The sequence below is a fragment of the Pongo pygmaeus genome, chromosome 2 (genome assembly GCF_028885625.2).
Source record: "Pongo pygmaeus isolate AG05252 chromosome 2, NHGRI_mPonPyg2-v2.0_pri, whole genome shotgun sequence".
Taxonomy (NCBI): Eukaryota; Metazoa; Chordata; class Mammalia; order Primates; family Hominidae; genus Pongo; species Pongo pygmaeus.
In genome coordinates, this window is record NC_085930.1 from 72,956,034 (window position 1) to 73,100,212 (window position 144,179).

General features: G+C 43.3%; 1 protein-coding gene and 1 long non-coding RNA gene across 2 annotated transcripts; one reads left to right on the plus strand and one right to left on the minus strand.

Moving 5' to 3' along the window:
• The first annotated feature begins 25,593 nt into the window (after positions 1-25,593).
• On the plus strand, positions 25,594-64,016 carry LOC134739120 (uncharacterized). The gene is made up of 4 exons (XR_010125628.1): positions 25,594-25,710; positions 40,691-40,812; positions 56,950-57,019; positions 63,464-64,016. It is a non-coding gene; the product is annotated as an uncharacterized LOC134739120 (long non-coding RNA).
• A 3,562-nt stretch (positions 64,017-67,578) lies between these two features.
• BHLHE40 (basic helix-loop-helix family member e40) lies at positions 67,579-73,924 on the minus strand. The gene is made up of 5 exons (XM_054482336.2): positions 72,922-73,924; positions 72,689-72,758; positions 72,321-72,428; positions 71,244-71,367; positions 67,579-69,923 (listed from the first exon to the last, which is right to left on the minus strand). The coding sequence occupies exons 1-5, from the start codon at positions 72,999-73,001 to the stop codon at positions 69,067-69,069; spliced, it is 1,239 nt and encodes a 412-aa protein (XP_054338311.1). The 5' UTR covers positions 73,002-73,924; the 3' UTR covers positions 67,579-69,066.
• Positions 73,925-144,179: the final 70,255 nt, after the last annotated feature.

The window sequence follows — 144,179 nt, forward strand, 5'->3', positions numbered from 1 at the left end:
ATCTAAGAAGGGAGAAAGAGCCATTCCTCTAACAGTTCTTTCTCTTTGGCCTCTGTCCAGGGTTCGATCACAGAGGCAGCTGCCTCTGTGACTTGGGCACCTGTCTGCTGAGGTGGCCACAGCCCAATTGCTCGGTTCTCCCTGGGTCAAGGATGTACCATCACATGGGCCCCAAACAAACACCCAAGTGGGATTTGAAATGCAGCCGTGAAGGTGACAAACCCCAGCTTCTATTACTGGTTCTTAGAACAAGGCTGTTTCCCCACATTGAGTCCTGCTATGATTCATACAAAATGAGAGCTGAGTGACAAGTTAAAGTCTTTCTTTTTTTAAATATACCGACCTGAAGAGACCTTGGGAAAATGGATGGGGCATTTTTAATAGCAGAAGACTACTTTAGAAAACCCAAAGCTATTTCAGAGAGAGGGAAAAATAATTCATATACATCTATATCTGAAAACCAGCTTATAATATCAAACATAATCTTCTGCTGTCCTGACTTTTTAAATGTGTTAATTCTCTGTGATAAAGAAGCTGGCTCTCCACGTGGAAGGCCACACAGGCACGGGGAATACTGGGATCAGCAGCATAAACTAAGGGAGGCAATTCATGGGGGAGGCTATTCATGGACAGAGGCAGCTCTGGGTGTGGGGCTACTCAGATTCAGGTTCAAATCCCGGCTCCACCATTTACCACCTGTGTCACTTGGGGCAAATCTTTTTAATTTCTCTGAATTGTTATGAGAGAGTCATATCATATCCACCTGGTAGATGTTTCATGGGGACCTGAAAATATAGTTGAGTTCTTTAGGTGAGCAGAGGAAGCAGGGCACAGTAGTTACGAGCTTTATGCTTGCAACCGGACCTGAGATAAAATCCCAACTCTGCCATCTTCTTATGGCTTTGGACACATTGCTGCCATGAGCTTTGATTTACTCATCCGTGGGAAAATCACCTACCTCTGAGGGTGGGAGTAAGAATTATGTGTGATGATGTAAGTAATGTGCTTAACCCAGTGCCTGGTACTTAGAAGGCCTTGAGAAATGGTAAAGCCACCTAGTAGGTATGGGCAGGACCCGCAGCAGGGCTTCTTTGCTTTTGGTGTTTTGTCTTCTTTGCTTGTTATGAAATAGAGATGGGGTTTCATTGTGCTATCCAGGCTGGTCTCAAACTCCTCGGCTCAAGCAATCCTCCCACCTCAGCCTCCCAAAGTGCTGGAATTACCGGCATGAGCTGTGGCGCCAGCCTGGGCTTCTTTATGACCTGGCCAGAGGTCTAAAATCAAGTGTCCAGTCTGGCATTGGGCAGCAAGCCGCTCCATGCAGACTGAGGGATTCAACTTGGAGGTCAGCTCAGCCATTGGTGGGCACTTTCTCTTCCACCCCGGAGCCTCCTGAGAGCTGCTTGACACATTTCCTCACCCCACCCCACCAACTGCATTCTCAGATGTGGGTTCTGACAACATTTGCCAGTGCATCTATCAGCAAAGGCTGAGGAAGCGGTTGAATTTTATTTATTTATTTTTGAGACAGAGTCTCACTTTTTTGCTGAGCCTGGAGTGCAGTGGCACCATCTTGTCTCACTGCAACCTCAACCTCCTGGGTTCAAGCAATTCTCCTGCCTCAGCCTCTCCAGTAGCTGGGATTACAGGTGTGCACCACCATACCTGGCTAACTTTTTGTATTTTTAGTAGAGACAGGATTTCACCATGTTGTCCAGGCTGGTCTCGAACTCCTGATCTCAAGTGATCCACCTGACTCGGCCTCCCAAAGTGCTGGGATTACAAGCATGAGCCACCGCACCCGGCCGGGAGGGGTTGAATTTTAAATTGTTGCAAATTTTTCTTGTGGAGATGAGGCTAATAAGAAAATTGGTGGGGAGAGAATCACAGAGGATTTTTGCCTCGACCCTGGAATAATACAGAGTTGCTTCAGAGACAACTTGCCTGCATTCCTTTTAAAGGTAAGTTTAGTCCTGGATAAAGTTGCAGATTAACACACCTGCTCTTTTTTCCTCCCACAAAGTGGGCACTGTCCCTTGTTATAAAGGGATCTTTGGCTGACGTCAGTAAGGGAATTCAGTGATCAGCCAATCTGATCATGGAAATTCTATTTATACCAGGGCTAATCCTTGATTAACTGAAACTGGGGATTCACCTCTTCCTTTGCCTTCCCCAAAGGATTTTTAAAAATTGATTCTGACATTCCATTCTGTAATTGTAGTTGCTGAACAGACAGGCCAAGAGTAGCAAGCAGGACTTTGGAGTCAGATAGATCTCTGTGTGTCTTATGCCTCATTTCTTATCTGTGAAACAGGACAAGGACCTACTTCATAAGTTTATATGATGATTCAGTGAGCTCAGACATGTGTGGCAGAACGGCTTTCCCTCTTGCCTCCCCACACTCACCAGGGATAGCAGATACTGCTAGTTTCCTAGCCAACTGCAATTCTACATGCCTACTGTATTAAAAAGAGAATTCCAGTCTGGTTCACTCTCCTTTCAGTGACCATGTCCTTTATTTTGTAGGGTTACCCTCCTAGGCAGTTCTAGGGAATAAATCTTTTCTCATTTAAGCCAGTCCTGCAGGTCTTAATGCTGTTAAGTGGGTAGTTTAAACAAGGGCACGTGATACAATTCTGGCCAATGAGACAAGAAGAAAATTGGTTGGGAAGCCTCTGGAAAGGTTTTCACTGTTTTAAAAAAAGAAAACAAGGGCTGAGCATGGTGGTGGCTCATGCCTGTAATCCCAGCAGTTTGGGAGGCCAAGGCAGGTGGATTGCTTGAGCCCAGGAGTTTGAGACCAGCCTGAACAACATAGGGAGACTCTGTCTCTACAAAAAAAAAAAAAAAAAAAAAAAGGCTGGGTGTGGTGGTACGAGCCTGTAGTCCCAGCTACTCAGGAGGCTGAGGCAGGAGGATCACTCGAGCCTGGGAGGTCAAGGCTGCAGTGAGCCGAGATTGCACCACTCACTCCAGCCTGGGCTACAGAACCAGATCCTGTCTCAAAAAAAAAAAAAAAAAAAAAAAGAAGAATGAAAGAAAGAAAAGAAAACAATATAGATATGTTTCCCTTTCTATCCCTGGATGTTGTCATCTTGTTAGCAGTAGTGAATTCATACGGGTCTGCAGCAACTCGATTCTTGCCTCCTCGGAGGAAAGAATTCGACCAAGGGGCATAAGGCAGAGGAAGAGACTGAGGCAAGTTTTAAAGCAGGAATGAACGTTTATTAAAAAGTATTAGACCAGGAACAAAAGAAAGTAAAGTACACTTGGAAGAGGACCAAATGCGCAACTTGAGAGATCCAAGCACCTGCTCATCTGACCCTTGATGGAGTTTTATACATTGGCATGGCTCTGGGGTTTGCATTTCTTCTCCCTTGATTTTTCCTTAGGGTGGGCTGTCCACATGCCCAGTGGCCTGCTAGTACTTGGGAGGGGCTGCATGCACAGTCTGTTTACTGCAGTTATGCACGTGCTCATTTGAGGTATTTTTCCCTTACCAGTCAAGTGTTTCTAGACGAAGATCATATACCAGTTAAACTTCGCCATTTTGCTTCTCAGTGTGCATGCTTGAGCCCACTTGCCCAACTCCTGAGATCTTATCAGGAAGCTGCTGATCATCAGCTTCAGGTGTTTTCTGTCTATTGAGAGACTGCTTTTCCCTGGCACCAGCTCTGACCAATTATTATTTTACAGATGGTTTAACAATCACCTGATCAACACCTGATGGTTGCCTTACATTCCTGGGGCAGGGGCCTCTCCTGCCCTGCTCATGTCTGCCTAGCTATCTACTCTAAGAATCTTTACATGACACATGAAAGAAGGCAGCCACTTCAGACCATGAAGAGAGCCATCCTATGAGGTTAGGGCAACAAATTGAGACTGGGAGGGCAGAAAACTGAAGGAACTTGGGTGCTTGATGATATCATTAGGCCAGTGAATGAACCAAGCTGGCAAATGTCCAATATAAGATAATAAATATCCTCATTGTTTTAGCTACTTCCAGACAGATGTTTTGTTACTTGCAGTCAAAAGCACCCTCATAGCGGTTATCAGGAAGGTTTGCAAATATTTGCATTCTCTTTTTTTGGGCACACGGGAGGCATATTAGTCTGTTCTGTTCTCATACTGCTAATAAAGAGACTGGGTAATTTATAAAGGAAAGAGGCTTAATTGGCTTACAGTTCAGCATGGCCTGGGAGGCCTCAGGAAACTTACAATTATGGCAGAAAGGGAAGCAAACATGCCCTTCTTCACAGGACAGCAGGAAAGAGAAGTGATGGTCAAAGGGGAAAAGCCCCTTATGAAACCATTAGATCTTATAAGAACTCACTTACTATCATGAGAACAACATGAGGATAACTGCCCCCATGATTCAATTACCTCCTGCAGGGTCCCTCCCATGACACATAGGGATTATGGAAACTGCAATTCAAGATGAGATTTGGGTGGGGACACAGCCGAACCATATCAGTAGCATTACACTTCCCTGTCTCCTTTGAAGTAAGGTGCAAGTATTTGGCTTGCTTTGGCCAATAAAATGTGAGTGGAAGTGGTGTGTGCCTTTCCAAGTGAAAGCTTGTATGTGCCAGTATAATTTTCCATGCACTCTTTTCCTATCTAAGCCATCAAGGGTGTGTAGATGAAAACTCTATCAACTTGGATTCCCCAGGGACTATAATAAACAGAGGCCTCTGAAGCCAGCATTACATATATAGTGTGAATAAGAAATGAATTTGGTTGTATCAAACCAATGAAATTGGAAGTTGTTACTGTAGCAAAACCTAGCTTCTCCTGAATGATACACACCATAGCAAATACATTTAAATAAGGGGACAGAGACTCTGGAAAACAAGGAGATGGGAGGTATAGGAGGTTTATCAACAGAAGGCAAATCTTTGGTGTGAAAGCATGATTGATTCCTTTCTAGATAATTTACTCTATTTTTTAAAAAATAAAAGAGTTTCTTTTTTTTTTTTTTTTTTTACATAGAGTTAGGTGTCTCGCTATGTTGCTCAGGTTGGTCTCAAACTCCTGGCCTTAAGTGATCCTCCCACCTTGGCATCCCAAAGTGCTGGGATTACAGGTGTGAGCCACTCCACCTGGCTGATAATTCACTCTAAAACTAGACTACAGTACAGAATTATTATCCCCTCCCCACATTGCCGTTAAGATTCAAGCCCCAGGTTGGGAACAGTGACTCATGCCTGTAATCCCAGCACTTTAGGAGGCCAGGGCAGGTGGATTGCTTGAGCCCAGGAGTTCGAGAGCAGCCTGGGCAACATGGTAAAACCTTGTCCTGTCTCTACAAAAAAATTCAAAAATTAGCTGGGCATGGTGGCACACCCTTTAGTCCCGGCTACTTGGGAGGCTTAGGTGGGAGGATCACTTGAGCCTGGGAGGCTGAGGTTACAGTGATCTGTAATCACACCACTGTACTCCAGTCTGGGTGATAGAGTGAGACTCCATCTCAAAAAAAAAGAAAAAAAAAGTAAGTTAAAATTAAAAAAAAAAAAAGATTCAGGCCCCATCTAGTAGAACTAGACAGAGAAGCCACTCTAGAGATTAAATGAAAGAAAAGGCTAGACCCTATATGAAAGGAGGGGGGTAATGAAATTGAATAGACTGGCTAGGCACAGTAGCTCACGGCTATAATCCCAGCAGTTTGGGAGGCCGAGGCAGGCGGATCACCTGAGTTCGAGACCAGCATGGCCAACATGGCGAAACCCCGTCTCTACTAAAAATACAAAAATTATCCAGACTCAGTGGTGTGCACCTGTAATCCCAGCTATTTGGGAGGCTAAGACACGAGAATCACTTGAACCCTGGAAGCGGAGGTTGCAGTGAGCCGAGATCGCACCACTGCACTCCAGCCTGGGCAACCAGCAAGACTCCATCTCAAAAAAAAAGAAATTGAATAGACTGAGGGGAGCATGAGATATGAAGAGAAGAAAAGGAAAGATTCAAGCAACAGAGAGAGGTCACATTGGACTCCTAGAGTGCTGAGACCCAAGGCCTTGCACTCACTGAAGTGGCTGGAAATGAATTGACTAGAGTAGAGAAGTCACGCCTGAATTCCTTAGCCCTGCTTTAGAATTAGCCACTGAAACCCAAAGTAAACAACTGTTCTAGTTCTGATCGTGTAACTTGGCTAACAGTAAGTCCATTTACTTATGGATAGTACATTCGTTTCCTAGGGCTGCCATAACTAAATACCACAGACTAGGTGGTTTAAACAACAAACATTTATTTTCTTGGACTCCGGAGGCTAGAAATCTAAGATCAAAGTATCAGCAGGGTGGGTTTCCTCTGAGGCCTCTGTCCTCAGCTAGGGCTTCCCTCTGTGTGTGTCTGTATCCTAATCTCCTCTTTTTATAAAGACACTAGTCATCTTGGATTAGACCCACACATATAACCTGATCTTACCTTAATTAATTCTTTAAAGGCCGTATCTCCAAATAGACACATTCTGGAGTACTGGGAATTAGGACTTCTAAATATGAATTTGAGATTGGAAGGACATAATTCAGCCCATAACAGAGCCTTCCTTTTCATGATAAGGGGTAATAGTCCTAAGATTACATATGTGAAGGGCCTGGACCTCAGTATTTCCAATAAAAGGGAAGTAATACTGTTTCGTTGTTAACCCACTATGGGATCATAAATTCCCTGAGGCTGGGAATTATGTTTGTGTGCTTCTTTGTGATCTGCAGGGCCCAACATTTTATCGTACACTCGGCACTTAAAAAATACAACACTCACACTCTGGATGTTGTAGGAAAAAAAAACAGTGCTGTGGTTAAGAGCGTGGGCTTTAAATTCAAGCACACTCAAGCTCAAATTCTTTTTTTTTTTTTTTTGAGACAAAGTCACTCACTCTGTCACCCAGGCTGGAGTGCAGTGGTGCAATCTCAGCTCACTGCAACCCCCACCTTCTGGATTCAAGTGATTCTTCTGCCTCAGTCTCCCCAGTAGCTGGGATTACAGGCACCTGCCACCACACCCGGCTAATTTTTGTATTTTTTAGAGACAGGGTTTCATCATATTGGCCTGGTTGGTCTCAAACTCCTGACCTCAAGTGATCTGCCCTCTTCGGCCTCCCAAAGTGCTGGGATTACAGGCATGAGTCACCGCGCCCAGCCTCAAGCTCAAATTCTAGTGTTACCATTTAGTAGCTGTGTAACCTTGGGCACATCACTTATGTTTTCTATGACTGTGTCCTCCTCAGTAACTTAGTTTTTGTTTGTTTGTTTGTAGTTTTTTGTTTTTTGTTTTTTTTTTTTTTTGAGACGGAGTTTCACTCTTGTTGCCCAGACTGGTGTGCAATGGTGCAATCTCGGCTCACCACAACCTCTGCCTCCCAGGTTCAAGCGATTCTCCTGCCTCAGCCTCCCAAGTAGCTGGGATTACAGGCATGCGCCACCATGCCCGGCTAATTTTGTATTTTTAATAGCGAGGGGGTTTCTCCATGTTGGTCATGCTGGTCTCAAACTCCCAACCTCAGGTGATCCGCCCACCTCGGCTTCCCAAAGTGCTGGGATTACAGGCGTGAGCCACCGCACCTGGCCAGTAACTTGAGTTTTTAATATCTACCTCTATTCATTTCCTATTGCCACTACAACAAATTACCATGAACTTAATGGCTTAAAACAAGGCAAATTTATTATTTTACAGTTCTGGAGGTCAGATGAAATTAGTCTCACTGGTCCAAAATCAATGTGTCTGCAGGTCCGTGTTCCTTCTGGAGGAGAATCCGTGTTCTTGCTACCAGAGGCCACCTGCATTCCTTGGCCCATGGGCCCCTCTCATCTTGAAATTCAGCAACGATTGCGTTGCTCCAACTCTGCTTTGTCATCACATCTCCTTCTCTGCCTCTGACCCTCCTACCTCCCTCTTTCACTTAAAAGAACCTTTGTGATTACCTTGGGACCATCCAGGATAATCTCCCCTTCTCAAGGCCAGATGATTAGCAACACTTATTCCATCTGTGAGCTTAATTCCTCTTTGCCATATAACCTAACATATCCACAAGTGCTAGGGAATAAGATGTTGACATCATTCCAGGGGATCATTATTTTACCTATTATACTACCTCTCAGAATTGTTGTGAAGGCCAAATGAAATAAACTATGTAAAGGTAAGGGGTGATTATTCAGCACAGTGCATAATCAATAATTATAGCTACTATTTCTGAGTTACATAATGTTCTTTGCGTCCTAAGAATTCATTCTGTGAAATTACTCCTTGAAGGTTAGTATCATTTATAACGTTACAGGCCTGTGAAAATGAGAGTTACTTTGAAATTCAGACAGAATTTGTCTTTGTATACTGATGTCTGGAATTGTAGCATCTTCAAGCAAACAGATATTATGCATCATCAAAGCCAGCTCTCTAATTTTACCAAAGAGTTAACTGGGGCCTGGAGATGTCTATAAATGGCAGATCAAAAACTAAAAGTTAGATTTGCTGTATGACACAAATATTCAATGGCTAATCATGAGGCATTATTTCAATACTTATCTTCTACCTTTTTTCTCCCCATAATCCAGAAAGACAGGAATCTGCATGATGTTCAATTCTGTCAATAAAATCATAATTTCTTGCATTTTACGTAGCTTTGCTTTTCCAGTAAAGTCAAAGACCCTTATGAAGAACCTTCTTCTGGAAATGAGGTGCCTGGTTGTTCATGCATAGTGACCATTTGTTTTGTGGTCTGATCAGCAATATTTTCTTTGAGCTCCATCTCTCATCCCATTTCATATTAATATATTCAGTTTGTTACCCCCAACCTTCACCCAAAGGTGGCCACATGACCCATTGACCAATCAGAGGCTTCCCTGGGATTTTTACTACAGCTATTAAAAATATCTCCTTTTTTCCTCAGATTGTAACATTGGGGCCACCAGCAGCCATCTCATTTATTGTATAGAATTAGAGAAGCATGATTAAAGCATCTGTTCCCCTCAAAAGACCAAATATCTAGGGATTCTTATTTATAAGAACTGGTTTATTGCTTAAACCAGTTTCATTTGAATGCCTCCAATTTGTATGTCAGAGTCCCCACTAATGCAACTGATATCAATTAAATTAAAAATGTAATCTTTAATAGAAAACAGCTTCTAAACTTGAAGATTCCAGTTTTTTGTAAATGATTCATGAAACAATACTGAAAGAATATAGGAAATCCTTTATTTTTAAAACTTTTTTTAAACTTTAAGTGTGGTAATCCTCAGCAAACTAAAGAACTGTTTTTTTTTGTTTGTTTGTTTGTTGAGATGGAGTCTTGCTCTGTTGTACAGGCTGCAGTACAGTGATGCAATCTCGGCTCACTGCAATCTCCACCTCCTGGGTTCAAGTGATTCTCCTGCCTCAGCCTCCTGAGTAGCTGGATTACAGGTGCCGCCACCAGGCCCGGCTTTTTTTTTTTTTTTTTTTTTTTTTTTTTTTTAGTAGAGATGAGGTTTCACTATGTTGGCCGGGCTGGTTTCAAACTCCTTCCCTTAGGTGATCTGCCTGCCTTGGCCTCCCAAAGTGCTAGGATTACAGGTGTGAGCCAACGCACCCAGCTAAGAACTGTATTTTGATGTGAATGAAGCCTCTTAAATTGTGTGACCTGGCCTTATGAATATCCAATCAATTACTTTAAAAATATTTACTTTGCATGCACTCTAAAAACATTTACTGTGCAAAAATATTTATATGCCAAACACAGCTAGGAGCAGGACAACAATCAAGACTAATTTTCTTTCTTCTTTTTACACAAGTAATTTATGCTCACTGTGGCAATTTAGAAAATACAGCCATGCAAAAAGAAAACTAATTTCTAATCCAATTACTTAGAGAGCTATTATGACTATTCTGAGGTACACTGACCCAGACATTTTTCCCTGTATATGTAATGATAAAAGCTATCACTTACTGTGTGCCTCATTCATGCCAAGAATTAGGTTCAATGCTTCATGTGGATTATTTAATTTGACATCACAATAGTTCTATGAAGTAGTGACTCTTCATCATCTTAATGTTATGGCTTGAGAAGCTAAGTCAAAGTTAAGGAAGTTGTACAAGATCACACTGCTAGTAAATAGTGGTGCTGGGACTGAATAAGGGTAATCCCATTTTTATTATTTTAATGCAAAAAATAGGATTATACTCTTTCATATCTGCTTTTTTTCTTAAAAAATGTATCTTGAGGATTGTTCCATGAAATAAACCTATCACTTTGTTGTTAAGCACTACAGTGAACATCAAGTCACTCAACCAAGTGCTCACTTTGGATGTTTAGGTCAGTTCTAATTTTCCCACAACCGTGATGCCCACAGTCCAGGATAGGCCTAGGAAAAGGGGAGAGTATTACATCAAGGGAACACCTTGTGGGACAAAAGATTCTGAACAGGCCAGGTACAGTGGCTCATGCCTGTAATCCCAGCACTTTGGGAGGCCGAGGCAGGTGGATCACCTGAGGTCAGGAGTTCGAGACCAGCCTGGCCAACATGGCGAAACCCTGTCTCTACTAAAAATACAAAAATTAGCTGGGCATGGTGGCGCCTGTCTGTAATCCTGTAATCCTAGCTACTAGGGGGCCTGAGGCAGGAGGATTGCTTGAACCTGGGAGGTAGAGGTAGGTTGCAGTGAGCCAAAATTGTGCCACTGCCCTCCAATCTAGGCAACAGAGCAAGACTCGGTCTCAAAAAAAAAAAAAAAAAGAATCTGAACATCTGGGGCAGCCTGAGCCCCAGATCTTCCCCTGACACAGCCTACCCAAATGAAAAGGAACCAGAAAGACAATTCTTTCAAACCAGACAATTCTTTCAAATCAGAAAGACAAAACAAGGTTCTTAAACACTCCCCAAAAAATCACACAAGCTCATCAGCAATGGATCCAAATGAAGAAGAAATCCATGAATTGCCAAAAAAAGAATTCAGAAGGTCAATTATTTAGCTAATCAAGGAGGCACCAGAGAAAAGTCAAGTCCAATTTAAGGAAATAAAAAAAAATGATACAAGATATGAGGGGAGAAATCTTCAGTGAAATAGATAGCATAAATAAAAAACAACCATTCCCTAACCCCTGGCTAGGAGCTTCATCACCTGGGCTAACCACTTGGGGCACCAGCAGTATAGAGAGAGGCCACCCCACTACTCCACCCAGTACATTATACTATCTATATTTGTTCACATCTGTTGCTTTCTAAAGTTCAAGGCATTTCTTATTCATGTTGAAATCCCCAGTGCCAAGCACTGTGCCTGCCATATAGCTCAATAATTGCTGAATTAAAGGAAACTGAATTATTAATATTAATACCACCATTTGAGAAGTACTAGTCCAGTTGTCTGATATCAGATTAAGCATTGAGAAGATTTTTCATAACATACAACTAGAAATATTTATATGATGCTTAGTATGGACCTGGAACCATTTTAAGAACTTTACACAAAATAGCTCATTTACTTCTCACTACAATACTAAGTAGGTACTATTACTATCCCAGGCCGGGCATGGTGGCTCACGTCTAATCCTAGCAATTTGGGAAGGTGAGGTGAGTGGATCACTTGAGGTCAGGAGTTCGAGACCAGCTTGGCCAACATGGCGAAGCCCCATCTCTACTAAAAATACAAAAATTAGCCAGGTGTTGTGGTGGATGCCTGTAATCCCAGCTACTTGGGAGGCTGAGGCAGGAGAATTCTTGAACCTGGTAGGCGGAGGTGAGCCGAGTCTGGGCCACTGCACAGTCTGGGCCACTGCACAGTCTGGGCAACAGAGCAAGACTCTGTCTCAAAAAAAACAATAAATACCAAAAAAGAAGTAGGTACTATTACTATCCTCATTTGACAGATGGGGAAACTGAGGCCCAAAGAGGTTGTTATTTGTTCAAGATTGTGTAAGTAGTAAGGGTCAGAGGGAGGATTTGAACCCAGTCTCCAGAGTCTACCCTGCAGGCAAGACAAATGCCCATCTATTGTTGAGCTAGTAGGTTCTTTATTACAGACAAACCCTCAGAAGACCCTGTCTCTCTGCAACACAGCCAGGGCCACTGTCTTGCTCTGAGCCAGTGGTGTCCAGATTTGAACCATTGACACACAGTACAAAGACTGGCCCTGAAGGCAATGCCGAATTCTTCCTCTGCTAATTGCTCTCAGAGAAACTGTTTGCAGTTCTCACAGCAGCTCTCCTCACATGGAGCAAGCTCTGAATATCAACCACGTTTAGGAGCGAGGGATTGAAGCATATGTCAGAGCCAGAGAGAGAAACCAGTGACAGCCTTCTTCAGGGAAGGAGTGTGAGGTTTTTTTTGCAGGCAGGGCTGCTTTTTAAGTGAACTTCTCCACTTCGTTTTTGAGTCCACCTGTTACCAGACCAGATGGCCCCAGCTAGCCTTTTCTTTCATAAGCTTCAAATAAAATGCAACACCCTCTGGGATTTAACCAAATTCCACCCACTGACACTAGCTCCCTCTTAACCCAGGTGCTTCACGTTGAAGACTTTGAAGACTCTTAGAATCATAGAATTTGACACCTACACAATCCTGACATTTACGAATGGGAAAATGGAGGCCCAGAATGGGTTCTCAGACTCTCATTGAGTCTATCAATACATACTTAATGTACAGAAGGAGCAGGATTGAAAATAATAATAATAAAATAAATAAATCCTTAATGGGCTCTCACTATGTACTAAGAATTCTGCTAGGTTTGTGGATACAGATGAACAAGGCAAATATGGTACCTTGCCCTTCACAGAGCTTACAGTCTAATGGCCAGCCTAAATGTGATTATTCAGTTTCATGGGGGGAAGTGCTTTGAAGAAGTTAGAGTGCATTGAGGGTGTGTACCAAAAAGGTCTGACCTACTGGCAATCAGGGAAAGCTTCACCAAAGAGGTGAAGCTGCAACCAGCAGGAAAGAATAAGTACTGGCTCGAAAAGGGAGAAGGGAACAGGTACTCCAGAAGAAGGGACAGCTTTTGCAAAGAAGCCTGAAACCTGTAAGAAACTGGCAGTCACAAGGTGAAGAGAGGTACAAAGAGCAGCTGCAGAGCGACGCAGACGCATAGGAGCTTGCTGGCCTTGGTGAGAGATGTGAACGTTCTCGGGGGATACTGAAATGATCCAAGCAGAGGAGAGACACAGTTGGATCTGCCTTTTGAAAAGACACTTCTGGCTTGCAGCTGATCAGTAGCACAAGCAGATCTGGGGACTCAAATTCAAGTCTCTTGTCTTCCTGTTCAGTGTTCTTTTTCACCAGCCCCCAAACTGAGGAACCCTATTCCTTGTTTGTTTGTTTGTTGGTTGGTTGGTTTGTTTGTTTTGAGACAGAGTCTTGCTATGTCACCCAGGCTAGAGTGCAGTGGCGCCATCCTGGCTCACTGTAGCCTCTGCCTCCCAGGTTCAAGCAACCCTCCTGCCACAGCCTCCCGAGTAGCCGGGATTACAGGCACGTGCCACCACGCCCAGCTAATTTTTATATTTTTTGGTAGAGACAGGGTTTCACCATGTTAACTAGGCTGGTCTCAAACTCCTGACCTCAAGTGATCTGCCCGCCTCGGCCTCCCAAGGTGCTGGGATTAGAGGCATGAACCACCACACCCAGCCTGTTTCTTTGTTTTTTTGTTTAGAAACAGGGTCTTACCCTGTCATCCAGGCCGGAGTGCAGTGTGGTATGATCATATCTCACTGTAACCTCAAACTCCTAGGCTCAAGCAACCCTCCTGCCTCAGCCTCACAAGTGGCTAGGTCTACAGGCATGCATCACCATGCTAGGCTAATTTAAAATATGTATTTTTTGTAGAGATAGGGTCAGAGGAGAGGCATTTTCACTGTGTTGCCTAGGCTGGCCTCAAGCTCCTGGCCTCCATCCACCCTCCAGCCTCATCCTCCCAAGTAGCTGAGACTATAGGAAAAGGCCACCACTCCCAGCTCCCCTGTTCCATTTTTTTGTTTGTTTGTTTGTTTAAACTTGACCCACTTCCCCATCTTCTAAATTGCCAGAGGTAACTGAGAGCTCAAAATGTGGGCCCAGATGGATGACCTGAGCCAAATCCCTTTCCCACAACTGGGGCTGCTGGCTGCCACGTGCCCCAGAGGCCAACAAAGAGAGAAGTGAGAAAAGCAGAGCCAAGAGCCAGACAAAGAAAGAGAGTCTGGGCAGCCCTGGGTTGCTGGTTCTAGTCCCGGAGGCCATGGCTGCTGCACTCTGTTTTCCAGTTCTGTGAACTACCACAACAGCCCTGCAGGCTTCTCAAGTTACTTAAATCCACTTCTTGCTTTAGCCACATTGAGAGGAGTTTTGACACTTGCAACCAGAAAGAGTTCTGACAAATACACAAGGTCACAGGCAATTCTGAATCATCCACTTGGAGCCCCAAAGTTCAAAGAGACCTCAAAAAGTCATCCAGGCCAGTGGCTTAAAACACACAAACACACACACACACACACACACACAAAGCCTCTTATTTTAAATAGCTAAATCTTCAAATCTTCAGGAACCCAAATATATAAAACAGACAAAGGAGGAAGTGCTGTGGTAGCTGTAAGAGTGTGGAGACCCCGAGCCCTGCCTACCACCTCCTCTGTATCCAGCTGAAAGCTACTCATCTCGTCCAACTTCCTACATCAGGAATCACTTTGACCACATTTTTGACACCTGGTCACCTAGCCTCAGCTTGAACACATCCCCACGGGCAGCTGAGTAAGCCTTGAGGCAGTCCCCTTCCTTTTTTTGACTTCTCTGATAGCAAGACAGTTGTTCCTCTGCCTCCTAGAGGCATTTGCCCATGGGTCTTAGTCCTCTGGGATGAAACAGTGTGAATTAAAAGCACCTTTCCTATGGCAGCCCTTCCTGATGACAACGATCATGTCCCACTTAGCTCCCAGCTTACACATCCTCACTTCCTTCTGACTGTTCCTCATGGGACATCATGTCCAGCTGGTGAGCTGCCTAAAATAGGCAGGCTGCTGTTCAAGGTGTGATTTCAGGAGGACCATAAAGACAGAAGGCTTAGAATTAGAGAACATGCTTATTTTAAACACACACACATGCACACGCACATGTTGCATGCACACATGCAACGCTCAGAGGTTGACGGTAACCCCTTTACTTCCTATGTGCAGCATTTCCCCTGTGCCAGGCACTGTGCTCAGGACTGTCCACTCCACTTGTGCTTTAGCCTTCACAACATACCCATGATGTGAGGCATCATGTTATCCCCATTTAAAATATGATCCCTGGAGGAGTTCAAGTAACTGGCTCAAGTATAAGTACTAACATGCGGTGGGAGTGGGATTTGAACCCAGGACTCACCTGACTCTAAAGCTGGGGTGGCTGGGTATATTTCTATGAGACTACATGGCTCTCTTTGCTACTGACCACCTAGCCCAGGAGGATGATAAAGTGGAGCCCAGGAAGGATATGATCAATGCAGTTAATTTTTATATCACTGTGGTCGAGACACAAGGCGGGCACCTCCTTTGTATGTGAGCCTTAGAAACACTTCTTTTTAAACATAGCACAGTCATTGCGTGTTAGAGATGATTTAATCTGTTAGTTGAGTGAGCAATCAAGGAAGACGTGGGTCTTTGGGGTTCAAATGAGGAGGCATGACTGGCTGGTGACCAAATTGATTGCAGTGAGCTAGCTTCCCTTTTCTCTTGTCTGTAGAGACTCTCTAATCTCTTTTTCCACCCAACCCCCACTTCTGGATGCCATTGTTCCCTAGAAGGAGAATCTGGGGATCAAAAGGGTGAAGGAACCAGCCATGGCCACCTTGGAGCCCATGATGTTATCAGAAGGGAACTTGGCCCCTGGTCTCTCCCTCCTACACTCAGCGGTACATCCATGTTCCCGACTATGTCTGATGTTTTCTTAAAATGCTCCAGGTGTGAATTGTAATAGTAGTAATAGCAATCATATTCTTGATAACTTTTATTGAGCAATTGCTATACACAGGTATATACATCATCTCACACAACCTGCCTCCCTTGTGACTATTACTGTTAGCCCATTTTACAGACATGGTCATTGAGCTCACGGGAAACTGCGTAACATATCGAGGTTTCTTGCCCAAACTCACCCACTTATAAACAGCATGACTGATATTTCAACTTTGGCAATTTAACCTAGATCCCAGCTATCTTGATATATTAAGGAACAAAACAGGTTTCAAAACAGTACAGGATACTACAGCAACGAAAAGGAACAAACCTTTGATATGTGCAGCGACACAGATGACTCTCGCCATAGTTACGTGAGGGAAAGAAGCTACGTTTTAAAAGTGTACAGATTATATGATTTCATATACATGATACATTCAACTTACAAAATTCTAGAAAACACAACAGAAAACAGATGGATGGTTGCCAGGGGACTGAGAGGGCCAGGAGTGAGGTGTCACAAAAGCATGAGTAAACTTTTTTTTTTTTGAGACCCAGTCTCACTCTCACCCAAGCTGGAGTGCAGTGGAGTTATCAAGGCTCACTGCAGCCTCGACCTCCTGGGCTCAGGCAATCCTCCCACCTCAGCCTCCTGAGTAGCTGGGACTACAGGTGTGCACCACGATGCCTGCCTAATTTTTGTATTTTTTGTAGAGGCAGGGTCTCGCTATATTGCCCAGGCTGGTCTCCAACTCCTGGGCTAAAGCAATTCTCTCACCTCAGCCTCCCAGTGTGCTGAGATTACAGGCATGAGCCACTGTGCCCAACCCAGCATGAGTAAATTTTGAGGTTGATGGAGTTCTCTGTTCTTTGATTGTGGTGATGGTTTCCCAGGTGTATGCAAATGTCAAAACTCATCAAATTGTAGACTTTCAATGCATGTCATCTGTTGCATGTCAATTTTATCTCAATAAGGATTAAGAAACAGTATTATGCATGATTCAGCACACCAACATGGCACATGCATACATATGTAACAAACCTGCACGTTGTGCACATGTACCCTTGAACTTAAAGTATTAAAAAAAAAAGAAAAGAAACAGTATTATGCATGATTATGGTTTAGGTTTTTTAAAATTATTTTTAATTTTTTTAGTGGGGCTCAAACTGGTTTCGTTTCTAAGGAAAAATTATATAGATACACATGTATACATACATTTATACATATTATAGGTAATACATACACATACAAAATTACATATGATAAATACAATGTATAACTAAAATATATAAATTATATATAAAATATATGATATATATTTACATATGACAACATGACTCACAAGGCCACTGTGTGGTCTAGTCCCGGACCCCCTCCCCAGTGTCATTTCTCACCACTGGCCACCTCACCCTCCAAACTGGACCACAGGGTATTACTTTCATTTCCTCCATTGCCTCGTGCATGCTCTGCTTCCTGGCCTTCTCATTGCTATTTATTTCATCTGCCTGGAACACTCTCCCACCCTTCCTTGATTCTTTAGGCCTCATCTAAGGTGTCCTTTCCTCCTTCAACCCAAAGTACCTCCCTTTTGGTACCCAGTATTGTAATTGTTTAACACCTTTTTTCTATTGTTACTCTGTATGTTTCACGAGGGCAAGAGACCCTGTGTCTTTTGCTAATGGAGGTATTCCAAATACATAGCCCATAATAGGTATTTACTAGAGATATTTCAAATGAAAGACCAAAATGATGGGTTTTTTTTGTTTTTGTTTTTGTTTTTCAAGACCAAGTCTTGCTCCGTCACCTAGGCTAGAGTGCAATGGTGAAATCTCAGCTCACTGCAACCTCCGCATCCTGGGTTCAAGTGATCCTCCCCTCCTCAGCCTCCCAACTAGCTTGCATTACAGGCACCTACCACCATGCCCGGCTATTTTTTTTTTTTTTTTAGAGATGGAGTCTCACTCTGTCGTCCAGGCTAGAGTGCAATGGCGCGGTTTCAGCTCACTGCAACCTCCGCCTCCTGGGTTCAAGCGATTCTTCTGCCTCAGCCTCCCAAGTAGCTGGCATTACAGGCGCATACCACCACACTGGCTAATTTTTGTATTTTTAGTAGAGACGGGGTTTCACCATGTTGGCCAGGCTGATCTCAAACTCCTGACCTCGTGATCCACCTGCCTCGGCCTCCCAAAATGCTGGGATTACAGGTGTGAGCCACTGTGCCCGACATTTTTTTGTATTTTTTAGTAGAGATGGGGTTTCCCCATGTTGGCCAGGCTGGTTTTGAACTCCTGACCTCAGCTGATCCACCCACCTCAGCTTCCCAAAGTGTTAGGATTACAGGCGTGAGCCACGGCACCCAGCCCAAAATGATATTTTAAAATCTTAGTGAAGAACCACTACCACCACTACCAGTATACACTAACGTATTTTATATATATATATATATTTTTTTTTTTTTTGAGATGGGGTCCCACTTTTTCACCCAGGCTGGTGTTCAGTGGCATGATCCATGGCTCACTGCCACCTTGACATCCTGGGATCAAGAAATCCTCCCACCTCAGCCTCCAGAGTGGGACTACAGGTGCATGCCACCATGTCTGGTTAACTTATTTTTATTTTTTTGTAGAGATGGGGGTCTCACTATATTGCTCAGGCTGGTTTTGAACTCCTAGGCTCAAGTGATCCTCCTGCCTCAGCCTCCCAAACTGTTGGGATTATGGTCATGAGCCACCGTACCCATAATATATATATATGTGTGTGTCTGTGTGTGTGTGTGTGTGTGTGTGTGTGTGTGTGTATGAGACAGGATCTTGCTCTGTCACCCAGGCTGGAGTGTGATGGTGTGATCACAGCTCACTGCAGCCTCGACCTCCTAGGCTCAATTGATCCTCCCACCTCAGCCTCTCTAGTAACTGGGAGCACAGGTTCACACCACCACACCCAGCTAATTTTTGTATTTTTTTTTTTTTTTTTTTGAGATGGAGTCTGGCTCTGTCGCCCAGGCTGGAGGGCAGTGGCGTGATCTCGGCTCACTGCAAGCTCCGCCTCCTGGGTTCACACCATTCTCCTGCCTCAGCCTCCTGAGTAGCTGGGACTACCAGTAGATGGGACTACAGGCACCTGCCAACACGCCCGGCTAATTTTTTTGTATTTTTAGTAGAGACGGGGGTTTCACCATGTTAGCCAGGATGGTCTCGATCTCTTGACCTCGTGATCCGCCCGCCTCGGCCTCCCAAAGTCCTGGGATTACAGGCGTGAGCCACCGCGCCCAGCCAATTTTTGTATTTTTTGTAAAGATGGGGTTTTGCTATGTTGCCCAGGCTGGAATTGAACTCCTAGGCTCAAGATCCTCCTACCTCAGCCTCTCAAAGTGTTGGAATTACAGGTGTGAGCCACTGCATCCAGCCATATTATAATTTTTAAAAAGCATATGGTCAATATTCTTCAAGATGCAGGCTAGCATAATGTTAAGAATGATTATTAAAATAACATGACACAAAGTGGTTAAGAATAAAAAAGAGTCATTCATGGCTGGTTCTACCAGTTGCTAGCTAAGTAACCTTGGGCAAGTTACTTTACCTCTCTGAATCTCCGTTTTCTTCCCTGTGTAATCAGGACAGCAATATTCCATCAAGGTTGTAAAGTTTCAGTCAGATAACACACAGGAAGTGCTTCGTATGGAGTGCAGGCTGTAGGTTATTATTATACTAGTGCCGTCATTCAGATCAATTGAATATGAACTGTTAACTGATACCTCCCATTTATCTGGAGCTCTCCATTTTACAAAGCATTTCTCATTTAATACCCCAATTATGTCTCACAGGAACCCTGGAGGGAAGGTGACACAGATGTCATTATTACCCATTTTAAAAGGAAGCCGGGGCCCAGGGATGCTGAATGACTTCATCCAAATGGTAGATAAGGTGAACAGTGGCACCAGGAGCTGACCCTGAGTAAGGTAACGGCTCAGGGCTCTTTACCGAGGGTGGAGTCTTGCCTACTCTTTGAAACACAGAAATGACTGAAGGCCCCTACTTACCTCCTCAGCTAAGTCCCTCAGCTGGAAGTTCCTGGGATTTGGTGTTCTTTCAGTCACCAGGCCTGTCCTGTTCCCACCATTTTATCTCAACTGCATCTCCTCTCAGGCAGCTGATAACTTTTTTCTTTAATTTTTAGTTTTTATTTATTTATTTAGAGACAGGGTCTCACTCTGTCATGCACGCTGGAGTGCAGTAGCATGATCACAGCTCACTGAAGCCTCAACCTCCTGGGCTCAAGTGATCCTCTCACCTCAGCCTCCTGAGGATTTAAAACTGTAGGCATGAGCCACCACACCCAGATAATTTTTTTTTTTTTTAGTTTTTTGTAGAGACAGGGTCTCGCTATGCTTGTCCAGGCTGGTGTCAAACTCCTGGGCTAAGGTGATCCTCCTGCCTCAGCCTCCCAAAGTGTCAGGATTACAGGCGTGAGCCACCTCACTGAAGTTGGTAACTTCTGTCTGCTCAGCTCTAACACGGAAATGGTGCAACACAGTTCTTTCCCTTCAGTCTCCACCCCTAAACCCCCAAATCTCTATCACCTAACACAGGCCCAACTCCTAACCCTGCCTTCCCCACGCACACACACAGTTTTTTTTTTTTTTTTTTTTTGAGACAGTTTCAATTTTGTTGCCCAGGCTGGAGTGCAATGTCATGATCTTGGCTCACTGCAACCTCCACCTCCAGCGTTCAAGCGATTCTCCTGCCTCAGCCTCCCAAGTAGCTGGGATTAGAGGCATGCGCCGCCACGCCCAGCTAATTTTTTGTATTTGGTAGAGATGGGGTTTCACCATGTTGATCAGGCTGGTCTCAAACTCCTGACCTCAGGTGATCCGCCCACCTGGGCCTCCCAAAGTGCTGGGATTACAGGCATGAACCATCGCACCTGGCCCCCACACACAATTTTTAACTAGGAATGATCTACTAGCCCCTTTCTTCTTCAGGCCCCAGCCTCCTTCCAAGTTCCTTGACTCTCCTTTCTCTCCCTCACATTTTTCTGCTCCTCTATTTCCCAAGATTCACCTCACTTTGGGCTGCTCCTTTTGCACAAAAATACTCAAATCTCTCTTTTGATTAGACAAAGCATTTTACTTTCCTACACCCTCCTCAGGAATGACATGCCTTGGAGAACATCAGCGCTCAGTGCTTAGCTAAAGAAAGGCTCACCTAACCCTGTTCCTACCCTTTGATCTCAGAATTTGGGAGATTAGGCTTTGTTTGTCCCAGCACAAAGTGTGTGTGTGTGTGTGTGTGTGTGTGTGTGTGTGTGTGTCTAATTGCCCCCTTCCTTCCTGCCTGCCTGCCTGCCTTCCCTCCCTCCCTCCTTCCTTCCTTCCTTTTTTTGAAGCAGTCTTGCTCTGTCGCCCAGGCTGGAGTGCATTGGCGAGGTTTCTGCTCACTGCAACCTTCACCTTCCAGGTTCAAGCAATTGTCCTGCCTCAGCCTCCCAAATAGCTGGGACTACAGGGATGCTCCACCACACCCGGCTAATTTTTTTTTGTATTTTCAGTAAAGACGGGGTTTCACCATGTTGGCCAGGCTGGTCTCCTCAGGTGATCTGCCCACCGCGGTGTCCCAAAGTGCTGGGATTACAGGCGTAAGCCACCACACCTGGCCTCTTTTCTTTTCTTTTCTTCCTTCCTTCCTTCCCTCCCTCTCTTTTCTCCCTTTCTCTCTCCTTCCTTCCTCCCTCCCTCCCTCCCTTCCTCCCTTCTTTCCTCCCTTCTGTCTTCTCTTTTTTTTTTTTTTTTTTTTGAGACCGAGTCTCACTCTGTCGCCCAGGCTGGAGTGCAATGGCACGATCTTGGCTCACTGCAACCTCCACCTCCCAGGTTCAAGCAATCCTCCTGCCTCAGCCTCCTGAATAGCTGGGATTACAGGCACATGCCATCGTGCCTGGCTAATTTTTATATTTTTAGCAGAGATGGGGTTTCACCATGTTGACCAGGCTTCTCTTGAACTCCTGACCTCAGGTGATCCACCTGCCTCAGCCTCCCAAAATGCTGGGATTACAGGCGTCAGCCACCATGCCCGGCTTTCTTTTTTTTCTGGAAAGATGGGAGTCTCCCTATATTGCTCAGGCTGGTTGTCTTGAACGCCTGGATTCAAGCAATCCACCCACCCGTTTTGGCCTCCCAAAGTGCTTGGATTACAGACATGAGCCACTGTGCTCAGCCTGATTTTCTTTCTGACGTTTAAAAACAAAACAAAACAAAACAAAGGATACATTTCACATATAACCCTCGTTCCATGCTTCTCTCAAAAAATGGGAAGAGTCAACAACTCCGTGTGTTCAATCAAACATGGCAGCAACAAGTTAAAGCTGAGTAGCTGAGTAATGGCTGCCCACTTTGGCCAGGCAAGTTAGCTTGGCCTTCTTCTTCTCCAGAATCCACCAGCCTCTCTTGTTTGTGTGACCACTCTAGCTGCTGGAAGCTTTTGAGATTGTAATCCCTTGTTTGGCAATGTAACCCCAAAAGCAGAGGTTTTACAATGTCAGTCTTCTTTCTTCCCTTTCATAAGTGGAAAGACCCAGTATAGAGATTCATTTTTCCACTGACGTAAATTATACTACCACCCCAATTTAGATTGCAGATGCAGTTACAAAGAGTTTGGTTTTAAATATATTTTCCACCTCACTGCAAAAATGTTATATGGCATATTTAGAAATCCTGCCCCCACCCCCAGTAAAGGTTTTTTTATGAAAACTGAAATTCCCACCGTTCAACTATCTACCATGCTTTGAGATTTGGGGATGATTCTAGCTGATTCCAGAATTATGGCTGAATAAGCATAATACCTGTCTTCTGAGTGACTTTCAGCAATGTAGCCCCTAGCATATCTAATTTAATGCTTATTAAAGGAATTGCTTTTTTGTTTGCTGTTTGAAACTCAATGCATATTTTCAAAGCCAGCTCCAATTTCTCTTAAGGCCTGACACCATTTTTTTCTACCTCTCCCACTTTGCAAATTAGCTGACCCTCAATTTCCTTCAGTGATCCTTAGTCCCAGCAGAGAGGAACTGGTCCTAATTGCATAAATTTTCTCCCTCATTGCTGACATTGAACAGCCATCTGATTTGCTTTCACCTGAGAGGTCTCAGGCAAGCACCATCTCAAAGGACAGGGGAAAGTAGAGCAAGGGTTCTCCAGGTGTGGTTTCCAGACGAGCAGCATCAGCATCATTTGAGAACTTGTTAGAAATACAGCCTCAGCCCTGCCTCAGACCTATGGAATACAAATCTGCACTTTAAAAGGATCCCTAGTTGATTCATAAGCACATTCAAAGTAAAACAAGGTCGACCAGGTATGGTGGCTCACGCCTGTAATCCCGGCACTTTGGGGAGGCTGAGGCAGGAGGAATGCTTGAGCCCAGGAGCTCAAGAGCTGCCTGGGCAACATAGCAAAACCTGGTCTCAAGAAAAAGAAAAAAAAAAGGAAGGAAGGAAGGAAGGAAGCAAGCAAGCAAGGAAGGAAGTAAGGAAGGACGGAAGGAAAACAAAGTAATGTCTTTGGTGAAAAGAACTGTGAAGTAAATAAAAAAGGGACAGCCGGACACAGTGGCTCACACCTGCAACCCCAGCACTTTGGGAGGCTGAGGGGGGTAGATCACCAGAGGTCAGGAGATTGAGACCAGCCTGGCCAACATGGTGAAACCTCGTCTCCATCAAAAATACAAAAATTAGCCAGGTGTGGTGGCACACTCCTCCCAGCTACTCAGAAGGCTGAGACAGGAAAATTGCTGGAACCTAGGAGGCAGAGGTTGCAGTGAGCCAAGATCATGTCACTGCACTCCAGCCTGGGCAACAGAGTGAGACTCCGTCTAAAAAAAATAAAATAAAATACAAGAAGGTGATATTGCAGTGATTGTGAGGAGGCACTTTACATAGAACAGCTGCTCTAAAATTTTGTGGTCTCAGGACCATTTACATTCTTTAAAAAAAAAAAACAAAACTATTTTTAGGCCAGGCGTGGTGGCTCATGCCTATAATCCCAGCACTTTGCAGGGGCCAAGGCGGGCAGATCACTTGAGGTCAGGAATTTGAGACCAGCCTGGCCAACATGGTGAAACCCCATCTCTACTAAAAATACGAAAATTAGCCCGATGTGGTGCTGCGTGCCTGTAGTCCCAGCTACTTGGGAGGCTGAGGCAGGAGAATTGCTTGAACCCGGGAGATGGAGGTTGCAGTGAGCCAAGATCGTGCCAATGCACTCAAGCCTGGGTGACAGACCAAGACTCTGTCTCAGAAAACAAACAAACAAAACTTTTAATTATTTGTAGTTCAATTATATAAAAATTATTTTGTAATTATTTTTTAATAATTATTTTAAAATTATTTGTATTCCATTTTTAAATTATTTGTAGTTCATTTAAAAATAATAAACCCATTATATATTTACATATGTTTTATGAAAATAGCTGTATTTTCTAAAACGAACAATAACAAAAAATGAGTGAGAAGAATGCATGGTTTCAATTTTTGAAAATCTCTTTAGTGTCTTCCTTAATAGAAAACAGCTGGCTTCTCATAGCTGCTTCTGCAGTCAGTCTATTGCAGCGCTGCATGTCATGTCGTCTTTGGAAAACTCCACCGTGCACATGGAAGAGAAAGAGTGAAAAAGGCAAATATCGTCTTAGTATTGTTAGGAAACTAGTTTTGACTTCACATACTCCCTGAAAGGCTTGGGGTCCCGAACCACACTTGGAACTGCTGCTGGGCTGCAGTGATGGAGAAAGGGCTCACAGGAGCACAAGGCCTCAGAGAGGAGTCCTCAACTATGTGAAGACTTCTGGCTTTAAAAAGCATGGAGGTTGTTGCTGGGTGTGGTGGTTCACACCCGTAATCCCAGTACTTTGGGAGGCCAAGGCGGGCGGATCACTTGAGGTCAGTTCAAGGCCAGTCTGGCCAACATGGTGAAACCCTGTCTCTACTAAAAATACAAAAATTAGCTGGGCATTGTGGCCCACGTCTGAAGTCCCAGCTACTCGGGAGGCTGAGGCAGTAGAATCGCTTGAACCCGGGAAGCAGAGGTTGCAGTGAGCTGAGATTGGGCCACTGCACTCCAGACTGGGCAACAAGAGCGAAACTCCATCTCAAAAACAAAACAAAACAAAACAAAACAAAAGCATGGAAATTGTACGGTGAGCTTCAGTGCGAATTCTTGTCGTGACTTGGTCTTAGAATAGCTGCGGGACTATGGACAGGTACCCTGCCCTCTCTGAACCTCAGTTTCCCGGTCTGCTTTATGAAAAGAGTGGCCTCTGGCCGGGAGCGGTGGCTCACGCCTGCAATCCCAACACTTTGGGAGGCCGAGGCTGGCGGATCATGAGGTCAGGAGATCGAGACCAACCTCGCTAACATGGTGAAACCCCGTCTGTATTAAAAATACAAAAAAAATTAGCCGGATGTGGTGGCAGGCGCCTGTAGTCCCAGCTACTCAGGAGGCTGAGGCAGGAGAATTGCTTGAACCCGGGAGGTGGAGGTTGCAGTGAGCCGAGATTGCGCCACTGCACTCCAGCCTGGGCGACAGAGTGAGACAGTCTCAAAAAAAAAAAAAAAGAAAAGAAAAGAAAAGAAAAGGGTGGCCTCTAACATTCCAGGCCGCGCCCCGCCCCCACCCCTCCCCAAGCCTCTGGGAGGTTCCAGGAGGGATTTCAGAGCAACTCTTTCGTTTGCCAGCAGAAGGCGATGGAGACCAGCCTTGGCTGGACCACTTCCACCCCAGAGGCTCTTCACCGCCTCCCCATCCAGACTCAAGGTTCCCTAGTGGTCCGGACGGTTTCCTTGGCAGCGCTGGCACCAGGTATCTCAGGCCACCCAGGCTGTCCCAGGGAGGGGCTGGAGGCACCGAGAGCCCTTCATATTGACCCAGACACCTGGCCAGGTTGAGATGCTGGGATTCTCCCAAACCCAGTCTGGGAGGAGCTGGGGAGAAAGAAGAACGGGTTTGGGCAAAGACATTTCAGCCCCTCCCCCCACACCCCCCGCTGGGCCTTTTGGTGGGAAACCACCCAGGAGCTGTTGACTTCTTACAGGGAAAGCCGGGCGGGGGTGGCCGGAAGGGAGCAAGACGGAGAGAGCGCTGCGCCAGCTCCCCGGGAACCGCCTGCCTGCAGGCGCGAGGCGGCGCTTGCATCAGCGCCTGCCAGGGCAGGGGCAGGGACCGCGGCCACCGGCGACGTCAGTCGCTTTCCCAGAAGAATTCCACTTCCTGCGGCCGGGGCCCGGCTGTGAGGGGGCGGGGGGGTGGTGGGTTGGTTTCGCAGAATGACACCACTCGTTTACTGCATCTCCTCGGTCACACACTGTTGTCTAGGAGACCAAGAGCATCCTGGCCGCCTCAGTGAGGCTAACCCGCCCCCGGGAAGTGACCCGGGGCACGGCCCACTCAGGAAACCACTGGCTCTAGGGTGCAGGCCCCAGAAGACTAGGCCACCCACTACGGGTCCTGGATTCTGCCCTGGAGGCACCGGGTGGCCCACCTTCCATATTGTACCTGATTGTCAAGTTTTCAAAGCACACCCGCCTGAGGGTGTTAGAAACAAGCCAGAGAAAACTAAAGCCCAGAGAAGAGCCCTAGGATAGCCTGTAACTGGGAGAGCTGACTTTTCAAGCCTCTGTGATTTGGTTTGGTTTGGATTGGGTTGGGTTTTTTCTTACCTTTCTTGCCATAGATCAGTATCTCACGAACCTCTTAAGAGTCAATGGCCCATCCACTATCAGTGAAGCAATGTTTGTTTTTTTTTTAATTTTGTTCGTTTGTTGTTGTTTGAGACAGAGTCTTGATTTGTCACTCAGGCTGCAGTGCAGTGTCTCAATCTTGGCTCACTGCAACCTCCGCCTCCCTGATTCAATCCATTCTCTTGTCCCAGCCTCTCCAGTAGCTGGTATTACCGGTGCATACCACCATGCTCAGCTAATTTTTGTGTGTGTGTGTATTTTTAATACAGACAAGGTTTCACCATGTTGGCCAGGCTGGTCTCGCACTCCTGACCTCAAGTGATCCGCCCACCTTGGCCTCGCATAGTGCTGGGATTACAGGTGCGACCCACCACACCCGGCTGCAATGTTTGTTTTAATTAATTTTGGCAAGTATTTCCCGAGCACCCCGAGTGTGCCAGGTGAAGAGAGAGAGATGGATAGTAACAGTGCTAGCCAGCATGTATTAAGCCTTGCAAAGCTGCACAGGCATGAACCTGTGGCTTCAACACAACCTTATGAGGTAGGTGTTATCCCCATTTTACAGAGTAGAATACCTGGTTAATGTGAGACCAGCTGGGAAGTAAAATCAAATCTGAGTCCTAAACTAGAAGTCTTTACCATTACTAGGCAGCCTCGTAAAACATCAATTAACATGACAGACATGGCCCTTTTTCTTTGGAATTGATTCATTTTTACTGCATTTTTAAGACCATGCATGTAATCTTTAATTATTTGTTAATAATGTGAGATGAGGATAAAAGTAATTCCAAATAAGAAACATGTAATAACATCAATGCAACTAGCATTGAGTCCTACTGTATGCCAAACGCTGTGCCAAACCCACTACCATTATTACCTCATTTGATACAACAACTCTATGAGGTCAGTTCTATCACTTTGGTCCCTACTTTGCAGATGAGGAGACTGAGGCACAGAGGTGAAGTAACTTGTCCATGTCCCAGAGCTAGTAAATTAATGCTTAGTAATTAGCAGAATAGTGTCCTGGTCCATGTAAGCACTTAATACACTTGTACTCTGCTTTGGAAAGAATGGAGAGACTGCAGTGTATACAAACATCCCAGGAAAACCTCATTGATTTGGACCATTTCCGTCTAGATTTTATTATCATTTGAAAGGAGCCTAGGGTCGTGTTCTCTTTTTTTTTTTTATTTTCTGCTGGGGGGAAAAGCTAAGCAAATAGTACAAAGTAAAAATATTTTTGTGGGGCGTTTTAGAATTTAGACGAGATAGGGTGCATTCAGGACAGTATGGCCTGCATGCCAGGACATATGACACATTTTAGTATGGCCAGGACAGTATGACACATTTTAGTATTTATAAAGCATTTTCCTACCCAGGAGTTAACTTTATCTTCACAATATCCCTGAGAAGTAGTTAGAACGGGTCATCTTAGTCACAGTCTACAGGTGAACTCTGAGAAGCTTTCTAAAGAAGAATTTCTAACTACCAAAGAGAACAAATGATTTTTAGGGACTCGAAAGTAAACTACCCACAATAGCTAAGATGTGAAAACAATAAATGAATGGATAAACTAAATGTAGTATGTACATACAATGAAATATTATTCAGCCTTAAAAAGGAATGAAATTCTGGTAAGTGCTACAATATGATGAACGTTGAAGACATGATGCTGAGTAAAATAAGTCAGACACAAAAGGACAGTATTGTATGATTCCACTTATATGGGACACCTAGACTAGACAAATTTATACATACAGAAGTAGAGTAGAGGTACCGGGGGCTGGAGGGAGAGAGGAGTGGGGTGTTGTCATTTGATTAGAATTCAATGAACAATTTAATTGATGATGAATTGAAGGGATGCTGAACAAGCTCTAGGAATGGGTAGTGGTGGTTGCACAACATTGTGAACGTACTTAATGCCTCTGAATTGTGCACTTAAAAATGGTTAAAAGGTGGCTCACGCCTGTAATCCCAGGATTTTGGGAGGCTGAGATGGGTAGATTGCTTGAGCCCAGGAGTTTGAGACCAGCCTGAGCAGCACAGTGAAACCCCATCTCTCCAAATAATAAAAAAAATTAGCTGGGTGTGGGGGCACATGCCTGTAGTCCCAGCTTCGTGGGAGGCTGAGGTGGGAGGATTGATTGAGCCCTAGAGGGTGAGGCTGCAATGAACGGTGATCACACCACTGCACTCTAGCTTTGGTAACAGAGAGGAAATTCTGTCTCAAAAAAAAAAAAAAAAAAGTTAAAATGGTAAATTTTGTGTTATGCATATTTTACTACAATGAAAAATTTTAAGAAAAAAAAGGTAACCCACATAGCAATCCCCATGCTTATCCAACTCTTTCTTTAAAAGGAGACTCCTGGGTACTTATTAAAGCAGAAGCAGTCTTAACCCAGGCCTGCACTTGAAAGCAAGAAAACACCATGCCTTTAAAAAATAGCTCACGAGCGTGTGTTTTCACTAAACACAGGAGGCTGGTATTCCCCTCAGGTATTCCAAGTGAGCAAGATATGGCTGGTAGAGGGGAGAATTGGGAGGTGAGTCACTGGTTTGGCAGGTGACGTCACCATGAGGTGACCGTCTGCGTGGTGTGCCTTCCACCTCCCACGTCTCCCATTTTCTCCACTCAGGGGTGGCCAGGTCACCAGCTGGCTCAGCTGGAAGTCTATCTGTTCTGCTGTGATGTTTAGTGAGAAACATTCCTCTTTATGACTCAGTGACTCAATATCCCAACATATGGGTTCAGGAAGGCTCCAGCAGCTAAAGCCAACTCCGAGGTCGAAACCTGGATAGCCAAGGAGGAGATGAAAGACATAAACCTTTGGGAAGGGAGAGGAGAGAGCTTGTTTTCTGTTTGTTGGAATGCTAAATATCTAAGAAGTAATGGGATGATTTAGGATAGTACTTATTATCCTAAGACAACTTAGGAGACTGGCACACGGAAGGGGATAGTAAATATTTATTGAATGAAATATTCATTGATTATTATTTCAGAGGTGTTCAACTGCAAGAACAATCCCAAACTATGAGGGAAAAACACAGATTCTCGGGCGGGCACCGTGGCTCACGCCTGTAATCCCAGCACTTTGGGAGGCCAAGGCGGGTGGATCACTTGAGGTCAAGAGTTCAAGACCAGCCTGGCCAACATGGTGAAACCCTGTCTCTGCTAAAAAAAAATTAGCCAGGTGTGGTGGTACACGCCTGTAATCCCAGATCCTCAGGAGCCTGAAGCAGGAGAATCGCTTGAACCCAGGAGGCAGAGGTTGCAGTGAGCCGAGACTGTGCCACTATACTCCGGCCTGGGTGACAAGAGCGAAACTCCATCTCAAAAAAAAAAAAAAAAAAGAAAAGAAAAAGAAAAATATATATTCTTACTTATGTCTCACCAACTCTAGTTGTCTCAAAGGGGCACCAGAAATGGAACTTGATATATTTTCGTGGAATTGACACAGGTTTGATATGAACAACTATGATACTGACACAAAGAATCATGATGTTTATGCAGGTAATGAGGTCATTAATAAGTAGTAATGTGAAGGGATTGTCTTGGACATGTTTGTACACTCATCCAGCAGTTGTTAGCAGAGGTATCATATCTATATAAGGTGAAAGGAAGTGAGAAAGAGAAAGTATTTGCTTTATTTGTTTTTCCTTTTTTCTCTTTAGGCTCTATACTGTTGAGTCAATCTGGGATGGTTTAAGGTACATGAGCCTCGGTATCAGGCAAGCCTCAAATTAGTCAGTGAGGACTCTTAGTTGCAAGACAGAAACTGGATTCAAATTAGCTACAGGGGGAAAAAAAAATCCAGCAGATGGCTTCAGGCATAGCTGTTTCCAGGTGCCCAAATGCTAGTGTTAGAGATTTGTTGTTTTTTTAATCTTTCAGCTCTACCTGCCTATAAGATGACAAGGAATTATCCCAGTAGCTCTAGTCCTACCTTTTGTGAACTTAACAACCTCATTAGAAAGAGATCTTTCTTCTCAACAAAAATATCAGGATTAACTCTGGCCAGCCTGGCTTGAGTCACATATTCCTCCCTAGACCTGGAGATGGTGTTAAAGCCATAAGATGCTGTTTCCAGAATAAAAAGGAATGGTTGCTGGGCAGGCAAAAACAAAAGGTGTCACTCCCTATGTGTAAATGTATGCCTGTGGGAGAGAGGGTTTATAGTTTATGTGGCACTTTCCTGGTTTGTCACTACCTAGTGAGTCAGTCTGATGTGGTGGAATGCGTGCGCTCTGGACTCAACAGGCCTGAGTCAAAATGTTGGCTCTTCATTAGCTGTGTGGCCTTGGGCAACTTACTTAAAAGTAACCGTGCTGATAACTACCACGTTTTGAGCACTCAGCATGTGCTAGGTGTTACATATATCAATCTCATTACTCCACAGCTCTGCAAAATAGTTATTATTTTCTCCTTCTTATAGATGAGGAAGCTGAAGATCAGACAGATTAAGTGACCTCCCCAAGGTCACTAAGCTAGTTAGGGACACTCCAACCCAGGGTGCTCTGACTCAAGGCAGCCTCTCTGGCCCTCCCTCTCCATGCCTGAAAAATGGACATGACATGGAGAAGAAGAAAGTGGCAGAAGAGAAGGAAAAGGAAAAATACTGAAACAGTAAAATGCCCACAGCATATTAGGTATGCAATAAATCTAGTTCCCTTCATCTGTTCTTCCACTCACTTCTTTCCTTACTTTTCTCCATCTTTTTCTTTCTTTGGGCACTTCAAAAGGTCCTAGCTTTCTCCTTCCTTCCTTCCCTTCCTTCTTTCCTTCCTTTCTTCCTTCCTTTTTTTCCTTCTCTTTCTTCCCCCCACCTGCCTCCTTTTTTTTTTTTTTTTTTGGACAGGGACTCACTCCATCATCCAGGCTGTAGTGTAGTGGTGCAATCTCAGCTCACTGCAACCTCCACTTCCCTTGTTCAAACGATTCTCCTGCCTCAGCCTCCTGAACAGCTGGGATTACAGGCGCCCACCACCATGACTGGCTAATTTTTGTATTTTTAGTAGAGACAGGGTTTCGCCATGTTGGCCAGGCTGGTCTTGAACTCCTGACCTCAAATGATATGCCCACCTCAGCCTCCCAAAGTGCTGGGATTACAGGCGTGAGCCACTGCACCCAGCCCATTTTTTCCCCCTCTTTTTGAAGTCCTTACCTGGTCCAAGGTGATATTTCTGAATCATAACAGGATAAACACTGGGGCTCTAGTCATTTTTAAAGCACTCACCCTCATAAACATGACTGCCAACCCTAGAGGAACCCGCAGCCATGGCCTCTACATCAGCACTCTGGCTTGACCAAAATCATGTTCTAGCTCACTGGGAAGGGGGAAACCAAGGTACTTGGGATTCCTCCCACTCCAATTCATGCCTCTGTACCCACCAGTCTCTGCATGAAGTTTTCCTCATCTGTTTAACTCATGTGCCAGCTCTGACTGAGGCGGGGCAGTGGCAGGGGCACCCTTTTCTCTCCACACTGTTTTGGCTTCAGCCCTCACCTGACCTTTGTTTCACCCCCTCCTGCCTACTTGGGGAGCCTGCCCAAGCCCTGATGAAAGGCAAGGGAAGTGAGCGCCAGGTTGAGCCGTGGGATTTGGAGATAAGCGCCTTCCATTTTGGACATGTCGGAACTAGAAATCAAGAGGAGCTGGCACTCCAAAGAGAGAGTCGGGCTTCTTCCAGATGCTGAGCTGGTGGTGGTGGGGGTCCCCTCAGCAGATGCAAGGGTGAGACTTCACAACATAGCCTTGCCAGGTGAGGAACTTGCTGAGGGTGAGCAAACAGTGAACCTCTAACTCCTTAATGATTTTTATAGAATGTTCTGGCCTTGGGAACAGGAAGTCCTCCTAAGTGACAGAGCCACCACTTCACGCACACCTTGTACAATGTGTGAGCATGTGCAGGTCATTCTCCACATGGTCACATGCCCTGTTTGGTGTGGGAGCCGCACCCCATGCCCAGGCCCCTCAGGCCGCTCCACATGGGTGCCCCCACCCAGATGGGCACTGCAGTTGGGCTCAGGGGCTTCCCTCTTGGGGTAGCATCCCTGGTAGCAGAAACTGCCTCCTGTTCACCCCATCCTCAGCATAGGGCACAACATTAAGAAAGTCCGAGTCCAGGAAGGCTTTTGTGAGATAAAGGGGGAGCTGTGGCCAGAGAGGAAAGGGGGAATGGTGATGAGTTCACACTTATTAAATACCATCAGCCCTGAGAAAGAGTACGAATAATCCCCATTCTAGAGATGGGAAAACTGAGACTAGAGTTAGTTAACAGGAAGATGTGGTGTCTACCAACAGAACAATTTCATTTTATGGACTTGAGTCGCTCCCAAGATGCCTGGCCCCTGAACATTCTGATTTCCTCACCCGGTTCTTCTTAAACTACAATGTGCCCACAAGTTCCCTTGTTCAAAGGCAAATTCTGATTCAGCAGTTCTCGGGAGGGGCCCGAGATCCTGCCATCTGACAAGCTCCGCTGCTGCTAGTCTGAGACAACACTTTGAATAGCAAGCGAGGCTCCAGGTTGAGGCTGTCTTTCCGATGAACTTACAACAGCATGCGCTTAAATTCCTCACTCAGGCAGCAGGGCTGGGTGGTCTAGAGTCGCACTATCCTAATTGAGACGTGCTGTGAGTGTGAAATACACATCAGATTTTGAAGATGTTGTAAGAACAAAAGAATATAACATATCTCATTAATAATTCTTTATATGAATTACATGTTGAAATAATATTTGAGGTAAAATCAAATAGATTTTTTAAAAATCTATTTTAACTGTGTCTTTTTTCTTTTCTAATGTGGCTACTAGAAAATGTAAAATCATGCATGTGGCTTGTTTTTTTTTTTTTTTTGAGACAGGGTCTCACTGTCACCCAGGCTAGAGTGCAGTAGCATGATCATTGCTCTCTGCAGCCTCAACATTCTGGAGTCAAAGGATCCTCCCTCCCATCTCAGTCTCCTGAGTCTCTGGGACTACAGGCACTCACCACCATGCTTGCCAAATTTTTTTATATTTTGTGGAGATGGGGTCTCCCTATGTTACCCACGCTGGTCTCCAACTCCTGAGCTCAAGTGATCCTCCTGTCTCAGCCTCCCCAAGTGCTGGGATTACAGGCATGAGCCTCCATGCCTGGCCACATTATGTTTTTAGTGAACAGCTCTGGTTTAGAGCAGTGGTTCTCAACCAGGCAAGGGTAATTCTGGCACCCCAGGGATATTTGGCAATGTCTGAAATGTTTTTGGCTTGGTTGCCGTAAGTAGTGGGGTTGCTACTGGCATGTAATGGGTAGAGGCCAGAGATAGTGCTAAACATTCCATAGTGTCCAGGACAGCCCCTCATCACCAAGTATTTATCCAGCCCCAAATGTCAGTAGTGCCAAGGTTGAGAAAGTCTCATCTAGAAACATTGCCACCATCTCTGAGATTATTTTATTGACTTTTTAATCTGTCCAATGCCTTCACCCCTCTACTAGAACATGAGCTCCATGAAATCAGGGACTTGCCTGCCTGTAGCTGCCAGAACAGTGCCTGGGACAAGGCAGCATTCTGTAGTACACATTAAATGTCCCTCTACCCACTTGAGCCCACCAAGTGGTTCGAATTCGCCTATGCAAACTAGCACAGGCCCACCAGCTAAGGGCCTCAGAACACAGTGAGACCACTCCACTCTGAAATCAAGCTAAGACAAGACAAAATCTAAATCCACAGGTCTTGACTGGTTGTCCTCACAACTGCACATTAATCAGTCTCTCCACAGGCAGGCATTAACCCCAGGGAGCAGAGATAGGAATTGCCTCTGAAGGGCTTGTTACGCCTCTGAGCACAGCTTGGCCCAGCCTAGCTCTGGCAGGCCTTTCATCCCGGGCGGGGCCATCTACCAAGCTGCCACAGACCAAGCTTCGTTTGTTTCCAGTGATTTTATTCACCGCCCAGTGGTGGTTTCAAAGGGCTGGCCCCAGCCCATCTGATCTGCCGCCTTTTCTGAGTTGCTGGGCCGTGTGTGGAGCCCAGACCTGGGCTTTCTAAGGGAGAGTTGTCTCCTAGCCCTCTCCTTTCGCAAGCTGGTGGGTGGGGTTAGGGTGAGGCCAAAAGAACAACTTGGGTCCACCCAGGGCGTGCAAGGGAATGGAATCAGGGCAGATTAATTTCTCTTGTTGAGATAACTCTTTAATCTTCAATATAAAGTCTTGAAAGCCACTGTTCTGGGCCTTCTCCCTTTCCCTCTTGTCACTCCCTGGGGTGCGGCCCTGTCCTGGTAGGAGTCCAGAGACCTGGGTTTGGCCCCAGAGCTGGGCTGTGTGACCTAGAGTAAGGGAAGAAAGCCCTTCTGAGCTTTTTAAATTTCTATTATTATTATTATTTTTTTGAGACAGAGTCTCGCTCTGTTGCCAAGCTAGAGTGCAGTGGTGCGAACTCGGCTGACTGCAACCTCCATCTCCCGCGTTCAAGCAATTCTCCTGCTTCAGCCTCCTTAGGAGCTGGAACTACAGGCGCGTGCCACCACGCCCAGCTAATTTTTGTATTTTTAGTAGAAATGGAATTTCACCATCTTGGCCAGGATGGTCTCGATCTCTTGACCTCGTGATCCACCTGCCTCAGCCTTCCAAAGTGCTGGGATTACAGGAGTAAGCCACCACGCCCGGCCTCTGAGCTTTCTTCTAAATGGAGGAGAGGAGAGAGGAGTAGGAGTTATACTGATCTTTAAATCTTTTAGCATTTCAATCTTGCCTCTAGTCTTTAAAATAAAGCCCTAGCCCCTTTGCATGACCCAACTTCACTCCTGTCCACCTTCCTGCCTCCCAGTCGGCAGTCCAGCTCCTTGCCCCATATGGTGAATACATCCCACTTCAGCCGCAGTGGCCTATCTTAAGTTTCGTTAATGTGCCTTGCTCTCTTCTACCTTCTAGTCTTTGGACATGCCCTTCTGCTCTTCCATGGAGTTTTCTAGGGTAATGCTTAAATCTATGTATGGTAGATCACATGACATCTGTTCACTGCGTGCCCTTGGGCAAGTTACTTAGCTTCTCTGTGCTTCAGTCCCCTCTTGCAGAAAAATGAGAATAACACTGGTCCTTAATTCATGGGGTTATTGTGCAGGTTGAATGAGATGATGCTTGCAGAGTTGTTTACAGCAATATCTAACACCCAGAAAGCAACAAGGGGAGACGTTCCCTGCCATCATTGTGATCATTTCTGGAACGTGTTCACACTCAACTCTCAGGAATCAGCTCAGTTGTTACCACCTTTCAGGAAGGCTTCCCAGGTTTCCACTCTCCAGCTCCGGTGTCTGCCCCTCCTCTGCCTCCTGACTCACCTTGGGTTCACTGCTGTCACCACCCTTATCACCGGTGTGGTAACTGCCTGTTTACTTGTCTAGCTCCTCTCAATAGATTGTCACTTCCTCAAGTCTAGAGATTAGAAACAGACCACATGTTGGCCCAAACCACAGGTGTGCTTTAGCTGGACTGGGGGAAGGAAGTTTGGAAAACTTTTAATAAGGTGTATTTTTAAAAACCGAAAAAAAATAGTTTATTTTAAAAATGGGATGATTTCACATAAAAATCTGAGTTTCCAGCTTCTCTTGGAAAATTAGAGACTCTGCAAATACAAGCCGCTGTCATCGCCTGCACCTGCGGGAGCATCGGCTTCAGGGGGACAGGTGCTCCTGGCTTACTGCAGGCTCCACCCAGCCGGATTACTCACACTCTGCCCCCAAAATAAGGTGATGACATAAGCCTCTCCTCTGAATCAGGACACCTTTGAGAGTGAAAGTGATATGTTATTAATAACCACAAATAAACCAGACAGATCAGGGAAAACTGGAAAACAGACTATCCCTAAACTACAGAGTCGGGGGCTTTGACATCTTTGGGTCCCACATGACACTTCCTGCCACATACATGCTCAATAAATGATCATCACAACAACTAGGGCATCTTGAGCATTTGCTTAATGCAAACTTGTCCAATCCATGGCCCACAGGCCTAGGACAGCTCTGAATGTGGCCCAACACAAATTCGTAAACTTTCTTAAAACATTATGAGGCTGGTTGCGGTGACTCACGCCTGTAATCCCAGCACTTTGAGAGGCGGAGGCAGGCAGATCACGAGGTGAAGAGATCGAGACCATCCTGGCTAACATAGTGAAACCCCCTTTCTACTAAAAATACAAAAATTAGCTGGCCGTGGTGGCGGGTGCCTGTAGTCCCAGCTACTCAGGAGGCTGAGGCAGGAGAATCGCTTAAACCCAGGAGGCGGAGGTTGCAGTGAGCTGAGATCTCACCACTGCACTCCAGCCTGGTGACACAGCGAGACTCCATCTCAAAAAAAAAAAAAAAGAGTTTTTCTGCATTTTTTTTAAGCTCATCAGCTATCGTTAGTGTTAATGTATTTTATGTGGGGTCCAAGACAGTTCTTCCAATGTGGCCCAGGGAAGCCAAAAGATTGGACTCTCCTGTCTTAATGTATTAACTCAACAGCCCTCCCAGGAGCCTTATGAGGTAGAGACTGTTGTCTGCATCTTGCAGATGAGGAAACTGAGGCACAGATATATTTAATACTGTAACCTGTCTCAACCGCACAGCTAGGAAATGGGGAACCAAGACAGTTCGAACCTTGAGTCTAGAGGTTGTGTGTTGGCAAAATCAATAATTCGCTCTTAGGGTCCTTCCCACCTCTACAAACCTCGGGTTCTTTTGATGTTTTTCCTCTTGTTTTCTCCTTTCCCAAGTCTCTCCTTTTGTCCTTTCCTCGTTTCTCTCTCGTACTCTGTTCTCTTTGTCTCTCCCTCTCGCTCGCTCTTTCTGTTCCACCAACTCTTGCTCTCTCTGTCTGTCCCATCTTTGTCTCTCTGTGTCTCTAACTGTTGTTCCTGCCCTTGGGAACTCTCTGTTTCTGTCCCTCTGTATTTCCCTTAACATCTTTTTTTTTTTTTTTTTTTTTAAGACAGGGTTTCACAATGTCACTGAGGCTGGAGTGCAATGGTGTGATCTTGGCTCACTGCAGCTCAACCTCCCAGGCTCAAGTGATTCTCCCACCTCAGCCTCTCAAGTAGCTAGGACTATAGATGTGTACCACACTTGGCTAATTTTTGTATTTTTTTGTACAGATGGGGTTTTGCCATGTTACCCAGGCTGGTCTCAAACTCCTGGGATCCAGCAATCCTCCGCCTTAGCCTCCCAAATTGCTGGGATTACAGGCCTGAGCCACCGGCGCCTGGCCATGACTTCTTTCTTGAAAGACTCTCACTGTCTCTTCTCTTGCCATCTCTCTGCTCTTCCTTTTTCTATCCTCCCTTTGTCCTTTTCCTCTTTCTCCTTCTCTGTCTCTCCCTCTCTCTGTGTGTCTCTCTCTTCATGTCTCTCTCTTCCGCACATCATGCATTCTTACCAACCATGACTAAACACTTATGCGATAGAAGAATATGTTTTCAGTAACTCACTGTGGGTCTTGGCTTGTAGAAATCCCACAAGCCAGGCCCTGTGCCTTTGCTACACTTTTGGTGAGAACTTCTGTGGACAGAGGCACAAAAGCCTCAAGCTGTGAGATTCAAAATCTGGTGGTTAAGCCAGCCCCTCAGCACTCCCAGCCTGCGCCCCTCGTTGGAAACAATGAGCTGGAAAGTGTCTTGATGACTTTCAGCAGACAGACCTGCAAAGAAGAGAAGCTGATCTGGACTCTGGCCTTCCTTCACAACACACTGACAAGTAAATAAAACTAATGGCATATGTTTCTTTTCTACAAGAGAAGGATAACCAGAGTATATTTTTTGCAACAAATATGTATGTTCAAAGCACATGAAATGAATGTCTCTTGAAGGAGAAAATAGCCTTGGAATATCAGTTTGAAGCCAAGGAGAAAAGTAACTTTTTCTGGCTGGGCGCAGTTGTTCACGCCTGTAGTCCCTGCACATTGGGAGGATGATGCAGGAGGATCTCTTAAGCCCGAGAGTTTAAGACCAGACTGGGCAACATGGCAAGGCCACCACCTCTACAAAAACACAAAAATTAGCCAGGCGTGGTGGTGCGCACCTGTAGTCCCAGCTACTCAGAAGGCTGAGGTGGGAGGATGGCTGGAACCCGGGATGTCAAGGCTGCAGTGAGCTGAGATTGTACCACTGCACTCCAGCCCAGAGACCCTGTCTTGGAAAAAAAAAGTAACTTTTTATTAACATGTAAACAGGGAGAAAAGTAATCGAAAAGGAGAAAGTGGTACTTCTCATCAGTGAAGTGAGTGAAAAATTAAGTGGCGAGAGCAGAGAGGGAAAGAGAGGGGAAGGGAAATTAAGCAGAAGTCACAGTGGCCTGAGGAATGAGGCAGAGGAGGAGGTGGGGGAGAAGTGGAGGAAGAGAAGGAGGAGGCAGAGGCAGAGAAGGAGGAGAAGGAGAGGAGGAGGAGGAACTGAGAGTTGGGGGAAGAAGGTGACTGATCTTAACAAATTTGAGATGAGACTTGAGCAGCTCCAGCTTAGGCGACTACCTGGTTGGCTCTGCCTGAATGAAGGTCCACTTACGGAGGGAGGGAGACAGGGAGAAGGAGGAAACCTGGAGACTAAAAGGGCCCCAGTGATGTAGATAATCAGTCTCAAATCCCAGACTGGGCTCCACCCTCTTTTTCACCTTGGTTTCCAAATGGGTGTCCCTGTGCTCTGGAGGGGAAGTGTTCAGACAAAGGCTCACTGGTGGCGATGAGTCAGGGCCCCACCCAGACCCTACCAGCCCCAGGAGGCCTCTCCTTGCCCATAGGCTTGACAGCGGCTGGGTGTTATCAGGAGAAAGCAAGAAACAGTAGGGGCATGGGAAGCCATTCAAAGTCACTCCAAAAGACCTTCTGTGGCCGTAGGGTCTAGCTGCCAGAGCCCAGCCCTGTAGCTGGGATGGCTCCATTCATCCTGGCAATTAATGGTGAGTTGGCTGCCCAGTGTTTGCCATTTCAATGTCAACAGCCCAAGGGAGACAGCCCTGTGGAGTGGGATCAGCCCAGCTATAAAGATCTGTCACTTGGCCTGGCCCAGTGGCTCATGCCTGTAATCCCAACACTTTGGGAGGCCAAGGCGGGTAGATCACTTGAGGCCAGGAATTTGAGACCAACCTGACCAACATGGCGAAACCGTGTCTGTACTAAAAATATAACAATTAGCTTGGCGTGGTGGCACACGTCTGTAATCCCAGCTACTCAGGAGGCTGAGGCAGGAGAATTGCATGAACCCAGGAGGTGGAGGTTGCAGTGAGCTGAGATCACGCCACTGCACTCCAGCCTGGGTGACAGAGCAAGACTCCATCTCAAAAAAAAAAAAAAAAAAAAAAAAAAAAAAAATCTGTCAACACACTATTTCCACCATCAACACCCTTCCTTTAGCTGTAAGACCTGAGAGGGCAGTATCCCACAGCATACCCAGCAACTGACATGCAGGCTGGTATGCAGCAGGTGCTCAATAACTGAACAAGTTAACATGCATTTAACTCTCCCTGCTGCCACAGACCAGCTGTGTGACCCTGCTCAACTTCCTTAACTTGTCTGAGCTACTACTTCCCCTATCAGCACACGGGAGAGTGCCAGTGAAAACCTAGACTGTTGCCTTCCCACCTTTGTGAGATAAGAAAGCGGGAGCATCGAGTCCATAGTTGTCATCAAAATATGGTGGGGGTGGAATGGAGGAGCTACTTTCCCTTTCCAAAAGTCTACAGCTTCTGTTGCTGCTAGTTCCGAGGGTGTCGTACAGATGTTACTTTTTAGGAAGATGGTGTGGGGATGTGGTTAAGAGCTCATGATCTGGGGGCTGAGTACCTGGGTTCAAATGCTGCCTCCTCCACCCGTCACTCCCTGGTGGCCACCGGCAAGCCACTTCATCTCGCTGAGCTTGTTTTCCCATGCGTAAAACAGAGTTGTCAGGAGGCTTACGTGAGATAAATCCCACATCCCTGGCACGTAGTAGATGCTCCATGCACCTTAGCCATGATCACCAGTTTCCACCTCCCAACACTGTGAGGGAGATGTGACTCTCCCCAGGGAGCAAAAGAGGAAACCAGGGCTGGCCAGGTGGAGAGGCCCTCTCCTGACAGCAGAACCAGAACCAGACAACCTTCTCCCACCCACCCAGGCCCACCACAGCTGCCAAACATGAGGTGATGGGACAGCCCTCGTGGCCTCCACCCACTGCCCTGGTGGAGAAGTGAAACATGAACCCACCAGTGCAAGACAGAGGAAGAGGCACCAGCGAAGGTAAGAAGAGTCGGGTGGCCCTGAATTTTGTCAAAGGGACAGTCCAGTACAAGGTCAAGTCCGGGGTGGCAGAGGGCGGAGGCGGTGGGAGGATAGTATGACAAGAGGGGTATGGGAGTTGGGTCGGCCGGCGGCCCAGGGTGAAAAGCTGGTCCCGAGAATGAGGAAGGAAGCTTTTTTATCAGTGTTAACAAGAACAGAGAGGGAAGTTCTTTGCATCTGGCCAGATACCTCAGCTGTGACCTCCTGTCTCTAAGGAGGGGGTCCCTGCAAGTTTTGCTTTCAAAAGTCTCCTGGGAGAAAACACAAGTCCCTGATTCTTAGAAGCTGCCTTCGTCTTAACTTAAGAAATCCCTCAGTGGCTTTTTGGTTAGCACAACAGGATTAGCGTTTCTGACTGGTGGGCTTCCAGCCTCTAAGGATAGCTGGAATTCCCTTGCTTTTGCCTACCCATTTGCAGGTGAGAAAACTGAAGCTGGACGCTGGCCTCCAGTCCTGTCTTTGCCATTAGCAGCCCTGGGATCTTAGCACCTTCACCAGCTGAGCTTCAGTTTTTCCATCTGTAAAATGGAGGGTTGAGGCCACATCTTCCTTTTAGTCCTTCCTCTTCCCTTCCCTCCAGAGCAAGTGGTGTGGAATTCTAAGGCAAAAGTCACCCTGATTGAATGGTGTGGATTAGTCAAGAACCCAGCACTGAGGTCAGCCTCTGGAAGCAATTTAAGATGACCCAAGGATTTGAGATTCCAACCTCCTGCAGGCAAGCAGAAGTGCTTCCTCCTACATAGGGCTGCCCTCCTTCCTGAGCAACTGGGCTGATTTGTGGAAGAAACAGTTGTGCTTTCTGGTGAGCTCCAATGCCAAACATGTAGGCCTTGGATCAGGCAGGATGTTCCATCAGCAGTCATTGTTCACACCTGTGCTGTATGGGCCAGGCATCGAGCCAATAGTAACACCTCTTTTCACCCCACAACAACCCTGTACCAAGCACACACCCATTTTACACCTGAGGAAGCTGAGGCTTGGAGAGGCACCGCGCCCAGGGTCATGTAACCACAGGTGACAAAATGAAGATGCAAATGCAACCTGAGTGATTCCTTTTGATGGAGCCACACCATTTAAATCAATGCTGGGTGATTGGATTATATGTAATTTTTTTAAATTAAAAACATTTTTTGCCAGACACAGTTGCTCATGCCTGTAATCCCAGCACTTTGGGAGGCCGAGGCGAAGTGGATCACTTGAGGTCAAGAGTTCGAGACCAGCCTGGCCAACACGGTGAAACCCCGTCTCTACTGAAAATACAAAAAATTACCTGGGTATGGTGGTGGGTGACTGTAATCCCAGCGACTTGGGAGGCTGAGGCAGGAGCATCACTTTAACCTGGGAGGCAGAGGTTGCAGTGAGCTGAGATCACGCCACTGCACTCCAGCCTGGGCAACAGAGTGAGATTCTGTCTCAAAAAAACCCAAAAAACAAAACAAACAAAAACATTTCTTTTCCCTATAATGAATAGGATTGCTTGTGTTTTAAAAGGGAGTAACCAATCACAGCACTTGAAGATAACATTATATGTTGCCTGGAATCTGATTTAAACTATTCCATGGGGGTGGTGGTACAAAAATAAAACAAAATTATCCGTGAATTGATAACCCTTGAGGCTGAGTATTGGGTATGACGTTCATTATCCTGTTCTCCTGTAGTGAATGTGTTTGAGAAGTTCCATGATATTAAAAAAATTTAAATTTAAAATTTAATAAGTCTAAATTCAAGATAAATGAACTAGCCTGGGAATGCCCTGTCATGAGGGTAGCAGTCCTTCGCCCCACCCCACAGCTGAAAGCATTTTAAGGTCGGCTTCAAGAAGGTATTCATTAAGTCCTCCTGGTTCTGCTCTCCCTGGACCACAATGGCTCTCTTTGCGTCCAAGAGAACAATCTTCCCCCAGATTGCTGGCCAAGTTGAGACTGCGTGTTAGGGATCCCACAGCCAAGTTGTGGTTTTATGACAGAATTTGGAACCATATGTGGTTCACGTTCACTCAGTCCAGAGACTTGGGGAATCTCTTATGAATGTTCTCAGCAAAGGCACAGTGGCTGCCCACATCCTGGGACACCCAGAAAACTGGGGAGGATGAGACCTCTGGCTTCCACAAGACAGCCAAGCGTCTGGGAGTGGCCCCTCTGCACTGGTCCCCCTCAGGCCCAGAACACGCTGCTCCTGCCTGTCCCCAGAGTCCCTGGGGAGTTTGACTTGTCTTCCCAGACCCCTCTGAAACAAGGAGGCCTCACCATGTACAGCCTTCCCTGTCCTCAGACAAGTGGAATCACCTGACCACTGGCCTGTATTAGATTGAACTATAGTCATTCATTTAGTCAATAATTATTTATTCAATTATTATTTATCGAGCACCAGCTATATGTACAGACTTCCCTGTCCTCAAATAAGTAGAATCACTGTCTAATGGCCTGTATTATATCGAGCTATAGTCATTCATTTATTCAATAATAATTTATTGAGCACCAACTATATGCACTAGGATTCTAGCATATAGCAGATAGATGGCCTATATAGCATATACAGCATTAAAAGGCACAGTCCCCATATTCCAGGAGCTTCTAATTTCCTAGAGGAGAAAGGCAATAATCAATAATTAATACTATTAATCATTTCATTATAATTCTGACAAATGCTTTAGAGAAGTACAGGCACTATGGGGGCATCAGGAATGTGATCCGATTGGGTGAGAAGGAAGGGAGTGGAGAGGATTCAAAGAAGCCTTCTTGAGCGTTGGCAACACAGTGAGACCCCAACTCTACCAAAAAAAAAAAAAAAAAAAAAAAAAAAAAAAAAAAAAGCCAGGCATGGTGCCCTGTTTCTATCGTCCTAGCTACTTGAGAGGCTGAGATAGGAGGATCTCTTGGGCAAAGGTTGAGGATGCAGTGACCTGTGACCGTGCCACTGCACTCCAGCCTGGGCAACAATGTGACACTCTGTCTCAAAACAAAACAAAATCAACGAAGGCCTCTTGGAGAGAATAATGTCTAAATTGAGATCTGAACATTTGAGGCATTAGCCAGCCAATCAGAGAAAAGGGGGTTATTGCAGAGAGAGGAAACAGCATATGCAAAGATCAGATGGACCATGGCTCCTTCAAGGAAGTGAAGCTATACCGTGTGGACTGTGTGGTATGAGGAATATGAGAGGGAAGGAGATGGTAGAGATGGCAGAGAAAGAGCTGGGGGCAGGTCTTGAAGGAGCTTGAAGGCCAAGTTAAGGATGATGGAGTGCTCATGAGGTAATAGGTGTGTGTGCAGGGGCGAGTAACTTATACCTAAAATGAGTACTTTAGTTGGTGGGAGTTGATTGGGTCAGAACAAGGTAATGTGGATGCTGCAGGAGCTAGGCCAGCCCACACAGCACATTTGTAAGAATTAGGAGATGGTGCCCCTCTGGGAAGATGCAGCCCCATAGGCCCATGCTTAGGAAAGGGACCTGACCTGAATTTCAGCCCCTCTATGCCTGAGCCAGCACCCTTGTGCAGTGAACAACCTACACAACTGTATACAATGGCCACAGGTGCCAGGGGATAGTCAGAAGGGTGTAGCAACATTTGTTGACAAATCTGTCTCCTTCATCTTAAGCACCTTGAGTTCTGAGTTCTTGAGCTCCATATCCATGTTTGTAACCTCAGTACACATAGGAGATGCTCCTAATATTTGTCGAATGGATTGTTCTTTGGCCACTTGTTTTTTCTTCAGACTTTTGTCTTCTTGTCCTTCTAAATTCATAATGGCTTCCTCTTAATGCACTACTGCTAGGGTTAGAAAGCACTGTGTTGGCAAGTTTGACTTTTTTTTTTTTTTTTTTTTAAGACAGGGTCTTGCTCTGTCACCCAGGCTTGAAGTGCAGTGGTGCGATCTCTGCTCACTGCAGCCTCCGCCTCCCAGGTTCAAGTGATTCTTGTGCCTCAGCCTCCTGAGTAGCTGGGACCACAGGCATACACCACCAAGCCCAGTTAATTTTTATATTTTTAGTAGAGATGGTGTTTTGCCATGTTGCCCAGGCTGGTCTCGAACTCCTGGCCTCAAGCAATCCACCCACCTTGGCTTCACAAAATGCTGGGATTACAGGCGTGTGCTACCATGTCTGGCTCACTTTGACTTTTTAATCCTAACATCTTACCCTCTGTCTATTCAACAGAAACTTGGCTATGGCCACACAGCTAGGAAGGTGGGCAGGCGGTGCTGGGTAGGAAACTGTCAAGCCCTGCGGGTGTGGTCCGGTCTGGATCCCCTACCTTCTGGTAGAGATTCTTATGGCTTAATCTCCGTACTTTGGATCCTAGAATGTCAGAGCTGAAAGGAACCCTTTGGGGCCCCATTTTACAAATGGGGCAACTGAGGCACAGAGAAGGGCTGGAAATTACTAGAAGCCACTGAGTAAGAGCCAGAGCAGAATTGGAAACTAGGTCCCTTGAGATGTTCAGAAGAAGTAGCTAGCTAGATATCAGGAGTGGAAATTAGAAGAGAAAGAACAAGGAGGAGAAACGGCTCTCTGAGGAGGGTGTCTGACTATGATGGCTGTCAGTGGGGCTACGAGGGATTAGAGAAGGACTTGGGAGGGTCCTTGATCACTGTTCAGAGGGAAGAGAGGGTTAAGAAAATAGGACTTCGCCAAGGAGTGGACAGCCCTCTAAACTGGAATCCATTTGGATCCAGCCTGGCCATAGATCTCCAGACGCTAAACAGAATTTCTTGTTCCGGGCCTGGTCAGTTTGGGAGTCCTTGGTCAGTAGCATTTGGCCGGCAGCGAGCCACCAGATGGCCTGCTCTGTGAGCACTTGCTGAAATCAGAGGCAAGGCTTGGTTCCCCTTCCCGGGAGCCTGCACTCCAGGTACCTCTGTGAGGCCCCACTCCAGTTCTCTGTCAGCATCTGCTCGGGGCTTTCCTCCTTCTAGGTCTTCATCACAGCTCCTCCTATGTCACATTGCCTCGGGTCCCACCAGCACTGCCCTGAGCTGGAAAATCCCTCCGAGCTCGAGCAGCCCGTGACCATAGAGGCAGGAAACTATGACACTAGAGGCACACAGGGTGTGAGGTTTATTCTTGGTATGTGGTTGTATGTGGTTGGGAAAGGCAGGGTTGAATGGAGGTGGGGTGGGATGGGATCCTCAAGAGAGATAGAGAAATCCAGAAAGAAGGAACCCCTTTGAGAATATCAGAGTAGTTTTCTTTTCTTTTCTTTTCTTTTTCTTCCTTTCTTTTTTTTTTTTTTTTTTTTTTTTGAGACAGGGTCTCACTCTGTCACCCAGGCTGGAGTGCAGTGATGTGATCTTGGTTCACTACAATCTCTGCTATCCGGGGTCAAGCGACTCTCCTGCCTCAGCCTCCTGAGTAGCTGGAACTACAGGTGCACACCACTGCACCCAGCTAATTTTTGTATTTTTTGTAGAGTCGGGGTTTCACCATGTCGCCAAGGCTGGTCTCGAACTCCTGGCCTCAAGTAATCTGCCCACCTCGGCCTCCCAAGGTGCTGGGATTACAGGTGTGAGCCACTGCACTCTGCCTCAGAGTAGTTTTCTTTCCCAGCGTGTTCCCTTTGCTTCAAGCCCCTGGGATTGTCTCTCTTCCTTGGGGTAGCCTCTGGGTGTGTGGGGAGCAGGGGAGCATTTTAGGATCAAGGGTTCAGCCCCTCAATCAGGGACTCCAACCTATAGAGTTTAGTAGTAGCAATCATAGTAACATAGGGAATATTGAAATTAACTGATCACTTTCTAGATGCCAGGTTTTATGTATCTAGTACAGTGCCTGGAACACAGTAAGTCCTCAATAAATGGTAACTTGATTGTATGATTGTAATCCACCTTAAGAAGTGGCATGGGGCCAGGCACGCCCCTAATCCCAGCCCTTTGGAAGGCTGAGGCAGGCAGATCACTTGAGGTCAGGCGTTCGAGACCAACCTGGCCAACACGGTGAAACCCCATCTCTACTAAAAATACAAAAATTAACTGGGCATGGTGATGGGTGCCTGTAATCCCAGCTACTTGGGAGGCTGGGGCAGGAGAATCTCTTGAACCTGGGAAGCGGAGGTTTCAGTGAGCCGAGATCATGCCATTACACGGCAGCATGGGCGACAGAGTGAGACTCCGTCTCAGAAAAAAAAAAAAAGAAGAGGCATGAATCCCAATCCCATTTTAGAGATGGGGAAACAGATTCAAAGACCACAAGTCGTTTTTCCAACATGGTACAGCTGGCTATTCGTTCACTCGCCGATACAATAAGTATTCATGGAGTCCTTGCTGTGTGGCAGCCACTGCTGTAGATGAGAGGAATGGAGCCCTGAACATGGCCCCCGCCCTCAGGGTTCATCTGTGTGTGTTCTACTGAAGGGAGTCGGGTGGTGAACACATAGCAAGTCAATAAGGAAGGGAATCGCAGATTGGAATAGAAAACAGGCATTGCAGGGAGATGTAGAAGAAGTGAGAACATGACAGTGCTTTAGAAAGGAAGAGAAGGGAAGGCTTTTTAAAAATCTTTATTTCTTGTAGAGATAGGATCTCTCTCTGTTTCCCAGGCTGGTCTCAAACTCCTGGGCTCAAGTGATCCTCCTACCTTAGCTTCCCAAAGTACTGAGATTATAGTCATGAGCCACCATGCCCAGCCAAGGGAAGGCTTTTTAAGGGAGGTGACACTGAAGCTAGGATTTGATGAGTGTGAAGGAGCTGGGGAAAGGTCGTTTATAGCAGGGGCAACACCAACAGCAAAGGCCTTGTGTGGGGAGAGAACTTGGTTGGTTTTCAGGAGGTTCAGGGAGGCCAGTGGGAGTGAGGTGAGCAGGGAGGAGAATGGGAGGGAGGGAGATGAGGAAACTGGTGGGACAGGGACACACCGGCCTTTGGGGCCACGGGAAGAGCTGGGGCTGTCAGTGGCAGAGGCTGCCACTCTGGATTTTAATCCCTCACTTCGGACCTCCATGGCCAGCCTGGGCTCTGCCCCTTTGGCCCCAGTCCTGACTCTGAGCTGGGCTTCAGCGGGTGTGACTCCCCTACGTCCCTGCCGGCCACAGCCCCCTCCACTCACAGTGTGTCATAGGACAGGCAGGGCCACTCCTGTTTCCCAGCTCAGAGCCTGTCCAGGCCTGCAGATTCCCCACTGAGCAACAGAAACAACCCCCTGCTGATGGGACAGTCAGCCCTAAATGAGGGAGCAGCTGTCCAAACCCCAAACACCTCCCTACCAGCTACCTGCAAGGCTTCTGGGCCTTCTCCCTTCCTCCACTCACCCTTCTCTCACATGTCAGCTGACCTGGGTTCAAATCCTGCCTCTACTTCCCATAAATAGTAGGGCAGTGAGCAAATCGTGTTTTATTTTATTTGCTTTGGTTTGGTAGAGATGGGGTCTTGCTATGTTGCCCAGGCTGGTCTCGAACTCCTGGGGTCAAGCAATCCTCCTACCTCGGCCTCCCAAAGTGCTGAGATTACAGGCGTGAGTCACTGTGCCCAGCCTGAGCAAGTCATTTAATCCTTCACCTGTGAGGTGGGATAATACCTGTCTGCTCTCACAGGGCTGTCAGTGAACATTAAATATGATAAGAGTAATATCAGTTAGCATTGAGAGTCTACTCTGGGCCAGGGATGTGCCACTTGCCCTACACACTTTAACTCACTTTCTCCTTAAAACAACAATATGGGGGAGTATTGTGATCAGAGCCAGCTTCACAGGCATGTGGCATATGCAGTCACAGAGGGCCACCCCACACTTAGAAGGGCCCCACACTTGGTTTAATTCTCCATCATTGCTGTCTTGAAATTCTTTTTTTTTTTTTTTTTTTGAGATGGAGTTTTGCTCTTGTTGCCCAGGCTGGAGTGTAATAGCACGATCTCAACTCACCATAACCTCCACCTCCTGGGTTCAAAGTGATTCTCCTACCTCAGCCTCCTGAGTAGCTGAGGTTACAGGCATGCACCACCATGCCCAGCTAATTTTGTATTTTTAGTAGAAATGGGGTTTTTCCATGTTGGTCAGGCTGGTCTCAAACTCCCGACCTCAGGTGATCTACCTGCCTCAGCCTCCCAAAGTGCTGGGATTACAGGTGTAAGCCACTGAGCCCGGCCGAAATTCTTAATAATTTTCTTTTTTTTTTTTTGAGACGGAATCTCACTCTGTTGCCCAGGCTGGAGTGAAGTGGCACTATCTTGGCTCCTGCAACCTCCGTCTCCTGGGTTCAAGCGATTCTCCTGCCCCAGCCTCCCAAGTAGCTGGGACTACAGGCGCCCGCCACCACGTCCGGCTAATTTTTGTATTTTTAGTAGAGACAGGGTTTCACCATGTTGGCCAGGCTGGTCTCCACCTCCTTACCTTGTGATCCGCCCATCTCAGCCTCCCAAAGTGCTGGGATTACAGGCGTGAGCCACCGCGCCCGGCCCGAAATTCTTAATAATTTTTAAAACAAGGGCCCTGCATTTTCATTTGCACTGGGTCCCACAAATTACATAACTGGTTCTGATTACTGCATTAGCATCTACTCTTGGCCACGTGCTCTTTAAGGCACTGTGGAGACAGGAGTGAACAAAACAGAATTCCCTACACTTGTGGAATTTACTTTGCATTACTTCCCAGATGAGGAAACTGAGGTTCAGACAAGATGAGTTACCTGCTCAAGTCACACAGTAAGTGGGTGTCCAAGTTCCACCTCAGAGCTCTTAACCACGATACAATTCCCCTCTTCTGACTGAGGCTGTAAAGTATTTAATATGACTTCAAGCAAAGAAATAGCAAATAGAGTTCTACACGCTTCAAATGGGTTAACTCATTTAATCACAACTGCCCCATTTTAGAGATGAGAACATGGAGGCTCAGAGAGGTTAGGTACCTTGCCCAGAGTCATACTGCTGTGAAGAAGCAGAGCTGAGACTGGGAACCCAGGTGTCTTGCTCAGAACTACGTTTCTAGCCATGCCAGCATGTTGCCTTCTGAAGGAATCATTCAGAAAATGGTGGCTTTTGCAATTCGTTTTAATCACCGTCATTTTCATTTTTGTCATTTTTGTCTTGTGTCTGGAGCCCCCACGCACAAGGCCTGACCCAAATTAATATGTACGCAATAAAAGGATTAACAAATGAATGAGCAGATCGAGGCATAAACCTGTGTGGTAACGGCTACAGTTGCCCCCACCACCACTACCACAACCACCCAAAATCTGACATGACTTATCACCAGGGCCTGACACCCAGCTTCTCTGTCTTGCCTTAAGCCAGTGATGAAATCTGTCATCGCTCAGGATGTAAAAAACAGGGTCGTGTCTTCCAGTAAACAGGCCAGGGCTGGAAGGTAGGGGGTGGGGAGGGGTGCCATGTGGAGGAGTCGTTCACAGAGATGGTTATCAATGAGTAACAAGCTTTCCTTTTCCTCTGAGGTGATGACAGGGCTCGTGACAGGGCTTGTAGATGTCTCCCTCCCCTAAAGGCTGTCACTCTTTAGAGGGTCTCATCCTCCATGCTTGGGCTGACTTGGGGAATTTATCAGTCAGGCAGGCCTTAAGTGCCAGGTGATTTCTGGGGCTCTGGGAGAGACCCTTGGACAGAATAGCACCTCCCATTATCCTCACTGATGTCTGACACCCCTATTCATTCATTCATTATTCAACGAATCGTTATTGCGTGCCTACTATGTGTCAGACACTCTTCTAGGAACTGAAGATATAGCAGAGAATGAAACAGATAAAAATCTCTTGCCTCAGGGAGCTCGTATTCCAGTCCAAGGCACTTCCACTGGGAATTCTTTTGATTAGACGGTAGACATTGGGAACTTTATCTTGCTGAGCATTGGATATGTTTGTACTCTTCTAAAAGCCATTGAACTTTGTCTAGGACACAGTTAAGGTACTTTTTAATTGTTTCAGATGGGAGGGTAAATCTGGTACCTGTTACTCTATTTGGCCAGAATCCAAAGTTCCCTTACACAGGTTTTTTTTTATTTTTTATTTTTCCTTATAAGAAAGTCTTTAGGTCTGGGAGAGGCAAGACTTGAAATATCATCAGTTACTTATACCTTTTTGTGAATGAGTTTATAAGAGCCGTTTTGAGGCACTGTGGTAATAGGTAATAAGAAATGAAGACCTGGACCTGGAAGACACTGAAATAATATCTACGGATTAGGAAATTAAATATTCACATAGCCATTATTTCATTTGAATTCATCTCATTCTTGGAAATATTCAAGCAAGAAAAGTGCTTCAATTTCCATTTTATGGCTGAGGAAAGTGAAGCTTGGAGAGCTTCACTGGCTCAAAGTCACACAGCTAATTAACACCCAGAGGCACTGACCTTTTTAGAGATAGGGGGTCTCACTTTGTCACCCAAGTTGCATGTGCAGTGGCATGATCATGGCTCACTGCAGCCTTGACATCCTGGGCTCACTTGATCCTCCCACCTCAGCCTCCCAAAGTACTGGGATTACAGGTGTGAACCACCACGCCCCACAGAGCCTACAGACATTTACCCTAGAGTGTGTTCTAACACATCTTGGGGCAGGGATCACCATATGGAGAGAGCAAAGGGCACCTATGATTCCAAATACTTGTGCTGACTTTGTTGTTTTGCATGCTGCTGGACTTGCCCCTTCTGCTTTGGGCCTGTCTGAGGAACAGCATCAGCTTCCTGGGGACACAAGTCAGTACTGCTTGTTCATGTGCCCTGAGCAGCAGCTACAGTTAGGAAGACACACAGGAACAATCTGAAGAGAACGCGAATTCCACGAGGGCAGGGACTGCATCTATTTGGGTCCCCACTGGGACTTCAGCACCTAAAACAGCACCTGACCCCTAGTAAGTTATCAAGGAATATTTGCTGAGCAACAATAACAACAAAACACATGAATAAATGAATCTGAGGGGTAAGCAGACGAAAAGGAATACCTACCTCAGTTGCCTCAGCTATAAAATGGGAGACAATAATCTTTGCCTTTTAATGTTATTTTGATTTCACTGAAGGCAGGGGTTTTTGTCTGTTTTATTTATGCCCTACTATATCCCCAGCTTCTAAAACAGGGCCTGTCACACAGTAGGTACTTAATAAATGTTTGCTGGATAAACAGATGCAAGCAAAACATCTAGGTTTTAGTGGACATGTGTGCCTAAAAAGGACCTAACATAGTACTGTGGTTAAGGGCAAGGAACTTGAAGTCAGGCCTGGGTTGGACTCCTGGCTCTGACACTTACTAGCTGTGTGACCTTGAGAAGGTCTCTGAGCCTCTGTTTCCCTGGGGCATATAATAAGGAGAGTCATCATCTCTCTACTAGGGTATCCTGAGGATTAAACAAGGTCATGTATATAAAGTGCTTAACATAATTCCAGCAGCAAATAAAATGCTCCGAACTTATTAAAGTTCTAATGTGTCTAGGGGCAGGGTGCAGCAGCTCACACCTATAATCCCAACACTTTGGAAGGCTGAGGCAGGAGGATTGCTTGAGCCCAGGAATTTGAGATCAGCCTGGCCAATATAGTGAGACCTCATCTCTTTTTAATAAAGAAAGAAATTTTTATATAAAAAAAAATACATCTAGGAGTGAGGATGCATTTTTATGGGCCATTTTTCTCCCTCAAGGACTTTTATCCCTAGGACTCCCCAAAAGATCACAGAATTTGTTCTCCTAAAAGATGAAGATGTATGGAAAATAAATACCAATCGAATCTCCCATTGGCAACTAAGATCCCCCTTGAGCCTGCAGGCAGTGCTCCATCCTACCCTGCACCTGCCTGAGCCTGATGCAGCTAGATTCATTGGGGGGGCATGAAGCTCTGCTCAGCTGCCCTGGTCTTCGGCAGCCCTTTGAAGTTGGGATGTGTCTTTTCTTGTCTTGTGGTTGGCCTGGCCTCAAAGCTAACATGCAGCCCGTCCCTGCCCCAGGGTGAAATGGGTGCTCTCAAGATCTTCAGTGGAGATAGTGAAATCTAGCCCCCCAGCAAAAGCAGGTAAAGAGAGTTCTCCCAGCTTTGTCATCTGCCCCGAGGCCTGTCCACCTGCATCCTTGGCTCTGTTCCAAGCCTGGATCTTGGCCAACTCAGATCCCGGACTTTTGGTCCCTCTGGCCTCAACTCTTTGGGCCTGTGGATGCCATAAGCATGTGTCAATTTTTGCCTTGGAAACTTGGTCATTATCAAGGGAAGATTCTGTGGCTTTGCAAAGAACACCCCACGAGGCTGACCTTCCTGTGGACTGCAGAGGATGAGGGGAGAGTGGTTTAGGAGAGTGATTAGACAGGCCTTTGACACCCTAACACAGAGAGGGCGGGAAGATTCAAAGATAAGTAGGCAGGGTGTGGGGCACAGAGAAAGCTCTCAATTCACGAAAGCAATTATTATGTTGATTTGAGTATATGGATATTCCAGAACTAAATGTGCATATCTCTTTTCACATTCAAAAGTCCCACACAGATTTAAGGCTCATGGCATCCCACTTCCTTGGAGAATTTTCTGGAGCTTAAATTTCTCCAGGCTTCACAACCCTGTGGCTCTCTCCAGTGAAAGCTCTCCTGAAATATATGTGTATGTGTAGTCTTGTAGCTAGCAGATGTGCTTTCATTCAGTCATTCAATCATTTGAAGATAGGCAATACAGTCTAAGGTCAGGAGTGCACTTGAGGCCAGAAGGCTGGAGGTCCCTCTGACATTTACTAGCTGTGTGAGCTCAGAGAAGTTACTCAGCTGTAGCCCTCTCATCTCTAAAACGGGCATAATAGGCTGGAGGCAGTGGCTCATGCCTATAATCCCAGCATTTTGGGAGGGCGAGATGAGATGATCACTTGAGCCCAGGAGTTTGAGACGAGTCCTGGTAACACGCTGAATCCTGTCTCTACAAAAAATAGAAAACAAAAAATTAGCCAGGCAGTTCCAGCCATTCGGGAGGCTGAGGTGAGAGGATTGCTTGAGCCCAGGAGTTTGAGGCTGCAGTGAGCTATGATCATGCCACTGCACTCCAGCCTGGGTGATAGAGTGAGACCTTGTCTCAATCAATCAATCAATCAATCAGCCAGGCATAATAGTACCAACCTTACAAGGCTGGGTGAGGGTTACCTAAATGAATACCCACGAATCACTTAAAATAGTGCCTGGCACATAGTGATCACTCAGTAACTAAGATATTGTTCTTATTCTTTTTCAGCAAACATATCTTAAGCACCTAACTTATGCCCGACATTGTGTGTATAGTGATTTCTGGGCTTATAGAGATAAAAGGTTGTGTTTGCCTTCCTGAATTCACACTTCAGGCTCTGCACAAACCTTTGATAATTTCTCTTCTTTTTTTGTAGGGAAATGTTCACTGATGAATTCATGAATGAAGGATGATTACTTTTTCCCTGATCAGGGCTTGGGCTGCTGTTTCACGTGTACCATCTTAAGGACTGTGACGCCCAAAAAAGGCTCTGCCACTTAGATACAAAGGCATTTCTCCTCCTCTGAGCCTCAGTTTCCTCCACTGTAAGACTGGGGTGGGGGAGATTTAATTCCTAACTTACAGGGTTTGCAAAGTGAAACAAATGCCGCCAGGCTCACAGAGGCACGGTGAAGACTCAAGCGCCTCCGGTAGTATAAAGAGTGAAGATGGCCTTCCGCTCCATGAAGGGTTTCCTAGGAGGGCAGGGACAGCTCCTTGGTCCCTGACACAATAGCACACACTAGGGCCAAGAGCAGGGTCTCATCACCTCATTCATAAACAGTGGCTGAGGTTGACACGGGGGATCCCTGTGTGAATCAGAACTCCTAGGACTGTAGGTGACAGAAACTCCTCTCCAACTAGCCTAGGGGAAACTGATAAATGCGGGGTGAAGAATGTACGGGTAGGGTATCTCCAGTAAGCCTAGGGGAAACTCGGAGATGCAGCAGGGCCAGGGCAGCCAAGGGGCTCGCTCGCACTCTCTCTCTCTTTCTCTCCCTCTCTCTCCCTCTCCGCTCCCACCTTCTTTCCCTCCCTCCCTCCCTCCCTATCTCTCTCTCCTTCCCTCTTGTCTCTCTCTGGGTCAGCCTATCAGCTCCATTCCCTCAAGTCAGCCCCCTCTATGTAGCAGCAAACATAGCCACCAAGAGAGAAACTGCATTTTCTTCCTTAGCTCCTGACCAAAAAATCCAGGGAAAGATTCTGATTGGCCCAGCTTGGGTCACGTGTTAACCCCCACCCATCCCCAGACCTGTTAATTATGGAGTGGTGGGGAGGGTGGAGATGTACAGCATCGAAATTGTATCTGGGGCCGGGCGCAGTGGCTCAAGCCTGTAATCCCAGCACTTTGGGAGGCCGAGGCAGGCGGATCACGAGGTCCGGAGATCGAGACCATCCTGGCTAACACTGCGAAACCCCGTCTCTACTAAAAAAAAAAAAAAAAAAAAAAAATTAGCCGGGCGTGGTGGCGGGAGCCTGTAGTCCCAGCTACTCGGGATGCTGAGGCAGGAGAATGGCGTGAACCCGGGAGGCGGAGCTTGCTGTGAGCCGAGATCGCGCCACTGCACTCCAGCCTGGGCGACAGAGCGAGACTCAGTCTCAAAAAAAAAAAAATAAGAAATTGTATCTGGGGTCCCACTAGACTTCGAGACCCCCCCTATGAGGGAAGCCACCACTTTAGCCCTTCAGAATGTCTGACATTGTCCACTTCACACACTTAGCACTTTCATTGTTCACTGGCCCGAATGAATGTCATTTCCCCAACTAGACTATAAGCTCCTTAAGATCCACAACTGTGTCCAATGCTATTTTCATTCTTTTCTCTTCCTTCGCACCGGCTCACCACACAGGAGACAGCAACACAGAGCACACTGCTAGTCACATGGCCACAGAATGTCCCAGATAAGGGGAGAGATCGAAGGCAAAGAGACAGACAGCCATTTTCCCAAAGTCACACAGCTCAAACGAGGCTCTAGGTCGCCTGTACACCCTGCTAGCTTCTCCTCTATCTTAAGGTTAAAGGCTCCACTTCTACCCCTACAGGGAAGCCCCTGCATAGCTCTAGTCACTTCCTGCCTCCCCAGGCTTATCTGGTACACTCTACACACCTTCAAGGTGGTCATTTTTATTGCTATTTTAATAGTCGCCTGAGGTGCCCACACTGATCTGCTTCCCTGTCAGTCTGGACAAAGGAATTTTTGACTCTGCATTTCAGCCAGGGTGGCCTCTTTTCTCAAACCCACCTCCCCTGCCCTCACTTCCAGGGCTTTTGCATGTGCAGTTTCCTCTGCCTGGAAAACTGAGTTTATCTGCTAGGGCTACCTTGACAAAAGACCACAACTGGGGTGGGTTAAACAACAGAAATGTATGATCTCAAGTTCTGGAAGCTAAAAATTCAAAATCAAGGTGTCAGCAGATTTGGTTCCTTTGAGGCTGTGAGGGAGCATCAGTTCTAGGCTTCTCTCCTAGCTCCTGGTGTTGGCTCACTATCTTCGGCATTCCATGGCTTGTAAGCAGCCAACATCACCCTGATGTCTGCTTTCATCTTCACATGACATTCTTCCTGTGCGCATGTCTGTCTCTGTGTCCAAATTTCCCCTTTTGATAAGAATACCAGTCAAGATTAGGATGTACCCTAATGACCTTATGTTAACTTGATTATCTCTGTAAAAACCCTATTTCCAAATAAGGTCACTATCTAGGTACTTGGGGTCAGGACCCCCATCTCAACCAGACAACTCCCACTTACCCATCTATTTCAGGCAAACCTTCCCTGAACACCCCAGACCACTCCAGGCACTGTTGTCTGCTCTTCTGTGCTCTTCCTGCATATTGATACTGGATTGTTGGTATCTATCTGTGTAATTATCAGGTTGCTATCTGTCTCCCTCTCAGACTATCAGCTTCAGAAAGACAGGAGCATGACTCTTCTGTGCACTATTGTAGCCCCAAAGCCCAGTACCTGGCATGTAAATGTACCAATAGCTATCTGTGCCCTGAATGAATGAATTATTGAGAGGTTAATCTTTGCTAATCGCAAAAATGAATAGGAAGTTCTAAGTAAGGGCCTCAGAAGCAGTGAGGTTAATGTTTCCTCCAGAGAGAATGAATTTACTGCGGGATCCATGAGGGCTAAACCCCTGCCCTCACACATCCTCACCACCCTTTGACTAATGGTCATTGCCTCTTCCTCTCTCCCACCCAGTCACCCTAGGGAGAATCCATATCAGCCTGGCCAAGCAGGGGAGGCCTCACGAAGCCCTGGGAAGCCAGAGGTGAGTCAGAAGGGATGGTAAGGTGAATAGCTCTGAAACTGGAACCCTGGCATAGAGCTGGGGGCAGGAAGGTTCACCAAAGGTAATGGTGCTTGCTTTAAAATTCAAGGGGCCCAAGGGAGCATCATCTTTCAGGAAGGCACCACTAGTTGATAAGAGGCCAATTGTGCCTCAAGCTCCAGGTACCTGAGGTTGCTGCGCTAGCATGGCCTGTGAAAGATGCCAAGGGTGGACTTTATTTTATAACTCCTCTTCTTATCCCCCTCCCCATGACTGGGCACAACTGTAAGGGCCATAAGAACTTACCCTCTTGGCCTCTACTTTTGCTTATATGAGCAGGGGGAGGTGGAGCGAGACCAGGTGGGCGCCTTGAGGGACCCTCATTTGGCTGAATTGCAGCAACTCAACCTGCCCCAAAGGAATTCCAGCCCCCTTGCTTCCTAGGGACCCTTGGGAATACCTCATAGGCAGCCGAATCCCAAAGGGAAAAATGAAGGTCTCCCCAAACCCAGCCCAGGACAAGGGCCAAGCTGGAAAAAATGACTTGGAGGCCAGTCACCACATTTTTCCCCAGTGAAAGGCTGACTCATTGCAACAGGCCTGGGCTGGCTGGGACTTGAGCCGGTGGCTTGGAACATGCTTGGACAGTGAGCGCCTTGTCTGAAAGGCAGACCGTGAGAAGCCACGGGTCAGGGGAGCCGAGGCCACTGCCCTGAGAAACACCCCTCACACAGCCATGTGAGCCCCAGGGGAAGCAGGGGCCAGGTGGGTGTCCATGCTGCCTCTCACTCAGACTCTGGAGAGCTAGCGTCACCTTGCTGGATAAGGTCTAGAGAGGCTCTAAGCCCCAGGGCAATTAAGCCCTAAGGTCCTGAGACATGAGTATTTTGATCCTTCCTCCTCATACGAAGTGCAAACTGAAAACACAAAGCTTAAAATAAATTTAGAGAAACCCCAATAAGGCCTTGATTTTAATCATAAGATGATCTCCATGTTTTTCTCTGAAATATCAAAAAGAAATTATTTTCCAATTTTGGGGAGATGGAAGGAAGCTGGGGCTGCTTTCCCAGTGTTTTGAGCACACACTAGGTCTACCTAATGGGTAATTCAGCAGTGTGCACAGAGTGGGGAGCTTATCTCTGACCCTCTTCCCTCCTCATGCCTCTGTCCATTTTGACATCCTGGGCTCTTTCAACAAGGACCTTTGAGTCATATGTTGAGTTAAATCCTGTCTGTGCCATCTGCTTGCTGTGTGACCTGGGGTGAGTCACTTAATCTCACTGAGTCTCAATTTCTGTAAATGTAAAAATGGAGATTGCACCAGATAATGTATGCATAGTGCCTAGTACAGTACTTAGCACACAGTCTGATGTGTGTATATATATATATATATATATCAGATATATATATGTATATCAGAGGGATCTCATACACACACACATATATATGTGTGTGTGTATATATGTGTGTGTGTGTGTGTGTGTATGAGATCTCTTTCAGCTTTTTCCTCTACAAAGCATCTTTCAGGAAATAATGTTATGTCAGTTACTTACACTTTAGAGTGAATAAGTTCCTATAAATGTCATTCTTTCCTTTCACTTATTTTTTTATTTTTAAATTAAATTACATTTTTATTTTGAGATGGGGCCTCACTCTGTCACCTTGGCTGGAGTGCAGTGGCATGGTCATGGCTCACTGCAGGCTAAGATCCTCCCACCTTAGCCTCCTGAGTAGCTGGGACTACGGGTCCATACCACCATGACTGGCTAATGTTTTAATTTTTATTTGTAGAGACAGAGTTTTTGCTATGTTGCCCAGGCTCCTTTCATTCATTTAATCAACAAATGCTTGAGCACCTACCACATACCTGATTGTAGCTAGATGCTGTATATTCTACGTAAGGATTTCTTTTCATCCTCACAGCAATCTCTACAAGATCACTAATATCCCCATTTGATGGATAAGGAAACAGATTCAGGAAGGTGAAAGAACTTTCCCAAGGTCACACAGCAGAGTCTAGATTCACTTGTTCATTCAGGAAACACTGACTGAATTTCAGCTTTGTTTCAAGCTAGGCACTGGGAGCACTATAGTGAATGAGTTAGAGCCCCCATCCTAGGACCCTCACAGCCTATTGAGTGTCTTTGCACCTTTTTCGAAACTTTTGTCATCTCTCTAATTGTTAAGGCCCTTGTTAAAAGCTCCTATGTGCATGTGAGCAGGGAGAGCTTTCTCTAGATCTTCCATTCACCCTTTGAAGGGAGTTGCCTTCTTCCTAGGGTGTAGGGCTGGCCCCGCCCAGGGCTGAGCTGGCAAAACCAAAAAAGCATCCTGCCTCTCCTTTCCACATCATCCCCTGGGACTGCTGGGTGCAGATGTCCATGACAACCTTGAACTCCATTCTTGTCCCCCACTCCACTTATTTTGTTGCACTTCATGATATATATTACAGAAATACCATGTTCATTGTAAAATTTAAAAAAAAGGAAAATATAGAAAAGCAAAAATTCTTAAAGGGACAATAACCAATAATTCTAAATCCTGCTAAGGTGGTTAAAATTTTATTGTATTGCCTGCCAGACCTTTTTCTTCTGTAACTATAATACAATTACTAAAAAATAATAACAATAACGCTAATTTTAGCTAACCCTGACATGGAGCTTTCTCTGTGCCAGACACTGTTCTAAGCATCTTAGACATTGAAACTCATTTAATCCTCACAACAACTCAGTAGACTAATTACTATTGTCCTCATTTTACAGTTGTTCAAAGTGAGGCAGAGAGAACGTTTAGAAGCACACATATTATTCTTTTTTAAAAATGGGATCAGTCTGAACATACTATTTTGTGGCCTACTTTTTCTCCCTTTACAACAAATAAACAATAATCAATTTACTTTCCTAACATAATTTTTCATGACTATTTAGCATTCCAGCATTTGCACATACTGTAAGTTACTCAACCAGTCTCCTTCTCAGCCATTTTTCTGATTTTCTTTTTCTCTCCTTCCCTCTGTCCCCCACTTCCTTCCTCCTTTTTTGTTTTACCTATGAATGGCACAGGGATGTCCAATTTTGTAGCTTAGTCTTTGAAAACCTGATTAATAACTTCTTGGCTGGGCATGGTGGCTCAGGCCTATAATCCCAGCACTTTGGGAGGCCAAGACAAGAGGATTGCTTGAGGTCAGGAGCTTGAGACCAGCCTGGTCAACATAGCAAAACCCTGTCTCTATTTTTTATTTAAAAATTAATTAATTAATTTTAAAAATCGTATTTAGGAAAACTCCTAGAAGTGGAATCATTTGGGCTCAAGACATACATGTTCTAAGCTTTCTGACATCTCTTGCAAACTGCCTCCAAGACAGACAACAACGTTGAGTTCTAAAGGAGTATGACCTGTGTCCCACGGAGTGACACCCATCAGAATGACAGATGCTCATGACATTGACCCAGCAATTCTATCTGGGAGTTTACCCCATAAATATTGTTATACACTTGCAAAATGACCTGCATATAAAATTACTCATTGCAACCCTGCTGGTGACAGCAAAAGATAAAAAATAATCCAGATGTTCATAACAGGGAACTAGTCAAGTAAATTATAGGACATCTATACAATGAGATACTGCACAGTTGTAAAAAAGAATTAAAAGCCTTTCTATGTATTCATGTGGATAGCTCCTCAAGACATACTAAGTGCAGAACAGTGTGAACAGCATGCTATTTTTGTGTGGAAGAAGGGGACAAATGACAGCCCACATCCATATTTATATGCACATGCATAAATAAACTCTATTTTAAAAAATATTATTATTATTTTTTGAGACAGGATCTCACTCTGTCACCCAGGCTGGAGTGCAGTAGCAACGATCATGGCTCACTGCAACCTAGGCTCAAACTATCCTCCCACCTCAGCCTCCTGAGTAGCTGGGGTTACAGGCATGCACCACCACACCCTCATAAGTTTTTAATTGTTCGTGGAGATGGGATCTTGCCATGTTGCCCAGACTGGTCTTGAACTCTTGGGCTCAAGTGATCCTCCCACCTTAGCCTTCCAAAGTGCTGAGAATACAGGTATGAACCAACATGCCTGGCCAATAAACTCTAAAGTAGTTAAAACAGTGCCTACTTGCCTACTTGTGGGTGAGTTTGGTGAAGGCATAGAGACCAGGATGATGGATAGGGACAGGGAACAATTTCTTTTTTTGGATCACTTTTTTTTTTTTTTTTTTTCCGAGACGGAGTCTCACTCTCGCCCAGGCTAGAGTGTAATGGTGCGATCTCGGCTCACTGCAACCTCCTCCTCTTGGGTTCAAGTGATTCTCCTGCCTCAGCCTCCTGAGTAGCTGGGACTACAGGCGCCCACCACCACACCTGGCTAATTTTTGTATTTTTAGTAGAGACCGGGTTTCACCATATTGGCCAGGCTGGTCTCAAACTCCTGACCTTGTGATCTGTCCGCCTTGGCCTCCCAAAGTGCTGGGATTACAGGCATGAGCCACCGCACCCGGCCTCTGATCACTTTTTATATTTTTTAATTTTGAAAACAATCTATATTCTTATTTAGAGAACTAGTCTAAATAATTGCCTTTTTACACTGTTAAATATTTTTACGTATGATAATATTATAGTCATTTTTATAACACTTATCTTTTAGAGATATATACTAAATATTTTAGAAATATTTACAAATGAAATTATATGATATCTGGATTTGCTTCAAAATAATACATGAGCAGGGGAAGTGGCTGGGTATATATTACAGATGAAACTGACTTGGACATGAATTAATGACTAATGAAGCTGGGAGACTGATAAGTGGAGGGTTCATTATGCTATTCTATCTACTTAAAAGAAAATTTATTGAGGTGAAATCTACATATAATTAACCATTTTAAAGTGAACAAGTCTATGCCATTTATTACATTCACAACGTTGTGCAACCCCCCATGCCTAGTTCCAAAATATTTCTATCACTCCAAAGTAAAATCCCTGTACCCATTTTATTCCCATTTTCTCCCTCCCTCATCCCTTGGCAACCATCAGTCTGTATTCTTTCTCTAAGAATTTATTTATTCTGTATATTTCATATGAGTGGAACCATGTAACATGTGACTTTTTGCCAGGCTTCTTTCACTTAGCATAATGTTTTTGAGATTCATCCATGTTGTAGCATATACCAGTACTTTATTAATTTTCTGCGGCTCTATAATACCTCATTGTATGTATATACCACAATTTGTTTATCCATTTATCTGTTGATTGACATTTAGGTTGTTTCCACCTTTTGACTCTTGTGAACAGTGCTATGAACACATGTGTCCATATATTTGTTTGCGTTCCTGTTTTCAATTCTTTTGGGTATATAACTCTTAGAAATGGCATTGGGTAATATGGTAATTCCATATTTAACTTTTTGAGGAACTGCCGAACTTTTTTCTATAGTAGTTTCATCATTTCACATTCCCACTAGCAATATACAAAAACTTTAGACTTCTCCACATCCTCGACAAACTTTGTTATTTTCCGTTGTTTTGTTATTATTATTAATATCATACCCATCCTAGTGGGTGTGAAGTGGTATCTCATTGTGGTTTTGATTTGCATTTCCCTGCTGACTAATGACATTGAACATATTTTTATGCACTTGTTGGCCATTTGTATATCTTCTTTGGAGAAACATCTATTGTTGTTTCTACTTTTGAATATGTTTTAAATTCTCCACAGTAAAAGAGATATAAAATATTAGATATTTCATTTAAAACTTTAAGAAACAGTTGTTTTTTTTCCATCTGAGAAGAGAGTGGTTTTTCCCTCCTTCCCCTGCTTGAATTCCCCTGAGACCCTTGCATAATTCCCACCCCCACATCCCCATCCATAATTCGGTTTCAAAAAAACATATTTGCTCTTCAAACAAATAAGCACAAGTTTCTTCCCTTTTGCCTCCTCAAAGGTGGGTGTGGGTGTGGGAGAACAGGGCCAGGACTTAGGGTGAGCAGAGGCTAGCTGCCCTACTTCCTTTGGTCCCAGCCTGAGGCTGGCCCCCTACCCAGCAGCCTTGTGACACCCTCATGTCCCACCTCCACATCTTTGCTGAGAATCCCCAGGGAAGGGAGGGCCCCATCTATAGTGGAAGAAACCTTCTGGGCCCAAATCCAGCCACATCACAAGACTGGATGGCCCAGCCGCGAGACGAGCATGTCAGTGGCTTCCATGGCCAATGGGAGAGGCTTCATCCGGCTCATGTTCTACTGTGGTTGTCGGGCCAAACAGATGGCTGGGGATAAACAGGGGGTGGTGCTGGGTGGGGTGTGTGTTGGGGTGGCTTTGAATGGCCTCAGCCTCCCTCTGGATCCTAGGGAAAGAGGCCAGTGAGGTGAAGGCAGTGCTTGAGGAAGGGGCTGTCATTTGTGGCCTTCAAAACTTGTTTGTGATGTCTTTTCAGCAATAAAACTCTCGTTCAAACAAACGATTTCAGTGGTAAGACACGAAAAGGAAGCTGTTCCTGCTGATGAAGGGTGAGAAACCTGGAGCCTTCCCTCCCTCCACGCCACGTGGCAGACACCTCAGGGAATGCTGGGTCTCAGGAGAACACGCCGATCCCGTTAACACACAGTCTTCATATGAAACCATGTGGGAATTCAACACATGCTGTCTCCTCTCTAACCTGAGATCCCGGCCCCGTTCCACAAAGTGAGGCAGCCTCTTATATACCCCTCACAAGCCAAGTACTAGGGTGGTGGCCAAAGGGGAGAGACAGGCCAGGGTGTGGGTGGGCCAAAGAAATCTGAGAGGGACAGGAGCTACGGTGGCCTGGTCTCTGAGCCTGCAGAGGCTCCCTTCCAGAGAGAGAGCTTGGAACTCAGTCTCTGCCTCCCTTCTTCTCTCCCTCCCTCCAGCAGAACTGCCCTGCCCCAGGTGGTTCATACCTCGCCAGTCCCCTAGGCCTACACCTTTCCTAACCTTAGGAGAGACATAAGAAAAGGAATCCCTCCCCTTCCTTGCAGAATACTATTTTTTTTTTTTTTTTTTTTTTGGAAACAGGGTCTCTGTCTGTCACCTGGCTGGAGTGCAGTGGCGCAATCATGCTCACTGCAACTCTGCCTCCTGGGCTCAAGTGATCCTCCCACCTCAGCCTCCCAAGTAGCTGGGACTACAGGCATGCACCACCATGCCTGGCTAATTTTTGTATTTTTTGTAGAGATGGGATTTCACCGTGTTGCCCAGGCTGGTCTCAAACTCCCAGCCTCAAGTGATCCTCCCACCTAGGCCTCCCACAGTGCTGGGATTACAGGCATGAGCCACCATGCCCGGCCCACAATACTTTGATATAGTTTCTTTAAGCCCAGATTCTGGTTCTTAGCACAGTCAACATACAGGGTGCCCCCCCTACCCCCCCATATTCCGTGATAGTCATGCTGGGTTAGTTTCTCTAACCAGAGGATGGGCCCATTCTTCGCTGTGGGATGGTGTGTGGGGACATTGGTAAGGAACAAATAAAGACTTGGGCAAATAACTTTATTCTGAGTTTGGTTATCTCATCCACAGGCTGAGCATCATAGTACCTATTCCGCAGGGCTAGTTGGAGGATTAAATGAGATAATGTGTATCAAAGCCCAACATCACAAGAGCTCAGCGTAGAAGCAGTTCCATACCAGAAAAAGGGATGGCTTTGTCCCTTAGGTGTTGTGTCACCTCAGATAAGGCATTTCCCCTCTTTGAACTCCAGTTTTCTCATCTGTAAAATGAGCATGTTTAAAATTTTTTTACTTAAAAAAGGGGCATATTAATATCTACCCTTCACAGTTGCTATAAGTAGAGGCAATTCACATGAGGTGGTTAATACCTGGCACAAAGAAAGTACTCAAAACAGGATAGTAATAATTGTAATTATTACTACTTTTACTATTATTAACTTAACTACAAGGGCAGTGTGGTTTTATAATTAAGCACATAAACTTTGCAGCCAAATTTCCTAGGTTTAAATTACAATTCATCAATGGAGCTGTGTGACTTTGAGCAAATTACTTAACCTCTCTGTGCCTACAGTTCATTAACTGTATACTAATTTACCTACTTCATGGACTTGCTGTGATAATTAAGTTATCGTATGTAGAGCACTTTGCAGAGTGCCTGGCAAATAGTAAATGCCACAAACACATTTGCTGTAATTATTATTAGTACTAAATATCCATATTTGTATTATTATAGTCATTAACAACTCGGCTCTGTGAAAGCCTTCTCCTTGGATCCAATTAAAAGACCCACAAACCAACAGATCCACCATCCTACAAAAGGTTTAGCCCCCTCAGAAGCTGTGTGACCTTGGGCTAGTTACCTCTCCTCTCTGAGCCTGCTTTTATTTATCTACAAAATGTGAATTGTAATAGTACCTATAATGATACTTCTAGGTTGTTTGACGTGCATTAGTGAACGATGACCCGTGGGAAGCTTCTAGCTTCTAGTTAATTAAGCCCTGGTCCCCGTGCTCTGCCTAAATCCAGCTCCCTACCCCACCCAGCCCTCCCTCCCCACGCTGACGGGGAGCGCTCGAATTCCCTCCTGCTGGGCGCGATGGAGGGGGGGCGTCCCGCGCCCGCTGCCAGGCCCTATTTCTGGGGGCCGAGCGATCCCGAGGCCTTGCCAAGCTTCCCCGGGGATCAGGTTTCTGCTGACGCGGTGCCAGGCACGTCTGCTTCCAGGAACCGGCAGCCGCTTTTAGCCGCGGGCCGCACATGAAAGGGCTGCAGTCGGAAACGTGACGTTGTGTCAACAGGCGAGGCAGGTCAGCGCTGGGTGAGACCATCCCGGCAGGCCCGGCGGATCACGCCCTGTCTGAAGGCGGCCAGATCCCCAGCCTCCGCTCCCTTGCCTCTTGCCACCTCTCCTTGGCCCCAGAGCCAGCGCTTCGCCCCCTGACACTCACACACCCCGCTTTTTAAACAGAAGTCCTCTTTGTCCGCAGTGGGCATTAGGCGGGGTGCACGCCCATACCCCGCGCCTCCCTCTGCGCGCACTTGGATGTCGCTAAAACTGGGCTAGAGGAAAGGTTAAGGGCGAACTGGAAGCAAAAAATGAAGTGGAGGGACAGCTGCAACTTTACGGGCTGTTTGACAGGGGCAGGTTCCCATAGGGGGATTCTGGGCTGACTGTGTGTGGAACCCTCAAATCTTTTTTTTAGTTCAGGTTGCTCCAACCACTTCCTCCTTTCCCCATAGCTACTCCTCATGCAGTGGCCTAGGAAAAAGAGAGGGTTATGCAAAAAGAGTATGGTCTTGATTTCAACCCCCCGCTATATCAGCAGGATAAGTTTGATTTGTTGGGTTTTTTCCAAAAAAGTCTAGCTAGAGAGGTCTGGCAACTCATGAGGTGTTTCACAGGCATGAGACCTGGAAGCCCAGGCGTTGAGCTGGGAGAAAGAGTGGCTTACAGAATTTGCCATCTGCCTGCTCTGGGACTTGTGAGAAGGGCTCGGAATTCTTATTTTATCTAGTCAAAAGCAGGCGTGGAGAGGGAGGTGATAGACCACCAGCTATTGATGCCAGGCTTCCAACTCCTGGTCCCGGCTCCTTGCACAACAGCCTGTGGCCTGGGGACAGTTATGTGCATTCCATATGCATCTAGCACAAGCAGAAAATGGTCACTTTCACCTGCTGGCCCATCAGGAGACAGGGAAGGTGACATGTGAAGCAAACAGTCTTCATGGTCAGGTGGAGCCTCTGCCTGGCTGAGAAATCCCTAGGGGCAGCTTCCCTGCTGTGCTCCAGACAACCAGGGGGTTCTGGCAGATTGGGATGCTTTAGGAGCTGGAGCGTGTTGAGTCAGGCGCTGGCCATCAGGAAACATCAGGACACCTCTGAAAGGGAGTATCCCACAGGAATGTTGCAAATAAAGGCAAAGGAGAGAGGCAAAAATACACGACAGGGTCATTTCCCACCTTTCCCATGGAATTTTTTTTTTTTTTTTTTTTAAATAAGAGCACTTGTCGAAGGAACACCCAATATTCATTCACGCACAAACACACCGGAGAGGAAGTCCAGGAAGGATGTAGAAAATAATTATGGAATGTTGCCTCCAGCAGGAATAAGACAGGATATGGCAAATCCATTAGACCTTGCTAGATTTGAAAAAGCTAGACTGCTTTGGCAAAGAGGTGCTATCCCAGCATCAATTAGTATTGCATAATAATCCAGTAAATCTTTTCTCAATGTGCCTCTCCCTCCAGCAGGCTCCCCAGACACTGCGGCCCACGGTGTCATACCTTGGTTTTCTGTCAAGTTCCAAGGACTACGATGAAAGCAGGCAGGGGAAAATATGCTTTTTACTTAACTCTGGAAAGAAGTAGAGGATGATCATGAACCCCTGGCAAGGGTTAAACAAAAATTAAACCAATATTTACCGGCCAAGTTGACTAAGCTTATTCTGATTGAATACAAAGCACATGAAAAGCTGAATGAAATTACACTGAGATTAACTGGTTTGCTTCAGCCAAGAAAGAAGGACATGGGAGTCAGCCATATCACACCAATTGAGCTATTTAAAAAAATTCAGGAGACCATCTTTCTCTTCCACAGGAAAAGAATTATTTTATTAAGTATTTTAAAACAACTACTTAACATTTACTCATAGATAAAAATATTTACAATTTTACACCTTCAGGAAGGCTCCAAAATATAAACACTGTACCTCTCCCTAGAGAAAAAAAAAATTATTCTTCTCTTCAAAAACAGGAATACATTCATTTTTTCTCACTGTGTGAATCAAGTAATTATACAAATAAACATCTGAAACATTTTCCTTTTTTAATATATTTATATAATATATATTTATAACAGCTTTACAAATAAAGGCAACGACTTAATACCAAAATAAAAACAGGAAAAGAAAAAGTTAAAACACGATCAGCAATCAGGCATAGTGCATTTTGAAAAGCTGCTGCGGAGCTGGCTGGACACATCGGGAAAACAAGTACTCTGGACCAAAAATAAAACTTCTTTGAAGGAGACAGAATCCTTTTTAGCAATAAGGACACTCCATATGCTGTTGGGCAAGAGGAATTAGCCTACAGAAAGGATCTGGCGGTGCCAAGGCTCGGTTAGGCCTTTGAGAAGCTAAGCTTGGTTAAAAGGAGTTTTAGGATGGAATTGAAAACTGTGTCTAGTTCTGCTTGAAGGGAGCAGCTTTTTACTCAGCTTTGTGCACTTTGGGGTGCTCGCTCGGGGTGTCCGCATCTCTCAGACCTTGGTTTGGTTCCCTGAACAGTAAGTACTAATGGTTAGGCCTAGAAACAGGTGCCAGAAGCCCAGGGAACTCCTCCCTCCCTCCGGGGCAGCTCAGCTTGTACCAGGGGCCCATTTTCAGTTCCTTAGTAAGCTAATCACTACGAAAGCCTGAGTAGGGAACTACATTCTCTTTATTCCTCCGAGGCAGGGGTGGGGAGCAGACCTGCGGAAACCTCCCCAAACCACTACCGTGCTATGCCAGTGCCTGCTACCTCACCATGTTAGCAGAAAGCTCGCTCTGACTGCTCTCTCCCCGTCGTCTGGTGAGTCACGTCGACAATAAACGCAAAAGGGTGGGGTCCTAACAGCTGGTTGGAAGCTGAGCCCTGGAAAGCCCTCTTTTGAAAGTACCTTCTGATCAAAGCCACAGACCCAGCTCCCTAACTGAAGAGTGACTCACAGACCAAGACTTTGAAGCTTTTGAAAATCCAGCTGATGTGTATCAAAGGGGGCTATTCTCTGGGTGGGGAAAAGCCCAGACGTCTGCTACAATCCCCCCCAGGTCTCCTGATGTCAAGCAATCCTTCGTGACGTCCCTATGCCAAAAGGAGCTTTAAAGTCCTATACCAACACGCAGGCACACATGTGCACACACACGCACATACATACATACACACACACACACACACCCTGAATCTTCTCTCCATGCCTCAGATTATCTCAGTATACACAATGCAACAATCTTGCAGCATTCACAAAAACTTTTTTGTTGTTTTTTAGGAAGTAGGGAGGAAGGAAAGCAAAGCAGCAGGATCCCCTAGAGAGTTTAGTCTTTGGTTTCTAAGTTTAAAGGAGGGATCGGCTTCAGAGCTTGGAGCAAGACAGAAGAGTCGACGGATGGATGAGCTGGCAAGGGAGAAGGGAGTCTCTGGGGCATGAGCAAGGGAGCCGAGATCTTGTCTGGGTTCATGAAGCTAGAGAGGGCTGCGGCAGAGGCGTTGAGGCCTGGGTATAGCACTGGCACTGAGGTGGGATACCAACACTTCTCCAACATGGGCAGGTAGGCAGTCGCTGAAGGTGGGATCAGGTAGAAGGGCAGGCAGAAAGGAGGCTGGTGTGGGTGTGGGCCCAGGAACGGGGAGCTGATCAGGTCACTGCTAGTGAAATGGCCTTCATCATCTGAAAGCTGCATCCGGTTCTTTTTCGTGGGGGGTTCTTCGGATTCTTGCTTAATTGCACCGATCCTTTCTCCCATGGTGAACCTGCGTCCATGGTCACTTTTGAAGCATGGCTGCTCACTGCGCAAGTCGCCCTTCTCCGATTCTCCTCCATAGCCACTGTCTGTGTCCGTGTCGCTGCCACTCTGCTCCCCACTCGAGTGAGCGAAAGTCCGCTGGATGACTGGCACGCAGTTTTTCCCAGGACCTTCCGAGCCTTTGGCCGGAGAGCTGGGTTTTTCCTTGAAGTCCATCACTTTGGGAGCTGGGTCTGATGACTTCCTGGAGGTACCACCCTGCAGCAGCTCCGAGACCACCCGGTGGAGGTGGGTGACAAGCTGCGAAGACTTCAGGTCCCGAGTGTTCTCGTGCTTGGCCAGATACTGAAGCACCTCCCGGGCACATGTCTGGAAACCTGAGCAGAACATCTCTTGACCTGTTTCGACATTTCTCCCTGACAGCTCACCTGGGGAAAGAAAAATCCGAAGGAAAACGTTTCAGAAGGCCTGTGGTGCACCTGGATACCTATACTCCAAAAAACCAGGTGCTTTAGTTTTTGTTAAAAAAAAAAAACGCATTTACTGATTTGTGTTCCTAACTCCAAAAGTAGTATGCTCAGAGAAGAATTACACTGAAAAATATAAATAAGTAAAATAATCCATATACTAACACTCAGATAAAATATGATTTTTAATGGTTGCATAATATCCTATCATGGAAATGGACCATAATTAATAGAGATGAGCTGTTTCCCCTCTTTTGGATTGTATAGGTGGTTTGTGAGTTTTCCATGTAAGCGAGGCAGCAAAAAACATTCTGATGTATTTTTAAACCTAAGAGTCAACGCATACAACATTGCACCGTGGCAAAATGGGCAGAGGCCGGAAAGTTATAAAATGAGGAAAAGAATGAAGAAACAATAATCACCTAAAGTAAACTTATTTTCAATGATTTGTAAAAGTTGCAGTCATGCTGTGACCTTTAATTAGACTATTTCTATGTCTTCTCCACATATTCTATCCATGATCCTCAAGACATTAGGTATGACCATCTTCCTATTTTGAATGAGGAAACTGGCAGAAGCACTTGCTGGGTTTTTGCAATTTTCATCATACAAGCCTTCGAGAGGAAGGCAGAGAAGAATGAAATGAGGGAGGGGGTAGAATAATTCTCCCCAGTCTGTACAGTATTATTTGGAAGAAGTGAGACTAGAAGGTTAGAAGGTGACTCCGATTATCTGGAAGTCAGTAGAAACGAATGATGAAACTTCGGTGGTTTCGCTAGATTGTGCAATTCACCAAGATACCTAGTGGCTATTCAGGGAACCACATGAAATGCAGGAAAAACTCCTGCTGTATCCTGCCAGGATCACACCACACACCAAGTGACAAGGAAGCAAAGAAACAGGAAAACACTGGGGCATACCCACGATTTCTTCTCCAATGAAAGAGGGCTAAGAAGACCAACTGTAAAACACCCACAATGCAAATTATAGGTGCCTTGGCATTTTAAAAGGGAGTAGGGAAATCTCCCAGAACCCAGAGACTCTCAAGCTAAAATGCCACAGGAATATCTTATCATTTCACTAATACGTATTCATGCCAGGTGGCACACTGCATTTCAAATGAAAAGTCTGACCTTTTAGGAAAGATAAAACTGCATCTCCCCCAATGAACGTGCATAAGCAATTTGTTGCAGTAATGTTTATTACATCAGATGTTGAGCCCACAGTCTCTCTATTTGCGCTCAAACTCTTAAAGAGAGGATAGCCAGAATCAACACTCACCAGCTTGTAAACCACTCTGCAGGGCAATGATTTTCTGCTGCTGCTGATCAATTAGGTTTGTTAGTGCTTTCACATGCTTCAAGGTAAGTTCAAGAACCACTGCTTTTTCCAGGTGACCCAAAGTCTGGAAGGAAAAGAGCCTTAGTCAGCGGTGAGGTCAGAGAAGTCCCACCTTTGGGACATTTATTAGCAATGAGAAATGAGAAAAGAAAAAAAAAAAGTGGAATAGTCTTTCCTGGTTGGCTGTTTTAAGTCTGTAATCATGCTTTTAAAAAGATCGACAGATACACTCATATATATGTGTGTGTGTATATATATATAATATATATAATTAAAGAATTTTAAAAAACGGGTGCCATCTATCTTTGGAGGCATTTTGGAAGCTGCAACTACCTCAGGAAAATGCTTTGACAGATAAATTTCTCCAGCAGCCTCTGCCGACCTTAACTCAGGGGAATCCAGAGATAACATTTTCCTGCAGTGGTGTCAACTCAGAGAGGGACCTCTATTATGTCTGGCAGCCAAGAGGCTTTCCCTACTTCTTTCCTTACACGCCTTCAGAACTTCCAGCTCATCCAGGCTTTTTTGTTCCTCCCGAAATACTATTTTTTTTTCCATTTCCCCCAACCAAAGGCTGCGAAGTAGCTGAGGGCTACTGTCAAGAAAGGACAGGCCGTAAAAATCACATACCAAAGCAAGTCCCCTTATTTAACAACAACAAAAAAGGTGGGGGGAGTGGTAGAGGGGAAGGGGTAAATAAAATGTGTGTGTTGCTTGGCGTGTTCCTTTGAGTGAGAAAAACTAGGGAATCCTGAAATCACCAGAAGTTAAACTCCTGAAAAGGAAGGCCAGTTGGTGTTGGAGCCAACTTGGAGAGGTCCAAGTGGTTCTCGCCTCATTTGCATGAGTCAACCAGAAAACGCCAGGACTGTGGAGGAGGACCCCACCACAGAGCCACCCGCCAGCTCTGATCCGCCAGTCTGGTCTGCAGTTCCCCGCGGAACCTGCAGGCGGCGAGTGACCCGCCCGCCCTCTGGGCAAAGGACTGGGTTGGAAAGGGGCCAGCTTCTCACTTACTGTAAGTTTGAGATGTTCGGGTAGGAGATCCTTCAGCTGGGCGATGCACTCGTTAATCCGGTCACGTCTCTTTTTCTCGATGAGCCGGTGCGGCAATTTGTAGGTCTCCTGCAAGACGCACGGGGAGGCGGTGGGCGCTTGGGGAAGGAGATGAGAAGCCTATCCTCCCAGCCCCGCAGCAACAGTCCGGCAGAGGAGCAGAGTAGCACCCAGAACCATCGTCTGCCCTTTGTTTTCCAAGTCACTCAGAAGAGGCACCGAGCCCACACCTGCATCCCCTCGCCAACCTCAAAGCGAGAAAACTTTTCTTGGAAACTCAGAGCGCGCGAGGGGCTGAGCGCAGGGTCCCTAGGGGTGCACTTGCTTACCTTGCTGTCCTCGCTCCGCTTTATTCCCCGTCTTGACTTGTACACTTGGTACATGTGGGCAGGGTACATCCTGCAGGAAGAAAGACCAGGAAGGGTCGTGACTGCTTGCGCACGGCTGCAGGCGTTCTGCCGGGCAAGAACCTCCCGGTGCGCCCGGAGCTGCTCCAAGTTGAGAGTGGCGCATAACATGGGGCTGGAGTTGAGGCTTGAAGGGCCAAGGAGTGCCAACTTACCCTGGTAGGTCTCCGTGCTCCAGTCCCGGTGCTTTGGGCAGGCAGGCGGGGGGTGGTTGCGCGCTGGGGATCCGCTCCATGGCGCGGCGAGCCGGGGCCACTGCGCGCTCCTGTCTGCACTAGCGGAGCTTCTGGATGACGACTGTCCTGTAGCGGGCTTCGGGGGTCTCTCCGCAGATGTTCCTCTGAGTCTGAGCTCTTTGAAATCCCCTGGGCTGCTGGAAGCTTCGGCTTTGAGATGCAGTTTCAGTTGGGGGCGTGCATGGCCCGGTGTCCCCGCGGCCTCTGGCTCCGACTCAGCGCACAGACTGGCGGTGTGTGCTCCCTGCGCGGTCTGCGCCGTGCGAGCCAAGTGAATGAGAAGTGGGGCGGGCGGGGAGGCGGGAGGGAGCGGGTGAGGGGGGGGCGGTTAGGGCGGAGTGGGGGGGTGGGGGGGGGCAAGCCGAGGAGTAATGGAGAGGCTGCGGGCTGGGTTAAATGGGAGCGAGTGGGTGGGTTGGAGCTACGTGTTCTACCCTGTGACTCCAGGCACGTCTGGCCACTGCCGGGGAGGGAAGGAGCGACCTGCCCGCCCTCCCCCGGCTTCATCACATGAGTCTCACGTGTTGGACAACGCTCCGGTGGCTGCTAGGGAGCCCCCACCCCCAGCCCCGGCCCCCAGGTGTCTGCGGCTGCGGCCGCCTTTCCCCGAAGAGGGGGTGGCAGCGCGACCTGGGTCCTGCCCAGTTGGGTGGGGGGCGCGGAAGCTGGAAGGGACGGGGGTGCTGGGGGAGGGGGAGAAGTTGGTAACGTGGGCGAACCTGCCCCAGGGAAATGAAGTAAGTTCCCGTCTCCTGGGAGGGAACGGGGGAGGACGGATCCGCCCGCGTCTGACTCAAGCCGGGAGAGGAATATCCCCTTGCTAGCTCCAGCCCAGCCCTCTTCCTCCTCCCCCGCCCGGCCCGCTTGGAGGAACCGGCGCGCAGCGGAGGGAGTCGCCTGGCCCCCCAGCCTTCCCCAGAGGCTGGGGTTTCTTTCCGTCCTGGCTTCCCTGCCCCCACTGCTCACCCTCGCGTCCAGGAATTGCCCGCCTTGGGGAGGGACCGAGGGGCGGGGCGGATGTCACCCCATGGGAAGCGGGCCGACGGCCAAGCGCAGGGGCAGCTGAGGCTGCTGCCGAGCACGCCGCGCGCACCTGACCGTGGAGGGTGTGAGCTGAGGGCCCCTCGCTCCCAGGAGCTCCGCTCCTGGACACAACCTGCGGGAGGGCGGGCACCCGGTTGCGCAGCCCCCTAGGTGCCCCAGTGTCACCTCCTTCCTCCCGGCCAGTCAAGCACAGAAAGATACCGGGCGCGGTGCCCGGCGTTCCCTCCCTCCTCTGCCCCCTCCGGAGCAGAGGCGCCCGGGTCGCCTCCCCTCCGGCTGCAGCGTTACACAACCGCGGCGGCGGCGCCTGCCCTGCAGCAGCGCAGGGCGTGACGCTTCACGTGGCCGGGCTCAGGTCGTAGCACCGCGGACCGCGAGCCTCTCTGCGTTGACCCAGGGACTGAGACCCCGGGGACGTGGTGTGCCAGCCCAGATCGGCCCTCCCCCTGCCTGTTGGGAAGTTCGGCGGCGCTGTTTGCAGTCTGCACCCAGGGCAGGAGGGATGAGAGAGACAAGAAAAAAACCGCCTGTTACAGTGAAATCTTAGCAATCATGCAGTCGACACATATTTCTTGAGACCCCTACTCTGTACTAGGCGCTGTGCTTGTTGATGAATCCGACACGGATCCTGCCCTTGAACTTACAGAACCTCTAGGAAGAGGATAAATTGAGCAATAAAGGAAAGGCAGCCCTGGGAAAATTGTATCGAGGCCACTGGCTAACAGAGGGAAAAGAAAATGAGAACTTGTGTTGCTTTGTGTTTTGTTTTTAATTTAATTGTAACCAAGATGCCTAGGTAGAGAAGCGAGGGAGAAGCTAACCCAAAACCCCAAGCCCAGGGCGGAAAGACCTCCTCCAGCGGCCCCAGATCTCTGCAATCTCACTTAGGCTGCCGGAGGGCCCCACCCACCTCCCCCGGAAAAGTCCGGGCTCTGTGACCTTCTCACTCAGCCGGGAGCAGGGAAAACAGCTGAAACTCCAATCCCGCGGTGTGAGCAGCGCTGATACAGTCAGAGGAGGGAGCCAGTGGAAACTCATGACTAAAATAAGGCCTGGCTGGGGATTTCACTGACCTCTGCGCTCCCCTGCCCTGCAAGTTCGGGGAGTTGAGAGATGACTGTAAGCCTTTCCCACTGCGCTTCGGGTCAGTCACCCCACTGCTGAGTGACCTGGCTGTGGGAAGGATTGAAAAAAAATGGGGTCACTGATGAGACTGGGTGAAGAGTAGCCTCGGATGCAGTTAGGGGGTCAGTCTTAACTGGCAGTGTCCTTGACGACCTAGAAAACTGGCATTCACAAGTTGACCAAACTGGGAGTGTATTTCCTTCAGGTCGCCTTGGAGAGCTCCCACTTCCTGTTTATATTTCACAAGCGTCAAACTCATTAGCAAGTGTGAGAAATGCCTCCTTTTCTAACTGCTAACTGGCATGACCTCACTTCGGGGCTCAGAGATTCCTCCCTGCCAGAATGTACTTTTGCTGGCCAAAGGCGGGGACCGGAGTCCGCCCTGGAAACGTGCTTTCAATCTTGGGCGATCTGCTTCATTGTGTGACTTTAATAAGGATGAAGAGTTGTCATGACTGCGTCAAAACCACGGTTCCACCAGGAAATAAGCACTGGGAGAGGACAGGACACAAACCCCCTTCCGCTGACACCCCCCACCCGATGGCAGGAGTGAGCCCAAACCTTGCAGCTTCCATGGCTCATGGCTCATGACAATATCATTCTTAAAATTCTTTGAGTTTATCAATACATTTTGCCCTTACCTGCCCTACAACTGTAAATAACAAAATGTATGCATTTCCTACTTTTTATTTGTTCCGAATGTATTCTCAAGCTTCAAGAACTGTTCCCATCCTACCAGACTTCCACCGTATCAGGATTAAAAAAAAATCTGTTATTCTCTCCATAGCTTATGGCTTTTAAAAAATAATAATTTGAACAAACAATTCCTACGTGGCATAGATCTTTCCATCCTGGAGAATGTTACTATTTCAGTCTGTCATCTTTTGCAGATATTAAAAACCTTTCGTATGTCAATTTCTTTGCTCCTCACCACCACCTTTTAGGCAGGTACTAGTATTAGCTCGATTCATTTACACATATTTATTGTTATTCAATGCCAGACACTGAAATAGGCCCTAGGGATGTATAACATATTCTGTTTGGAAAATTGAGGCTCAAGGAGGCTAAATAACCTGTCCCAGGTTATATAGTCTGGGATTCAGTCTCAGACAAGCCCCCAGGTTTGTTGGACTCCAAAGCTTGTGCTCTTAATCACTATACTTATGGTTGCCTGGTAGGGTTGTTTGGGTTGTGCACCGCTCAACTCCAGGGGGAGCTATTCACATTGCAGTCTGTGTGAGAGCACCCTCTGGAGTTGTGCAATGTGGCACTGAGCAGCTGCACTGGGTAATCCTGCCATTTTGTAGCCATCCCTGCTGTTTTGTCTCTTCTAAGTGGGGAGAGAACATAATTTTGTACAAGAGAAAGATGGGATCTTTCTCTTCTTTCCTATTGGGACTCAGCATCTTGGTGGCCTTACACTGTGTGCTGAATGAGTCTATACTGTTACTATCTATAGTAACTCCCGGGCCCTTCCTGTGCAAGAATTTAGAGCCCCAAGCTCCCCTATACATCCCCACAACTTGCTTGCTCAGATATCACTTTTTACCTGCTTATGAAGCCTCCAAAATTTTTCTCAGCTCACAGTAAGAAATACATTTTACATCATGTCTCAATACCCACACGTATGTCTTTACACACATCTTAAGTATATTTAAGCATAGGGCAGCCAAAGCTTGGTTGGGCTATAGCAATAAGTGACTGCTACCCTCTCTCCTATACTCCTGAGTAATCATTGCTCTCTTAAAAAAGAAAAAAAAAATTGAGCCACTTAGAAAGAAGTCAATCAGGCCGAGTGTGGTGGCTCATGCCTGTAATCCCAGCACTTTGGGAGGCCAAGGCGGGCGGATCATCTGAGGTCAGGAGTTCGAGCCCAGTCTGGCCAACATGGTAAAACCCCAGCTTTACTAAAAATACCAAAAATTAGACAGACATAGTGGCGGGCACCTGTAATCCCAGCTACTCAGGAGGCTGAGACAGGAGAATTGCTTGAACCCAGGAGGCGGAGGTTGTAGTGAGTGAGCCAAGATCACGCCATTGCACTCCACCTCGGGCAACAAGAGCAAAACTCCGTCTCAGGAAAAAAAAAAAAGTCAATCCAATGCATTTCAGACAAAAATTTCACAGAACAATATTTCACTCTTATTATATACATTCTGATATTTTCTGGTTTAGTCTCATCTGTTTTATTAAAAGTATTCAGGTCATGACTTACTAAGTTGATCTCACCACTCACCAATGGATCATGACCTGAAATTTAAAAACTTGCCTGCGGGGCACAGTGGCTCACACCTGTAATCCTAGCACTTTGGGAGGCCAAATCAGATGGATCATGAGGTCAGGAGTTCAAGACCAGCCTAGCAAATATGGTAAAACCCCATCTGTACTAAAAAATTAAAAAATTAGCTGGGCGTGGTGGTGCACGCCTGTAGCCCAGCTACTCGGGAGGCTGAGGCAGGAGAATCGCTTGAACCAAGGAGGCAGAGATTGCATTGAGCCGAGATCATGCCACTGTACTCCAGCCTGGGCGACAGGGTGAGGCTCCGTCTCAAAATAAATAAAAAATAAAAACTTGCCTTGCTCTAGAGATAGTGTTGTATTTTTGGCTTGGCCCCACCAGAAAGAGATCAGTGGCATCTGCACACTTGAAGATCTTCCAAATAACTTATAAAAATGTTAAATAAAATTGCTGATCCTGGTTGGACTTAATGGTATAGAGGTCTCCATTCAGGAAAACACCTGTTAATTCCTACCTTTGTTCCCTATCTATAATCACCCTTCTCATTTTCTGCTCTTTTAAAAAATAATGGCATTTAATTCTTTAATTGAGAGGTACACATAAAATACAGATCTTAAATGTTTGGTGCATGATTTTTGGTAAATGTACACCTATGTAGCCACTGCCCCACACAAGATACAGAACATTTTTATCACCCCAGAAAGTTTCTTTATATCATTTTCCAATCAATCCCCAACCCCCACAATTACTGTCTGATTTCTATCACTATAGATTAACTTTGTCCATTATTGAGATTCATATAAATGAATGTACTCTTCAAAGTTTCTGTCAGTATAGTTTTGAGATCCTACCATATTATCACATGTATTAGAATTTTGTTCTTTTTTTATTGCTGAGTGTATTTCATCATACACATATAGCACAGTTTATCTAGTTCCCTGTTAATGGATATTCAGGTTGCTTCCAGTTTGGGGCTGTTATGAATGAAGCTGCTATCAACATTCATGTACAAGTTCTTTTGTGAACGTATGTTCTCATTTATGTTGGATAAATATTAGGAGTGGAATTCTTGGGTCACAGATTAAATATATGTGAACTTTATTATAAATTGCCAAACAGATCTCCAGAGAGGTGTTACCATTTTACAATACCACCAACAATGTATGAGAATTCCAGCTGCTCCACATCCTCACTAACATTTAGGGTAGACAGATTTTTAAATTTTAGCCTTTCTAATGGGTATGAAATAATATTTTATTGTCATTTTAATTTGCATTTCCCTGATAATTAAGGAAGTTGAGCACTTTTTCATATGCTTATTGGCCATTGGCATATCTTATTTTCTGAAGTATTTGTCCACATCTTTTGCTTAGTTTTTAAATTGGATTACTTACCTTTATAATTGTTGTATATAGAAATACAATCCAATTTTCTATATTGACCTTGTATCCTGCAACTTTGCCATTATATTGTTGACTTTTAGGAGTTCCTTATATATTCTAATTACAAGTGCTTTGTCAGAAACATGATTTTATTAATGATGTCGTTTATGAGTAGAATTTTTAGTTTTGGTAGAGTCCAATTTATCAGTATTTTCTTTTACAGCTTGTGTGTGGGTCTTTATCAAAAAATTTTGCATGACTCAAGTCAGAAAGATACTATATTTTTCTCTAGAAACTTTATAGATAAGATTTTTGTACTTAGGTCTGTGATCTGTCTCAAAATAATTTTTTGTTTATGGAGTGAAAGAAGAGTCAAGATTCAGTTTTATGTTCCAGCAATACTTAACAAGACTTTCCCTTCCCAATCGGATTTACTTCACCACTTTGTTGAAAATCAATCAACCATATATGTGTGGTTTTATTTATATACTTTCTATTTTGTTTCATTGGTCTGTTTGTCTAGGTTTCACCAATACCACACTATCTTGATTACTGGAGCTTTACAGAAATCTTGAAATTGGATGGTGTAAATCTTCCAACTTTGTTCTTTTTAAAGATTGTTTTGGCACAGTGGCTCACGCCTGTAATGCCAGCTCTTTGGGAGGCTGAGGTGGGCAGATCACATGAGATGAGGAGTTTGAGAACAGCCTAGCCAACATAGTAAAACCCTGTCTCTGCTAAAAATACAAAAATTAGTCCGTCACGGCGGTGGGTACCTGTAATCCTAGCTACTCAGGAGGTTGAGGCAGGAGAATCACTTGAACTCAGGAGGCGGAGGCTGCAGTCAGCCAAGATCACACCACTGCACTCCAGCCTGAGCGAGATCATCTAAAAAAAAAAGATTGTTTTGACTATTTTAGGTTCTTTGCATTACCATATAAATTTTAGATTGAGCTTTTTTCTTTCTTCAAAGAAGCTTGCTAGAATTTCTATGGGAATTGCATCATATCTATAGATCAGCTTAGGAAAAATGAACATTTAAACAATATTATGCCTTCTTATCTATGAATATGGTATAGCTTTCCATTTTTTTATGTCTTCATTTCTTTCAGCAATATTTGTAGTTTTCTATGGAGAGGTCTTACACATCTTTTGTTAGATCTGTTCCTAGCTATTTGATTTTTTTGAATATGTCTGTAAATTTTAAAACATTTCCCAATTGTTTATTGAGTGTATATAGAAATGCAGTCAATTTTTGTATCTACAACCTTGCTAAATTCATTTATTAGTTTGAGTAGTATTTTTGGTAGGGTTCTTCACATATGCAAACATGTTGTTTGTGAACAATGACAGCTTTACTTCTTTTCTGATCTTTTAAATTTCTTTTTTGCCTTAATACTTTATCAGGATAATGCTGGTCTTATAAAACAAGTTGAGAAATATTACTTCTTTTCTGAAAGAGCTTGTGTAGGATTGGTAATATTTCTTCCTTAAATGGAGAAGCCACCTGAGCCTGAAGTTTTCTTTGGGGGAAAGATTTTTACTATGAATATAATTTTATTAACAGATATTAGGCTATTTAGTTTTTAATTTCTTCTTTCATTAGTTTTGTTCATTTGTGTTTTTTAAGAAATTTGTCTATTTCACTTAAATTTGCCAATATATTGGTATAAAGTTTTATCAGTTTCAATGTTTATAGTCAGTAGTGATAAACCCCTTTTCACTCCTTTTAAAAATTTTTGTTAATGTATGTATTTTTCTTGATTATCTTGCTAAGGGGCCTATCAATTTTATTAAACTTTACAAAGATCTAAATTTTGATATTATTGGTTTTCTCTATTGTTTGTTCATCTTATATTTCATTAATTTTCTCTTTTTTTCCTTTTTTTCACTTATTTTGGATTTAATTTGCTCTACTTTTTCTGGTTTCTTGTGATGCAAGGTAATGTGATTTTAAACGTTTATTCTTGTTACTTACTTTTATTTTTTATTTTTTATTATACTTTAAGTTCTAGGGTACATGTGCACAACGTGCAGGTTTGTTACATATATACATGTGCCAAGTTGGTGTGCTACTCCCATTAACTTGTCATTTACATTAGGTATTTCTCCTAATACTATCCCTCCCCACTCCCCCCACCCCACAATAGGCCCCAGTGTGTGATGTTCCCCTTCCTGTGTCCATGTGTTCTCATTGTTCAATTCCCACCTATGAGTGAGAACATGCAGTGTTTGTTTTTTTGTCCTTGCGATAGTTTGCTGAGAATGATGGTTTCCAGCTTCATCCATGTCCCTACAAAGGACATGAACTCATCATTTTTTATGGCTGCATAGTATTCCATGGTGTATATGTGCCACATTTTCTTAATCCAGTCTATCATTGTTGGACATTTGGGTTGGTTCCAAGTCTTTGCTATTGTGAATAGTGCCTCAGTAAACATATGTGTGCATGTGTCTTTATAGCAGCATGATTTATAATCCTTTGGGTGTATACCCAGTAATGGGATGGCTGGGTCAAATGGTATTTCTAGTTCCAGATTCCTGAGGAATCGCCACACCAGCTTCCACAATAGTTGAACTAGTTTACAGTCCCACCAACAGTGTAAAAGTGTTCCTATTTCTCCACATCCTCTCCAGCAACTGTTGTTTCCTGACTTTTTAATGATCGCCATTCTAACTGGTGTGAGATGGTATCTCATTGTGGTTTTGATTTGCATTTCTCTGATGGCCAGTGATGATGAGCATTTTTTCATGTGCTTTTTGGCTGCATAAATGTCTTCTTTTGAGAAGTGTCTGTTCTATCCTACACCCACTTTTTGATGGGGTTGTTTGTTTTTTTCTTGTAAATTTGTTGGAGTTCATTGTAGATTCTGGATATTAGCCCTTTGTCAGATGAGTAGGTTGCAAAAATTTTCTCCCATTCTGTAGGTTGCCTATTCACTCTGATGGTAGTTTCTTTTGCTGTGCAGAAGCTCTTTAGTTTAATTAGATCCCATTTGTCAATTTTGGCTTTTGTTGCAATTGCTTTTGGTGTTTTAGACATGAAGTCCTTGCCCATGCCTATGTCCTGAATGGTATTGCCTAGGTTTTCTTCTAGGGTTTTTATGGTTTTAGGTCTAACATGTAAGTTTTTAATCCATCTTGAATTAATTTTTGTATAAGGTGTAAGGAAGGGATTCAGTTTCAGCTTTCTACATATGGCTAGCCAGTCTTCCCAGCACCGTTTATTAAATAGGGAATCCTTTCCCCATTTCTTGTTTTTCTCAGGTTTGTCAAAGATCAGATAGTTGTAGATACACGGCATTATTTCTGAGGGCTCTGTTCTGTTCCATTGGTCTATATCTCTGTTTTGGTACCAGTACCATGCTGTTTTGGTTACTGTAGCCTTGTAGTATAGTTTGAAGTCAGGTAGCATGATGCCTCCAGCTTTGTTCTTTTTGCTTAGGATTTTCTTGGCAATGCGGGCTCTTTTTTGGTTCCGTATGAACTTTAAAGCAGTTTTTTCCAATTCTGTGAAGAAAGTCATTGGTAGCTTGATAGGGATGGCATTGAATCTATAAATTACCTTGGGAAGGATGGCCATTTTCACAATATTGATTCTTCCTACCCATGAGCATGGAATGTTCTTCCATTTGTTTGTATCCTCTTTTATTTCCTTGAGCAGTGGTTTGTGGTTCTCCTTGAAGAGGTCCTTCACATCCCTTGTAAGTTGGATTCCTAGGTATTTTATTCTGTTTGAAGCAATTGTGAATGGGAGTTCACTCATGATTTGGCTCTCTGTTTGTCTGCTATTAGTGTATAAGAATGCTTGTGATTTTTGCACATTGATTTTATATCCTGAGACTTTGCTGAAGTTGTTTATCAGCTTAAGGAGATTTTGGGCTGAGATGATGGGGTTTTCTAAAAATACAATCATGTCATCTGCAAACAGGGACAATTTGACTTCCTTTTTTCCTAATTGAATACCCTTTATTTCCTTCTCCTGCCTAATTGCCCTGGCCAGAACTTCCAACACCATGTTTAATAGGAGTGGTGAGAGAGGGCATCTCTGTCTTGTGCCAGTTTTCAAAGGGAATGCTTCCAGTTTTTGCCCATTCAGTATGATATTGGCTGTGGGTTTGTCATAAATAGCTCTTATTATTTTGAGATATGTCCAGTCAATACCTAGTTTATTGAGTTTTTAGCATGAAGGGCTGTTGAATTTTGTTAAAGGCCTTTTCTGCATCTATTGAGATCATCATGTGGTTTTTGTCTTTGGTTCTGTTTGTATGATGGATTACATATATTGATTTGCGTATGTTGAACCAACCTTGCATCCCAGGGATGAAGCCAACTTGATCATGGTGGATGAGGTTTTTGATGTGCTGCTGGATTCAGTTTGCCAGTATTTTATTGAGGATTTTTGCACTGATGTTCGTCAGGGATATTGGTCTAAAATTCTGTTTTTTTGTTGTGTCTCTGCCAGGCTTTGGTATCAGGATGATGCTGGCCTTATAAAATGAGTTAGGGAGGATTCCTCTTTTTCTATTGATTGGAATAGTTTCAGAAGGAATGGTACCAGCTCCTTTTTGTACCTCTGATAGAATTCGGCTGTGAATCCTTCTGGTCCTGGACTTTTTTTGGTTGGTAGGCTCTTAATTATTGCCTCAATTTCAGAGCCTGTTATTGGTCTATTCAGGGATTCAACTTCTTCCTGGTTTAGTCTTGGGAGGGTGGATGTGTTGAGGAATTTATCCATTTCTTCTAGATTTTCTAGTTTATTTGCATAGAGGTGTTTATAGTATTCTCTGATGGTACTTTGTATTTCTGTGGGATTGGTGGTGATATCCCCTTTATCATTTTTTATTGCATGTATTTGATTCTTCTTTCTTTTCTTCTTTATTAGTCTTGCTAGAAGTTTATCTATTTTGTTGATCTTTTCAAAAAACCAGCTCCTGGATTCATTGATTTTTTGAAGGGTTTTTTGTGTCTCTATCTCCTTCAGTTCTGCTCTGATCTTAGTTATTTCTTGCCTTCTGCTAGCTTTTGAATGTGTTTGCTCTTGCTTTTCTAGTTCTTTTAATTGTGATGTTAGGGTGTTGATTTTAGATCTCTCCTCCTTTCTCCTGTGGGCATTTAGTGCTATAAATTTCTCTCTACACACTGCTTTAAGTGTGTCCCAGAGGTTCTGGTATATTGTGTCTTTGTTCTCGTTGGTTTCAAAGAACATCTTTATTTGTGCCTTCATTTCATTATTTACCCAGTAGTCATTCAGGAGCAGGTTGTTCAGTTTCCATGTAGTTGAGTGGTTTTGAGTGAGTTTCTTAATCCTGAGTTCTAATTTGATTGCACTGTGGTCTGAGAGACAGCTGGTTGTAATTTCTGTTCTTTTACATTTGCTGAGGAGTGCTTTACTTCCAACTATGTGGTCAATGTTGGAATAAGTGTGATGTGGTGCTGAGAAGAATGTATATTCTGGTGATTTGGGGTGGAGAGTTCTGTAGATGTCTATTAGGTCCACTTGGTGCAGAGCCAAGTTCAAGTCCTGGATATCCTTGTTAACTTTGTGTCTCGTTGATCTGTCTAATGTTGACAGTGGGGTGTTAAAGTCTCCCATTATTATTGTGTGGGAGTCTAAGTCTCTTTGTAGGTCTCTAAGGACTTGCTTTATGAATCTGGGTGCTCCTGTATTGGGTGCATATATATTTAGGATAGTTAGCTCTTCTTGTTGAATTAATCCCTTTACCATTATGTAATGGCCTTCTTTGTCTCTTTTTATGTTTGTTGGTTGGTTTAAAGTCTGTTTTATCTGAGACTAGGATTGCAGCCCCTGCTTTTTTCTGTTTTCCGTTTTCTTGGTAGATCTTCCTCCATCCCTTTATTTTGAGCCTATGTGTGTCTCTGCACGTGAGATGGGTCTCCTGAATACAGCACACTGATGGGTCTTGACTGTATCCAATTTGCCGGTCTGTGTCTTTTAATAGGGGCGTTTAGCCCATTTACATTTAAGTTTAATATTGTTATGTGTGAATTTGATCCTGTCATTATGATGTTAGCTCGTTATTTTGCTCGTTAGTTGATGCAGTTTCTTCCTAGCGTCAATGGTCTTTATAATTTGGCATGTTTTTGCAGTGGCTGGTACTGGCTGTTCCTTTCCATGTTTAGTGCTTCCTTCAGAAGCTCTTGTAAGGCAGGCCTGGTGGTGACGAAATCTCTCAGCATTTGTTTGTCTGTAAAGGATTTTATTTCTCCTTCACTCATGAAGCTTAGTTTGACTGGATATGAAATTCTGGGTTGAAAATTCTTTTCTTGACATGTGTCAGGGGAGGAGCCAAGATGGCCGAATAGGAACAGCTCCGGTCTACAGCTCCCAGCGTGAGCGACGCAGAAGACGGGTGATTTCTGCATTTCCATCTGAGGTACCGTGTTCATCTCACTAGGGAGTGCCAGACAGTGGGCGCAGGTCAGTGGGTGAGTGCACCGTGCACCAGCCGAAGCAGGGGCAAGGCATTGCCTCACTCGGGAAGCACAAGGGGTCAGGGAGTTCCCTTTCCAGGGGTGACAGACGGCACCTGGAAAATCGGGCCACTCCCACCCGAATACTGTGCTTTTCCAATGGGCTTAGGAAACGGTGCCCCAGGAGAGTATAGCCCGCACCTGGCTGAGAGGGTCCTACGCCCACGGAGTCTCGCTGATTGCTAGCACAGCAGTCTGAGATCAAACAGCAAGGCGGCAGCGAGGCTGGGGGAGGGGCGCCCGACATTGCCCAGGCTCCCTTCGGTAAACAAAGCAGCCAGGAAGCTTGAACTGGGTGGAGCCCACCACAGCTCAAGGAGGCCTGCCTGCCTCTGTAGGCTCCACCTCTGGGGGCAGGGCACAGACAAACAAAAAGACAGCAGTAACCTCTGCAGACTTAAATGTCCCTGTCTGACAGCTTTGAGGAGAGCAGTGATTCTCCCAGCACGCAGCTGGAGATCTGAGAACGGGCAGACTGCCTCCTCAAGGGGGTCCCTGACCCCTGACCCCCGAGCAGCCTAACTGGGAGGCACCCCCCCAGCAGGGGCAGACTGACACCTCACACGGCCGACCAGGTACTCCAACAGACCTGCATCTGAGGGTCCTGTCTGTTAGAAGGAAAACTAACAGAAAGGACATCCACACCAAAAACCCATCTGTACATCACCATCATCAAAGACCAAAAGTAGATAAAACCACAAAGATGGGGAAAAAACAGAGCAGAAAAACTGGAAACTCTAAAAAGCAGAGTACCTCTCCTCCTCCAAAGGAACACAGTTCCTCACCAGCAACGGAACAAAGCTGGACGGAGAATGACTTTGACGAGCTGAGAGAAGAAGGCTTCAGATGATCAAATTAATCCGAGCTATGGGAGGATATTCAAACCAAAGGCAAAGGAGTTGAAAACTTTGAAAAAATTTAGAAGAATGTATAACTAGAATAACAAATACAGAGAAGTGCTTAAAGGAGCTGATGGAGCTGAAAACCAAGGCTCGAGAACTACATGAAGAATGCAGAAGCCTCAGAAGCCGATGCGATCAAATGGAAGAAAGGGTATCAGCCCTGGAAGATTAAATGAATGAAATGAAGCGAAAAGGGAAGTTTAGAGAAGAAAGAATAAAAAGAAATGAGCAAAGCCTCCAAGAAATGTGGGACTATGTGAAAAGACCAAATCTACGTCTGATTGGTGTACCTGAAAGTGACCGGGAGAATGGAAACAAGTTGGAAAACACTCTGCAGGATATTATCCAGGAGAACTTCCCCAATCTAGCAAAGCAGGCCAACATTCAGATTCAGGAAATACAGAGAATGCCACAAAGATACTCCTCAAGAAGAGCAACTCCAAGACACATAATTGTCAGATTCACCAAAGTTGAAATGAAGGAAAAAATGTTAAGGGCAGCCAGAGAGAAAGGTCGGGATACCATCAAAGGGAAGCCCATCAGACTAACAGCGGATTTCTCGGCAGAAACCCTACCAGCCAGAAGAGAGTGGGGCCAATATTCAACATTTTTAAAGAAAAGAATTTTCAACCCAGAATTTCATATCCAGCCAAACTAAGCTTCATAAGTGAAGGAGAAATAAAATCCTTTACAGACAAGCAAATGCTGAGAGATTTTGTCACCACCAGGCCTGCCCTAAAAGAGCTCCTGAAGGAAGCGCTAAACATGGAAAGGTACAACCGGTACCAGCCACTGCAAAATCATGCCAAAATGTAAAGACCATCGAGACTAGGAAGAAACTGCATCAACTAACCAGCAAAATAACCAGCTAACATCATAATGACAGGATCAAATTCACACATAACAATATTAACTTTAAATGTAAATGGACTAAATGCTCCAATTAAAAGACACAGACTGGCAAATTGGATAAAGACTCAAGACCCATCAGTGTGCTGTATTCAGGAAACCCATCTCACGTGCAGAGACACACATAGGCTCAAAATGAAAGGATGGAGGAAGATCTACCAAGCAAATGGAAAACAAAAAAAGGCAGGGGTTGCAATCCTAGTCTCTGATAAAACAGACTTTAAACCAACAAAGATCAAAAGAGACAAAGAAGGCCATTACATAATGGTAAAGGGATTAATTCAACAAGAAGAGCTAACTATTCTAAATATATATGCACCCAATACAGGAGCACCCAGATTCATAAAGCAAGTCCTGAGTGACCTACAAAGAGACTTAGACTCCCACACATTAATAATGGGAGACTTTAACACCCCACTGTCAACATTAGACAGATCAACGAGACAGAAAGTCAACAAGGATACCCAGGAATTGAACTCAGCTCTGCACCAAGTGGACCTAATAGACATCTACAGAACTCTCCACCCCAAATCAACAGAATATACGTTTTTTTCAGCACCACACCGCACCTATTCCAAAATTGACCACATACTTGGAAGTAAAGCTCTCCTCAATAAATGTAAAAGAACAGAAATTATAACAAACTATCTCTCAGATCACAGTGCAATCAAGCTAGAACTCAGGATTAAGAATCTCACTCAAAACCGCTCAACTACGTGGAAACTGAACAACCTGCTCCTGAATAACTACTGGGTACATAACGAAATGAAGGCAGAAATAAAGATGTTCTTTGAAACCAAGGAGAACCAAGACACAACATACCAGAATCTCTGGGATGCATTCAAAGCAGTGTGTAGAGGGAAATTTATAGCACTAAATGCCCACAAGAGAAAGCAGGAAAGATCCAAAATTGACACCCTAACATCACAATTAAAAGAACTAGAAAAGCAAGAGCAAACACATTTAAAAGCTAGCAGAAGGCAAGAAATAACTAAAATCAGAGCAGAACTGAAGGAAATAGAGACACAAAAAACCCTTCAAAAAATAAATGAATCCAGGAGCTGGTGTTTTGAAAGGATCAACAAAATTGATAGACCGCTAGCAAGATTAATAAGGAAAAAAAGAGAGAAGAATCAAATACATGCAATAAAAAATGATAAAGGGGATATCACCACTGATCCCACAGAAATACAAACTACCATCAGAGAATATTACAAACACCTCTATGCAAATAAACTAGAAAATCTAGAAGAAATGGATAAATTCCTGGACACATACACCCTCCCAAGACTAAACCAGGAAGAAGTTGAATCTCTGAATAGACCAATAACAGGAGCTGAAATTGTGGCAATAATCAATAGCTTACCAACCAAAAAAAGTCCAGGACCTGATGGGTTCACAGCCGAATTCTACCAGAGGTACAAGGAGGAGCTGGTACCATTCCTTCTGAAACTATTCCAATCAACAGAAAAAGAGGGAATCCTCCCTAACTCATTTTATGAGGCCAGCATCATCCTGATACCAAAGCCTGGCAGAGACACAACCAAAAAAGAGAATTTTAGACCAATATCCTTGATGAACATTGATGCAAAAATCCTCAATAAAATACTGGCAAACTGAATCCAGCAGCACATCAAAAACCTCATCCACCATGATCAAGTGGGCTTCATCCCTGGGATGCAAGGCTGGTTCAATATATGCAAATCAATAAATGTAATCCAGCATGTAAACAGAACCAAAGACAAAAACCACATGATGATCTCAATAGATGCAGAAAAGGCCTTTGACAAAATTCAACAACTCTTCATGCTAAAAACTCTGAATAAATTAGGTATTGATGGGACGTATCTGAAAATAATAAGAGCTATCTATGACAAACCCACAGCCAATATCATACTGAATGGGCAAAAACTGGAAGCATTCCCTTTGAAAACTGGCACAAGACAGGGATGCCCTCTCTCATCACTTCTATTCAACATAGTGTTGGAAGTTCTGGCCAGGGCAATTAGGCAGGAGAAGGAAATAAAGGGTATTCAATTAGGAAAAGAGGAAGTCAAATTGTCCCTGTTTGCAGATGACATGACTGTATATCTAGAAAACCCCATTGTCTCAGCCCAAAATCTCCTTAAGCTGATAAGCAACTTCAGCAAAGTCTCAGGATACAAAATCAATGTACAAAAATCACAAGCATTCTTATACATCAATAACAGACAAACAGAGAGCCAAATCATGAGTGAACTCCCATTCACAATTGCTTCAAACAGAATAAAATACCTAGGAATCCAACTTACAAGGGATGTGAAGGACCTCTTCAAGGAGAACTACAAACCACTGCTCAAGGAAATAAAAGAGGATACAAACAAATGGAAGAACATTCCATGCTCATGGGTAGGAAGAATCAATATCGTGAAAATGGCCATCCTTCCCAAGGTAATTTACAGATTCAATGCCAACCCCATCAAGCTACCAATGACTTTCTTCACAGAATTGGAAAAAACTACTTTAAAGTTCATATGGAACCAAAAAAGAGCCCGCATCGCTAAGTCAATCCTAAGCAAAAAGAACAAAGCTGGAGGCATCACACTACCTGACTTCAAACTATACTACAAGGCTACAGTAACCAAAACAGCATGGTACTGGTACCAAAACAGAGATATAGATCAATGGAACAGAACAGAGCCGTCAGAAATAATGCCACATATCTACAACTATCTGATCTTTGACAAACCTGACAAAAACAAGAAATGGGGAAAGGATTCCCTATTTAATAAATGGTGCCGGGAAAACTGGCTAGCCATATGTAGAAAGCTGAAACTGAATCCCTTCCTTACACCTTATACAAAAATCAATTCAAGATGGATTAAAGACTTAAATGTTAGACCTAAAACCATAAAAACCCTAGAAGAAAACCTAGGCATTACCATTCAGGACATAGGCATGGGCAAGGACTTCATGTCTAAAACACCAAAAGCAATGGCAACAAAAGCCAAAATTGACAAATGGGATCTAATTAAACTAAAGAGCTTCTGCACAGCAAAGGAAACTACCATCAGAGTGAACAGGTAACCTACAAAATGGGAGAAAATTTTTGCAACCTACTCATCTGACAAAGGGCTAATATCCAGAATCTACAATGAACTCCAACAAATTTACAAGAAAAAAACAAACAACCCCATCAAAAAGTGGGTGAAGGACATGAACAGACACTTCTCAAAAGAAGACATTTATGCAGCCAAAAAACACATGAAAAAATGCTCACCATCACTGGCCATCAGAGAAATGCAAATCAAAACCACAATGAGATACCATCTCACACCAGTTAGAATGGCAATCATTAAAAAGTCAGGAAACAACAGGTGCTGGAGAGGATGTGGAGAAATAGGAACACTTTTACACTGTTGGTGGGACTGTCAACTAGTTCAACCCTTGTGGAAGTCAGTGTGGCGATTCCTCAGGGATCTAGAACTAGAAATTCCATTCGACCCAGCCATCCCATTACTGTGTATATACCCAAAGGACTATAAATCATGCTGCTATAAAGACACATGCACACGTATGTTTATTGAGGCACTATTCACAATAGCAAAGACTTGGAACCAACCCAGATGTCCAACAATGATAGACTGGATTAAGAAAATGTGGCACATAAACACCATGGAATACTATGCAGCCATAAAAAATGATGAGTTCATGTCCTTTGTAGGGACATGGATGAAATTGGAAATCATCATTCTCAGTAAACTATCACAAGGACAAAAAACCAAACACCACATATTCTCACTCATAAGTGGGAATTGAATAATGAGAACACATGGACACAGGAAGGGGAACATCACACTTCGGGTACTGTTGTGGGGTGGGGGGAGGGGGGAGGGATAGCATTGGGAGATATACCTAATGCTAGATGATGAGTTAGTGGGTGCAGCGCACCAGCATGGCACATGTATACATATGTAACTTACCTGCACGTTGCGCTCATGTACCATAAAATGTAAAGTATAATAATAATAATAATAATAATAATAATAAATAAATAATTTAAAAAAAAGAAAAAAAAAGAAAATTCTTTTCTTTAAGAATGTTGAATATTGGCCCCCACTCTCTTCTGGCTTGTAAAGTTTCTCCTGAGAGATCCACTGTTAGTCTGATGGGCTTTCCTTTGTGGGTAACCCTACCTTTCTCTCTGGCTGCCCTTAACATTTTTTCCCTCATTTCAACCTTGGTGAACCTGACAATTATGTGTCTTGGGGTTGGTCTTCTCAAGGAGTGTCTTTGTGGTGTTCTCTGTATTTCCTGAATTTGAATGTTGGCCTGCCTTGCTAGGCTGGGGAAGTTCTCCTGGATAATATCCTGCAGAGTGTTTTCCAACTTGGTTCCATTCTCCCCATCACTTTCAGGTACACCAATCAAATGTAGATTTGGTCTTTTCACATAGTCCCATATTTCTTGGAGGCTTTGTTCATTTCTTTTTACTCTTTCTTCTCTAAACTTCTCTTTTTGCTTCATTTCATTCATTTGATCTTCAATCACTGATACCCTTTCTTCCACTTGATCGGATTGGCCACTGAAGCTTGTGCATGCATCTCATAGTTCTTGTGCCATGGTTTTCAGCTCCATCAGGTCATTTAAGGTCTTCTCTACGCTGTTTATTCTAGTTAGCCATTCATCTAATCTTTTTTCAAGGTTTTTAGCTTCTTTGCGATGGGTTCGAACATCCTTCTTTAGCTAGGAGAAGTTAGTTATTACCGATCTTCTGAAGCCTACTTCTGTCAACTCGTCAAAGTCATTCTCCATCCAGGTTTGTTCCATTGCTGGCAAGGAGCTGTGATCCTTTGGAGGAGAAGAGGCGCTCTGATTTTTAGAATTTTCAGCTTTTCTGTTCTGGATTCTCCCCACCTTTGTGGTTTTATCTACCTTTGGTCTTTGATGATGGTGTCCTACAGATGGGGTTTTGGTGTGGATGTCCTTTTTGTTGATGTTGATGCTATTCCTTTCTGTTTGTTAGTTTTCCTTCTAACAGTCAGGTCCTTCAGCTGCAGGTCTGTTGGAGTTTGCTGGAGGTCCACTCCCGACCCTGTTTGCCTGGGTATCAGCAGCAGGGGCTGCAGAACAGCAAATATTGCAGAACAGCAAATGTTGCTGCCTGATCCTTCCTCTGGAAGCTTCATCTCAGAGGGTCACCCGGCTTTATGAGGTGTCAGTCTGCCCCTACTGGGAGGTGTCTCCCAGTTAGGCTACTCAGGGGTCAGGGACCCACTTGAGGAAGCAGTCTGTCTATTCTCAGATCTCAAACTCCATTCTGGGAGAGCCACTACTCTCTTCAAAGCTGTCAGACAGGGACGTTTAAGTCTGCAGAAGTTTCTTCTGCCTTTTGTTCAGCTATGCCCTGCCCCCAGAGGTGGAGTCTACAGAGGCAGGCAGGCCTCCTTGAGCTGTGGTGGGCTCCACCCAGTTCAAGCTTCCTGGCAGCTTTGTTTACCTAGTCAAGCCTCACCAATGGTAGACGCCCCTCCCCCAGCCTTGCTGCCACCTCACAGTTCAATCTTGGACTGCTGTGCTAGCAGTGAGCAAGGCTCTGTGGGCATGGGACCCACCGAGCTAGGCATGGGATATAATCTCCTGGTGTGCCCTTTGCTAAGACCATTGGAAGAGTGCAGTATTAGGGTGGGAGTGTCCTGATTTTCCAGGTACCGTCTGTCATGGCTTCCCTTGGCTAGGAAAGGGAATTCCCCAACCCCTTGAGCTTCCCAGGTGAGGCGATGCCCCACCCTGCTTCAGCTCACACTCCATGGGCTGCACACACTGTCCAACAAGTCCCAGTGAGATGAACCTGGTACCTCAGTTGGAAATGCAGAAATCACCCGTCTTCTGTGTCACTCACACTGGGAGCTGTAGACTGGAGCTGTTCCTATTTGGCCATCTTGGAACCAGTCCCTGTTACTTACTTTTAATAAGGCATTTAAAACTAAAATTTTTCATTGAGCACTGCTTTCATAGCATCCCACAATGTTTGGTATGTTTGTTTGTTTTTTTAATTGTTTAGGTCAAAATGTATTGTAATGTTTTTTGTAATTTTTCATTGATTTATAGTTTATTTAGAAGAGTGTTGCTTAATTTCCAAATATTTATGAATTTTCCAGGTAACTTTTTTCTTTTTCTTTTAAAATAATTATAGGCTGGGTGCTGTGGCTCATGCCTGTAATCCCAGCACTTCGGGAGGCCAAGGCGGACAGATTGCTTGAGCTCAGGAGTTTGAGACCAGCTGGAGCAATATGGTGAAACATTGTTTCTAAAAAAATTAAAAAAAAATTAGCCAGGTGTAGCAGCACACACCTATAGTCCCAGCTACTCAGGAGGCTGAGATGAGAGGATCACTTGAACCCAGGAGGTAGAGGTTGCAGTGAGCCGAGATCATGCCACTGCACTCCAGCCTGGGTGACAGAGCTAGACCCTGTCTCAAATAATAATGATAATAATATAACAAGAAATTACAAACATAATACAGATAATTTCCATGTATCTTCACTCAGTTTCTCCCAATGGTAAAAATCTTACATGACTATAATACAATATCAAAACAAGGAAATTGACATCGGTGCAATCCACAGGCATATATTCATATTTCACCAGTTTTACATGCATTCACTTATATGTAGGTGTATATATAGTTCTATGCAATTTTATCACAGGTATAGACTAGTGTAATCACCACCACAATCAAGATGCAAAACTGTTCTATCACAGTAAAATTCCCTCATGCTACCCCTCCATAGTCATACCCATTCCCTTCTTCTCACCTGTCCCACAGCCCTGGCAATCAATCTGTTCTCCATCTCTGTAATTTTATCACTTCAAGAATGTTATATAGGCCAGGCATGGTGGCTCATGCCTATAATCTCAGCACTTTGGGAGGTCAAGGCAGGAGGATAACCTGAAGCCAGGAGTTTGACACCAGCCTGGGCAACATACAGACCCTGTCTGTATATTAAAAAATTAAAAATAAATATTAAAAAATTTAAGAAGAATGTTAATAGAATCACATCATATATAACCTTTGAGATGGACTTTGTTTCACTCAGTATAATTCTCTTGACATTTATCCAAGTGGTTTTGTGTATCAGTAGTAAGTTTCTCTTTTATTATTGAGTAGTATTCCATGATATGGATGTACCATAATTTGTTTACTTATTCACCCACTGAAGACATTTGAATTGTTCCAATTTTGTGCTACTACAAACAAACCTGCTATAAAAATTTATGTACACATTTTTGTGTGCATGTAAATTTTTTTTTCTCTAAGATAAATGCCCAGGAATGCAATTACTAGGTCATTTTGTAATGTAGATTTTTTTAAGACACTGATAAACTATTTGCCAGCATAGCTGTACCATTTTATTTATTTATTTTTAATTTTTATTTTTTTACGTTACTCAAGACTTTATTCTCCTGTTATTACTCCTCAGCTCAGTCACTCTTCTCTTCCCCACAATTCCAAAACTATGTTGCAGTTCTTTAAGGGTGAGCCCTCCTGTAGAGCTATTTTCTTATTCTGCCGACTTTGATTCTGTAAAATTCCAACAAGCAAAATAAAGGCTAAAAAATTTTTTTTTGCCTTTACTCATTTTCAAAATCTGTCAAACTCTCCTCAGCATAAAATTAATTATCCCTTTAACTTATCAGTATACAAGGATGAATGAGTAGTACTTTGGGTTACTTCCTTCTCTTCCTCCCTCTCTTCCAAATAGACTGAGATAAGTCTTCTCAGAACCATGGGATGTATCAGCAGTATAGAAAAGGGACAGTGCTGAATGAGTCAGCACCCAGTGCCTCCTACCCATTCCCTTCTATACCAGCTGGTAGGCTCCCATTTTACATTTCCCATCGCAATGCGTGAGAGATCTAGTTTCTCTGCATCCCTACTAGTTTGTATTGTCATTATTTTTAATTTTAGATGTTTAAATAGGTGTGTAGTGCCAGGTATCTTTTAATTATTGATTTCTAATTTATTACTATTTGGTCAGAAGTTACGCTGTATTAGATTTTTATTTTTTGTTTTTGTTGTTCAGAGAGGGTCTCATTCTGTTGCCGAGGCTGAGTGCAATGGTACAATCATGGCCTCAGACTTCCAAGTAGCTGGTACTACAGGCATGTGCCATTGTGACCAGATAATTTTGGTATTTTTTGTAGAGATGAGATCTTGTTATATTCCTCAGACTAGTCTCGAACTCCTGGACTCAAGCAATCCTCCTGCTTCAGCCTCACAAAGTGCTGGGATTACAGATGTGAGCTACCACGCCCAGCCAGATTTTAATTTTTAGCAGTTATTAAAACGTCTTTCATTGCTCAGCATATAATCCATCTTAATGAATGTTTTATGTGGGTTCAAATACAAACAAATGCGTATTCTACATTTGTTCGGTATAACATTTTATAAAATCAATTGAGTCAAGTTGGTTGACAGTGTTGCTCAAATATAATATACCTCTATTGGTTTTTTGTCTATTTGTCCTATGTATTACTGAGACAAGAGTGTTAAAAATCACTCCAACTATGATTGTAGATTTGTCCATTTTTTTCTTTTCTTTTCTGTTTTCTTTTTATTTTTTTTTAAGACGGGATCTCACTCTGTCACCCAGCCTGGGGTACAGTGGCACAATCATAGCTCACTATAACTTCAAACTCCTAGGCTCAAGCGATCCTCCCACCTCAGCCTCCCAGGTAGTTGGGACTACAGGCATGTACCACTATTCACAGCTAATTGTTTTTTTTTTTATGTTTTGTAGAGACAGTCTGACTGTTTTACACAGGCTGGTCTTGAACTCTTAGCCTCAAGTGGATTCTCCCACCTCAGCCTCCCAAGGTACTGGGATTAGAGTGTGAGCCACCACACCCAGCCAATTTGTCTGTTTCTGCCAAATTTTGCTTTTGCATTTTGGGACTCTATTCTTTTTTTTTTTTTTTTTTTTTTTGAGATGGAATTTCGCTTTTGTTGCCCCAGCTAGAGTACAATGGCATGATCTTGGCTCATGGCAACCTCCGCCTCCCAAGTTCAAGTGATTCTCCTGCCTCAGCCTCCTGAGTAGCTGGGATTACAGGCATGCACCACCACGCCTGGCTAATTTTGTATTTGTAATAGAGACAGGATTGCTCCATGTTGGTCAGGCCAGTCTTGAACTCCCGACCTCAGATGATCCACCCACCTCAGCATCTCAAAGTGCTGGGATTACAGGCATGAGCCACCACACCCGGCTGGAAGTCCATTCTTAATTGCATACACACTTAGTATTGATAGATCCTCTTGATGAGTTTTTATCATTAATACTTTTCCTCTTTATCTCTAGTAATATAATTATGCTGAAGCCTATCTTAATATTGATATAACCACACCTGCTTTTTTATACTTAATGTTTGTGTGGTATATTTTTTCTACCCTTGTGCTTTCAAACTATGTCTTTTTATATTGTATTTATTTTATTCTGTTTTTTAGAGACAGGGTCTCACTCTGTTGCCCAGGCTGGAATGCAGTGGTGAGATCACACGTCACTGTAACCTTGAACTCCTGGGCTCAAGCAATCCTCCTGCCTCAGCCTCACAAGTAGCTGGAACTTCAGGCGTGTCTCACCACAACTGGCTAAGTTTTACATTTTTTGTAGAAATGGGGTCTTGCTGTGTGGCCCAGGATGGTCTCAAACTCCTGGCCTCAAGCAGTTCTCCTGCCTTGGCCTCAAAGTGCTGGAATTACAGGCATGAGCCACTGTACCTAGCCTTAAACTACGTCCTTATAATTTTGTATTTGTCAAGAGCATATTGTTGGATCTTGCTTTTATATCAATCTGACAATCTCTGCCTTTTAAATGTTTAATATGTTTATATTTGATATAATTACTAATCTGAGTTAATTCTCCCATATTGGTATTGTTTTCTACTTATCCCTTTTATTCTTTGTTTCTGCTTCTACTTTCTTGCCTCATTTTTGGTATACTGCATTCTTTTTAATTAATTTTTTTTTTAAATGGGGTCGTACTATGTTGCCCAGGCTGGTCTTGAACTCCTGGCCTCAAGTGATACTCCCATGTCAGCCTCCCAAAGTCTTGGGACTACAGGCATGAGCCACTGTGCCCAGCCCATATTGCATTTTTATTTTTATTTATGTATTTATTCTTTTGAGATGGTGTCTCACTCTGTTGCCTAGGCTGGAGTACAGTGGCGCAGTCTCTGCTCAATGCAACCTCTGCCTCATGGTTTCAAGCAATTCACATGCCTCAGCCTTCCCCGTAGCTGGGAATACAGGTGTGTGCCACCACACCCAGCTAATTTTTCCTATTTGTGGTAGAGATGGAGTTTCACTGTGTTGGCCAGGCTGGTCTCAAACTCCTGGCCTCAAGCGATCCACCCACCTCAGCCTCCCAAAGTGCTAGGATTACAGGCATGAGCCACAACACCTGGCCCCATATTGCATTTTTTAATCATTCCATTTTATATCTTGTTTTTAGCTGTATTTCTCATGGTATATTTTTAGTGGCTGTTCTAAAGCAGTGGTTCTTAAACTTTATGTACATTAGAAACACCTAGTGCTTTTATTAAAACATAGATTTCTGGGCCATACTCCTAGAGCTCCTTATCTAGTAGGTCTGTGATATTGCTCAAAAATATTCATTTCTAGTAAGTTTTCAGGTGATGCTGGTGGTATATGTCTGGGAACTACATTTTGAGAACCACTGTTCTAGAAATTATTCTCTGCATTTACCTTCAAATAGTATACTAAAAAAAATTATTATACAACTTCACAGATAGTGCAAGAACTTTACAACAGTATAATTCTATTTCTTCCCCCACCAACGTTTTGTACTCTTATTTTCTGACATTTTACTCTTTATTCCCAAATATGTAATAAACCTCACAATATATTGGTTTTTTGCTTTAAACAATCAATTATCTTTTCAAATATTATATACACACATACATAAATAGATATATAAATATTTCTTTGTGAAAGAACTTTAATGTCTTTTTTTTTTTTTTTGAGACAGAGTTTAGCTCTTGTTGCCCAGGCTGGAGTGCAATGGCATGATCTCAGCTAACCACAACCTCTGCCTTCTGGGTTCAAGCAATTCTCCTGCCTCAGCCTCCCGAGTAGCTGGGATTACAGGTGTGCACCACCACACCCGGCTAATTTTTGTATTTTTAGTAGAGACGGGGTTTCTCCATGTTGGTCAGGCTCGTCTCGAAATCCTGTCCTCAGGTGATCCACCTGCCTCAGCCTCCCAAAGTGCTGGGATTACAGGTGTGAGCCACCGCACCTGGCCTTTTTTTTTTCTCTCTCTTTGAGATGGAGTCTGTCTGTCACCCAGGCTGGAGTACAGTGGCATGATCTCGGCTCACTGCAAACTCTGCCTCCTGGGTTTAAGCCATTCTTATGCCTCAGCCTCCTGGGTAGCTGGGATTACATGTGCACACCACCATGCCCAGCTAATTTTTATATTTTTAGTAGAGATGAGGTTTCACCATGTTGGCCAGGCTGGTCTCGAAGTCCTGACCTCAAGTGATCCACCTGCCTTGGCCTCCCAAAATGCAGGGATTACAGGCATGAGCCACCACACCTGGTTCTATCCATTTTTTAAAATGCTTTCTGGGAGTATTAAATTCTTCCTACAGATCTTAGTTTCCTTCTGCTATCTTTTCTGTTCAGTCTGAAAAACTTATGCCAGCTTTTCTTGTAGCATGGGTCCACTGGAGATGAATCTTCCCAATTTTTACCTGTCTGAAAATGACTTTATTTTACTTTTTTTTTTTTGAGACAGAGTCTCGCTCTGTTACCCAGGTTGGAGTGCAGTGGCGCAGTCTCGGCTCACTGCAACCTCCGCCTACCAGGTTCAAGCGATTCTCCTGCCTCAGCCTCCTGAGTAGCTGGGATTACAGGCGCCTGCCACCATGCCCAGCTAATTTTTTGTATTTTTAGTAGAGATGGGGTTTCACCATATTGGCTAGGCTGGTCTCAAACTCCTGACCTCGTGATCCGCCCGCCTCGGCCTCCCAAAGTGCTGGGATTACAGCTGTGAGCCACCTCGCCTGGCCTTCACCTTCATTTTTAAAGTATATTTTCACTGGGTATAGAATTCTAGTTTGACAGTGTTTTTCTTTTAGCACTTTAAAGATGTTCTATTGTCTTCTGGCCTCCATTGATTCTAGTGAAAAGTCATCTGTTATTTCTATCATTATTCTCTTATATTTATGTATTTTTCCCCCCTTTGATTGCTTTTCAGATTTACCACTTACCACTGCTTTCCAGCAGCTTGGCTGTGATTTGTTTAGGTGCTGCTTTTTCCATATTTATTCTCCTTGTGGGTGTGTTAAGGTTCTTGGTTCTCCTCCCACCCCCAAATCTCCCCTGACACACAACATGGATGTAGAACTTCTTGATTCTATGAGTTGATATCTTTAATCAATTTTGGTAAGTCTTGACCAATAAAGCTTTAATGATTTCTTCTGCCATGCTGTCCCTGTTCTCTTATTTTTGGGATTCCATTTGCACATATGTTGGGTTGTTTGAAATTAACCCAAATACTGTCAGATGCTCAGTTTCCTCTGCTGTTGAGTCTGCAACTAAGCTGCTACTAATGAATTTATTTTTGATATTGTGTTTTTCATTTTTAGCATTTCCATATGGTTCTTTTTTTCTAGTTTCCACCACTTTTTTGAAATTCCCCATCTCTTCGTGAATATTGTCCTCTTTTCCATGAGGTCCTTTAACATTTTTATATTATAGATGTTTTTTATTTTAATATGTCAGTCTGATAATTTTAACTTTTAAGCTAGCTCTGGATCTGATTCTATTCATTATTTTCTATCTTAACCATGAGACCTATTTTCTTGCTTTTTCACAGACCCTGAAATTTTTTATTGCACACTGAATACTTTGAAATAAAAGTTGAATTAATACAAAATAAATAATATTTACCTCCAAAAAAAGAAAAGAGCAAGCCCCTTCTGCAAGGAGCTGAGTCTATCTGATCTGTAATTCATCTGGGTCTGGGCATTGTTGTAGCTTTAGTTTAATTCAGTTCACAACTGTTCTCAATGTTTTGAGGGTGGGATTAGGACTTTGTCTTCAGCAGAACTGGGTATTTGAGCACTGGTGAGATTCCTGAGATCGGCCTTTATTTCAAAAGTGAGCTGACAGACTTCAGAACTGTGGGGGATCACAGCCTGCTTTGCAACCCAGCTGATAGCTTTTTGATTTCTTGTTGCCCTTTGCTTCCCTGCTTTCTGTACCTCTGGAGAAGTCTTTCAGCCCTTTGGCTCCTCACTGGCCCTAGAAACTTCCTAGACTCTATGAAGGCCCAAAACGTCTCAAGGAGTTTCCCCTAGCCATTTTTTTCTGCCCCCAGCTTTGGTGAACTATTCCCAGCATGATGTGAAGACTCCCGGGAAAGAGGAGGCAGGCAGGTGCAGACTCCCTCTGTGGCTGGGGCTCCTCCGCCCACAGGCAGCCATTCCAAGCTTGTTAAAATTGCAGCTGAGTTCTCATCCCTGCTGTTCACAGACTCGTCTTCCTTCTGCCATTCCCCCAGAGGTGACAATGACCATGAGTCTCTCCTCTCATATGTAGAGCTTGTCACTTGCTTGAGTTTGGTTCATTTAGGTTTCTTTGCTTCCTCAGTTCTCTGATGGGTTTTAAAAATCAATGATTATTTCAAGCTTACCTGTCTTGTTTTGGTTGATAAGGTGCGAATAGTCTCATGTAACCCTGTACATCTGGTAGAAATCCCCCAGATAACTGCCTCTTACTAGCAATGAAAAGGTATGTAGGAATCAGAAGAAAGCAATCAATCACATAGGAATTGAAAATTTTAAAGCCGAAGCCAGTGCAGAGATTAAAAAAAAAGACGATGGTAAAGGTTTGCATCGTAGTCTATCAAACAAATGCTGAGGTGCTAATTACACACACACACACACACACACACACACACACACTCGCCCAAAGACTAAGGCAAAGAAGAGATGATCTGTGCACCTTGCAAGTGACATTTATTTTCTGAGATTGGATAGAATACATAGTGCACTAAAATGTGTTGTGTTTTATTTGGGTGATCGCCTACTCCCTACTCTGTCTCTTAGGGTAGTGAGTCTCACATTTTACTCTGCATCTGAATCACCTGGGCATCTTGTTAAAATTCACATTCTCTCTTAGTAGGCCTGGGGTTGGGCTCGAGATTCTATATACATTTCTAACAATTAGATAATGCTAATGATATATGACCAGCAAGGTCCTAGAGTATATACACCTTTATTTTTAGGTGGGTCATAGCAATGGAACTTAATCGTTTGTGCTAAGGTGAGTTTACAGTATAAAGCAAACAGAAAATATTTAAACTGAATTAACTAAATAAAATCAACAATCTAAAAACTCCCAAGAAGTAGCTAGAATGTGGCTTATAGTCATGCAAGGTGCAGAGAAAAGTGACATTTCAGTGTTGAGGAAATCTAGTGAGAGGCAGACCTATAATTCATCAAGCTGGCTTCTCTGGGGGTGGTTTAGTTTTTCTTGAAGTGGGTAGCTGCCATTCTGGGAGCTGGGGCTGGAACTGGTGTTCATATTGCCATTCAGAACCAGGCCTTTGACAGCTCTGCTCTCTCACATCTGCTGAGGGCATCAAGCACCAGTTCAGTAGGGAAAGAAGGATGGGGAAAGGCTGTGGGGAGAGAGGTTGGGTAAAATTAGGGAGATGCCAAGAATCTGGCTATTCAAGACAGTGTTCACAGCACCAACAATTGCAGAAAACATTCACTGAGTGGTTATAAATTAGCACTTGAATCCCACTATCCTCTTTTTCAACTGCCAAATTTGTTTGTTTTTCACCAGAAGAGACTTAGTGATTGGAATTTTGTAATTGTGATATTAGCTATTGGTCCCGCATTCATCACAGAGCTAATTAATGCACCCGTAGAAGAGAAAATAAATTCCCCATCATTTTCTGGGCTTAGCAAGGCAGTAGGAATTTCCAACAGATGTGACTAGGGCACAGGCCACCTTGTTAGGAAGAAAGCAAGGGAAATGTTTATAAATCCACTAAAGGTAAAGATTTAACTTAATAAAACTTTACCACTCAAAGAAACACAGAGAGAAGTAGTCTAAAGTTTTGGTGACATTTAATTAAAGAAAATTTAAAAGATTGAATTCATTTATTTAATCAAAAACATTTACTGAGGGGTTTCTATCTACCAAACACATGCTGTATGAAAAAAATTTTCATGATTGTACTCTCACGGAGCTTGCAGTGTTATTACTTTGAAGCATGTGAGGAACTTGAACTAGGCTAACAGATTATTATATGCTATTCCCATAGGGCAACTGTTTAATGACTAGACAGGAATTCTTCAAAATTATCATGTTCTCTGCATACAAGCAAGGACATCTTAACTGGAAAATAATGTGTTCTTTTAACTACTTAGACCAAGTTTATTCAGTCATTACTGGCACTGTTAGTTTTCTTTTTTTTCTTTCTATTTTCTTTTCTTTTTTTTTTTTGAGACAGAATCTCACCCTGTTGCCCAGGCTGGAGTGCAGTGGTGCAATCACGGCTCACTGCAACCTCTGCCTCCTGGGTTTAAGTGATTCTTGTGCCTCAGCGTCCGGAGTAGCTCAGATTACAGGTGCATGCTACCACACCCAGCTAATTTTTGTATTTTTAGTAGAGACAGGGTTTCACCATGTCGGCCATACTGGCCTCAAACTCCTGACCTCAAGTGATCGGCCCACCTCGGCCTCCTAAAGTGCTGGGATTACAGGTGTGAACCATTGCACCCAGCTACTATTAGTTTTCTTGAGCAGCGCGCCTTTCTCACTTAAAGCCTTAGTTTGCTCAGCTGTAAAATGGGGCAAGAATGGTATCTACCTCCTAGCATCATTGTGAGTATCAGATTAAATTATTTGTTTAAATTATTTATCACAGTGCCTAGCATATGGTGATGACTTAATTAAGGTTAGTTAATAATATTTGTTTTTATTGGTAGAATGCCAGTAATTGCTTAGCATACCTGAGTATATAGTCACATAGATGTAATTTGGCTATCAGTAGCACAACCAGAATTTTCTCTGTAGAATGTGCTGAAGGTGAACTAAGGTTCTAAGACTGAATGGTTCTTGTTGAGTGTTCTTTGGCACCAGCAGCAAAGAAACGACTCAGGAGTCCTGAACTTTTTATCCAGAAAAAGGCAAAAATTGACCTTCCCCAACATGAAGTTGCTCAGAATAACCTAATATCTTTTCTTTAACAAACAAAGAAAATTTAAATTTTAGCTTTTACCATAAAAAGGAATGAATGGATGGGATTGGAGACTATTATTCTAAATGAAGTCACTCAGGAATGGAAAACCAAACATTGTATGTTCTCACTCATAAGTGGGAGCTAAGCTATGAGGATGCAAAGGCATAAGAATGACACAATGGACTTCGAGGACTCTGGGGGAAAAGGTGGGAAGAGGGTGAGGGATAAAAGACTACAAACTGGGTTCAATGTATACTGCTCAGGTGATGGGTACACCAAAATCTCACAGATCACCACGAAAGAACTTATTCATGTAACAAAATACCACTTGTTCCCTAAAAACCTATGGCAAGAAAAAATTTTAAAACAAACAAAAAAACAAGCTATGCCCTGTCCACCTTGGGCACATGTCCTCTGGAGATGTTCAGAACTTTGTGGATTTGTGTACATGGTGTTAAAACTTTTGAACAATTCAAACAACTGGCCAGTACTTTTTTTTTTTTAAGCTATTTGATGGATAAGCCTGGTTGGTTAAGACTGATGAACTCATGGCCAGCTGTGCACATGAACTTTGCCTGGAGGTATCTTTCAGTACAGTTTAGAATAATAAGGATTTGTGATAAGAGTACCAAAGAAAAATAGACAAGTTGTATTTAATAAAGCTCCATGTCATTTAATAAAGCTCCATGTCACAATGGCTTCACAAATGTAGTGTGAACTCCTGGCGAGTGGATACTTAAAAAAATTATCCAGAACCACTCAGATTACAAAATGTACTCTTGATTACTACAGGAGATTGTATATTCATTCATTCATTCATTCAACAAAGACTTAAGTGCTGTATTGTTTAGCTCCAGGTGCCATAGCAAAATGCCGTAGACAGCATGGCTTAAACAAAAGGAATTTATTTTCTCACTGGAGGCTGGAAGTTGAGACCAGGGCACCAACATGGTTGGGTTCTGGTGTGGGTTGTCTTCCTGGCTTGCAGTCAGCTGCCTTCTCCTTGTGTCCTCACAAGCGGAAGAGCACTCTGGTGTCTCTTCTTATAAAGACACTAATGCCATCATGAGGGTCCCTCCCTCACTACTTCCCCTAAACCTAGTCACCTCCCAAACGTCCCATCTCCAGACACCATCACGTCAGGCATTGGGCCTTCAACATTAGAATTTGTGGGAGGACACAATTTAATCCATAGCAAATGCCTTCCTGTGCTTGGCATTGTGTACTAGAGAAATAAATCCAATCTCTATGATTCTAGAGGGGAGAAACAGACAACACATGAATAAACAAATAAAATCAATTAATTTCTGAACATGATGGCTGTCATGAGGGAAATAAACAAGGTAGTGAGATAGAAAATAATGGGGCAGGAGGTGAGGAGGCCACAAGGCCCTTCTGATGATGGAACATTTAGGCAGAGACCCAAGGAATGATAAGGAGCGAGCCAGAAAAGCCAGGACAGGGGCATTCTGGGAGGAAGGACAGCAAGGACAAAGGTGCTGAGGTGGGAGGGGGCTTGGCATGTTCTCAGACCAGATACAAAGCCAGTGTGATTTGAGGGTCATGATTGTAGGGCAAGTGACACAGACAAGATTGTACTGGTAGCTAAGGGCTGGATTATCTGCAGTTTTGTTAATAGTCAGTAATACTTGGGTGTTTTTTGGTACATTGGCACTTGTTATAGGTTAAACTCAATTGCCTTCAATACTCTACAGTGTGTGTTGATCATCTCACTTCCTCAATTCACTGTACCTACAGGAATATCCTTTGAAACCAAGACACCTAACCATGTGTGGTCATTCAGGAAGACTCAAGATGGGGCAGATACCATCCCCAGCATGGAAGAAGTTAAGCCAAGTTGATTCATTACCTGGAGCAAGTTTTCATTATTGTATTAGTAATGAATTCTTAGACCATCTGACACCACACTGAAATCAGCTGGGGATGACCAGCCATACACGATGGTGTGACCAATTAAAAACACCCTTTTGGACTGGAGACTTGACCCTCAAGAGAGAGGATGCAGCGTGACTCACTAGAACTAAGGCAGTAAATTAGCCCACTCGGTGGTGAAAACCCACACTGTTTAAGCCAACCCAAACCCAACAGGCATTTTCCCCCTCCTCATCCAGTACAAGAGAACTTTTGTCCTGGCAGAAGAACTCGAGGAGGCCTTTGTATACAGACCTGATGTTATGCCAACAACATCTTGGAAAGGTACAAAATATTTGCTTCGTGGAGCTTTTGGTAAGATTAATAATTTCCCCCAATATCACTGAGTGTTTAGGAGTAGAATCCAAAGTTCTCCTCACCCAGAAAGGATCTTTAAGTCCTTTCCTCTGCTTTTGTGTGTTACAGTGAAAGGGTTCCAAAAAAGCATGCAAACATAAACACAGGAACAGCGTGGAAAATTGGCAGCCTTTGATCTCTAGTGTCTGCAGTTTGGAGGGTAAGGTTTACCCTCCAACCTGCATTCATCTATGAGGATGCATGGATCCTTATAGATTCGACCACTTGGTTATAGAAATTATTAAATGTATTACAAACATCTTATGTGCTGGTTGAAATGTTTTGTCATCAAGGGAAAATAGGTATTGTTACTTAAAATGGTCTGGTGTAATGAAATGCAAATACCGAAAAGAGATGGAATATTGAAAATGTTTAAGAGGCAAGATAAATTGATAATTTAATGGGATAGTGCGGGCATAGTCTCCATTTACACCAGCGAGTCATGAGGTCCTGAGAAACACAGAAAGATGTTTTTTCAGATTTCTGGATCTGGAGTGTTAAATTTCTGACGCCAATTCTCAGGAAACCAAATGATTGCCCAGGAAGTTTATAGATATTTGGTAAATATGGTAGCCATTTTAATTCTGGAAATATGCCCTTTCAGCTTTTTAATTATTTAACTGGACTGTGATATGCAAAAATGGTATTTTAATATCAGTTGCTTATAATAGTTTAATTAGATTAATGACCAAACAAACGAAGCTTTGCTCATTATCTAATATTTCAGCATGCCATCTGAATGGGCATGGTTATCATGCCAATGTAGTATTTAAAAACCATATATTTCACTACATTTATTTAGATTGAGTTTACCCCGAAGTATTTTCACTTAAGAGGAAGTGGAGTGGCCGGGCACTGTGGCTCACGCCTATAATCCTAGTACTTTGGGAGGCTGAGTTGGGTGGATCACCTGAGGTCAGGAGTTCGAGACCATCCCGGCCAACATGGTGAAACCCCATCTCTACTAAAAACACAAAAATTAGCCGGGTGTGGTGGCAGGCGCCTGTAATCCCAGCTACTGGGGAGGTTGAGGCAGGAGAATCGCTTGAACCCGGGAGGCGGAGCTTGCAGTGAGCCGAGATTGCGCCACTGCTCTCCAGCCTGGGCGACAGAGCAAGACTCCATCTCAAAAGAAAAAAAAAAAAAAAAGGAGTGGAGTGTCTAAGAGTTAAAAAGACACTGAACTCATGAGTATATTAAGTGCCGCTGAGTATCTGTTACAGTATAGGGGTGTCCAGGGAAGAGAATACAGTCATGGGTTCTTAGTTTCTCTTTCTGGTTGGGCCAGTAAAGCCCCTTCCTCATCCCTCTTTTCCACTTATCACTAGAGACAGAAACTAAAAACCACGGCTTCAGACTGCCAAAACCTAAAACAAACAAAACAGAACAACAACAACAAAATAAGGCAGGCTGGACAAGCTTGCAACCCTTCAAGATGATTGTTTTCATGGATTTAAAGAAATGGGATAGCACTTTGGAAGGCTGAAGCAGGCAGATCACCTGAGGTCAGGGGTTCGAGACCAGCCTGGCAAATATGGTGAAACCCCGTCTCCACTAAAAATACAAAAATTAGCCAGGCGGGTGGCACACACCTGTAATCCCAGCTACTCAGGAGGCTGAGGCAGGAGAATTGCTTGAGCCCAGGAGGTGGAGGTTGCAGTAAGCTGAGATTGTGCCACTGTACTCCAGCCTGGGGAACAGAGTGAGACTCCATCTCAAAAAAAAAAAAAAAAAAAAAAAAACCTGAAGAAATAAAATGGATGACGGAAAGAAAGAGAGTTTGCGGAGTGTACACACTTTCTTGAACAAACATTTTTTTCTCGGGTTTTTTGCCCCACCCAGCTTTAGTCATTAGCTCTAAGATCAAACAGGACTTTACGTTGGGAGGGACATTAATAAGGAGACTGTACAAATGGAAAAACTCAAAGATCTAAGCAGAACATCCGGTTCAGAGGACAGACTGCACGGAGAGGTCAGTTATCGTCATAGTGCAAAGGAACACAATTTAAAAAGAGAGATGTCAGGGACCTCTCTGATTCATATTTGTTTATTCTGTGATGCTTTTCCTGGCTCCTCTTCTATTTATTTATTCATTATTCATTTACTCATTCATTCAACTTACTGAGTGCCGGACATTATCCTAGTCATTAGGGAATTCTTTATTGACTTTCTCTTAATCTCTGTTGTTTGCAAGAATGAAGGGGGCTAGGCTCAGTGGCTCACACCTGTAAGCCCAGGATTTTGGGAGGCTAAAGCAGGCAGATCACTTGAGGCCAGGAGTTCAAGACCAGCCTGACCAACATGGTGAAACTCCGTCTCTACTAAAAATACAAAAATTAGCCAAACATGGTGGCACCTGCCTATAATGCCAGCTACTGGGAAGGCTGAAGCATAAGAGTTGCTTCAACCCAGGAGGCGGAGGCTGCTGCAGTGAGCCGAGATTGCACCACTGCACTCCAGCCTGAGTGATAGAGCAAGACTCCATCTCAAAAAAAAAAAAGGAGAAGAAAGAAAGGAAATTGAGCAACTGGCAACTTCTTCTGGTGTGTAGAACAGACTCATTCCATTTGGATTTCCTTTTCCTGAACCAGTCTGAAGGGGCTGCCTGATCCTGCTCCATGCACCAACTGGATTCCCGTGTCCTTGGCCAGAACTCCACAGAAGGCTCTGCCTTGGGGCCCGGGCCAGGAAAGGGCTCCACAACTCACAACTCTAAAGTTGAGCCAGAATCATGACAAAATAGGAAAAAAGAAGATTCAGAAATTTTTGTTGTCATCTTCAAAATGATTACCCCTTCCTTGTTTGTAGAGTACTGATTTAAAAACAAACAAACAAACAACAACAACAAAAGAAACAAAATGATTACCCCTGGTCTGGGCCTGGGATGAAGCAAGGTGACCAGGGTGCAACATGTAAGGAGACACTCAGTCTCAGGGTTGCGCTAGTGTTTTCGTGCAAGTAGGCACTTTCTTAAATTTTGCACCCTAGCTGTCTCCTTTAGCTTATTCTAGTTTTGACCCTGCAATTAATTCTTTTCTTTACTCCCTCCACTCCTACCCTGAAGTGTCCACTGTCAGATATATTTGGAAATATTGCTCACCATGTACAGTATGTTCTTCAAACTACCTACAGCTTCTGGTTTATACACAGTGCATGCCAGTCTATTAAAGGCTCTGAGATCTCCTGCAGTAAGGAAATCCTATCTAACCCTGCATTTCCCAAATGTACTGGACTGTGGAATTCTTTCTTCTTTTTAAAGAAATACTTATTAACATCTCATGGGACATCCAGGGATGCTGGTTAAGAAATACTTTGAATGGTTGTGTATGGAATGTACTCATTATTTTGAAAAGTTTTCCTTGCTCAATAATAGCTATTTTCTATTCTGGATTTAGATTTCTTTGCAAGTTTCATTAAGCTCTTCAGCATCTGAGAAAGGATTAGAATGTTTATTCACACTCTCCAAATTCCAGTTTATCAGTTCATTGATTCATTAACATTGATTAAGCACTTACTGTGTGCTGAGAATACAAAGGTGAGTGAAATGGAGTTCCTTACCCCTAAGGGGATAAGGAGGAGCAGAGACTTGCACAACTTAAGTCTGAATGCAATTTGATAATTGCTGTAAAAGCACAACACAAACAGGGAAAGCAGCTCAAAAAAAAAAAAAAAAAAAAAAAACTTTGACTTTTTTGTTTTGTTTTCTTTTGTTTTTGAGTTAGTCTGGCTCTGTAGCCCAGGCTGGAGTGTGGTGCTGAGATCTTGGCTCACTATAACCTCTGCCCCCTGGGCTCAAGCAATTCTCCCCACCTCAGCCTCCTGAGTAGCTGGGACTACAGGCATGTGCCACCACACCCAGTAATTTTTTTATTTTTTTGAAGAAACAGGGCCTCACTATGTTGCCCAGGCTGGTCTCAAACTCCTGATCTCAAGCAATCTGCCCACCTTGGCCTCCCAGAGAACTGGGATTGTAGGCATGAGCCTCTGTCCCTGGCCTATCCTTTGATTGTTGTACCTCCAAACCAAATTAACTGCTCCTTAGGGAAAAGAGCTATTTGTGATATTTTTCAGTCTTTCCTATCACACCTAGTAGGGACTATGCACATAATAGAGGCTCAATAAATATTTGAAGAAGAAAGCTTGCAACTTAACTGACACACATTTGGTTATAATATCTATTGAAGATCATTCACAAAAACACTTAAAAAAAACATAAACAGAAGGTTGTACTAACCCCTCTAAGTTTCAGTTTCTCCATCTGTAAAACAACAACAAAAAATAGTCCTAATTTCATGGGATTCTGAGAGGCTTAAATGAGAATGTATGTAAAGCGGCTATTATGTTCCCCAGCATGTTAATGGGTGGCCAATAAAAAACAGTGATTATGACTACAATGCACCGTGCTTTTCATCCACAAAGGCACGCTCTGATTTGATGAAAAGGTCACTTGGAGTTTTATTTGGCTCCATGAAACACTCTCTCGCTTGACAAGGATGTAGTGAACACATGCTGGCCAAGAGCCCTAGTTAAGACTACACACCACATACACACACGCACACACACACACAGAGCACATCACAGCACACCACAGTGCACACACACACACACACTCCTCCAACCCTGCCTTTCTTTCTATAAAAGGCATCAGCAGGAGGCCAGGCTCAGTGGCTCATGCCTGTAACCCAGCACTTTGGGAGGCCAAGGCAGGAGAATCACTTGAGCCCAGGAGTTTGAGACAAGCCTGGGCAACATAAGGAGACTGCATCTCTACCAAAACAAAAAACAAAAAAGTAGTGGGCGTGGGCGTGCACCCCTGTGGTCTCAACTATTCAGGAGGTTGAGGTGGGAGAATTGCTTGAGCCCAGGATGCGGAGGTTGCAGTGAGCCACGGTGGCGCCACTGTACTCCAGCCTGGGTGACAGAATGAGATCCTATCTCAAAAGAAAAAGGCATCAGTAGGAGCTCCCCAAATGGTCTGATTTCCCCAACTCTCCAGTGTGAACTTGCTGAAATATAGGTTGACTCCTTCTTGGAAGGCACTGTTTTGAGATCCAAGCAGGCTTGATAATGAGGAAGGAGAACCCATGAGTGCCCATCAGCAAGACCCAGCATCACCTTAGGACTGGTCAGCTTTCCCGCCTCCACGAGGCTGGGAAGGGTTCTCTTGGTACCCAGCACTGATTCCTGCTTCATAGTATAATTAGCTCAGTTGCCTTATCCTTTTCCCTAATCTAAATGCTGCCTGAGAGATGACTTTGAGCCACATTTACCTTGATATCCCTCTCTGCCCCTGCAGTGTTTTCCAAACCCAAATAGGCCTTCAAATTACCTGGGTGGCTCATTAAACATGCAGATTCTGTTGTCAAAACTTCCGGGAATGGGACCCAGAGAGCTGTGTTTGGAAGGCTTCTGGGGGATTTTAGGTGGCCAATGTGATGTTTGGGAAGCACTGGGCCACAGCACTTTGCTCAACGTTTTGCTCACAGTTGGCCTACCATGTCTATGCAAAGAATGACCAATGAGAGGGTAGGACCTTGAGCAAACAAGGAGACATTTGGTGGAGGGGCACATACACTTGCATATGTGCCATGTGGTCTACAGAACAGAATTCGGTCTGTGGCATAAGATGTTTCCTGTAATTTAGAAACAGAGGCCCCAGGAGCCAGAAGATCACCTTCAGGGACCCTGAAGCAAAGCCAACTGCTTCTCATTCTGCCTGCACATCACCCTGTGGAAGGGCACAGCTGTTAATCATAATAATCTGGATTCTTGGTGGAGCTCCAGATTGATATCATGCTAGCCAAAGGATTCCAGGGGAAAGCAGCAGCATTCAGAAATAAATAAATAAATAAATAAATAAATAAATAAATAAATAAAAGTCTCCTGGCACCCATAAATAAGATATCAGGATAGGAGCCTGATTGGCCCAGCTAAGGTCCCACACCCTTCCCTGAGCTAATCACTGTGACTAGGGTGCTGGGGTACATTGTTGGCCAGGCCTGGACTACTGGCCCATCCTTTGGCCTGGGGACAGGGTCGCATGATTGGCAACCACAAGAGAAGCACATGACTGAGGAGAGGCAGTTCCCTGAAGGTGTGGTTGCTACTGCCAGAGGAATGTATCTACTCCAGACTATGACCTTGACTTGCCCAAACAACTGAAGACACCAGCTAGCCCCAAAGGGAGATGTCCTATCCCCCAGGCAAAGCTTCTTAAGGCTCTCCATTGAAGGAGCCTTCTTGAAGTAACTTCGAAGATAGTGAGTTTTTATTTCCTGAAGGTAAAAGCTCAAAGCAGACATATTCAGAGCTCTTATTTCTAATTAGAAATAAGAAGTCTCTTATTTCTAATTAAAAATAATGTTCTGGCCGGACGCAGTGGCTCCTGTCTGTAATCCCAGAACTTTAGGAGGCCAAGGCTGGAGGTTTGCTTGAGTCCAGGAGTTCAAGACCAGCCTGGGCAACATAGGGAGATCCTGTCTCTATAAAAAAAATTTTTTTTAAATTAGCCAAGAATGGTGATGCACAATTGTGGTCCCAAGCTACTCAGGAGGCTGAGGTGGGACAACTGGCTGGGCACCACTGCACTCCAGCCTGGGAAACAGAGCAAGACCGTATCTTAAAAAAAAAAGAAAAAATCCCAAATTTTTATTATGAAAAATTTCAAACCTACAGAAAAGTTGAAAACATAGTACCAACACTACCAACATTATCCTTAAGTTTCAACAATTGTTAACATTTTACTACATTCACTTTATTTCTTTCTCTCTTCACACACATATATAAAGAGAAAGGGACACAAACAAAAACACGTGTATTTTTTTTTTTTTTCTAAATCAATTAAGAGTTAGTTGTGGGTAGGCTGGGCACGGTGGCTCACACCTGTAATCCCAGCTCTTTGGGAGGCCGAGGTGGGCGGATCACGAGGTCAGGAGATTGAGACCACGGTGAAACCCCATCTCTACTAAAAATACAAAAAATTAGCCAGGCATGGTGGTGGGCACCTGTAGTCCCAGCTACTCAGGAGGCTGAGGCAGGAGAATGGCGTGAACCCAGGAGGCAGAGCTTGCAGTGAGCTGAGATTGCACCACTGCACTCCAGCCTGGGGGACAGAGCAAGACTCCGTCTCAAAAAAAAAAAAAAAAGAGTTAGTTGGTACCAGTACCATGCTGTTTTGGTTACTGTAGCCTTGTAGTATAGTTTGAAGTCAGGTAGCGTGATGCCTGCAGCTTTGTTCTTTTGGCTCAGGATTGACTTGGCGATGCAGGCTCTTTTTTGGTTCCATATCAACTTTAAAGTAGTTTTTTCCAATTCTGTGAAGAAAGTCATTGGTAGCTTGATGGGGATGGCATTGAATCTATAAATTACCTTGGGCAGTATGGCCATTTTCACAATATTGATTTTTCCTACCCATGAGCATGGAATGTTCTTCCATTTGTTTGTATCCTCTTTTATTTCATTGAGCAGTGGTTTGTAGTTCTCCTTGAAGAGGTCCTTCACATCTTGTAAGGACCTTGTAAGTTGGATTCCTAGGTATTTTATTCTCTTTGAAGCAATTGTGAATGGGAGTTCACTCAAAACAGAGATATAGATCAATGGAACAGAACAGAGCCCTCAGAAATAATGCCGCATATCTACAACTATCTGATCTTTGACAAACCTGACAAAAACAAGAAATGGGGAAAGGATTCCCTATTTAATAAATAGTGCTGGGAAAACTGGCTAGCCATATGTAGAAAGCTGAAACTGGATCCCTTCCTTAAACCTTATACAAAAATTAATTCAAGATGGATTAACGACTTACATGTTAGACCTAAAACCATAAAAACCCTAGAAGAAAACCTAGGCAATACCATTCAGGACATAGGCATGGGCAAGGACTTCATGTCTAAAACACCAAAAGCAATTGCAACAAAAGCCGAAATTGACAAACGGGATCTAATTAAACTAAAGAGCTTCTGCACAGCAAAAGAAACTACCATCAGAGTGAACAGGCAACCTACAAAATGGGAGAAAATTTTTGCAACCTACTCATCTGACAAAGGGCTAATATTCAGAATCTACAATGAACTCCAACAAATTTACAAGAAAAAAACAAACAACCCCATCAAAAAGTGGGCAAAGGATATGAACAGACACTTCTCAAAAGAAGACATTTATGCAGCCAAAAAACACATGAAAAAATGCTCATCATCACTGGCCATCAGAGAAATGCAAATCAAAACCACAATGAGATACCATCTCACACCAGTTAGAATGGCGATCATTAAAAAGTCAGGAAATGACAGGTGCTGGAAAGGATGTGGAGAAATAGGAACACTTTTACCCTGTTGGTGGGACTGTAAACTAGTTCAACCCTTGTGGAAGTCAGTGTGGCGATTCCTCAGGAATCTAGAACTAGAAATACCATTTGACCCAGCCATCCCATTACTGGGGTATATACCCAAAGGATTATAAATCATGCTGCTATAAAGACACATGCACACATATGTTTATTGCAGCACTATTCACAATAGCAAAGACTTGGAACCAACCCAAATGTCCAACAACGATGGACTGGATTAAGAAAATGTGACACATATACACCATGGAATACTATGCAGCCATAAAAAATGATGAGTTCATGTCCTTTGTAGGGACATGGATGAAACTGGAAACCATCATTCTCAGCAAACTATCGCAAGGACAAAAAACCAAACACCACATGTTCTCACTCATAGATGAGAATTGAACAATGAGAACACATGGACACAGGAAGGTGAACATCACACACCGGGGACTGTTGTGGGGTGGGGGGAGGGGGGAGGGATAGCATTTGGAGATATACCTAATGCTAAATGTCGAGTTAATGGGTGCAGCACACCAACATGGCACATGTATACACATGTAACAAACCTGCACATTGTGCACATGTACCCTAAAACTTAAAGTATAATAATAATAAAATAAAATAAAAGAGTTAGTTGTGGGTAAAACGACACTTCACCCCTCAATACTCCAGCATATATTTTCTAAGAACAAAGACATTCTCCTACATGACTACAATGTAATTATTGAACTCAAGATGTTTAACATTAATGCAATATTATTATCTAATGTATGGGAACATTATGGAACATAATCTATATTCAGATTTTTCCCAAATGTCTCAATAATGCGCTTTTTTTTTTTTTTTTTTTGACAGGGTCTCACTCTGTCACCCAGGCTGGAGTGCAGTGACCTGATCTTGGCTCACTGCAGCCTGGACCTCCCAGGCTCAAGCAATGCTCCTGCCTCAGCCTTCCTAGTAACTAGGACCACTGGCGGGTGTCACCACACCCAGCTAATTTTTGGTATTTTTTGTAGAGACAAGGTTTCGCAATGTTGCCCAGGCACTGGTCTCAAATTCCGGACCTCAGGCGATCCACTCGCCTTAGCCTCCCAACGTGCTAGGATTACAGGCATGAGCCACCGCGCCTAGCCTCAGTAATGTCCTTTAAAGTGTTATGTTTTGTTTCCCTCCTACTCTGGTATCCAATCAAGGATGCTTCATTGCATTTAGTTGTCTTATTTCTTTAGTCTCCTCTCTTTGTCTTTCACACCATTGATATATTTGGAGCTCAAGTTCCAGTTGTTTTGCCAAACATCCCTTAATTTGGAAATCTATGGTTTTTTCCTTATGGTTAGAATCAACATTTTTGTCTGGAATACTATATACTTCTCAGTGCATCCTCTCAGTGGCACATGATATAACTTACTTGGTGATGTTAACTTTGATCACTTGGTTATAATCATGCCTGCCAAATCCACCATTATAACACTCCAATTTCCCTGTATAATAAGTAATTCACATGAGATCATGTGAATATCCTGTTTTCCAACAACCTTCCACCCAATGGTGATTTTTATCTGAATCAATTATTAGTATGGCAGTTGTGAAATGGTGATGTTTCTATCTTTTCTTCTACATTTATTAGTTAGTATTATTCTGTTAAAAAATTTCCCTCCACCTAACATTAATTTTTACATTTTTAATAACAATTAGTAATAATAATTCAATGCATAAAAATCTATTACTGTCTTTATTCATTTTGATGTTTCATATTATCGGAAACGTGGCCAAACTATCTTCAGGCTGTCACTCCTGTCCTTTTGAGATAGCCACATCAGCTTTTGAAAGTGTCCTTACTGTCTGTGAGAAGATGTTCCAGACTCACACTTGTACTTTCTTCCCTCTAACTGTGGAAACAGTCATTTCTCCAAAGAGCCCTGATTCTTTATCATAGAAAATGACATTTAGAAACCAAGGTATAGGTGGAAGGTGTGCTTATTACTGTTGGAACGACACTACTCCCAGGCTCTATAGGTAGACAGAACCAGGGAATCCTTGTCTGTATATATGCATGCACATACTGAGATATATCCACACATATCTTCAACTACTTCTATATGTATCTATATATATTTAAAACAATGAGTTCATACCGGTAGCTCCAATTCCAATCCAACACTATAGAATTTATTCTATTTTTCTCGCTTTCCATATTTGCAACTCAGTTCTTCAACGACGAGAAACCATTAGAGAGAAAAATTAATTCTGCAAACATTATATCCATAGAAGATCAGTAATAAAAAGAAATAATGCTCAACACACAACATGGATGAATTCTGAAGAATTATGTTGAGCAAAAACATTATACACATGAAATAATCAGATATGCATTATTGCATATTCCATTTATATTCCATTTATACAAGCAAAAGTAATTTATGAGAATACAAACCAGAAAGTGGTTGCTTCTGGAGTGGGTGGGAGAATTGACTGCAAAGGAGTCAGAGGGATTTTCTAGGGGGATGGCAATGTTCTAGAGATTGTGCTCAGTGGTGGCTACACATATATATTCAACTGTCAACATTCATGGAACCGAACACTTGAAAGCTGTACATCTTGCTGTACGTAAATTATGCCTTAATAAAAAAGAAAGACATAAAAATCTATAAATTGTTCTTAAATGGAAAGTTATTAAGCTTAACTCATAATAAGAGAATGCAAATTAAAACACTGAGACACCACTTTCACCTATATCAACGGCAAAAATCAAAAGCTTGACAATACACACGTTGGTGAGGCTGGGGGGGGAAACAGGCATTCTCACCTGCTGTAGTTTTTATCTTTATTGTTGTTGCTATTGTAAATGGGGTTTTTGCTTTCATTATGCCTTCTAACTAGTTGGTCATTGTTTGTGTATATGAAGCTACTGATTTCTGAAGGTTAATTTTATACCCTGTTATATTATTGAATTACTTTATTGTTTGAGTTAGTTTTATCATTTAACCTCTTGGGTTTTACAGGCATACTACCATATCATCTGCAAATATACATAGTTTTACTTCTGCTCTTTCAATTCTTATGCTTCAGATTGCTTCCTTCTGCCTAATTGCATTGGCTGATACTTTCTATACTGTGTTAAATAGTAGTAGATATACTTGACATCCTTGCCATATATCTGACTTTAGTGAGAATGTCACCAATTTTTTCCAATTAAATAAAAAGTTGGCTTTCGACTTAAGTATTTTTATTATGTTAACCACATATCCATCCTCCTATTTTATTGAGAATTTTTTATTTGAAATGAGTGTTAAAGTTTATCAAAATCCTTTTCAACATTTATAGAAATTATTATATAACTGTTCTTACATTAATATGATGAATTATTTTAATGAATTTGCTTATATCAAACCAGTCTTGCATTCCTGAAATAAACTCTACTTGATCATGATGTATTTCTAAATGAGGTACTAGATTCTGTTTGTGAATGTTTCATTTGTTTTTTTGCATCAATATTCATAAGTTAGAATGATTTATATTTGTGTGTGCATGCACTGTATTTATTAGGTTTAAGTATAAATGTTAATCTTGCTTTATAAAAAATTTAGAAGCCTTTTTCTATTTTCTATGCTCTGGAATAATTCATGTAGCATTGGTACTACTTGAATTTTGAAGGTTTTCTGGAATTCTCTTGTGAAACCATCTGAGTGTGATGGCTTTTAATGGGGTAGTTCTTTGAAATGTTCTTTAACAATTCTTTGGAAATTTGTCTGCTTAAGCATTTTCTCTCTCCTGGGGTCAAATTTGTAAAACTGTATTCCTAGGAAGTTATCCATTTCAAAAGTTTTCACATTTATTTATGTATGATTATACAATGTAGTCTCTCATGATTTAAAAAAATTCCTCCATGATAAAAGTTGTCACTTTTCTTTTTTATAGATTTATGTTTTCTTCTTTGTTTTCTTGATTAGGTTGGCTACTGTTTCCCTCTGCCCAAGGAACCACCATTTTAATTTATGTAGTTTTATCATTTTCCTGTTTTTTTAAGCCCTTTAATTTCTACTTCAATATGTATTATTTCTTTAAGCCCTTTAATTTCTACTTCAATATGTATTATTTCTTTCCTTATGTTTTCTTTTGGTTGATTCCATTGTTATTTTTCTAGCTTATTTGAGTTGGAGTTTAATTCATTTGCTTTCCTCTTTTTATTTTTATTAATGTAAGCATTTAAGGCTATGAATTTCCCTCTGATCACTAGTCTAATGTATCCCATAAATTCTCATATACTATGCTTTCATTATTATTATTATTTTTTTTTTTCAGACAGGGTGTCACTCTTTCACCCAGGCTGTAGTGCAGTGGACCAATCATGGCTCACTGCAGCCTTGACCTCCCAAGGCTCAGGTGATTCTCTTGCCTCAGCCCCCTGAGTTGCTGGGACTATAGGTACGTGCCACCATGCCCGGCTGATTTTTGTATTTTCAGTAGAGACAGGGTTTCGCAATTTTGCCCAGGCCGATCTCAAACTCCTGGGCCTCAAACAATCCACCCACCTTGGCCTCCCAAAGTGCTGGGATTCCAGGCATGAGTCACTGTGCCTGGCCTCATTATTATTATTTTTTAGAAATGCCACCATTGCAGTTTTTATTTCCACTTTCACCTAAGTGTTTTTTTGGTTTTTTTTTTTTTTTTACAGGTTCATGTCTGACCAATCCTCAGTGTTGTTTAATAGGCAAGATTTTAATTTTCACCTGTAAAGGCCTTTAAAATATTTTGTAGTTTTATTGTATTGTGATAAGAATTATGCCTTATTTTTATTTTTAATTTTTAGAGACAGGGGTCTCGCTATGTTGCCCAGACTGGCCTCAAACTCCTGGGCTCAAGTGATCCTCCAGCCTTAGCTTCCCAAGAAGCTGGGACTATAAGCACGTGCCACTATGCCCAGCTAGAATTATGTTTTAAAGCACTTAACAGTTAAAATGTTTTCCTCCTAGAACATTTAAGTGCAATTGACATGGGAAGATGTGCTGTATTCACCTGGTGGCATCTCATGTCCTCTGGCCTACAGCCACATATCCCTGACAGCATGTTCAGCATTTTTTGGGTCACACTTTTTAAAGAGTAAAATCAATTCTTCTCATAATGTTCTAGTATTACCTTTTAAAAAATGGTTTTCATTTATTACATATGTATTTTTTTAAGAGACAGAGTCTTGTTATGTTGCCCAGGCTGGAGGGCAGAGCCTATTCACAGGTACAATCATAGCACACTGCAGCTCTGAACTCCTGGACTGAGGCGACCTCCCACCTCAGGCTCCCAAGTAGCTGCGACTGTAGGTGCGCCACCACTCCTGGCTAGTATCACCTTCTTCTTCTTCTTCTTCTTTTTTTTTTTTTTTTTTTTTGAGACAGAGTTTTGCTCTTGTTGCCCAGGCTGGAGTACAATGGCACAATCTCAGCTCACTGCAGCCTCCACCTCCTGGGTTCAAGCAGTTCTCTTGCCTCAGTCTCCCAAGTAGCTGGGATTACAGGTGCCTGCCACCACGCCCGGCTAATTTTTTTGTATTTTTAGTAAAGACGGGGTTTTGCTATGTTGGGCAGGCTGGTCTCAAACTCCTGGCCTCAGTTAATCCAACTGCCTTGGCCTCCCAAAGTGCTAAGATTTCAGGCATGAGCTACTGCGCCCGGCCAGCTAGTATTACCTTCTTATCAATATAATGATAATGTTTGATTAAAATGATCTGGATACATCAAACCATATGGTTCACTAAAATACCAACCTAAAAATATATATGCCTTCAATTTTCTTGTGGTTCAATAATTTTATGAGAAACTAAATTCTTCCTTTTTTTCCCACTTCACTGAGAAAATTTGATCTCATGCAGTCTTTGTTTTACTGTATACTAAAGGTCAACTAATGGGCTACAGTTCTACATTAAGAGCAAAATGATGGCTGTATTTACCAAAACCTAGTGTAAGACCTAACAATTTATGAATGTTTATTGAATATTTTTGAAATTCATAAGTGAATATTCTAATATAGATTATAATTTACTTTTGTAAAATAACAGCACTCTGATAGATCTTTAAGTAGTTAAGTATGATTGCTTTAATCTTACTACTAAAAACCATTTTCTATCACATTTGTAATCTAAGTTTAATGGGTTGTAGTGCCTTTTAGCTTAAGTGCAGTGCATTGGAAATAGCATTTTTAAGGGTGGGTGTCAGGAGACCTAGAGTTTTCTCAAGCTAATGGGAGGAAGGAACTGTTGTCTTTAAGTAATAAATCATAGATTTTTTTTTTTAAATTTTTTTAGATGGAGTTGGAGTTTTGCTCTTTTTGCCCAGGCTGGAGTGCAATGGCATGATCTCAGCTCACTGCAACCTCCACCTCCTGGGTTCAAGCAATTCTCCTGCCTCAGCCTCCTGAGCAGCTGGGATTACAGGCGCCTGCCACCATGCCTGGCTAATTTTTTGTATTTTTAGTAGAAATGGGGTTTCGCCATGTTGGCCAGACTGGTCTCAAACTCCTGACCCCAGGTTATCTGCCTGCCTCGGCCTCCCAAAGTTCTGGGATTACAGGCATGAGCCACCATGCCTGGCCAAACCGTGGATTCTTTAAAGTGATGTTAAGAAGAGAACTCTTGAAAGGATCAAAGGATAACTTCACAAGTCACCAAACATTTCCCTTAGGTGAGCGTCTCCAGAAAGAATATGGAATGAAACACAGTTTTAATAAGCAAACCTCTTAGAATTGCGTGATGATCTGTAACATTTGATGAACCATGCCTCCTGGTACTTACACCCTTTCATAACCCTCTCCCTTGAATCTGGACTGGCCCTGGGGCTCATTTTAACCAATGGACTGTGGTGGAAGTGATGCAAGTTCCAGGCCTAAGCCTGTCAACTTCTGCTTTTCACTCTTGGAACCAGCCACCATGCTCTAAGAAGCCCAAGTCATATGAAGGGTGAGTGTCAGAAGACCACACAGAGCAGCGCCAAGGCACTCCGAGAGTGAGCCATCTTGAATGTATCACCCCAGACTGAGCCCTTAAATCATGGCTGGTCAAACAATGCCTTTCAGCGAAATCTGGTCCACCATCTGATTTCTGTAAATCAAGTTTTATTGGAACACAGCTATGCCCTTTCATTTATATATTATCTATGACTACTTTCTCACAACAATGGTATAGCTGAATCATCGTGCCTGTTGACCATATGGTCCACAAGGCCTAATGTATCTGTTATTTGGTCCTCTATGGGAAAGTTTGCTGAGCCCTGCCCTAGATGGCTGCAGCACCAGCTGGCTTCATGTGATGAAGAAATGCCAACCTGAGCCCAATCCACCCACAGACTCATGAGCCACAATACAATGGTTGCTGTCTTAAACCATTAAGTTTTGGGATGCTTTGTTATATAGCCACAATAGCAACAAATTATACAATCCAATATCTGAATTGTATAAGCTTGATGATTTCATAGTTTAAATTTTTATGCTCTTTTCTTTTGTTTTAACTCTTTGTAAGCTTTATTTAACATTTTCTAAGTTGTGTTATCCATGTGTCATTGAAACTTCTCTTACCAAGACAACCTTCTCCTTGTTGTTATATTCAATGGAGGTTTTTCAGTCTTCACCTCATTTGACTCTTGACCAGCATTTGACACTGTTGAACTTCTTGGTTCTTGAGATATTTTTCCCTTTTATTCAGTTACAGCATGATCTCCAAGCTTTCTTTGGTTTTACAGGAAGCTCCTTATCAATTTTCTTTTGGAAATTCTGCCCATCACTTAATGTTAGAGTTCCTCAGAATTCTATCTTAGATTTCATTCAATATTCAAAAGGTATATATTTTTTAATTCATAAGTGAATATTCTACATGTAGGTTATAATTTATATCATTTCTATGTAGAAGTACAAATTATTTTAAATTATAATTTATATTTTTACATAGAAATTATATAAACTATAACATAATGTACTTTATGCCAGGCATTTTTCTAGGTACATTGGATACCTTAATAAACAAAACAGGCAAACAAAAGTCATTCCTGCCGTTGGATAAATTTTTAAATGTGCACATAATAAAATAAATTTTTGCAAAAGCTAGAAGTTGATAACTGCTTTAGAAAAGAAAATCAACAGGGAAGGGGAAGGGAAGTAGGGAGTAGTGCAGGAGAAGGGGAGGGCAATTTAAAGAAGGGTGCTCAGAATAGGCCTTTTTGAGATGATGATATCTGAGCAAAGCCTTAAAAAAGGCAAAAGACCTGACATGTACCTATCTAGAGGAAGAGCATTTCTGGCAGAGAGAGTAGTATTTCAGAGACCTGAAAGCAAGGAGCATGTCTGAAAGGTTTGAAGACAAGAAGGTTGTCCCCTGTGGTGGAACGGAGTGAACATCAGGAGATGAAGTTGAAGAAATCTCAGGCTCCCGGGGTCCTATAGGACCTTGTAAATTATGGTCAGGCATTTGTCTTTTCTGACTGAGATGAAGGGTTACAGGGGAATTTTGAGAAGCATGAAGTCATCCGATCATCAAAAGAATCACTCTAGCTGCTGAACTGAGAAGAGAACAGAGGTGGCAGGAAGGGCGATAGAGAGACCAGCTAGAAGCTCCGGGAGTGACCAAGGGCAGCAGTGGAAACAAAGAGGAGTGACCATCTCTGGACAGTCGTACAGACTCATGCTTCCATGTATCCTATTACCATTCACAAGCTGGTACTCCCAGGTCTATGTTCTAGCCCAGATGTCTCTCCTGAGTTTCCGACCCACACATTCCAAATACCTGTTTGTCTTCCCTTTTTTTTCCGTGTTCCATAGGCACTTCAGTTTCTACTCTTTTCTCTAAAGCCTTTTTCTCCTCCCATGCTCCCTCTATGTCACCACTAAAGCCATGCAGCCACACCTTTCTATGAAGGCATTATCTTTAAAAGGTCACTGTTAAAACATATGTTAGTGGAGAATCTGTGCTGGCCCACAGACATTTTGGTTTCCACTAACACATCATTATAGTTTAGTTTATCAGCTTTTCTGCCTATAATGGTGGCTTGAAGGATTGGACATAGGATCAGTAGGTTTTAATTGGCATGGGAAGTTGGAATGCTGCCTTAGAAGTCAGTTCAGGGTGTACCATATTGGTGGGATACTGAACACCCTGGGGATGGAAGGTGGGAGTTACAGAGGGAATTCCTTTCATTTCACAGTTTTACCCAATAGAGGCACTGCCACTGGAACACATAATTCTGAAATTGTCAGTTTTGTTACAAATAGTGCATTTACCACGTAACCATCATGCAAATAAAATTCTGTATATGTTATAGAATTTTATTATGTGAATTCCATTTTCTTCCATCTCTCTTAGGAATTGTTTTGTCCACTTGCCATAATAATTTTAGAATTTTGCGTTCATCCTATTGACTTGTAGCAAAGGCAATACTTTCGCTCTGGAAAACATTTAGTCTGAAGGTTGTGTGACTCTTTTTTCCATGATCTTTGTTTTTTCATAATTTGTGTGTAAAGGAGATTACACACAAATATCTTAATCTTTTATTTCTAACCCTTACAAGAGTTTTTTTTTTAAGTAATAGATACAAAGGTAATAAGTTTTCCTAGATTATATTTTACCACATCATACTTGTATGTGGGAATGAGTCTTGTAAAAATCATTAAGGTGAAACTAACTAGGCCAAGGAGAGCTATTATTTTTTATTAGCAAATTAACTTCAAAATGAATGTTTAAATGCAAGCTTCACATAGTTAAAAATGCAATTAAGGCTGATTCCTTGACACTTGAAAGCTCTTTTTATATATTTATCATTTATTCAACAAATATTTATCAAAGGATTGCTCTGTGCCAGGCAGTATGCTTGCACTTGGGATGGAGCATAAACAAAGACAAGGACCCTGCACTGTGGAGCTTAATTCTAAAGGGAAAAGTAGACAAAAAATAAGTTAAAAAATAAATTACTGCTTGCACAAAGTGCTAGGAAGGAAATAAACCAAATGGAGAGAGAGACAGAGAGAAAGGAGAGGCTACTTGAAAGAAGGTCTTTCTGAGAAGATGAATATGAGTTGAGACCTGAAACCACAAAGGTGAGGTTGAGTCAGCCACGAGAACTGAGAAATGCCTCCCAGCAGAGGGACCAGCAGGAGCAAAGGCCCAGAGGCAGGAAAGGCTTCATGTTCCAGAAACAGAAAGGAGGCCAAAGTGGCTTCAGTGAAGTGACCAAAAATGAGAGGCACAAGACAGGCTGGAGGGAGGGGCAGAAGCCAGATCACGCAAGACTCTGTAAGCCTTGGGAAGGAATTTGGACTTCATTCTGAATGTGATGAGAGGACAATGAAGGGCTTATGAAAAGGAATGATTTGACCTGATGCTGATATTTTTGTTTTTTTGTTTTTGTTTTTTTTTTTGAGACGGAGTTAGGCTGGAGTGCAGTAGTACGATCTCCGCTCACTGCAACCTCCGTCTCCCAGCTTCAAGAGATTCTCCTGCCTCCGCCTCCCAAGCTGCTGGGATTACAGGCATGCACCACCAGGCCTGGCTAATTTTTGTATATTTAGTAGAGACGGAGTTTCACCATGTTGGCCAGGCTGGTCTCAAACTCCTGACCTCAGGCGATCCACCAGCCCTGGCCTCCCAAAGTGCTGAGATTATAGGCATGAGCCACAATGCCCAGCTCTCTGGTTTTTAATTTTTTTTATTTTTTTATTTTTTATTTTTATTTATTTTTTTAATTGTGGGAAAATACACGTAACATAAAGTTTACCATTTTAACCATTCTTAAGTGTATAATTCAGCAGTATTTTGTACATTCTCGTTGTGCAACTGTCACCACCATCCATCTCAAGTACTTGTTTCATCTTCCAATGGAAATTCTGTCCCTCTTAAACACTAACTCCCCATTCTCTGCCTCCCCTCCCATCCCATCTAATCACAATTCTACTTTCTGTCTCTGATTTGCATATTCTGGGTATCTCCAATAAGTGGATCATATAATATCTGTAATTTTATCTGGCTTATTTCACTTAGCATCATGTTTTCAAAGTTCACTCATGCTGTAGCATGTGTCAGAATTTCATTACTTTTTAAGAATAAATAATATTTCATTGTATATACACACTACATTTTGTTTATTCATCTGTTGATGGACACTGTCTTCTGCTTTTTAATGAAGGATTAATTATTTCAGTGCTTTTTGTGGGAAGAAACAACAATGTGAAAAATAGTTGTTGAATGGGGTTGTGTCTGATAAGATTTATACTCAAAATGATAATTGTGTAAACAAGGTATCAGTTTGTTTTTCTCTCACATAGAGGTAGATGGTCCAGGACCAGTATGATGGCTCCGCAGTTGTCAGGTTGTCAGGGACCCAGAATCCCTTCTGGCTTTCTCCTCCATCATCTTTAGCACAAGGGTTTCACATTCAAGGTCATATCATGGTCACATGATAACTACAACAGCTCCCACAACCACATACGACCTCCAGGCAGCAGGAAGAAGAAAGAGGGTAATACAAAATGGTGGCCAAAGACAAAATGTGCCACAACCAACTGAGTGGTATGCTTGTGTAATTTGTTTTTAGAGATGGGGTCTTGCTATACTGCCAGGCTGGATTCACACTGCTGGTCTCAAGCAATCCTCCTGCCTCAGCCTCCTGAATCATGTGCCACTGCATCTGGCTCTGAGTTATATTCTTTAAAGAGCTCTCCTGGAAGCTCATTGGCTGTCCTCACCTGCAATGGAGGCTGGAAATCTAGTCTTATAGCCGTGCACCTTACCACATCCAGCATTATAGGGAGGTCTCTTCGGAAGGAAGGAAAGAAGGAAGAAATTCCTGATTGTCTCAGAAATAACAGAAGTGTTCTTGGTATCTTGGCACTTTGGCTGCTTGTGATGGTTGAATTTTAAAATTATAGCAATGGCTCCACGGAAAATACATCATTTTTTCTTTTTCTTTTTGTTTTTTTTGATACGGAGTCTCTATTTGTTGCCAGCCTGGAGTGCAGTAGCACAATCTCAGCTCACTGCAACCTCCGCCTCCTGGGTTCAAGCGATTCTCCTGCCTCAGCCTCCCAAGTAGCTGGGACTACAGACGCGTGCCACTATGCCCAGCTAATTTTTGTATTTTTAGTAGAGACAGGGTTTCACCATGTCGGCCAGGTCAGTCTCGATCTCTTGACCTTATGATCTGCCCGCCTCGGCCTCCCAAAGTGCTGGGATTACAGGCATGAGTCACCGTGCCCGGCCGACATCATCTTTTTAAGAGGAGACAGTGTGTGGGAATTAAGTTGCCTTGCTGTTAACTTTTCAATTGGCCCATAGGCAATTTCCCTGTCCTATCTAATTATATTTGAAATCCACTATTAAATGATAGAACTCAGAGGTACATGTTGTGCTTATTGGCTAAAGAAATCTTTTTTTGTGTGCAGTTGCAGTTGGTGTTCTTTTCTTTTTTTGTTAGAAATTTAAACTTAAAAAGGACTAAAGTCACTTCTGGAATTTCAGGAGCGGGTGGAGGTTTAAACAAATAACAACAGAAAAAATGAGAGTGAGTATGTCCAATCAGATGCACTTTCCTCTAGTTAAAAATAAATAAAAATACTAGTTTTTTCATGTTTTCTTCACCCGCTTAAGAAGCATAAAATAAATTTTTTCTTTTATTTTTTCTTTACTTTTGTATTAACGTATGGTTTACATATAGTTAAGTCCAAAAATCTTAAATGCAAAGCTGCTCTGAATTTTTACATTTTACATTTACATTATACACCTGTATAATTGCCAACTGGATCAAAATATAAGCAATTTCCTGCATCTAGAAGTTTCCCTCAAATCCCCAACCAATTTCCCCCCCAAAATGCAACTACTCTTCTGGTTCTTATTATTATAAGTTAATTTTGTCTGTTCAATAAAATACATGCATGTATGTACGTATTTATTTATTTATGTTTTAGAGACAGAGTCTCACTCTGTCATCTAGACATTACCTCGGCTCACTGCAGCCTCGACTCCCAGGCTCAAGTGATCCTCCCACCTCAGCACCCCCACCACCCCGAGCAGCTGGGACTACAGTCGCACATCACTATCATCCCTGGCTGATTTTTGTATTTTTTTTATAGAGACGGGGTTTTGCCATGTTGCCCAGGCTGGTCTCGAACTCCTGGGCTCAAGAGATCCTCCTATCTTGGACTCCCAAAGTGCTGTGATTACAGGTGAGACCCACCATGCCCAGCCTAAAATACAAGTTTTCAAACTTTTTATTTGGAAGCTTGCAGAAAGGTTGCAAAAATAGTACAAAGAGCATCCTTATTCCCTTTACCCAGATGTACCTGTTGTTAACATTTCTTTTCTTTTTTTTCTTTTTCTTTTTTTTTTTCTCACCAAGACCAGGCTCTCAAACCTGTTGTTAACATTTTTCTCTCGTTTATAATTTGCTCCTTTTCTCTCTTTCCCTGTCTCCACCTCCCTTCCCTCCAGCCACACATACTTTTTTTCTGAAATATTTGAAGTATTGAGGTGTTTTTGTTTTTGTTTGTGGTAGAGATAAGGTCTCACTATGTTCCCCAAGCTGATCTCAAACTCCTGGCCTCAAGAGATCCTCTGACCTCAGCCTCCTAAAGCACTGAGACTACAGGCATGAGCCACCACACCTGGCTGAGATGTTAATATTAATATAATATTTTCATCTAGTGTACCACCCATGCTCCAGTTTTGTCAATTGACTCAATAATTTTCTTTTTTTTAGCATGTTTTCCTCTTCAATACAGGATCTAGTCTAGGATCTGGCATTGTATTTAGTTGTTACATCTCTTTAGACTTCTTTAATCTTAAACAATTTTTCAGCTTTCCTTTGTCTTTTATGACAGTGACATTTTTTAAAAATACAGGCCTTCTCTTTTTAAACTAGAGTATTTCTCATTTTGGTTTAGTCTGATGTTTCCTTGCTATTAGATTCAGGGTCTCCACACCTAGCCATAATACCACACATCTGCCCCATGCTGGTGCTGTTAATTTTGATCATCTGGTCAAAGCTTTGTCTGATTTTTCCACTGAATACTTACTATTTTTCTTTTACACCTAACAATCTGTGGGTAGACATTTAAAGATCATGCAAATGCCCAGCTCTTCATCAGACTCACCCTCCTAGATTTAGCATCCATGAACAATTCTTGTCTGTATCAATATTTACTTTGTCGATTGCAAAAAATGATGATTTTCCAATGACCACACTCCATTTTTAACTTCATCTCAGGGACGACTTTAGGATTTAGAACATCCTAGAAAGAACAAATCAACGGCCAATTCCTCATTTCTCTTAGCATGGTCTCTTTATTCTGCTTGCTGCTATATATTTGAAGTTACCCTTCTCCCATTTGTCTCTCTTTCCTGGTTACTTCAGCTGCAGATTTCATCATGGCAGATTTCACCTATGGAAGAATTTTCCAGGAATCAGGCTTTTGAGTACATCTGGGCATTTGATATCTGCTGTCTTTAGACCCTTAGAAGATGAAGTACTTCATCTTTCATTTAGAAAAATAACCACACACACTCATACGATTATTATTCTGAAGACAGAAATCCAAATTATTGATTAGTGGTTCTTGAGGGAGGGGGAAGATATGGTTCCAATTAAATATGATGTTTCAGATAAACACCAGCATTAGAAACCACTAGAAGTGATAGGGAAAATATGACATTGATGTTTTTAAATGGAAGCTGTTCTCATTAGGGGCATGATATGCAAATTGCCAGTAAAACATCAGAGATAACAAACATTTTATTTGTTTTCTCAATTATAGAAGGTTGCCTTATTTTTCTATTCCTTAAAAATATGAATACATTATAATTTTTCATAGAAATTCTCCCTAGGCAGATATCTTTCTGCCCAGGGACAGCTACAATGGCAACTCTAGTAGTCCCATCCTTAAGCCTTATCTTCATACCTGTAATCTAGACTGGAGGCCACTGAAGTGCAGGCTAATGTTTCTGGTTGGCGACCTGTAGGAGGTAGTGGTTGGATTTTAAACCAGTTACCAGGAAATGATCTTCCTCATCTCAAAAATCAACCATGCCACTTTGGAAAAGAGTTTTGCAGTTTTCCAAAAAGTTAAACATAAAACATATGACCAGCAATGCTATTCCTAGGTATCTACACATGACAAATGAAAATGTGTCCACATAAAGACTTGCACATGAATGTTCACAGATGCTTTATTCATAATAGGCCCAAACTGAAAACAACCTAATGTCCATCAACTGAAGAATAGATAGACATAATGTGGCTTATCCATGAATGGAATTCTTTTCAGCACCAAAAAAGAACAAATTACTTACACATGCTACATTGTGGATAAACCTCAAGAATATTATGCTGGCTGGGCAAGGTGGCTCATGCCTATAATCCCAGCACTTTGGGAGGTTGAGGCAGGAGGACCACTTGAGCCCAGGAATTTGAGACAAGCCTGGGCAACATCGCAAGATCCCATCTCTACAAAAAATAAGAAGTTAGCCAGGTGTTGTGGCGCATGCCTGTAGTCCCAGGAGGCTGAGGCAGGAGGATAGCTTGAGCCTAGGAGGTCAAGGCTGCAGTGAGCTGTGATTGCACCACTGCACTCTAGCCTGAGTGACAAAGTGAAATCCTGTCAAAAAAAAATATTATGACAAGTAAAAGAAGTCAGACGCAGGCAAGCATGTATTTTATGATCCCATTTATATGAGATATCCAGAAAAAGCAGATTTATAAAGACAGAAAGTAGATTAGTAGTTGTTTGGGATTAGGGCTGGGAACAGAGATCACCTATAAATGGGCATGAGGGATCTTATTGCAGGGATGAAACAGTTTTTAAACTGATTTATGGTATAGTTGTACTGCTCAGTGAAGTTACTAAAAATAATTATATTGTACTCTAAAAATGGGTGAATGTTATCCTATGTAAAATATATCTTAATAAAACTGTAATATGTCACATAGTCAATATCCAGATCAGCACCTGGATAAAGTGTAATATTTAGTGTTCTCTGGAAGATAAGACGTGTTTGGCTGGACCAATGTTGAAACATTTCAGCTGGGCAGAATGGGAGGGGAAATTTATTCTGAAATTACTGATAGGCCTGGATTTATCTGTGACAATTATATTTTGAAAGGCTCTCAATATCTCTATTTTAAGAGGAATTAAGGTTTCTAAAATCATTTTGAAAGCATAACTCTTTACATTTTTTCCATTAATTGTGCATTCTTATTTCCATTTGTTTTCACAACTAAGATATAGGATCTAAAATAATTTCTGTTCCCTGAACTGTTATATCCCTAAGTAAATTGGTTGTCCCAGAGGTTACTACTCAAGATTTCACTTTCTGTGGTAAAAAGGATTGATGAATTTGTTTTTAAACTTTCAGAGAAGCATTTATTCCTCAAATGGCTAAAAGGTTCTGATAAATATGAGGGGAGAGGGAATAAGCCTTCCAAAGATCCCTTGGCCAGCGTGTACTAAAGACCTATGCTTGACTGTTTCTAAAGCTATCTTCGAATTAATTTTAGTTTACAGGTTATGATTAGGAAAAGAATAAGTTATTTTACAAAAGTCCTTTTGTAAAGTGGAGCTTTAGGAAGAACTCAAGAATGAAGGTTAGAAAGATCTGGATCCCGGCCGGGCGCGGTGACTCACGCCTGTAATCCCAGCACCTTGGGAGGCCGAGGCGGGCGGTTCACGAAGTCAGGAGATCAAGACCATCCTGGCTAACACAGTGAAACCCCGTCTCTACTAAAACTACAAAAAATTAGCCAGGCATGGTGGCATGCACCTGTAGTCCCAGCTACTCAGGAGGCTGAGGCAGGAGAATTGCTTGAACCAGGGAGGCAGAGGTTGCGGTGAACCGAGATCACATCACTGCACTCCAGCCTCGGCGACAGAGTGAGACTCTGTCTCAAAAAAAAAAAAAAAAAAAAAAAAAAGAAAGAAAGAAAGACCTGGATCCCAGGCCTGTGCTGCTTTCACCAATGAGTCAAATTACCTCCCTGTCTCTGTTTTCTCGTCTGTACGCTGGGGGCAGTATCCACCTCTCAGCAAACTTATGAGGATTCAAGAAAGAAATATATAAAAGCACCTAGGACAATGACAGCCAGCTAGAAGTCACTCTGTAATTTTTATTTTTTTAGATACAGGATCGTGCTATGTTGCCCAGGGTGATCTCACACTCCTGGGTTCAAGCCATCCTCCTGCCTCCACCTCCTGAATAGCTGAGACTACAGATGTGAGCCACTGTGGCCAGCTCATAAGGAAGGGCCAAGAATGGGCTTTTAAAATAAGCCCTGAAGTCTCTGGACCACTCTGGTGCTTCATCCTAGAGCTCTTCATAGCATGGTGGTCTTGAGAAAGTGTTCCAAGAGGCAAACGCAGAAGTCGAAAGGCCTCTTGAGGCTCCTGAATGTGCATACGATCACTTAGGGAACATTCTCTTGATCAATGAGTATCACCAGACCAGCCCAGACTCAAGGTATGGACAAAAAGAGTCTACCTATTGACAGGAGTAGCTGCAAAATATTTTGCCGTATTTTTCAGTCTCCCCAAGAAGGCAACATGAAGACTCTAGACATTTATCCAAAATTGGGATGGGGAAGAGAAAGAAGATTGCTAAGAGGAGGTCCAAAGACATGAGGGTCCAAAGACATCCTGTATCTAAAAAAATAAAAATTACGGAGTGACTTCTAGCTGGCTGTCACTGTCCTAGTGGAGTGGAAAGAGGCCCAGACATTCCAGCTATCCCAGCAGAGCCCAGGGTAGTCTAGCCCAGCTAACCTACCAGCTGACTGCAGCTGCATGAGTGAGCATAGGTGAGACCAGCACAACCCACGGAATTGTGGGAAACAATAAATCATTGTTTTAAGCCACTAAGTTTTAGGGTGGTTTGTTACACAGAGAATACATAAGTGGGACTCCAAACTTCCCACGACCTCACCACTACCACCACCCCACAACACACACGCACACACACACCCTTGAGCATCTCTCTGGCTTGCCAGTGGCAATCAGTGACCACTTTGCTGTTCCTGTCTTCATCTTACCCAACATTAAAACTCACCCTCTACTTTGGCCTGGCCTGCAAGAACCTTGCAGTCCATTAATGGGTTTGAAAGCAGACTCATACTTTGGTTCGTATTGAGGTGTTAGTAACTGATGTTAGCTTAATGTTTTACATGGCTTTCACCCAAAGGACTAGCTCCCTTAAATGAGGAAATTTAGGCCCCAAGGCAGGCAAAGTCCTGGGCAGAATCCTCCTTGTAAATGGCTGTATCTTTGACTTAGAGGTAGACCTTTATGTGTATGGAAATGAAAGAAGGTGCCTCCTAGCTTCAGACTCCTTTTACCTGCTTCTAATACCGCACTTTGTTTAAGAGAACAGTGGTTTCCAATGAGGGTGGAGACTTCAGGGCTTATTTTAAAAGCCCATTCTTGGCTCTGCCCACAGGGATGCTGAGATTCTGATTCAGGAGGCTTGGGTGTGGCCTGGTTCTCTGTATTTTCACCAGGTTTCTTAGTGATTCTGAAAATCTCTCTCTCTTTCTCTTCCTCTCTCTCTTTCTCTTTTTCTCTCTCTTACACACACACACACACACACAGAATCCAGCTCAGCTGAACATAGAGTAGGCAGCAGTGGAAACAGCCCAAAGTTCACCTCCTGTGGTAACATGGTGGGGGTGAATGGGTCTAATTTTATAACATGTGACTATCTTTTGTCACTGATTGAAAGAAGGGAATAATTATACCTTCCCACAAGAGGCAGAGTGTGGTGTCTATACCAGAATTGCATCCTAGAAGTACTGACTTTCTAAGATCTAGGATGGAAAGGGAGATTTGAGAGATGATCTGATTATACAGGTGGATATTCATATGGACCCACAGGAAAAAATAAGATATACTATTTTTAAAGGTCCTCAAAGTGGGCAGTTTCAAAATTTGGTTTCAGGTTCATTAATTTCCAGATCTGGAATTTGTCACCTTTTGTCAGTAAAAATGAAAGCCCAGTAATTTTTTAAAAAAATCTTTTGGGGGTGTTTTTGTTTGTTTTGTTTTGTTTTCACAAATTCACATGGTACAAAATTCAAAAGAGACAAGAGTGTATACAGTGGATTATTTCCCTCCTATCCTTGTCCCCTAGCCATCTAGTCCCCTTCTCTAGGCCCAAGGTTTAGAGAAAAATGTTTTTTAATTGAGGTAAAATTCACATAACAGAATTCACCATTTTAACTATTTTAAGGTATTATAATTCAGTTGTTTTAGTATAACCACAGTGTTTGGCAACCATGATGCTTATGCATTTCTGAAATATTCCCATTACCCCAAAATGAAACCCTTTATACCCCAATTCCCCATCCCTTACCCCTTAGCAACCACTAACCTACTTTCTAGCAGTATGGGTTTGCCCATTTTGCCATTTCATCAAAGTGGAATCATACAACATGTGCCCTTTTGTGACTGACTTCTTTCAGTTACCATAATGTTTTCAAGGTTCATCTATGTTGTAGCAAGTATCATTTCCTTTTATGATTTGATAATAATATTCGATTGTATGGATATACCACATTTTGTTTATCCATTCAACCATTGATGGACATTTGGATTCTTTCCTCTTTTTGGCTATTATGAATAATGTTGCTGTGAGCATTTGTGTACAAGTGTTTGTGTAGACATACATTTTCAGTTCTTTTGAGTGTATTCTTAGTAGAATTTCTGGATCCTTTGATAACTCTAATTTTTTTAGAAACTGCCGAAGTGTTTTCCAAATTGGCTGAACAATTTTACATTCCCATCAGCAATGTCAGAGGGTTCCAATTTCTCCACATCCTCACCAACACTTGTTATTTTGTTTTTGTGTTTTCATAGCCTTCCTAGTGAGCTGAAATGGTATCTTACTGTAATTTTTATTTGAATTTACCTAATGACTAATAATGCTGAGCATATTTTCATGTGCTTATTGGTCATTTGTATATCTTCTTTGGAGAAAAGTCTATTCAAGTTCTTTTCTCATTGTTTGAATTGGATTGTTTATTGTTGAGTTATAAGAATTAATTATATATCCTAGACCCTTATCCTAGACCCTTATCAAACATGATTTGCAAATATTTTCTCCCATTCCTTAGGTTGCCTTTTCACTTTTATGATAGTGTCCTTTGATCCACAAAAGCTTTTAAATTTTGGTCAAGTCCAGTTGAAACTACTTTTTCTTTTGTTGTGTTTTGGATGTCATATTTAAGAAATCATTACCTAATCTAAAGTCGCAAAGATTTATGTCTAGCTCTCTTCTAACTATAAACATAGTTTATAACTATAATAATTTTATAATAGTTATAACTCTTACATTTGGGTCTTTGATCCACTTAGAGTTGATTTTGATATATGGAGTGAGATAGGGGTCAATATTCATTCTTTTGTGTGTGCATATCCCATTGTCCCAACACCATTTGTTGAAAAGGCTATTATTTCTCTTGTTGAATTTGCTTGGTGCTCTTCCCAAAAATCAATTGACCATCGATGTATGGATTATGTTTCTCCTTATGCCAGTACAATACTGTCTTGATTATCATTGTTTTAAATTAAGTTTTGAAGTCAGTAAGTGTGAATACTCCAACTTTACTTTTCTTTTTCTTTTTTTTTTTTTTTTTTTGGCTATTTGGGATCCCTTGCATTTTTGTATGAATTTTAATATCTGCTTGTCCATTCAGCAAATTAGAAAAAAGGCAAAAGGTAATTGGAATTTTGATAGGGATTGCATTGAATCTGTAGACCAATTTGGAGAATGTTGCCATCTTAACAATACTAGGCCAGGTGCAGTGACTCACACCTGTAATCCCACTTTGGGAGGCCAAGGCAGGAGGATCGCTTGAGGGCAGGAGTTTGAGAACAGCCTGGGCAACATAGAGAGATCCCATCTCTACAAAAAAATACAAAATACAAAAACAAGACTAAGTCTTTCAATCTATGAACATGAGATGTCTTTCTATTTATTTAGGTCTTTTAATTTCTTTCAACAATGTGTTGCAGTTTTTGGTGTACAAGTCTTACACATCCTTGGTTAAGTATATTCCTAAATATTTTATTTTTAATGGTATTGCAAATAAAATTGTTTTCTTAATTTCATTTATTCATTGTTCGTGTATAGAAATATAACTGATTTTTGTACATTAATCTTGTATTCTGCAACTTTGCTGAACTTATTAACTCTGATAGTTTTCTGTGTGGATTATTTAGGAGTTCTATATATTATATCATGTTATCAGCAGATAGAAATAGTTTTACTTCTTCCTTTTCAATCTGGTTGTTTCATTTCTTTTTCTTGCCTAATTTCCCTGGTTAGAACTTCCAGTACAATGTTGAATAGAAGTAGTGAGGGTAGACATCCTCATTTTATTTCTGATCTTAGGAGGAAAGCTTTCTGTCTTTCACCGTTAAGTATGATGTTAGCTGTGGGTTTTTTCATCCACACAGCCTGAAGGTTTTTGTGTGTTCTTCCAGATATAGTTTATTCATATATAAGAAAATAAATTTTAACATAAATACTAGCCTATATATACTAGTCTGCACCTTGCATTTTTTAACCTAACAATATATCTTGGAGATCTTTCTAAGTCAGTAAAGAACTTTTTTATTTTTAGAAAATGTTGCTTAGTGTTTCATTTTATGGCTATACCATTATTTATTGAATGAATTCTCTATTGAAGGATAGTCTAACTATCAGCAGTATTGGTCATATAAATTCAAAGTCAGCAAATATTTATTGAATCTCTACTACTTATTTAACCCCTACTGTTGTATAGAGCACAATAAAACTTGTTAAAGAAAATAGGGTGGCCTGGTGTGGTGGCTCATGCCTGTAATCCCAGCACTTTGGGAGGCCGAGGCGGGTGGATCACGAGGTCAGGAGATTAAGACCATTCTGGTCAACACGGTGAAACCCCATCTCTACTAAAAATACAAAAATTAGCTGGGCATGGTGGTGCATGCCAGTAATCCCAGCTACTGGGGAGGCTTAGGCAGCAGAATCATTTGAACCCAGGAGACAGAGGTTGCAGTGAGCCGAGATCACGCCACTGCACTCCAGCCTGGGCAACAGAGCAAGGCCATCTCAAAAAAAAAAAAAAAAGAAAGAAAGAAAAATAGGGCCTAACTTTTATTCACTCCATTTTCCCACTTTCATTTATGGGAATACTGCAGCAAAAAAAAAACGTTGTTGATACCATTTCTTCCAACTTTGAAAATTTCAACGGAAGAGTTGAAAGAATTGTACAAGAAAAATCAAATAACAATTACTTGGATTCAAAACTTTTTAAAATTTTGCCATCTTTATCTATGATGATACATTATTTGCTTTGCTTGCTGAACCATGTGAAAGGTTTTCTTCAATTAAAAAAATTTTTTTTTCTTGAGATAGGGTTTTGCTATGTTGCCCAGGCTGGTCACAAACTCCTGAGCTCAAGCTATCCGCCCACCTCGGCCTCCTAAGATGCTAAGATTACAGGTGTGAGCCACCACGCCTGGCCTAAAAATTTGCATATATTTAGGAGATATAAGTGCAGGTTTCTTACATGCAAATATTGTATAGTGGTAAAGTCTGGGCTTTTAGTGATATGAAAGTTTTAAATTATAGATTTCTTGACATTTCACCCCAAAGAATAAGGATATTCTCTTACTTAACCACAATATCGTTATCACACAGACATTAAACAATTTCCTTATAAAATATTATCAAATGTCTGGTCCATATTCAAATTTTTCTATTTGTCCCCCAAAATGTCTTTTTTAGTTATTTTTTTTAAACTAAAATTCAGTCAAGATCCACACACTGCATTTCTGTTGTTATCTCTCTTATTTCTTTACCTACAACAGTTGCCATATCTTTTTTTAAAAAAATAATATTGACATTTTGAAGAGACTAAACTAGTTAGCTTTTAGAATGTCCCACATTCTAGATTTGTCTGATTGTTTACTAATGGTATTGTTAATCTTGCTCTTTTATTCCCAGGATCTTCTGTAAATTTGGAGGTGAACTCTAATGGTTTGATTAAATCCAGGTTAAATATTTTTGGAAGAATATTTAGTAAGTGGAGCTATATAGTTATAGCACCCTATCAGGAGACATATAACATCAACTTATTCCCCTACTAAGTTCATCTCTCAGTTTAAGTGGTCTCCACTAGAACTCTTCCTTGAAAAGGAAAATTTTTTTCTTTTAAGCTCTGAAATAGCCACTGCTTTAACGATGAGAGAATGTCAAAGACCTGGAATTGGAGTGGTGGGGTGGAATCCATTTGCTTCTTGTCTTCCTTATATATCTCAACTCCAATTAGTGATTTAGATAACTTTTAAATACAAATAGAAATTTAGATGCAAGAGTGTTGAGAAGCAGACCTCTATTTTAAAAAACAGATGCAAGAGTGCAATGGATCACATGGTCTTCTATAACTCAGAGTAATAGGGCATGATCAGCTTATTACTCAGGGGTCGATGGAAAGGTCATTGCATTAGAAAGCCAAATCCGAGACCAAGGTTTCAGTCTCTAATCTGCCACTAACTAGCCATGTGACCTTAACTCATTTAACTTCTCTGGTCTCCAGTTTTTCTCCATGACTTGAGATGGTCATTATCATTCCTACAGCTTTGACAGTTCATAATCCAATGATTTCACTTAGTGAAAGATATTAGAACACATTTCTTAGATGTACAATGTGAGAGTTTTTTTTAATTTAAAAATCACAACACTTGAGAATTTCAATTAATCCCATAATTAAGAAATGCCTACTCCATGTGGGTGCTCAGTAGGTATTCTTGTAAACCAGGACACTGGTTTTCATGATTGCATTTTGCTATGTTCATAATCAATCCCTGTATTCCACAGGACCCTGGGAAATTATTTGATAACTAGGTCACTTTTTCTTTTTGTAAAGGGTTGAATTGTGTCCCCCTGCCAGATTGATATGTTCAAGTCCTAACCCCCTATCCCTCAGTAATTCAGAATATGGCCTTGTGGCCTTATTTGCAGATTGACAAACTGGTTGTTGCAGATGTAATTAATCAAGTTAAAATGAGGTCATTATGGTGGGCCCTAAACCAATATAAATGGTATCCTTATAAAAAGGGGAAATTAGGCTGGGTGTGGTGCCTCACACCTGTAATCCTAGCTCCAAAGGAGGCTGAGGTGGGAGGATTGCTTGAGGCCAGGAGTCAGAAACTAGCCTGGGCAACACAGTGAGACCCTGTCTCTAAAAAAGGTTTTTGAAAACCCAGCTGGACACAGTGGCGTGCACCTGTAGTCCCAGCTACTTAGGAAGCTGGGTCGGGAGGATCTCTTGAGCCCAGGAGTTCAAGGCTGCAGTGAGCTATGATTTTGCTACTGCACTCCAGCCTAGGAGCCTGGGTGACAGAGTGAGAGACTTCATCCCTTTAAAAAATAAAATAAAAAGATAAATTTAGACACAGAGACACTTAGGAGGAATACCATGCGAAGATGAAGGCAGAAATTGGGATGTTATGTTGTCTACAAGCCAAGGAACAGCAAAGATTGCCAGCTAAACCACCAGAAGCTTCCAGAGAGGCCTGGAACAGATTCTACCTCACAGCTTTCAGAAGGAACCAACCTTGCCAACATCTTGACCTTGGTCTTAGCCTCCAAAACTTTGAGGCGATATATTTAAGCCACCCAGTCTGCAGTACTTTGTTACAGCAGCTCTAGCAAACTAATACACTTGGTGTCCCTGACCTGGTAATCAATGCCTTGAGCAATTATAATATCCTATAAAAAAGAGAAAAAATTATAATATTCTATACAAAGAAAAGAAATCACAGGGTTACTCTTGTGTATATGTCAGAACCACGACTGCTATGGTTTGAACGTTTGTGTCCCTCCAAAATTCATGTTAAAACTTAATCCCCAATGACCAGGCATGGTGGCTCATGCCTGTAATCCCAGAACTTTGGGAGGCCGAGTCTGGCAGATCACTTGAGGTCAAGAGTTCTAGACCATCCTGGTCAAAATGGTGAACCCTTGTCTCTACTAAAAATACAAAAATTAGCTAGGCATGATGGCACTCACTTGTAATCCCAGCTACTCAGGAGGCTGAGGCAGGAGAATCCCTTGAATCTAGGAGGCGGAGGTTGCAGTGAGCAGAGATCGTGCCAGTGCACTCCAGCCTGGATGACAGAGCAAGACTACATCTCAAAAAAAAAAAAAAAGGGGGGCTTAAGGAAGCCTATTTAGCCCCTTTTTGTCCTTCCACCAAGTGACAACACAGCAGCAAGGTGCCACCTATGAAGTAGAGTGAGCCTTCACTAGACATTGAATCTTCTGGTGACTTGATCTTAGAATTCCTGTCTCCAGACGGTAACAAATAAATTTCTGTTTCCTTATAAATTATCCAGTTTAAGATATTTTGTCATAGCAGAAGCAATGGACAAAGACAATGACCAGTTGAAAAAGTCTATTTTTTTCTTCCTTGCAAATTCTGTATCAAGCCAGACACATTTTCTGAACTATTCATGGGATACTTTGCTGCTATTGTGTCTCTGGTAGGTCTTTTGTGCATATGTACATTGGCACGTGTGTGCACTCACAGGCACGTGTAAGTGAATTCTAACTCATTCTTTCAATAGATTACAACTCTTGATACCAAAAAGACAGACTAGAACTCATTATTCTCTAACTGAATTTAAATCTCTTAGCTGTTTCAGCATACATATGGTCACATCTACAATACACAAAAATTATATTCAGACTTTTGAGTAAAAATCTCAATAATTGCTCACACTTCCTATATGGATATCAGAAAGATATCAATCATAGAAAGCTATAAAGGGACCCAGTTAAGTAGAAAATGCTTCTGAGGAATATAGGCGCCTAAGATGAAGACTGATCTGCTAAAAATTTCCATTCATTTCTAGCTTTTGCTATAATCTTAGAATGTGGAACTCTTAATACATGTTGTACTTCTATCATTTAAAAAAAAAAACACAGATGCAAAAATACTTTTGTTTGGTTCAGATGCATGGTTTCAGAAAACTGTATGAATCTAGTGGTTTTATAAGAACTGCTTTATTTATTTTAACAGTACACTTTTGTTCTTTGAAAGAATTTCCTCACCTGTGCCCTGATGATTTCTGTGGTCCCTTCCATTTATAAAATGCTATCAGTCTAATTTAAGTCATGGCATATCTACTCATTTCTTTAGGGATGCTTCTGGAATCATCTATAGTTATCTCACAATTGTCATAGTGCTAGCATGAATTTTTCAAATATGACCCTTTTCAAGAGTGACATTCTGACATAAGCCTGTGTCCCCACCCAAATCTCTGTGTCCCCACCCAAATCTCATGTCGAATTTTAATTCCCAATGTTGGAGATAGGGCCTGGTGGGATGTGACTGGCTCACGGGGGTGGTTTCTAATGGCTTAGCACCATCCCCTTAGTGCTGTCTTATGATAGAGTTCTCACAGGATCTGGTTGTTTAAAAGCATGTGGCACCTTCCCCCATTGCTCTCCCTCTCCTGCTGGCCATGTAAAGATGTGCCTGCTTCCTTTTTGCCTTCTGCCATGATTGTAAGTTTCCCGAGGCCTCCCCAGAAGCAGAAGCCTATACAGCCTGCAGAACGGTGAGCCAATTATACCTCCTTTCTTTATATTAGTTTTTTGAGACTGAGTCTCACTATATAGCCCAGGCTGGAGTGCAGTGGCATGGTCTCAGCTCACTGCAACCTCCACCTCCCAGGTTCAAGTGATTCTCCTGCCTTGGCTTCCCAAGTAGCTGGGACTACAGGCACATGCCACCACACCTGGCTAATTTTTTGTATTTTTGGTAGAGACAGGGTTTCACTATGTTGGCCAGGCTGGTCTTGAACTCCTGATCTCAGATGACCCACCTGCCTTGGCCTCCCAAAGTGCTGGGATTACAGATGTGAGCCACCATGCCCAGCCTTTTCTTTATAAATTACCCAGTCTCAGGTGTGTCTTTTTTTTTTCTCTTTGAGATGGAGTCTCGCTCTTTCACCCAGGCTGGAGTGCAGTGGTATGATCTATGCTTACTACAACTTCCACCTTCGGGGTCCAAGCTATTCTCCTGCCTCAGCCTCCCAAGGAACTGGGATTACAGGCATGTGCCACCACACCAGCTAATTTTTCGTATTTTTAGTAGAGATGGGGTTTCACCATGTTGGCCAGGCTGGTCTCAAACTCTTGACCTCAAGTGATCCACCACCTCGGCCTCCCAAAGTGCTGGGATTACAGGCATGTGCCACCGCACCTGGCCAGGTGTGTCTTTATAACAGTGGGAGAATGAACTAATACAGCCTTCATCAATGATTTCTAATAACAAGATTATCTTGCAAACCTATCGAACAAGTCTGGTTTTCATTAACAAAAATTTAACTTTCCATGCCTCTGATTATATACTGTGATTAAAAACACAGAAATTAAGAGAAGATCAATAGATCTGAATAAAATGGGGACAGTAACTAGTTTTTATGCTTATTAATGAGTAGAATTTTTTGTATATCTGGATGTCTGCTATGAAAATGTAAGCATAATGCATGTTTCTGCTTGAAAAGAAGGTCATCTTGCAAAGATTAAGGGTTTTTGCTTGTTTTGTTTTTTGTTTTTGTTTTTCTTTTGAGATGGAGTCATGCTCTGTCCCCCAGGCTGGAGTGCAGTAGTGCGATCTTGGCTCACTGCAACCTCTGGCTCCTAGGTTCAAGCGATTCTCCTGCCTCAGCCTCCCGAGTAGCTGGGATTATAGTGGGCAGCATGACGCCCAGCTAATTTTTTTTTTTTTTAATAGAGGCGGGGTTTTGCTATGTTGGCCAGGCTGGTCTCAAACTCCTGACTTCAAGTGATCTGCCCACCTTGGCCTCCCAAAGTGCTGGGATTACAGACATGAGCCACCGTGTCCAAGATTAAGGTTTTAAAACAGTTCTTTTTTGCAAAAGGTAAAGTGACTGGCGATACATGAGGAGCTTGTGTTCACTCTAAAGACAACTGTGGTTCATAATTAGATGCCATAGGGCCAGTGACAAAACTCTTACACTTGTGGTTGCAAGTACAGTGGCTTCCTTAGATGCACCATTTGGAGTGAAAAGTCATTATACATAATATTCAACTTCTATAGTGGTAGAGGAAGAATGGAGACTTCAGATTTTCCTCTTCAGATTTACAGTGTTATAAAGACAAACAAATGAAAATCAAAATGAACTGCTAGGAGCTCAAAGGACATAGCTCTGACAGTATCATCCTAAAATACTGACTTCGCCCAGTCCCATGGAAGTTCTAATAAACACCAAAGGAGGCATTCATCCAGGGGTAAAATTTATCCCATAAAAATAGTCGTTTCTTTAGGGATGCTTCTGGAACTATCAACAGTTATCTCACAAACAGTTCAGAAAATGATTCCATAGTTTCTAATTTATCTTTTCAAGGGTATGTCCTAAGAGCCCAACTCTGGCAATTACATTTTCAAAACCCAGAGAGATATAAGTAGAACTGTGACTTATGTCACAAAAATGATAATAACCAGTGATCAAGTTTAATCTGATTCCAGATTTTATAATAATGTTAATGGCATTACAGTGTTTGGCTTCAAGAAATGATGTAAATAACACATTTTTAAAAAGCCAACATTTTTATGATCTCATTTTATATCTGTCAACTCAGGTTATTCAAGACATCCATCACTGTATACTGAACATTGGTCCATTCATTTGATTTTGCTTAGATCCATGTGCTTCTATTAAAACCTGTGCTTTAATTATGACAGTGAATTTTTTAACATTCACACATGTGGCAAACAGAATTATTTTGATATTTACTAATTCATTTGTTTTATAATCTTACAGGTAGTTCAGGCTGCCAAATGCAAGCTCGGTGAGACTTTATAAAGGCAGGGAAGGATGAACTGTTTAATATCGTTAATTATTCCTGTTTTGTTCACAGTGATAATCTGTCTTAAGACACCTCAAGACATGCCCTGAGTTGGTACTCTGCTCTCTCCTTAAACTCTCCAATATTAGCAGATATGCAAGAACTCAGGAAGACAACTGTTGATAAAGTATCAGCTAGTATCCAAAAAGATCTAAGGCCCATATGTATCTGAACATAATCACATCCTTCATCTCACCCTGCAATAGAAGGAGTGCTCCTTTACCATGCACTCACCTGAGGATGTGCTGTCTGTATTCCTCTTTAAGTGTTGGGCCATGTTGGCACTGTATATGTGCACTCCTCCTTCCAAACCTGGTATAGAGTGTCTGGATGCTCTCCCCTTCCTTCCTTCAAACCTCAGCTTGGATATTACTTCTTCTGGGAAGCCTTCTTTGACCATGCTAAGATGGGGCAGGGGTCAGGGCTGCCACATTGCACAGCTGCAGGGGACATCATTCAGCAAAGTCTCAGGATACAAAATCAATATGCAAAAATCATAAGCATTCCTATACACCAATAACAGACAAACAGAAAGCCAAATCATGAGTGAACTCCCATTCACAATTGAATAAATTGTGAATTTGAATTCACAATTGAATAAAATACCTAGGAATCCAACTTATAAGGGATATGAAGGACCTCTTCAAGGACAAGTACAAACCACTGCTCAACGAAATAAAAAAGGACACAAACAAATGGAAGAACATTCCATGGAAGGGCATTGTGTTTCAAGTGAATCCTGACCCCTCTGCAGTTAGGCCATGGAGCAGCCCTCTCACAGGCCCTTCTTCTCTGCCTTGATAGCACTCTGGGTTTACTTCTTCCAGGGACTTCACTGCTAGATTGTAATTGCCTGTTTCCTTGTCTACTTCTCTCAAGGGCAGGGACTATATCATAGAACACTGAACTTTACACAGATGGTGTGCTCAGTAAAAGCTACTAAAGGACTAAACGTGTTGTTAAGTTGGGTGGCCCTGGGTCCAGCATTTCCTGAGGGGCAGCCCCGATCAGCCGGTTGCTGTGGTCTTGTTTTGGAAGAGGGGCGCTACTATACCCATATAGAGGGCTTCCTATTTCTTGTTGCTTATGAATATCACCTACTGCCTGGCCCCGGGGCCTTGTGTACTTTCTCAGAGAATGGGACCGCATTGGGAGCTAGAATCGGAGAAAGAGGGGCTGAATAAATCCAGGAATCCCAGCCCTCTTACAACCCCTTCTCTTTAATGAGAGAGACTTGACAGACGATTCTCTAATCAAGAAGGTCT

Bases quoted from the DNA above. Each gene is read 5' to 3' on its own strand.
- BHLHE40 (XM_054482336.2), bottom strand. From the start codon at position 73,001: ATGGAGCGGATCCCCAGCGCGCAACCACCCCCCGCCTGCCTGCCCAAA. The intron at 72,759-72,921 runs GTAAGTTGGCAC...TTCTTCCTGCAG, and splicing joins GAGCACGGAGACCTACCAGG to GATGTACCCTGCCCACATGT. The intron at 72,429-72,688 runs GTAAGCAAGTGC...TGCGTCTTGCAG, and splicing joins AGCGGAGCGAGGACAGCAAG to GAGACCTACAAATTGCCGCA.